Raw genomic sequence first — 144,179 nt, forward strand, 5'->3', positions numbered from 1 at the left:
GCACGTCTTCCCTCCTTTCTATGTCTCTTTTGGGAACACGGAGCCATATACGGAGATGTAATCCTCCTTCAGAGAAGATTAAGATTGACTGGCTGTTTCTTGCATAATTTTATCAAAGGAAGAGGCTTGAAAGTGGGAAAGGAGCAGAAGATTTCTTATTGTCTCTTACACACTATCCTATGCATATCAAAAGAGGGCAGCCAAAATACAGTGCTTGTCAGGTGTGATTTAGTAATGTTCAGACAATATTCCAAAACCATACACTTCATCATATCCTTTAACAAACCAATCACTTCAAGTCTTTCACATAAAGAGAGAAAGTTTGGAAAAAAGCTGGAAAATAAGCTAATTTTGAAATGACTGACTAAGAGAGAATACAGATTTGTTTAGAACTAGTTTTTCAAATAGTGGCAATAATTTGATCCAGTTTTTTATGTTTCAGAATCTTAAAGGCTCTGAAGAAAATGAACAGAGCTGAAGCTGCACAACTGTTAGCTTTGTTCTTGTGAATCTCAGGGAGCTTTTTTAATTTCTGTGCTTCTTATTGTTCCATTCTCTTCAGCTTTGTACTCTTCTGGCATCACATAGAGTGTTTTTTTGAGGAAGATTAAATGCATATTAACCATTTCTGACAGTGGAAAAAAAAAAACCATGTAAGTGGCGTATCGAAGGAAAGTTGTTCCTACCAAACTACACACCATTTTTATTTTTTTTTCTTTCAGACCCTAAGACCTCTGTGGGAACATAGATTTGTGATAATTCAGGTCTGCCTTGGCTTCTCAGAAACATGTGAAGAGATTGCATGACATATCAATGTCCCACTGGCAGACTTCTAGACATCAGCTGCTGACTGGATGTAGACGAAAAAATGTAGGGATAGAAATAGATTATTTCTTTCCTCTTCTGAAGTTTTATTTGCATTTTGTTTTGCCTAAACAAGTTAAGTGTAAATATGTCAGGAAAATAAAAAAATTAGAGGAACCAAGGGTTTAACACAGAATGATTTAATGTAGCAACCAGCCAAACTCTATGCACTGCTGAGGGTTCTTAGCCTCAGTTAAATAAGAAAATGCTCAGAATTTCAACACAAATTGGGTATGTAACCACTGCTTTTCATGGACACTACCAGATAAATCTTTACGAAGGTAAAGAAAGGAAGATAAATAGGAGACAAAAGAGAAGAGACCCGAATTAAAAAAAGACTTTGTAAATTTTGTAAAACATAAGACAGGCTACGGCCTGTCTTATAACAAAAACAACCCTGCATTATCTGCTTTTCCATATCTCTTTCCACTGCCCACTCTTTTTCAGAAGGAGCATTTTGTTTTCCTCCCCTATATGGAGTAGCTTTCTGTGTGTTAGAGTGCAGCCTCAGATTTCCAGCCATCTCTCCCTATTTGCTGTTACACCTACACTTTTCCCTTTTTGGCCTACTTGTGATGTATATTCCATTTACAGTGTATATTGAAAAACTTTTTACCACCATCATGCAACACTGCTTATAAGTGCTTCTTGTTTGCTAATGTATAGCACACTATTTCATTTTTTCCCCCTGTAGCTGTTACTGTGCCATATTTACAACACCATGGGAAATATATCTGAGAGAGCAGGAATTATGCTGCTTAATATAAATAATGTTGCTTTTTTTACTACATACATGTAAATGGCATCAACAGAAATGGAGTAATTCCTATTTGTCTGACTGTCCTCTGCACAGTGTTGAATAGATCTATGCTTGCCTTTAAAGCACAGGCCAGTCTCCCAGCTGCCACTGAATAAAGCCTGCTAAAGCTCAAGAAAGTATTTTGCAAAGATGCTTTGTACATCTCTCCAGTTTCAGGGATTCCTCTGTACCTGGATTGTCTCCTAATATTGATCAAAGTAGTGACAATGTTCCCAAAGAGCAGCCAAAAGAGTGAAAAAAGTCAATGCAGTGAAAAAAGTAAAGCCATTACTTATGCCTTTTTATCATACAGGCATCTTCCTATTAAGAAAGTATATTTTAGGATCCCCAAGATTTAAGGCTGCACTGAGTCCATAGGGCATCAGAGATCTACACTTGTCTGTAGCTTTTCTTTTTACTCTCCTATGTCATTACTGAGGCAAAAATAATACTAAATACATTTTTCCAGTAGTTCCATTGCAAAAGCAGACTGACTGTGCTTTGTGCATTTTAGCTGAGGTAAAGTAATTGATTTTGCCCTCAATTTGAATTTTGCTGTTTGATTTTAAAAATATTGGACCAAATTCTTCATTCTGTTACACGTATGAAATATTTTAATGGATGTGTAGCATTCTCAGAGAAGACTTAGTTCATTCAGGGCCAGATTTAATTGCCATTAAGCAATGAGAAGGCTCTGACTGATGTTTATACAAATTGTATCAATCCCCCCATTTCAAATGGGATCTAATGATGAAACAGTTCTCATTAAAAACAGTGTACTGTGACTATGAGCCTGCAGAGCTCATCAATAGTACTGATAAAGTGATAATAACAGCATAAAGAAAAAGCAATCATTTACTTAGGTATCTCATTATTTGATGTAAACATGACTTTTGTTATAATAAATTTTCTCTGCCAGAATAAATGGATTCCTCCTTTCACCTCAGTTACTGAACCCATAGCCCTAATGATATGTCAAAATTAGAAACTAGCCTCATAAACCACCTTTCTAAGAGGAAATGTTGGTAATAAATTAATTACGCTACAAATTCAGAGAACTACACTTTGCAGAATTCCATGTTATTCTGTTCGTGTGCACAACAGACATCTGGTGATAGCTGTTTGGTTTGGTGGTACAGAAATAATTGCAAAGTGCCAGTTCCTAGAAGTCCCATTGCAAATGTTTATCTTATGACAAGGGCCAAAATAGTCGTTAATACCCAGATACCCACAAAAATGAAGAAATAGAAGAACCAAAACCAGAACTTAGGACACTCCAATCCTCCCATTTTAACAGGCAACAACTTATGCTTCAGTTGAAGATCCTAGTACAAGCAAACCACAATATTCTGTAATACTGCACACCTGATGACATAGTAGGGAGCAGTGTACTCACACTTGTTCCCACACAAGCTACACCTGGAAATAAGAAATTCATTACTGTTGCTGGCAAACCCATACATTTCTCTGAATGACCTGAACATTATTAGCCACAATTCCTGAAACATCCTTTGCAACTTTGTATTATGTCCACCTTCAAGTACAGTGACAAGCATATCATAATCAATAGCTGTAAGTGACCCCACTGCTACAAACCTACTGAGTTCAGGGGAAAATTTCCCACATCTTGCCTTCTTTCAACTTAAAATAATTTGTCACTGTAGTGTTACAGGATAATTTCGCTTTCTTCAATGAGTATCTGCACACAGCACTGTGTTGCTAGTGTAGATAAATAGAGCAATTATTTTCTCCACATAATTCACAGGTTATGGGCATGCCTTTACCCTTATTATCAAAACTGAAAACAGATCAAACTGAGCTGGTAAAACGAGTCTCTGTGTTTAAGCCTCAGTTAATAAGAGGGTCCTCAACAAAGCCCTCCTCTCTGAACCCTCCCACTGCATTCACTTGCAAATCACAGTACGGCTGGCAAAGCGGCTCCCTGTCCCCCCCAGCCCCAAACCTTCGCGTGTGGAGCACTGCGGCTCTGTCAGCAGCACCGTCTCCCTCAGTGAGGTACGCTTCTTATTAACCAGGGGCACCGAATGGAAACCAATCACATAGAGAGTCGCTTCGGCTTCAGCTCCCTGCCTGCCTGATTTAAAAGTGATGCTGGGAGAGAGGGAGCCCTAGTTAAATACAAGTACATGCAGAGCTGGCGATACTGTAACCAGGCAAAAAGCAGGCGGCAGGTAGAGAAACAGCACTGTACGGACAGAGCTAGGATCACACTGGTGGTGAGTAGATTAACTTTATTTGGCATTGAAATTCCTGACAGCAAAAGAGCAGGTGTTTTCTTAAAAAGTGTCTGAAACGTTGAAGATGTCTTACAGATACTCTTTAGGGATGGAGGCTGGGGGGCAGGGTTAGCAGGGCACTTTGGGGAGATTTCTTTGATACAGTTCAGAGAGAAAATAATGGTGTAAATTGCTGAAATCTAAACTTCTGTTGCTGTATACATGACAACTGCTTGTGCATACGAGAAAGCTAGCAAGATGTATGGTATTTGGCAATACTATTAGACAATATTCAAATTTTATTGCAATATGGTAGTAACAAGATAACCTAACTATTGTGAAGGATATTTATTCACCTGTCCAGATAGAAGCTATCTTCCTTTATTTCACATTTGTTTTTATTGAAAATATCTAATCAAAACAAACCCAGTTAAGAAGGATGAAAAAGGAGGAAGTCTTTACTACAACTTGGAATGAAGTACCAATTATTTGTTTTGTTTCTCTTTAGTGGGAGTAGCAAAATTATTATTATTATTTTCCATGAGTTAAAGGCGGAAGTGGCAGCTCAGCGTTCAGAAAGACTGAGTGATGAGGGAGATGTCCCTTTGGATATTTCTTGCAGGAAATCAACAGGCTTAAACAGTAAGGCTGTTTTCCAGAAGTATTACCAAACAACCTTATCAGCCTAGTATGTATAATCAGAAACTAGCACAGAAAGAAAGGCAGAAAGTATAAAAGGTTGAACCAACCACCTGATTTTTAAGTAAGCAGTGGAAATTAATTTCCAAAATGAATGACTTTTTTTCTTTTCTCATGCAAGAGATGTGCTGTTGTATCCATTCAATTTCACTGTATGAGCATTAAACAAAGAATGATGCATATGAACTATAAATAAATCAATATCCCTTCCAGTTTTATGACAATGTGCATCCAGTAGCCACCTGTTTTCTCACAGTTTAAAGTAGTAAGTCAGGAAACAGAATGCTATTTTCTTAGGGTAATTTCAATTTTCAATAGACAAATTTACTACCAACATATCAGTCTTGCTCTGATTAAAGTCAGTGATAAAACTCATATACAACTTAAATCATAGCAGAATTATGCTTCATTTATGAGCACTGAACTAGTTTCTCATGGTAAGGACAAACACGATTAAAAAGGCAAGTGTAATACTTGTAATTGTTTTGCTAATGGGATCAAAAGCTTTGTTTAATAAATAATATTGGTGGAAAAGTGGAATCCTAATATTATAGGAATTGCTAGTGACAGATCTTTAAAAATCATTGTTTCCAAGTCACTTGGCACATCTGAAATGTTAATTTATATTCATGAAAGTGAGAAGGGACAAATGAAATATGTAGAGGTCTCACTTTATATGCTTTCTACTGTTACTAAGAACTCTATAGAACAACTATGTTAGTTTTCAAAAGGGTGTGCTGTTATCTACCTGTAAGTTTGACAGGCAAAATGCATTGTCCTGTCATTCACTATGTTATAACATAAATACAAGATATAATTACATATGTTCACAGCTAATGTGATTCTTCTTTCAGTAAAATTATAAAACTTTCACAAGGTTACGTTATAGAATCAAATGCCTCTGATAGAAATATTTTTTTCTTTTTTAAGTTAGATAAACAAGATTAATTTTAAATGAGGAAATGTAACTGTTTCAGTACTACCTACTAAACTTGTACCTAAAACAGTTGTGAAGTTGTTTTTTTTTTTTTTTTTAATTTTATGGGGTGACTTCAGCAAGCAAAGTTTTGCATATGTTATTTGTGTGAGTATTTTATTTCAGAGGCTGCAAGGCAGCCATTAATGTGAAAAATGACATTGTATAAGTAACCAGTACATCTCACCTAGACACAAAAAGCAGTTTGGAGATGTAGCTTGGAGAGCAAATGTGGAGAGAAAGAGCTCTGCCATATCCTTTTACAGCTGTATGGTAAAAGTGCTTCAGGATTTCAGCATTTTTCAAACTTTTCTGCAGAAGTTACCATTCCAAAAAGGCTGTCCTCCCTTCCAGACAGCAGCCCATTCACAGGGATCTGTGGTCTCCCCTCACCTGGCTGCTGCTCCACAAGGATGCTGATCTTGGTGGCACTTGCATGGCATTGGCAGAGACACCCTCTCATCATTGGATTAGCCAATGAGGATGACTTCATTCCCTGATTTATCTGCTGAACACAATGTAATAACCTTAATCTACTACTTTAAATGTAATCACCCACAATGCTGCAGAAAGAACTGTAAAACTTAATTCTGACTTTCTCTTGTGCCCTGGCATGAGGACAGAATTCTGAAGCTGCACAACATGGGTTATAGGGAAACTACTGGCAGAAGCATTGAGAAGTAGAGCTAGAAAGTAACAGGACTGACAGTTTCCTCTGAGGATGAGGTTGTTGAGGAGATAAAACAAGGCAGACTGATGTCTCTTGCTAGCTGTCCAAAGCCTCATGATAACAAGACATATGAAGGAAAATGTATTACTTTAGAATTTTCATTTATTGTAGGGTAACACACAAACACAGAATTTTATACCTATTTTCAGAGATAAACAGAAGCAGATAACTGTTTTTTCTTCCTCATTCCCTTTCTTTTCCCAGTTTTGCAAACTGTTCTAGAGATACAGCAAGACCTTACTGAAAATCAAAACTCAGTAATATTGACATCTAAAAATTCTCCCAATTCCTGCACAAATCCTGTGCTTCTAAGAAAACTGGGCTATGTAGACGTGGATATATAAGAGAATAGAGATACATGATCTTATATGTTTCTTTTAATGCAGCCAGTGCTATCTAACTGCAGAAGGCAACTGGAGCAAAAACCTAGCAAAATGCCTCTCCCACTCATAATCAGTATACCTTCTGAATGTGTAACACCGGCTTGCAGCAGGTGTTACATGCTAATGCTATCTGCAGAAGCACAAATATTTAAACATGAATAAGGATGTCTGAGTGAAAGCTAACTGCATTCTGCATATGATTGAGAGAGTCTATGAAAAGTCATTTGCAGGAATAAATCCAAAATTTTACTAAAAGAGCATGGGAGGGGAAGAAAAACAAAGTAAAGGGAAATGATTCTCAACTATGAATAAGAAGAATTTCTGTAAAAGCAGTTAAGTGCAATTTTGATAACTTTCTCATTTTACTCTTTAAACGAACAGATAACTACTGAATGCCAAAAAGCAAGTTACCATCCTGACTTCCAGTGATTGATCATGATAAAAAAAGACCCAGGGCATCGAGGCCTACTTTCCAAGCACAACCGAACAGGGGAGACATATCTTGATTGGATCATACTATGTGCTTGCAGTGGAAATTCCTAGCAAAACTGAGCTTTGGTTGCTTCAAGGAAAATGTTACTAACTTGAGAGAAAAAGGAAAAAATACTGGATATATGCTGCAGCTTACAAGAAAGCTCTAAAATGATTAGGCTTTAGAAATAAATGTTGTTTTAATGCATAGTGGATAATGTAATTATAGAAAAGATAGGAAGTGAAATATGTTGCTTATAATCTTCATTCTGCAATCTTGGAAAGGTTACAAAAGGACGTGGGTGACATTGGCATACACGGAGATTATTGCAAATTGAATTAAATTGACTTGGTCTCAGTTACAAGGTAGCACAATGCCAGAGACAGGGGTAGCACGGGGCCTCCACTTTCCCAGTCCTCCATTTTCTCCATATGAATGCACCAATGTTCATAAAATAAATGTACCTTGAATACTTAAATAACACCATAAATAGCAATGGATGTTTCTCTCTATTTCTGTAACTGCAAAATGGAATGCTTCAAGTGATGACCAGTGTATTTGTCAATTAAAAACAAATTACATTTACATGTCACACCTTTTACTAGTAAGAGTATTAGCAACATCAAGACAATATCACATTACATTTAGTTTTTCCTGTCTCATATAAACATAATTTTCATATTAGAATATCCTGATATGAAAATGCAAATGTCAGAGAGGTTTATGTAAGTACAAATTTTCTAGGCACGAAATGGTGTTCAGGTTGCTTCCTCCTCACAAACCTTGATCAAAGGAGATAACCACCACCTTCATCTAAATTCTACCTGGAAGAATATTATAGTGTAAGGATATGTATATAATTGCTTAGAAAATCCAGTTTTTGAAAAGTACTGAATGTATTTTTCCATTCTATAGAGGTATGTTGAGAAAGAGCTAAATTACTTGTCCAAATTTAAAACACGCTCTATAAATAACACTCAAGAAGAGTGAAACAGAGAAAATTGTAGATAATGCTTTTATATTTGGAAATGGAAGCAACAGGTCTTTCCATCATTTTAGACAAATTACAGAATGCTCATAAGGAGATTATATCTATTTGCACATTTTTAATAGATCAGTTGAAGTCAATTAATAATGTTTACAAGACTATCTAGCAATATATACAGACATTATAAGATTTAGCCACTACTTTCAGAAAATGATGATCAATTACACTCATTATCAGTGGTGCAGAATTTGACATTTAGATTTTGTTACCACTTAAGAAAGAATTCAATAAAACATCAGGTTGTATAAGAGTGTTCAATAAAATAAATTTTTAAACGATAATGACTTTATATCCTCAGCTGAAGATCTTACCAAAATAATTGTTCTTTATTTCCTCTGTATTTCATCATTCAATTTTTGCTCCTGAGGAGATGATGAAGAGGGAAAGTAAAAAAGGTGTGAGTAGGGTTTAAGTTTCAAGTTAATCCCATTACTTCTGTTTTGAAAGAAAAAGTACAAATGAAAATTAACATTTTAAAATCCAGCAGTTATAGGTTATATATGATTAGAAGGCATCAGTAAAGTACTCATATCTGAATTTAACAAATAAAATTATCCTCAGTTCATGAACAAGTTTCTTCATATATATACATTCATATACATATGTGTGTGTGTGTGTGTAAACATGTTACAAGAGTAGTCGTTTGAGCACAAATAACCATCCTAGGTGTCACAAACACACCACTCCCATCTTTCATGCTAGGACTGAAGTTCTTTGCAGTGGGTGACTCTAGTGAGATGACTCCATTCACACCCACATTCTCACTCTTAAGTGCTTCTCTTTCCCTCAAGTTCGACCCTAAGTTTTTCTCATATTTAAGTGGAACTTCCTATGTTCCATCTTCTGCTTCTTTACACTTATCCTGCCACTGGGACCTACTGAAAAGAGTCTGGCTCAATTCTCCTTGCAGCCACCTTTTAGATACTTGTAGGCATTGGAGTCTGGGGTCTCCCTGTTTCTCATTGAGTCCCTTCATTTTCTCTAGGTCGGCTAATTTTTTTGTATCTCCAAGGTTGTGGCTTCTGCTGACTGCTGTAGCTTCCTTACCTTCCAGCTTGATCTGGCTCTGGGGCCTGCTCTAATGTAATTAGATAGACCCTCAAAAAAATTTTGGCATATATCTGTAGGTGAAAGTTCACAGCTTGAAGCCTAAAGCTTCAGGAAATGTAGTTACTAATGCTAAGCAATGCTATTGACCTCAACAGTTCTTAACAAGCAGAATTCAGGCAAATTGTAAGTAGCATGATAAAGTATTTAAAAAAAGGAATTTATTGAAAGGGGTTTACTTAAGTTTGCAGTGTTACTTTGTGGCTGAAATAATTTACCTGTTTAATTTGCTTTTTATCATAATGCTGCCTAATAATGAATTAAAATATAAAGTTTTGTAGTGATAAACCATTGTAAACAAGTTCTTCTGAATGTTAAGGCATAGGTGCTACCTATGGGAAATCTCACAGAAGTTATTTTTCTTGTGTAGTAATAGAAAAAAAAGTCAGGAGAAAAGTTATTGTAAAAAGACAATTCTTGCAGTTGCTTAAATTATTTGTTAGGAGAGCTTCTTTGTGCTTATACCACATTCAGGAACCCCTATTCAGAATGACTAACTTTTGCAATAAGTCCCACTGAAGCTAGTAAATGGCTTTTGTGCATTTCCCTAACCCAGAGTGAAAACGTGTGCTGAATCTGTGCTTTTGTAATTATTCTGTCTGATAAAACTATATATTTTCCTTAAAGGAAAAATACAAATATTATGTTACAGAAAATATTTTCTCATTTCCTGCAAGTTTTGCAATAATCCTTATATTTGCTTCCCAAATGTAAAATGAAATTTCACCTCTAATGAGAATCCAGGCTTGTTGAAAAATTGAAAGATATTTAAAACTTTGTAGAGTCTTCATTCCTTGCTGATATCTGCACCCCATGGAATACCAGTAATTGAGCCAGATTTTGCTCCTAATGGTTTTAGATTTGCATGATACATGTCTTCTTTCCTAATCAAGACACATTTTTGGGTTGCAATTATATCTTTTCTATGGTTAAGATACTGAGCAAAACCCCTTGTGTTCTAAAGAAAAGTAATTAGTCTCTTCATTTTCTTTTATGGAGATAGAGCTTCTTCCTCTATTATACTGAAAATATTGTTCTTTGCTTGTAGTAGTAGTAGTAGTAGTAGTAGTAGTAGTAGTAGTAGTGGTATCAAAGCTGAGAACTCACGTATCACTTTAGGTAAGGGTTTTGAAATGTTTTAGTAACATTTTTCACATTTTAATAAAATCCAGGCTTCTGGTGCTGACTGCTCTTCCAGCCAGGGTCCTACTGAAAAGCCTTCAGTATTCATGATGACAAACCATCCCTTCAGCAAACGACAGGACTTTGAAAACATGAAAATATGTCATATATATAATGTATTTCTATGTTTTATGGCAATTAAAGAGAATAAATGTTCTGAAAACTTGGTACAGATGCTTTTGGCTAGAAGTGGCAAAAAATGTTCCCCTGAAGCTATCATTCAGAAAAGGCGAAAAGAGCACTGGGGAAGTAAAAAAGTGGAGTAAGTGAGGAAGTGGCTAGACTGCACTATAAAAGTTTTTAGGAAAAAAAAAAACAAAAAAAATAATGAAACAACACACCTAGTGTTGCATATTCAGAAATGAAATTGTTAGCAATGCTGGAAGAAGGAAAGGAAAGGAAAGGAAAGGAAAGGAAAGGAAAGGAAAGGAAAGGAAAGGAAAGGAAAGGAAAGGAAAGGAAAGGAAAGGAAAGGAAAGGAAAGGAAAGGAAAGGAAAGGAAAGGAAAGGAAAGGAAAGGAAAGGAAAGGAAAGGAAAGGAAAGGAAAGGAAAGGAAAGGAAAGGAAAGGAAAGGAAAGGAAAGGAAAGGAAAGGAAAGGAAAGGAAAGGAAAGGAAAGGAAAGGAAAGGAGAGGAAAGGAAAGGAGAGGAAAGGAAAGGAGAGGAAAGGAAAGGAGAGGAAAGGAAAGGAGAGGAAAGGAAAGGAGAGGAAAGGAAAGGAGAGGAAAGGAAAGGAAAGGAAAGGAAAGGAAAGGAAAGGAAAGGAAAGGAAAGGAAAGGAAAGGAAAGGAAAGGAAAGGAAAGGAAAGGAAAGGAAAGGAAAGGAAAGGAAAGATTCAAAAGTGGATTAAGAGATGGGAAGCAGCATAAAGATTTATGTAAAGCTGCATGAATACTTTCTCAAAAGAGCATAAGGTTCTGAATCACTTGCTTTGACTTTTCTAAAAGCAGTACTGCTGGCAGCTACAATAGAAACAGAACAAAAGTTAATATTGCAGTTTTTTTATATCCTTGATGTCCCGATAACATCAGAATCATTAATTAGTAAAAACTGAGAGCTGAAATATGAAAAAACCCCACATTTTTAAGGAAGTAAATAGGGGGACATTGCTGTAGAATGGAAAATAAATGAGTCACATTAATTTTCTGCTTCTTTCACCTCAAGTTGATTAGCACTAATTAAGTTTTATGCTAGTCAGCCTGTGAATTTAGTAGGCAAAAAAAAAAAAAAAATCCTGAAATGTCATTGTTTTTAGTGAAGACACACACACATGTAGGTGCCTACATGTATCTATGTCTGTATCTCTATCAATAATTATACCACTTTTGGAGATAGAGATGATAGAGAGATCTAGAGATGTCTGTATCTATATAATGATATCAATATAATATATATGTATAATTTTTTTTTCTGTACAACATAAGTGCCATGAAAAACATGCATCTACTTGCATTGTGAGTTCTCCAGTGGTTTCTGTCTAACCAGTACTAGGTAAGGTAAGATTCTTATGTGGTCTGAGGAGAATTCTGCAGGCAATTTCTAGTTTCTGTCCTTTAACAGCAGATTCAGACTGGTTAGTATCAGAGAAAAACACATCAAAACTGCTGCTCTTCTTATTCCATCAACCCAGAATCATAAAATAGTCTTGGTTAAAAGGGACATTTAAAGATCATCTAGTCAAACCCCCTGCCATGCACACAGATCATTTCTTCCACTGGATCAAGTTGCTCAAAACTCCATCCAACCTGGCCTTGAAAACTTCTAGGGAGAGGGCATCCACAACTACTCTGGGCAACCTGTTGCAGTGTTTCACCACCCTCACAGCCAGTAATTTCTTCCTAATGCCTTTCAGTTTAAAATAATTGGCTCACGTCCAGTTTTCCATCTGCTAGCATCCCAGTCCTTGTCCACAGGGTTGCTCTCAATGACTTCATCCCTCAGCCTGTATTGATATTATGCTCCAACACAGGTGCTGGACCTTTCACCTAGCCTTGTTGAACTTAATGGATTTCACACAGTTCCACTTCTCAAGCCTGTCAATGTCCCTCTGGGTGGCATCCCTTCCCACTAGTTTATCAACTGCACCACCCAGCTTGGTGTCATCTGCAACCTTGCCAAGATGCATTCAGTCCCACTGTTTATGTTGTTAATGAAGACTTGAAATAATACTGGTCCCAGGATAGATTCTTGAATCCTTCAAAGGTAACTATTTGTTACTGGTTCCACTTGGAAATTGAGCTATTGACTGTAACTTCTGGGACATGGTCATCCAGCCAATTCCTTATCCACCTAACAGTCCCACTATCAAACGTGTATATCTCCAATGTAGTAGCAAGAATGCTGTGGTGGATCATATCAAAAGCCTTACAGAAGCCTAGGTCGATAAAATTTATAGGTCCTTGGCCACTGATGCAGTCAGTCCATCCTAGAAGGCCATTAGATCAGGCAGGCAGGAATTTTCCTTGGTCAAGCCATGCTGGCTGTCTCTAATCACCTCCCTGTCTTCCAAATGTTTTGACATGTCTTCCAAGGAGGATCTGTTCCATGATTGTACCAAGAACAGAGGTGAAGCTGGCTGACAGGTAGTTCCCAGTGGTTCACTATCCATCAACCATCTTCATGTTATTCTTTCAAGATTTTCAGGCAACAATTTCTACTTCATTCAGTTAACTGTACTGCAGCAACAATTCTCTGGAAAAGGAGCTGATGACTAAACCACCTTAATATAATTATATGGCATGACTGGTTACTTCTAGTGAAACATAAGTATTTACTCTAATACCCATACAATTTCTACCTGATTACATGTATTCCTACCTTCACAAAACACAGGAGACTATTTCAAAAAAGGGTTTTCAGCTTATGTCACTGTTTCTCATGTCAAGGAGTGGACATTCGGAAAACCTGGAATCTTGTTTCTACAATGCATTTTTCAGAATAACTTCAGCCTTACTCTATGGTAATGATCAGCAACAAGGTAGACAAGGCAGTTCTCTTTCTTTTCCAGGTAGTCCATAATGGTTAGTTCTAAAGCACACTGAATGAAGTACGAGGCTTTCAGGATTGCCACAGAGCATCCAAATTGTCTTATCCTATTTATAAAAATGATAATTGTAGATGTTAAGATTTAAATAAAAAGGTAGACTTAGTACAGAACTACCACCTCTATTTACACGCAATTGTTTCCTCAGGTGTAAGTGACAAACTTCAGCACCTGTCCCATTCAAAACACGAAGAACTGTTATTTGCCCTGAAATATGATGATGTTCATCTTTGAGGCAGAATGTATTGTAATTTTTTTTTTTTTTCTTGAAGAAATTGAATGTTACTATATGGTATATTAAACTCTTGTGTCTGAGAATTGATAATCTTACTACTTTGCAGCCATATTAATTAATGCTAGGTAGGAATAGACATGAAAATTGCAGTTTATCTCACTGAGAATTTAATAAGAAATATTTGTCAGTGTTCATTTTGTTCTTTGTCCACAACTCTATGAAATTTCATGTGAAAAAAAATCAAACATAATCAGTGTAAACAACTCTCAATATTTAAGTGCAAGAAGGTATATATGTTTTACTTAGATGTACATATATATTTATGGGCATAAATAAGTATAAAAAAAGGTTGGAATTGACTTACTAGTAAGAGTCAAGTGCATTATAATTTCACAAAGTGCACCTGTTAGTGAGCAGAAACTCTGCAAGATCCCAGTAGGATCTTAATTTCCGTGATGCCAGTTACCGAAATTATATCTACCAGCATGACAGGCACATCTGCAATACTGTGCTCAATTCTGGGCTCCTCAGTCCAAGAGAGAAAGGGAACTGCTAGAGAGAGTCTAGCAGAGGGCAACAAAGATGACTGGGGGACTGGAGCATTTCTCTTATAAGGAAAGGTTGAGAGAGCTGGGACTCTAACCTGTAGAAGAGAATGCTGAGAGGAGACCTTATTAATGTCTATAAATATCTAAGGGGCAATTGTAAGGAGGATGGAGTGAGGCTTCTCAGTAGTATGCAGCAACAGGACAAGGGCTAATGGGCATAAACTGGAACACAGGGAGTTCCGTGTGAACATGAGGTAAAACTTCTTTACAGGGAGGGTGACAAGGCACTGGAACAGGATGGCCAGGGGAGTTGTGGAGTCTCCTCTGGAGACATTCAAGACCCATCTGGATGCAGTCCTGTGTAATGTGCTCTAGGCAATCCTGCTTTAATGGGGGGTTGGACTAGATGATCTTAAGAGGTCCCTTCCTTCTGATGATTCTGTGATTCTGTGACAGCAGTGCCATAACGTTTCTAACATTTATCTCTTCTCATACCTTGTTCTTCTCACTGCCTTCTAGAGCAACTGGCCTTTCTGTTTCCTTGATGGAGTTTGAGCTGGAGGACTATTTACTTTAGTAGGTTAAGAGAGACCAGTTTGAAGAGAGAATAGTGGAGCAGACAGAGGTTTCTGGGTGGCCCTCATTCTGAGGGAAGTGAGGAAAAAGAAAAACACATCCTCCATCACTGGGTGAAGTGTCGGTGAAAAAGTCCTTGCTTTTTGCTATGGTGACCAAACTGGTTTAGAAAATGAAGGAAAAGAACCTTCCCCTTGCTCCAAGTCTCACTGATTTCTTGAAAAAAAACAACACACAAAACCAAAACCAAAACCAAAAACCACAAAAATTAACCACCATATTTGTCTTAACACTTTATTGATATTCATACAATGAAAGATTCAGAAGGTCTTAACAATCACTGATGTCTGTACTCCATGTATCCTCTGTAAATTAAAGACACTGAACCCAGCCCTCACAGAATAACATGTTACCTAGCTCACTAGGGATACACTGTTTTAAGTGAGTGTTTTTACTCTTTGAATCTGCAGACTTTTAAGGAGCCTATTTCTAAGAGACCCATACAAAAACATACATGCCAATTACTAGCAGGTTCAAATTTTCCCAGAGGAAAATATTTATAGTGTCTATAAACCATAGTATTCAAAAAGGAAAAGGCTTAGAACAATATATGTTGGCTGCATTTTCAATAGATTCCAGGCTTATAAAATAAGATATATGGCCTAAGTAACTTTCCCTTCATATACTACAAATACTGGAGACACTCAAAGGAGACCTTGTAAAAGGACCTGAGAGCTGAGATTTATTTTTTTTTTTCACATGTTGTTGTGATTTTGATATCACTAATAAATCTGAAAGACAGGAGAACAGACAGGAAAGCAGAGACAGTACAGTTTAAAAAATGAGAATTTTGAAATATTCTAGTTTTGATATGCTACTAACAAGTTCAGAAGCTTGCATGGATATAAGCCTGCATTACTTGAGTTCAAGTTTTTTCTTCATCTTCAGCTGAAATAAGAATGAAAAATAATTTTATTACTGAATTTGAAGTCCTGTTAAATTACTGGTACAACAGCAGACTATACACAGAGTTTTAGCTTACTGTTCAGTAAAAAATATACACTACCTGGAAAAACAGGTTTTCTCATTGAGTACAGAATAAAATACTGAAATTAAATATTGAAGAAGAAATACTAGAAACTGAGAAAATTATACAAATATTATTAGGGCAACATGTGTAATGTCTTTGTAATTATATGATTCTGTCTCACTGGGACTGAACTGAAAGTGTATCAGTATTGTATTAGAGACTAAGTAAATTGGTATTCACATGGTGCCTCTTTGAAATTACCAATTACCAGTCAGTAATTACAACAAAGTATTTCAAAGTGTTCCAAGAAAGCAGTTAAGTATGAGCTTCAGGTAAACAACAGAAGTGCACATAGTCCTGATTGGAAAGCTCAGCATTGTCTAGCTGAAAATTCCCATGGACATCAGTAACACTTAAATTCAATCTTTATAAAGGGAGGAAATACTGTCACGGTCATTAATAAGCAGTGCAGAGGATATGAGAGCTGCAAAAAGACAGAAAGGGCAGAACTGACAATGAAGCTGAGCACCAGCTTCTTCAGGAACACTTGAAGTGCTTGACCCACACCAGAACCCATGGACTGGCCAATATCAACCAAACTAGGGGGGGAAATGGACAAATATTGTGGAATCAGGACTAATATTAAATCAGAGGAATTTTTTCTTTCCAGCCTCCTGCACAACGGTATAATCCACATTAATTTGTATCATATGCATGTGAACATAATGTGAGTACATCAATAATACTACATGGCAAAGCCAATTGAAAGAAAAGATGTGAAAAAAATATTTTGGTAATTCTTTTTTTAAAATACATTACCCTCTACAAATAAGTAATCAGCATTCAAACAAGTAAGTGGAATAACTACATGTTCCTTGCAAGGTAAATGTCAGAGGAAACTACTGCAAAATGCCAACAAATACTGATTTCTGATACACTAGAGGATAAAGTTTGAGGAGCATCCAGATAGTGTAGAGGATTCTTTCTGTGCAGGCTGAGAAAGAAAGGGAAATTATAGCTTGTTCAGCTGTCGAAATGAGATTGAAATATAGTTTCAGAATAGCATAAAATGAGACAAATAGAATAATGTACACATATTTCTCATAAAACTAACAAACTCTTCTATTAGATAAACAATTATGTTAGAGTACTACGTAATCAGAGCAATAGATGAACATGCAGTACAGATTTTATAATTATACACAAGGTTAAGAAGTCTTTGGTTCAAAAAATCAAAATCAAATATATATATTAGTAACGTGTTGAAGAAGCTATTGCTTTAGAAGACATTAAAATGTATATATCATAAAAAAAATAATAATAAAAAGACAGAGATGCTGAGTGACTAAAGACAAAAAAAAAAAAAAAAAGGCAAAAAAACAACAGAAATATGACAAAAACCCCCTGTAAGCCACTGCAGTTAACAGAATCTTTTTGCTAACTTACATGACTTGGAAAAAAGTTCTAAAATTTCCTGCAAAGAGTAGAACAGCAAAAAAATACAAATAATATAATGCACACCTGAGTAAATACAGTGCATGTAGGAAGGAGGAAAAAAACCCAAACCAACTCTACAAAGATTAATTGCTTATCTAGATAATGCCCTGTGTAAGTGATGGAGGAAAGAAGAAAGGAAATAAAGAATACTTTACAACAATTAAGCTTTGAATGCATGCCAAAAAAAAAAAAATGATAGTGAATTAAGCACATCAGAAAAGTCCAAAATTTTAGAAAGAAAAAGCAAAATAAAAATTCTATGTGTCATAGAGAAATGACCAGAAATGAGGAAGTAACTACCTAAATTCTTATTAAGACTGTCTTTTTTTTTAGTGTAGGCATAGATCGGTAATTAAGTATTAAAAGTAATTTACTGTAGGACAGAGGACTTAACATGATCAAAACAAAACATTAAATTGGAAGTATGAACGTTGTTTACTTGTTAACAGAGTATTCGAAGGAAGCCTTATGGCACATAAAAGAACTTTGGTGAACGGAATTGGAGAAAACATGAGCAAGTTTCCAAGTGCCAACAGGGTAAACAGAAAGTAAAAATACGGCTTGAATAAGCACTTTTGTTTTTAATTACATTCACAAGGCTTCCATCCAAACAAGGAAATTTCTGCATATAGTATATTTTTTCAATGCACTGTCTGTTTTCATTTCAACACTGAGAAACTGGTGTTAACACATATATTTTCTTACTTTTTCATCAAGACCAAAAGGGAAAGCTAAAGATCAAGAAACATGTTTAACCTCAAGCTCATAATTTCTTTTATGATGACTCAATGACAGCTGATGATATTTTTTCTTTGTTTTATGAAATTAACTTATATGCAAAATAATTCACTATCTTTTTAACACAAGTGGGAGAGGATTCAGTCTTGAAGCTAAAATTAAGTATTTAATTTTATATTAAATAAAAAGGCCTTCAGTAATGAAAGAGGTTTTATTTTTACATGGTAGTTATTAAAGCATACTGCATCAAAACAGAAATGACGAAATGAAAAGCTGTTTACATATTTTCAGGTAATATAATAAAATCTCATGAAATATTGTTAGTGAAACTGAGAAGCATAGGTTTTAAAACATTTCAACTGAAGAAGTTATCTTTTACAGAAAATATGGAAAATACTGTTAATGAGAGTAAATTATGAATATTAACTACTTAAAAAATAAATATAACTTGTTGAACATAAATAGCTGTAATGAATCTTCTGTTTTTTCAAGTTTTGAGAGACATATGTGATAAGCAAGAACTATTCAAAGAATTTCAGAGTGAAGAAGAAACTACCTAGATGCTTTGTTCAGCTGAACTATTTTTAGGTTGAATGTTTATTTTCCTGCTTTATTCAGTTGATTACTTTACTCAAAAAAATCTGCAGTCCTATTTGTCTACTTTGCAATGGAGTCATTAAAAATTTATCAAAACCAAATAACATAGAAGTTTTCCTAAAACTTATATATAAATTATATTGCAGTAGAAATTCCTAAGTGACTTTAGATACCACTTTGGTAAATACTGATTTGTGTGACCAATGCTTATTCTCAGACATGTGTTTCAGAGAATTATAGAATGTTTTGGGTTGGAAGGGACCTTAAAGATCATGTAGTTCCAACCCCACCTACTAAGGGCAGTGATACTTCCCACTAGACCTGGTTGCTGAAAGCCCCATCCAATGTGGACATGAACACTTCCAGGGGTGAAACATCCACAGCTTCCCTGGTCAACGTGTTCCAGTGTCTCACCACCCTCACTATAAAGAATTTATTCCTAATATACAATCTAAATCTGCCCTCTACCCTTGAAATCATTCCCCCTGTCTTATCATTACATTTTACCTTGTAAGAAGTCCCTCTTCAGCTTTCTTGTAGGCCCCCCTCAGGTACTGGAAGGCTGCTATGATGTGTCCCTGGAGCCTTCTTTTCTCCAGGCTGAACAACCCCAACTTTCTCAGCCTGTCTGCTTAGGAGAGGGGCTTCAACCCTCTGATAATGTCTTCACATTTCCATAGAAAATATCAGAGTCTCTTAAAACACCTGAGAGAGTACTACTGTTTCATGTGTCTCTAGTGAGGAAAAAGCTAGGGACAGAAAAGTTTAGTGGATCTCAAAATAAATGAAACAATGGTCCCAGGGTAAATAGACTGTTGTCAGAGTTGCTGAGCATTTATAAAACTGGTTTAATTTCTGGACTAGCTGATATTCAGCAGCTCTGAAAAGGTCAGGTTCGTATTTCTTGAAATGAGTAAATGGAAACAGTTATTCTAGTGGACAGCCAAACATTCTCTCACAGATACATGCTAGAATGGAGTGCTCACATTTAACTTTATACACTTCTCTGAAGAACACTTATCCTTCTTTCCTGCAACTTTTTTGTTCTTAAGTGTTTGTATCCTCTCTCTTCTCCTCTTTTCTCTTCTCCTCAGTATACTTGATCTTTCCATTCCCTATGCTTTACACTTGTCTTCCTCTTTTCTTATTTACTCAGGATTCAATTCACAGAGGGGAAAAAAAAAAAAGAAAAAAGTAAATATTTAGATTATATAGACTACGTGGGTGATTGATTATGTTTAATTTTACTTAAGAATAAGAAAAATACCAAAAGCAATTAAAAAAAATCATATTCCATACAAGGGGTAAGAAATTTTCACATTTCATTTATAATTCCATATATTATGGAGAGCAAACATTATCCTAAAATACAACTAAGAAAAAGGATATAATGTATGTGGTTTCACTGTCTCATAAAGTGGAAAGATATAGTATAATGTTATGGCTCCCTCTTTTGGATAACTCATATCTGGTATGCAATAAGAAGGAAACTCATAACACCAAAAAAATAACACAAGCCTCTCCTTTTACCCCAGATCCTGCTTAACAGTGATAAATGCAGCCAATAAAAAGGAAGCTTTTATAATTTTCTTGCAAAATGCAATTATATTGCAGATATCTACATTAAATAAAAAATAGAATGTATACAAGTATAATGTATAAAAGTATAACATGCATTTCCCAGCTAAGACTGTAGCTAAAATATTTTTGAAATGCATTAAACATTAGTCTATCACTTACTTATAAAATCTGGAACATTATATTCTCTCATTGCTCCTTATTTTAGCAGTGCTATTAATACAATCTGAAGGAGAACAATAAACAGAAGATTGATGGAAAGCACTCAACCTAAATTACTTTCTGGAAAAGTGACCAAAAAGAAATACGTGTTGTTCCTACACTATTATTACTTCATTTGGAACTGTGAATGAAAAATAAACAGTCTTTCAGTTGCTCTTTCAAAATCTTCAGCATAACTGTGACCTAGCTGAGCCTGCATTGGCTTCAAGAAATTTTTGAACTTACAGTTGAAGAAGTAAAAGACAAATAACATGTTTAGAAGAAAAAAAATTCTTCCTGTGAAATGAAAAAGGTGTTTTATTAGACAAGAATGGTGAAGAAATGCTAAAACTGTTAAAAGTTATCAATGACCACAAATTAGTGAATCCTGACAGAGCCTGAACTCCTATGGTTTAAAAATATTTCCTAATGTAAGACTAATAAAGAAAAAATATTTGCTTTTTAGATATATTTAATTTAAAATTTGGATTTTGCTTTTCCAAATTTGAAGGCATACCACCATTCTTCTACATTAAAATCTGGACATAATTCCACATTACACAGCAAGTTTAATTTTCTTTATGTATCAATGCATGCTGCTATGAGACAAGTAGAATGGCAAAAATATGTTCATGGAAAATTCAGTAACATTATTCAATGGCTTCAGCTGTGTCAGCTAGAAGAGAGACTTTTTCTCTCAAAAAAGACTTCCTATTGCTTTCTCATTACCTTTATATAAAACATGGATGTTAGCAAGTTTATATAAACTAATTGTTCTGCAGACTTTATTTAGCACATTTTATAATAAAAATAGCCATTCCTCAACATTTGTTAAGATTTGTGTTGTAGAATTTAAGAACTAGTTTGTTTTATGTAAAATAACTTAAAAATGTAGTATCATGACACTCAATTATACCATTGCAGCACAATTTCCCTTCACAACATCCCTAATTGCAACAGGACAATTACATTTGCCAATGGTGGATCATTTTTATTCACTCTATTCATTAGTAACTATTACTGTAAAAGTTTTATTTTAAAATCAACATGTAGTAATGAGATTTAGATGAAGGTACATTCTTTTCCGTGAAGAACTGCTTGTTGATAGTTCATATAATAGCAGTTCTTCATAATTAGGAAAAACAGGGCAATTTAGTATGTTTTTTTACAGTAGTAATGAAACTGTTTCACTAACTGATATTGTTTGCCCCCAGCCATAATATTTAAAAGTGACATAAAAATCTGGCTTTTGTAATGATTGCAGACTCACAAAGATAAAAAGAAGGAAGGAAATTCACTTGTAAGAAGTATAACTTTGTTTCCTGTAAAATACCTGTTCTTGCATAAGCCAAGAAAAAATAAAATTTTTAAAAAAGTGACTGACACACACATGCCCGTGTACAGGCTAACTGTGCACTTTCTTTTTTCCTATTATGTTTGTGATTGAGTTTGTTTTCTGTGAAGCTAGATATTTTATGAGTTGCCTTAAGATTATGAAGCCCGAATATAGCTATGGTCCCACATGTACCCTTTTCTCTCATCTTTTAGGAATGTGAGAAGGGAGGATGACAGCCATAGACATCTGAGCCTATGTGAGAAATTTTTAAAGCTTGACTGTGCCCTGCCATTTTGGGCAAAACTAGACAAAATTTACTAGAGCAGACAACAAAAGCAAATGCTTTGTTATATCAACTTTTCTCATGTATATTTATACTCTTTTTTCACACTGAAACTGGGACTATATACATGGTTTCGTGCTGTTATATCTTTCGTTTCTTTCTGGGTGTTAAGGAAAAGGGCAGGAAAACATAGTGGATAATTCTGGACTGTTATCTGAAAGGCACTATGTGTGTTTTCAATAAATCCAAATAAATCACATGAAAATCTGCTCTGGGAGTTCGTACTGGGATATAGACTATTACACGCACAAGTCTGGTTCAAATTTTACAAAATGAAACTTATCATAAGTCATTTAAAGCTAACTGATATATTAAGAAAAGTAAACTAGTTATTTTTTTCTCTGGTTGCTAGAAACAAAGGAACCCAGGAATAAAACAGTTGGTATCAGCATTAATTACTGCAATTTCATTAAAAAATGATTAAATTATTAAATGCATATTCATAGGACATATTTCCCCATCTTTAGACTCAGTCTGAGATGGGTCTGAAGCTTTCTGAATTTGTCTATCATGATAGCAACAATAAACCACATATATACCTTCACTAAAGGTAGAAATTTCAGGACAGCAAGTTCCGGAAATAGTGTAGGAAATTTTGAAAGCTCAACAGGGGGGGAAAGAAACCAATACACATAAATTAATTTTTAGAAGATTTCTTTCCCAGAGGGCTTTAAAACTTGAAGTAATCAAAATTTCAGTATGAAACTGAGCATGGAAGCCAAACTCTTTGCTGCTGATAAGAGTTCTCAGTAGGCTTCTCTGCAGGACTGTCAAGCACCAGAGAGAGTTTAACTGACCACATCTGGGCTACTAGCTCTTTGGAGAGAGAATAAATCCTTCAGAAAAAAAACAGTAGAAAGGGGCTCCACTAGAACCACCACAAAACATCCAGTTCCAAGAGCAACATTACCATCAGTGTTATGCTTGTGGCTACCTGCTGTTCTGTGGTTTATTTGTTAGATCTTTCAGGAGAAAACTGAAAGGGTTATGAACTCTAAAACATTACATGTTGGATTGGGTTTTTTGGGGGTTATATATTTATTTAACCAGGGACTCTTCAGAAGATGTAATTCCACTACAGTTGGGTTTCAAGTTGTAGTATATAACAGCAACTTCATGCATACTATCAGTAAACTTAAAAGTCTCAGTCATTAAATTGCTGAAATATTTGCTATTTCCTTTAACTTTTAACTTCAAGTTCCTTAATACTTGAGGTTTTCAAGGTATCAAATGCAATGCCAACTTTTAAAAAACAGTTTCAATTCTACCAGGGAGAACTTGCAAGGACAATCTGAGGCCAAAACCAGTAAAATTGCTGGCAACTGTTATAAAGAACACAATTGCTGGACACATGACATACTGTGGAAAAGTCAATATAGTTTCTGGAAAGGGAAGTCCTGCCCCACAGACCTATTTGAGTGCTCTGAAGTAGTTTTCAAGCATATGGATAGCTTTGACCTCTTTGATATGATGTAGTTGTGCTTCTAGATGGCTTTTGACAGGGTCACTCACCAAAGTCTCTGAAGCAGCTACAAGCTAGAAGTGAAGGTCCCTGCATATATCAGTAATTGATTAAATGACAGCAACCAGCAGGAAGAAGTAAATAACGAGTTTTCACATTGAAGTAAGGTCTGTTGTAGTGTTCCACAGGGATCTGTACTAGGGCCAGCACTGTTCAACATACACATCAATAAAATGAAAACAGGTTTGGATATCAAGGTGAAAAACTTTGCAAATGGCATTCGGCAAAATAAAGCCAAAGGACGTCTGCAAAAGCTTGTAGAAGGACCTTCTAACTATGAATATACTAATATACTCCACCTGGCAAGGAAAATGACTTTTGCAATGTAATTGTACATATGATTTCACCGTTATTACAGTCCCGAACATCAGTTTAGCCTGTACCAGCTTTCACTTTCCCATAAAATTGCTGATAGTGTTTGAGGACCAAGACTGGGGTGATTTCTCATAGGTTATATGGACATGGTAACCCTGCTTTGAAGAAAGGCAGGGGAGAGAGGAAAAAAGTTCAGCCATACGGGTTTGAATCTTGCCATGCCAACCAGTTTCTACCTTAAAGTGGTTTAATAACTATAGTGGTTGGATATATATACATTTGTAGTCTACGCAATACAATGAGTGAGGCACCAAAATGACAGATGGTGAAATTCTTACAAAATTATGTAAAGCCGCAGACAGGTAAACTCCACATTTGAAATAACAAAGTCTGGCTATTGCCATTGGGCAATAAACCTTAATGTAAAAACAGGTAATAGCAAGAAAACATTAGCCCAGAGTTCTGCAGAAGTCAAAAAAAGGAAACAATGCTATGTATCATTATGAAATTGAGAATGCTGTCTGTATATGCATGAAGTTCCTGCATCTTGAATACTGCAACAAATTATGATCTCCAATCTGAAATGATACTCTGAAAAAATGGAAGAGATTCAGAAGAGGTCCACAGGTACAATCAAAATTATAACACAGCTTCCAGATAAGGAATGATTAAGCAGGCAGTCCCAGAAATTTATGTCTTAGAAAAGAGATAACTGAAGGAGAAGTTGAGTTAAGACTATGTATTCATCAGTGGCAAACAGAATGAAGAGAGAATGACTATTGTGCCTTCCAATAACAGTACTAGTTGTACCAAGTATTAGATAGGATCAAGGTGTCAGCTGCAATGTTCACAAACAAACAAAAAGAGTTGGTCCTTTTCACAAGACTCTTCAACTGTGAGTCTCCTTGTTAAATGTTGTGGCTCCTAGAAGCTTATATGGTTTCAGAGCAAAAGTGGAGAAAGTAATGACAAAGAGAATCTATTGGGGATTGCTAAATACCTAATATTTGGAGACTGATAAAACACGGAGGAGAAAAAACACTGTTTGCTTCTCCATGGTTGTACACTACTGTGGACGTGAAACTGGATAGCCTCAAATTGGATTATAAGCTTGCTACCAGAATAAGCAATACTTTAATACACTTATTTAGAATTTGTTCCTGGTTTGCATTTATCTTTCATTAATGAAGTCAAATGAGATGAAAGTGAAAGGATTTTTGTTTTGTTGTGGTTTTGTTTTGTTGGGTTATTTTTGTTTGTTTTGTTTCCTTGTTTTTGTTGTGTTTTGTTGTTTTGTTTTTTTGGGGGAAGGTGTTTTCTGTTTTAAGGAAGAGATTCAGATCTAGAAATAAAAAATAAAAACCAAAACAAAACAAACATGAAGTAATTGTACTTTATATTTGTGGGATCGATAGTATTCTTCTAAGTGGTAGAATTACCACTTGTAGGTATTTTATGGTGTTTATAATGGAAATAAAGGTTGAAGTCTCAGCTGCATCAAACTCCTTTCAGATTAGCTGAGAAAACAAGTAGCAGAAAATATGTTAAAGCTATGTGCTGTTTCTGTGCACAAATTCCTGTGTTTGAAAAGGGTTTGCTCAGCTCTAAGAATGAGACTTTTCTTGATTTTGTGATCCCCTTGGAGACAGCAGAAGGGCATAAAGGGGGTTGAGCTCTGAAAAATGATGGCATTCAGCAGCTGCTCAGTTTCGTCAGGAAGGAAGCAGTAATAATAGTCTGCAATTACCAGACCAAATCTGCTAACTACCTTTAACTGGTCAGAAACTTGAGTGTTTCCAATCCAGAGAAGTGACTGTATTTTCCTTTGCAGGCAGCAAATTCAGTCTGCTTTTCATGATCTTTCTTTAGAATAATAAGTTTTCTAATGACCCAGAGGTACATGAGAAATTAAAAAAATATTTTATTTTTTTAAAAAAAAGAAGGATGGAAAAGATTAATGGATTTTAAAAATCTGGGAATTAGATATCTTTATTCTGAGAAATTCTGGTTTGTAACAACCTCTTGGACTCTCATACAAGTTCTAGTCTCAGAATGTCTAACAAGCTCTCATCCTGGTACATGCTATGCTCAGGAGATACGCAGAGGTAAGAGACACTTGGTGTAGAGCCTCAGACTGCTTCATTAGGACCTACCTGTGTGACCAGATTGGACTGCTGCAAAATAAAACAGCGAGAAAGAAGTATTTGGTGAATACATGTAGTCTGAGTTACCAGAAGAACTGGTAAGTATGTTCTATCTTTAGGAATGTTGCCATAGGTGAGTCTCATCTGCTTCATGCAGAGAGGCTGATGAGAATCGATGCACCTAGAAAATAGGGGCCTACACCTGCAGCTACTGCTTTGTTTTGTATTGCTGCTTATGAAAGATATCCACCAAACTTCCCCACAAAAAAAACAACAAAAAACACACAAAACCCCACAAACAAACTAACCAAATCCCCCCACCCCCCAAAAAAATAAAACCCACAAAAAACCCCCAACAAAACCAAAACCAAACAAAAACCCAAAAAAAGCCCCTAACAAAACCCCCAGAAAAACCTGCAAAAAAGGTCTTAAATATTGCAGGGTATCAATATCAAAGTACAGCTAACCAGTTTATGAGTGAGAATTTCAGACAATCTTAAAGGGGAAGTAAAGAGAATAATTTTGCTTTAATGACAGCATTTATTTTTCCTCTTGTCTCTGCAGGCTATTCTTTAAAACCATGAAGGCGATGAATGTGTTGCATTTGTAAATAAGGTGTGGTATAAAAACATATAATACAGCTTCATTATAAGATAAGAGTCAAATGTGCTCCCTGTGGGGAAAAATCGATACTAAAGATCAAAGGAATATCTTCAAAAGGCCTTGCGTTAGGGGTTTACAAGTGCTATATATCCTTGCTCCCCTCATGCTGATGAAAAGCTGATCCTGTAAAAAGGTTCATTATAGAAGAAAAAGGGTCTTCTATATTTTTTTATGTGAAAATACACATTTCACTTGTAATCCAATGAGCTGCTGCCTCAGGAGTAGAATTTTTAAAAGTCTCTTTTTATCTTCATTGAATACCATTGCTAACAAGTGATAGACCTTTGTACAGGATGGGTAGGAAGTGCTTCAGGCTCCCTTCACTAGCTGACAGAAGGATGGTTGGGAGAGAAAGAGTCCAAAGACCGTTCCATCTGCACCTCAGCAGAGCCTTGCTCCGGAGAAGGTCAGATGGTACTTTCACTGCCCAGGAAGAGTAACTTCAAATCACACCATGAAACTTTGCCAGTGAGGATTGTCCAAACATGAACCAATCCATCCTCTTCCCAGACCTACCCACCTGCGGGACTGGTGTTACTACAAGTGTTATAAAGAGGGTGACTCAAGCCATATTGCATTGAATTTGGACCTGTGTTTCCAATGTACATTCCCATGAGTCTGGCAAAACTAAAATAAATTCTAACTTTCTATTGTCACAGCAAGATAAATCTTTCTTATAATATATCTACAAACCTTAGATTTGTTTGCCTACAGGCATTAATTCAACAAACATTTTGCAACATAAATTGCTATAGTTTACATTCTCTAAAATTTTATTTATGTTCTTGTGATTCCTTGCTTTATGTAGCTAAGGGAACCTGCATTGGTGTCCAGACATGAAAAACAGTCTTCAGCTGTTTCATGGCAAAACTTTTAGCTGAGCTTATCTCCACTGCATACGCTGCTGAACAGATAAGCAACCCAATGGGAAAAATGTGGTTCTGAGAATCTGATCCAAAAAGTTTGCAGTGGGAGCTGCTGAGTGGGGAAGTGTTTCTTTTTTAGTGTGGCCCATGTTTCTGTGCCTGAATGGGATCTGAGTACTTGCACTCAAAGAATGAGTGTTCAACAGTCAGAAATCTGTCCTTGGAGTTCTGGGTATCCTTCAAAAGCTACTTCAACTCTCACAGAGGTCTTGCTTTATTCTCCCAGGTTCAGTATGGGCGGTCAGTCAAAGATGTTAATTGGCTGTTTGATTTTAATCCTGTTAAAGTTACCCCTAAGTTCCATTTTTACCTATGAAGAGGGGAGAGGGAAGGAAAAGATGAGGAAGAAGAAAAAAACAAGGAGCTTGCTTTTTTTAAAGTCAGTCATCAATGATACATCCACAGTCTGTATTTATTTTCATAGGATGACTGCACTCAGAAAATACTTGAGCACTGCAGTCAGGGGGAAGCATGTGTATGCATACCTGGACTATCTTTAATTAGTTAGGGAAGTAACAAAAGTGAACTTACAGTGGCACATATCTAGCCACTAGTTAAGTCAGTATTATCAGTGGCAGCGTGCAGGTTAGAGCACAGAATTCACTGTTCTTAGTACTCAGGTTAGGTAGATTAAAGATGCATTCAGATACTTTTTTTTTTCAAAAGAAATACAGCCAAAGTCAATGAGACTGCTTACATATATGCAGGTTACACAAGATTTATACTTGCTATATCCTGCTAAAATACGTATTTCAGTTTTACATACTGTTTGAATTACTCTCAACATCAGTTGCATTTTTTATATTTAAAGATTAGTGAGGGCAATACGAAGCACTGCTGCTGCAGCTAACTCAGCTATTTTTAGCTACACATGAGCATTACACCTTTTTTGTTTTAGAACAGTATTTCACTTCACTGTTAACAAATAAATCAAACTAATGTGGGATGCATTATCAAGTTGCCGAAGGTTAGCCTTTCTTTGTGTCATGCTTGTGAGTGACTGTGCTGTACTAATTAGAAACATTGCCATGGCAATTGCTATAGAAACATTTAAATTGGCATAATTGCTAACAAATGCCTGCTATTGATCCCTGCGGGGCTTATTTCACACTACACCTGAAGAATCTAAATAGAATATTTTCCCTTTTAAAGGACTTTTAAAGATATATTTTTACAGTTGCAAATGTGTACAGGAGAATAACATTTTTGATACAGAGAGCATCCATTTACCTGGAATTACTGGAAGATTCTGACATCAGAGTCTTGACTACAAAGAGCGACTGCCACCACAGATGCCTCAAACCATAGCAGTTAAAAACATTTATTGCCTCCACTCAGATCCTTTTATTTGCAAAGTGGGGAAAGAATACAGGTTCTTTACAATTTGACACATTAAAAAGTTTAGTTTAATACAGCAATACCTCATCTTAAAAGAAGTTTCTGATGCAACTAGGAAAAACCCTCTATTTTTCATTGTTTGACTGGAACAATAATTTGACCATTTTACTGAGTAAATGGTGGAAGTAGAAGTGAAATGAGAGAAATTGTGTGTATAATTTGATCATTTACAAAACCCCTTAAAATTCTTCTGTCTGGTTTCAGACTTAAGATCTTTGCTTCTCTTAGAAGAAATTGTAATAGGTGGTTACCATAACATTCAGTAGATCCATACTGACCCAGAATAATAACTCTCTTTTTGCACCTAATGCGTCCAACTATTGTAAAAATCAAAGGTGGGAAATAATGGGATATGGGTTTTGGTTTTTTTGTTTTGTTTTTGGTTTGTACTTGTAATTTCAAAATCTGAGTTTTAGCCTTCCTGACATCAAGGATATTGACTTTCCTCTCGGTAGTAGTAAAATTAGCAAGGACTAATTAGCAAGGAAATCAGTAGGGGGCAGTGCTACACTGAAAACCACTTCAAACGCTACCTATCTGACATTCTGCCCTGAGTAGGGTGAAATAAGGAAATCTAGATTCTTCCAAGAAAAAAAAAATGTTAACAAATTGGTGTTCACACGGAAGCAATTTCTAGAGCAGTCTCAGAGCACCTGTGCACAGGGCATTGTTGGCGCTTTATCAGACGCTCTTACTTTGCAAGACTACACCAGAATCCTTTGCTTCATCATTGAAATACACCAAGTCTACCAAATCTGACTCCCGACCCACTTGAACAGCTGACTACGAGAGTACAAAGAAAAGAGTAGTATAAAGATCTTATGCATTTGAATGAGTATGGCAAAAGTGTTTGGACAGAAAGAACAGAGAACGTTTTAGGGAAATGAAAAACATAGTTTTGAAAAAGCAAAATGGAACACCTGACATTGGAAATTCCATTTACATTTAAAATGATCACAAAACTGAACATGAAATCACACATCTCCAAATGACCAAACGAAAATACATTGACGTTCTCTATTCCTCCCTCTGTTTCAAGAAAGCATAAAAATAAACCTGAGTAAATAATCTGCATATTTTGAAGGAAAGTTGACATTTTGAAGGAAAAATTCAAACTGTTTTTGTATATCTTATTTTTCAAAGCAGTCTTCCAAGGCTTCATAGTTTTGTAAAGTGTATTTTTAAGAATTTTAGTAGTTTTATAGATTCATTATGTGTTAATATTTTGTTCTACATGTGTTGTTTTCAGGACTTTTTGTTGTTTTGTTTTGTGGTTTGCTTTAATGCAGAAGAGTTGATACATTCCAAGCAATTAGAGAAATCAGTCAGTCATGACTTTAAATATATATAAAAAAGTTAAGTATTATATATATATTTACTGTCTACAATATATAGACTAGTTAAGTAGCAACACATTGCTCATGTGCAAAGCAAAAGCAAATTCAAACTTAATCAATATGAATATTTGAACATGTTATTATTCAGAATGTATGTGAGATGAATTCCTGAACTACAGTCCAACAAAACATGCTGTAATGCAACTGTGAAAGAGCACTATTTGATGACACATCAAGCAAGAGTATCTCAAGAAGAAGTAAGAGAATTCAGAGACATTGGACAAATTTTATAATCTGCTTTTTTTAGTACAGTATTTTTGAACAAGCAGTTTCTCTTGCTGCTTACTTTCTTCCTACAATACCTAAAATAGAATTTAATTAACAAAGGCTGACAAGGCCCTGCAATCTGCCTCAGATGGTGCAGTGGGCTGGATTTGAGGATCTGAACAATCATGTATTATGCTCTACACTGGTAAATACTTTTATTCAGCAGTACGAACAGATTCTGTATGTATTACACAGGGAATTAGTATATGCAATTTTAAACATGCATAAAGAGTAGCTGAATATTTTTTTTCCTTTGATCTGTATCCAGTAGATTTCAATCACAAACCAAGATTATCATGTACACTACATGTTTTCCAGTTAACATCAAAGTTAACTGGTGTTAAATTAGCCACACTAAAATCCCCCTTTGCCCCTCTGCATCAACAGGAACATAATGAGCATTACAAAGGACAAAACAAGGTTTTGAATATATCTACAGAATTCAAAGAAAATACATCCACTAATGTATGCCAAGATCCAGGTACATGTATGTTTTCATGCAAATAAAGTTAATTTACTTTGTGCTTTGATTCTTCAATTAAAATAAAGAAGTAAAAGAAAGCAAATTTTTCTGCATTATATCCAAGATTTTCTGCATGAATTTGTCACCTATTAAATAATTGTGTATTGTTGTTTTTTTAATATGATGTTAGAAAGTGATAAATATTCCAAGCCTTCATTTCTTGATCAGCTAAAACTCTGTTTGAAGATACTAAAACACTAAGACTTTGATCCTTCTTCAGCATTGCTAGTTAAGATACTGAGACCATAGAGAATATCATCATTTTAAAGAAAGCTTCACGCAAGGGCATAATTCTAATTCAAACATTAAAGCCTGTAGAACGCAATTCCCTAAATGTCTTCCATGAAATAATTTTTATTCTGCACTGACTAATAATTTTCACAAAAAACACCTTGTTTAAAAAGATTTCTATGTTTTAAAAACAAAAAAAATCTCCCTTCCCCCCCATTAAAAACAAAGAAGAAAAAAAACCACCAAAAAACCCTCCCCAAAAAATCCCAAACAAGATACACAAAAAAAGCCCACAAAACAAAAAAGACCCAAAGTGAAATAGTGAAAGTAGCTGCTAGTAATTTTGAGTTATAGGAGAAAGGCAGACAGGTATGTATATTTTATTAATTTTCAGTTTTCTAAAATTTCCAGCTTTTGTGATTTCCTGTTACTATTACTCTTCATGGACTAGGATTCCCAAAACAAATTATACTTTTGCTGCTGAGTTGTTTTCCTATGCTTTCTGTAATACAAAATTACATCTCAGGTAATAATATCCTACAGCAAAAGCAGGCTTGACAGAAAACACAGGTTTGGACGTCAGGCACCTCAGTTTTATTGCCAAATAAAGAGTATGGGTTTAAAAAATATTTGGTTTGGATTAAATTTGGTTTACAAATTTCAACGCAAAACGTGTGCCAATTTTAGAAAAAAAATGGTAACAATAAGATTCTATATAATAAAAATTTCCATTAATTCAGGAGGGGAAACATTAAAATACATTCCAAGTGCATAATTCTGTTCCACATGCAGAATTTTGTTAACCTCATCAGGTTTCTTATAAATGGAAACTTAACTAACGAGTACCTTTGTTTTTTTAAGTAAGTACACTGTTGAAGGCATCAATAATACTTTCAGTTTTGTCTTACTATTTCCTTTGTGCAGAAAGAGAAGATCCTCTGTACAATTGGGGGATAGCAAAGGGGAAGAAGGGGTAGTATAAATCATGAAGTAACAGAAAATTCAGATTTGCAGAGAATTCTGCACAGACAGTAGGAGAGGTTAAAATCAAGACGACCTGGGAGACATTAGATTGGAAGGTTTCTTGCTATTTTGGTTGTTTCATTTTATCAGGATACTGCTGGTCACTAAAATTTTAAGATTAAGTATTTTATTCAGAGTGTGTTTTAAATTACTGTCAATATACAGTTGAGAGACTGAAGGAAACATTAAATAACTTGACTGAAAACTCTCTGAATACTTCTTGCATGCAGTTGTCTCAAGAAAATGATGCAACACACAAATGGTCTTTATTTTCATGGTTTATGCAATTTCCTGGGTTATTGTCATGATCACTAGTCTGCTGGTGTTCCTGTTTGTAGGGAGGCCATGGCCTGGGGGAAAATAAAATAAATAAATGTTGCAACTTATTCCAATACTTTTCTCCATTTGCTAGGTCCAACTTACAAGAGGAATATAACATTTGAAAAAAATTCTTTTGGTGAATTATTAGAGGAGTGGAGGCTAACAGCATCACTGTAATTATGAGGATTTACTCCTTCCTGACAGTTTTGCTTTGGAGCTCTGTGTTTCATGTGATTCATATGGTGCCATCCCAAAAAAGGACTAACAAGCACTCACGCAATGAAAGGATAACAGGATTGTCAGAGAATAGTGGAAAAACACTGCACCGCAGCAAGCGTGGTTGGATGTGGAACCAGTTTTTCTTGCTGGAGGAATACACAGGTCCAGATACACAATATGTGGGCAAGGTAAGCCTTGTGTTTAAACGATTCTTTAGGAATGATGCATCTGACAACCATGGTATTTTCCCTCCTTCTCCACAGTTGTTTTTGTTTGTTTGTTTTTTATACAGCAATGGTCCCAATATCTCCTTAAGGTCAAACAAAATACATCATGGACACCCTGAGGGAACAATGATCATTCCAAGGTGTGGGAGAAATTATGTAGTTTAGTGAAAAAATATAGGAAACTGTTAAAATTAAAATGTTTCAATTTCTTCTTACATATGCCTATGCAAGTTTTATCACTGAACCATTTCCAATTTTCAACTGTTAAACATAAATATTAGATAAAGGAATCGAGAAGTTATGCTTTCATTCATCTAACTCATGGCATTTGCCTGTATACTTGGATGTGTACTTCCCCAAATGAAATATAAATTCTATTATATTAAAATTGTTGTTTATGCATGGTTTTAAGTATGGATAAAGCATTCAAGGGGTAAAAAATATCTGGTTTTCATAATTTCTGCAATGAACTTACTTAATGGTTTTAATGACTATCCATTCGAGACCTATCTACAGCAGATATTATCAACAGCAGCAACTCTACTTTCCAGCTATCTGCAGTCCTACATTTTCTGATAACACACAGCTCGGATATTTCCAAATTTTCAGCCCTTTTTTGAGTCTCACCATCCATGGATTTTCCTCATCGTCTGGCAAAAGTAAGCAATCTTGGGAGAGACCTAGAATACACACATCAACCACGAAGAATGACTTACAAATTAGGGAAATGTTTATCTGAATATCTTCCAGCTTCTGTCATTCATCCACAATGCTGTCACTAGCTCAAGTAGCTCTCCCACTTTCTGGTGCTTAACTACCAAACTTTTTAATTTAAAAATTACATTTTTAATCAAAAGATACCAGAAGGGTTTTGAACATTTGCTAATATCTCTGGTCATGGGAGGTACCATCTGCAAGTACGGAAACAATCTCCTTATTTAGAAACAAATGTCAAAGAAGCCAACCATGGTGACTTTAAACTTGATTCTGAACTCAGTTATACGAACACCACACCCATACAATTCTGTTTTCTGTGAAATTAATTCTGACTTGCAGTAGCAAAAATAAGATGAAAGCCGATAATCTTATCGCTAGTGTGTAAACTAGGAAAGTTTGTTGTAGGCAAAGGGATCTTCAATAAAGGATTAAGTCTTTTTGTTGGAAGTATCCTTTAGTATTGAGTAAACTTGCAAAGAAAACATACAATAAAGTACACAGTAATACAATTTTCATAGCCATAAGTTCTACCTAGGCTCACAGAAATACTTTTTTGAAAAATAGAAAGAAGTAATAGAGAACTAAGTATCAAACATAAGAGCTGATTCCAGTTTCAGTCCCACTGCTATAGATGAATGGATTCCAAGTCACCTATGCCATTCTACACCTGAAATATATTAGACTTACATCAAGACTGACATCATCATCTCTGTTTCTCACAAGGAATGTCTACACGGTGTATTGCAACAGATGCAAACTTATTCTGCACTTATTCCAAACTAACTAAAAGCCATCGGACCTTATTACTATAGAGCTAAGTCTAGGAAAGAAAACAAGCAGCTGTTCAGTAGTTGGGTCTAAGATTATTCCTTTCTTACAACTCAGATAACATGCTGAGATGGATGGCCTAATGGAGAGGTCAGCATTACTGATTTTCTAAACGGAAGGAAATAATCCCAAATATTACCCCATGTACCAAAGAAATGGAATTGGAAAGAAGTGATAAACTCCATATGGTTGTATTAACTTTTGATCACTTCATGACATGACAAAATTATCATAGTTATGTCCTCAGTGATATACAACCACAGTAAATCCATTTGAGTTAGCTCAAATTATCCTAGGTACACGTGACATACAGCACCAAGAGGGAGCTGCTACAACGAGAAGTCAACTAAGGAATTTCTTTTCTTTAGAAAGAGTAGCTACTTTTTTGAACAATATTATTCTGAGAAATGCTTAAATCTCAGGTTTAGTATTCTCCTGCTCAAAGTGATGGTAATTAGCACACTGGTATGTGTGAAGAGAGAGTACTTTTATTCCAACCCATAGGGACTAGTTCATAGCAAGTATTCTTATCCAGTCCCTCTTTAATATGGATATGCACAGGCAGAAGGATTACTGGGGTAGAATATTAAATGTTCTACAAAAAATTTAATGAACTGCATTAAGAAATTTTATCAGGAATAAAACTTGTAAGGGATCATAGTCATAATACTAAAAATGACTTCCTAGTTCAATTTTTTTTTTAATTGAATCTGTTAGGTCATTGTGTTTTGTTAGTGATGCTACATTGTTGATGCTTTATGAGTTCTGAACTTATGTTATGAGTACATCTTGTTATTTGCAGTAGGGTAGAATCACTCAGTATGACATAAAGGGATAAAATTTGTTTACAAAGAAGGATGAGTACACAGGTCAGAGAGCTATTCTGTGACATCCACACACCTCTCACTGCCACTATTCAGCCCTCAAGCTAGCTTAGACCAGCAGCAGGGACCCAGGAAAGCAGGGCACTTGCTTTGACCACTGGACTGTCCTGACGGGCAGTTTTCCCACTATGAGGGTGCTATGAGGGTGCTTGGGCTCAGGCCCCGCTCAGTGTCTGACATCTCTGAAGGGAGGAGTTTCTCCCTCACATCTGAGGTGTTATCATCTTAAGTAGCTTTTTTTTTTAAATTACATGTTCAGCAGCCAATAGCCTCACTAGCCAAGGAGACCTGGGAAGATGTCTTTCCCCATAACTCTGGCCAAATAGCAGTTGTTACCTGGGTTATTCTCATCCTCTGGTCTCCTTTCCAAATATCTTCCAAGAACTGGAAAGTCTTTAACAGCTCTATCATCACTGATTTTTTTTTTCTTTCCTGCACATGCCAGACTAATCTAGGCAGTTAGAGCTGGCAGATGCAATCATGGTCTTGTTTATCTAAGTGGTGTTTGTGGATAGTTTCACCCTGTGCCATGAATAACTAAAAAAGAGGCCTGGTGTACTTGTAAGGTAGACGAATAAAAGAACTTCATGCAAACCTGGTGCACAGCTCCCAGGCTGCTGACAGGGGTAACATGGCATTGACAGACTCTGAAGAACTAGAGAAGAGCTTATGTTCCAAATTATAGTTGGATAGCTTTTAGACAAAGCTAGTGGTAGTGATAATAGGTGACATAAAATGGAAAACGGTAAGTGCATCTAATGCCCTTAGCAGAAATAAAAAATATTGTTTGATGAGCAAAGGAAGTTAATATTCAAACACCTGCAAAAAGACTTCATGGCTAGAGCAACTGTAGTAAGGAAACTACTCAAAGAGCAGACCTAAATCACCAACCACCCTTTAGGGACAGAGCGTACATGCAGAGCAATGGCTTTATGAATGTGATGGGACTAAAGGTAAATCCAGACAACCTACAATATGTCCATCACACATCCTCTTCTCAACTCAGAGGACCCATCTGTCTCATATACTGGTAATTGGAAAAAAATAAAAATAAAAATAAAATGCAGAAGAAGTCTTTAAGTTTTTTAGGTGCTATTACCTGCAACAAGGCAAGAGCTGCTTATGACACCCTTCAATTTCTTATCCTTTTAAAATATATTCAGGAAATGCTTAGAGAAACCAGTGGCTCCATCATGCCAGGTACTGTATAAAAAAATGCATAGGGAGATAAACTTTGCTCTGAAGAGTTTGCAATTGAAATATTCGGACAGACACTGGTAAAGTAGGCAGTATCACAGCATCCTGTTTAAAAAATTTGTCAAGAAAAACATGTTGAAATTTCTAAGTCATAAAAATGACCATATTCTTTCAGGGTGCCTGTTGCCTAGTGTGAATGCTGAATATCTCAAAGAGATCATCAGTGTGAGAAATTTTCAGCAGATGCAGTGAAGGGAACTGTGAAGCTCATTCTGCCTACTAAGAACTCACAAAAAACCCCACAAATGGGTTACATTATAACAGAGTTAAATGTATGAGAGAAGGTTTGTTGTTTTTTTTTAAGGGAGAAGAAAATAACTGGCAATTTTTTGTGAAATGCAAAGGGGCTGAAAATGTAAACCACCTGTGCAACATACCGAGACATTCCTTAATTTCTGGGATCTCCTTTTCTTCCACTAAGGAGGGGCCATTAATCCAATTTCTCAGTTGTTACTAACTTTAAGACCCAAACAGAATCTAAGAAACAGAAGCTAAACCACTGATCTTTTGTCAGAAAAAAGGTCTACCAAATTTATTAATCTCCTAAGCAACAAATCCAAAGAGATAATAATTTTTTAAAAGAACATGTGATTTAGAAAGTATTAAAATATTGATGGGTACGATGTTAATTAATTAAATTAAAAGGCTAATAAAATACATAGAGGCTCTAACCAAATAGCCCTTTAGGGATAACTAGTTCTGTTTTCCAAAGCTAATACTGATTTTATGTGCCTCCATTTCTAAATAACTTACTTGTTACCCACTGATTAGGCATTAGTTGTGGAAAATGCCAAATATGGCATGTCTTTAACTCTTTGACTTATGAAATATCCCTAGGGGGCAAGAAGTAGGCCTAAACAAACATCAACCATTTTGGAAAATGGAGTTGTTTATCATTTGCAACAATATGCTTTGGTGATTTCAGAAGATTTGAGATTTTCTCTCCTTTTAAGTCACTCATTCACATGAAAGCTAATCTCTCCTTTATATCAAATAGGCACTTTGCTAATCAAAGGCTGGTAATCTTGATGGGCAGATAATGTGTGAATTTCCATGTAATATATGTTAGAACAATCATAAACTGTACAATCAAACACCTATCACATCCCAAAATTTGAAAAGCAATAAAAAAACAATAACAACAAAAAAAGATTATTGTATACCACCTGGAAGCTCTAAATAAAGAGGAAACAAAAAATCAAAGAAAAAATAACTGACACTCTTCAAAATTAGCTACTCCATGAATAACATCCTGTTTAATAACTTCCATACAAATAAAAGAACTAGGCCTTGCATATCGTAAGCATCATTTAAATTGGATGCAAGCTGAGGAAAACAATCTCTGCTCTACCTCCGGTTAACCAGCAAGTCTGATTAATGGCATTTGTCTGTGTTTCTTATTAAAAGACAAAAAGTGAAAAGAAAAATATTCAGACAATGGGGCTTTTTTGTTTTGTTTTGGGGGAGTGTTTCACTTTGGCTTGGGGGATGGAGGCAGGGTACACAATATATTTAAATGCAACCATTTATTTGTAGTCTGCACTTACAAATATTCAGACACCTACAAGTGAGGTTGTCTAATATGGTCTGTCCTACAAGAAAAGAGAGAGATAAGACCAAAAGAACTTTGTGTGACAATTCAAGAAGTCTCACTGAACTACCAACATCACCAGACTTGCTGTTATTTAATGCAAAACTTCACTCAATTGCCCCATTATAATCAATGTTGCTTTTTTTTTTTTCTTATTTAATGGAATAGGATAGTATTTCCTTGCAAATATAGACCAAAAATGTACTAATACCAGAAAACAGTAATTCACATTACTTTGCTGATGGCTGTTGGTACACCACAAAATTCCAGAGTAGGCTCCCTCTAAATATGCGAAGCAGTAGAGAAGTTGGATAATGGGATAAGTGAAACCCTTACTCAATTACTATTGTCCCAGTTCATCCATAACCACCTTGCAGCAGCCTTGGCTATTCTCAGCCTCTGCTCTGAGCAGTTAGGAAGGAAAGAGCTTGTGGCCTAAATGAGTGATCCACTGCACCGGCTTTTCACAACGCTGCAGTGCCAAACTCTGCAGTAACTTCAGCTTCCCCATCCTGAAGCTTAGTGTTTTCATCTGTGGCAGAAATATGTTTTTATTAATTACCTGCTATTGTTTTCTTTACGTATTGAATTTTATCTTAAGCTTGACTTTAGAGTATGTTTGAGAATTGCTTTTTCATTTGTGCCTTTAGTCAATTTATGGAATAATCCCTAAGGATTTCTTTACAGAACTTATTTTCCCTCCACAGAGTTACTTTAAGAACCACCTATTTTTAGGATGAGAGAACATACAGCTGCTCTATCTTTTCAGTGTTTCAAGTGTGCTCTCCACTGTTACAGATGCACCCCACTTGTCTCATTTGAAAAAACTGTTGCACTCAGAACAGCACCTAATTGCTTCTAAAACCAGCATGGTTTTTTGCTATTTTTTGACTTGGCAGTATGATTAAGTTTTTTTAAAAAAACAATAGAATTATAAACAATCATATGTTGCTGACATATAATAATTTAGAGATGCAATTCAACTACAGGAAGAGCTCATCACATTCTTAACATGTTCCATCTAGCATGCTATAGAATAAATCTCCGCTCTTAAAATAAAATCAGTATTTTTAGATTAAAGAAGAAAAATTAGTGGAGCCTCCTGGGTCTCGTCCTGTCTACTTTCCTCTCTCAGACCCCAAGTTTTTCCTTATCTTTGAATGAATACTGCAGAAATAATGGTGTATCAAAACAGAAAAGAAATCATAAGGACAGAAAAAGATCAAAGAAAGATGAAAGAAGACTCTTACTGATGTTTTAAATAATAATAAATGGAAAATCTATCCAATTCCAAAATTAATATATTAATAATTTATTTCCACTTACATTGCATTCTTCAGTGAACACATTTTTTCAAAAAACATTTAATATAGTTTTAAGCACCCATATCTCTAGGTTGATGAATCCCCAAAATAAAACTGAAATGGAAACTGGCAGATCATAAAACAAACAAAAAAAAATAGGTTAAAAAAAATGCTGCAACAAGCCCCTGTCTCCAGATACATGTATAACTTAGCTACAAATGCCAGTGAAGAGCTTTAGCTTTACTTGTTTAAAAATAACTGGTTTTGAAGGCATCTAACATAAACCTTGTTGAAAAATTGCTGGAAATAAAATTCATTTTTTTGTCAAATTAAGTAAAAATAAAAGGTTTCAATAAAATTTGATTGTTACTTTTAAAAAGAAGGGTGAAGGGCGAGAGAAGAAAATGGTGAAAGACAAATGCTACATCTCGCAAAACTAATAGCATTGTTTCCTTTTGGAGAAAAGACAGCTGTTCATTTCTGAAAAACTGAATACTTTTTTAATTGAAGTTTCCAAAATAGTGAAGAAATCTAATCTCATCATGCCTCACCCAAGTGTAAACAGTTTAAATGAGGTATCTTTGATGCTCCATTGCATGGTAAACTGAAGCTAGAATTTTTAATCTAATTTGGACATTACATTTCGCAAACGTAAATATCATTTCTGAAAACAACAGCAATGATAAGAGACTTCAAACATATGCATAACAAGGGTGAATTGGCATTGTTTGGAACAGACAGAACAACTGTCATGAGATCTGACAGCTTCTGTTTCTTTAATTGCATAAAGAAAAATAAATCTTAAGTTCTTGTGATTTCAGGGCAAGAAGTCGGTTTAATGTAGTCATAAGGCTCAGTTACACTCAACATCAGGAAAAGATTTTTGATGGTACATAACAGTCAATACAGTGAAGTACTAGACAAAGATCGCTCAGAGTGACAGGATTATCTTGATACTGAAGGTTTTAATGACAAACAGAAAAAAACGTGCCAGAAATTCCACATTGACTACCTGGCAGAAGGAGGATGGCACGTATCATCTCTTTAGACTACTGTCTGCTCTGTTTTCAAGAAGTCTGCATATGGTTTTCAAGTTCAAATGCTGAATTAGCTAAACTCCTTGTGATAAACAAAACTAACCCAAGAATAAACTCAGAGACAAAAGAAATTATGAAATTGTTTATTCCAAACTCATTCTTTTCCCCTTTCCTTTCCCCTTCACCTCCCCCAACCTCGCTCTCCTCTGCTCTCCTCGGCAGAACATCCAGTATTCAATGATTTTCAAGTTTAAAAAAAGAAGCAGAAAGCTGCCAATTATGTGCCTTTGCACTTAATGGAAAAAGGAAAATTTGCAAGAAAATTTTTGAGAATTTAGCAAGGTTAAGTGACAGCTTTATCCGTAGCATAAATATGGACATCTGAAAAATTACCCAGCTACTTTTAAAGACAAAGCCAGTATAAGACAATTCAGTAAAGGGAAATCATTAATATTCCCCAATTCTTTTCCCTTTTTCCTCTCTCCGTCCATGTTTGTCCTCACAAGTGAGGAAAAATTATGTTTACCTGATGTAAGCAAAGGCTACTACGTGAAGTGTAGTTTTTTGTTCGCTACAATACTTGCTCTTTGCTTAGACACAGTTCTCCTTCCCCGGGGATTTCCTGAGTGTGCTCATGGGGTGGGTGAAGACAACAGTAATGGGGGTCTGGGACCCACACAGTTGAAGTCCCCTCTGTGGAGTTTGCCTGGATGGAGGGTGTTGACAAGATAACGAAAAGCAAGGCTCGAAGTTAAAAAACCCCAATATAAAGACAAAGTGGGAATGAAGAATGGACTTACCTTCTGTCTCCAGAGGCAATTCCCAGTTGCTATTTAAATACAATTTTCATTTTAATAGAAACTAGTTTCTCAGAGATTAAGTCTCTTGGTCTTGCAAGTTCCGTATACTAAAAGGCCTAAGCAGGTCTGTCTCAAAGATCTGTTTGGCTCAAGAACCTGCAACAGTTGGTAAGTATTATCCACAGAATAGCCTTAATTTCTTATTATAACTTATATTATAAGCTAGCATTTCTCAGGCTTGCAACTTTAAGCCTGTGGGAAGTGAAGATTAGACTAGTGACAATCTGCAGACCTATCATTATCTGTTATCAGGCAATCATTTATTGCTCATGAAAAGGAGGGAGGGTGAGGAAAATGCATTTCACAGGATACTTTTCATGATGTTGTATATTTATTGTACTGGTTACGTTATGAGAGTGATTCTGAAAAGGGGAAGTGTTTCAACTATATTATGGTTTACTGGTATCTGCCAGTCTGGTGATAAAAAAAATGCAAAAGCCATCAGAGCAAATCAATGTGTGACTACTTAGAAAGGGCAATTTGACTGTATCCGAGGATGGTATTGTTTAATATCTTGTCTGTCAGAGAAAGTTTTATGAACAGTGACCTTGAAAATGAACAGAGGGGCTGTCAACAACCAACTGTCAAGTACAGCAAGTCTTTTCTTCCTGTATGTGTCTGATACATCAAATCCTGTCTGTTGCCAGAATCATCACACATTTCAGCCTTCTTGAAACTGAAAAATATATTAGTTTAGCCAGTATAATTAGTCGATTTAACACTATGCTGGGTATCAATCAGAAGAGGAATCTCTGATCTCTTATCTGTTCAGAAATACATAACTACAGTCAAATCCTTGCTAGATGTATTTCTCTAGCAACATCAACACACTTGACTAGCTTCTGATCTCTCTTACATCAATCTACAGTCAAAAACTGTGCTGAAAACTTTTCTTTTTTTTTTTTCTTCTGTTCTGACACATCAGAGTGTAAGAAAAAGATTGAGAGAGCATTCAAGCCTCCATGAACATTTCAGAAGTTGTAAGATCCTCCCTAACTTACTTCACAGTTCAGGGACAAGAGTATCCATTTCAGATGAAAACCATCAGACCATTTTTGTCCATTGGGAGTGTGAGGAAATGACAATCAGGCTGATAATATTAAATTAATTTTACCCTTAAATTTAAAGAAATTGGCTTTATGTGTTCTCTATTTCTGCAGAGGGAACTTAAGAAGAAATTACACCAATTCCCCTCTCTTTAAGTTGTAGAACTCTTAACAAAATCTCCAAGAGGTCTTTGGAATGGTTGATTCAGCTACAGGAATAATGTTTTAGCCCAAATCCTACCTTAAAAAACAGATTATGCTGGAAATAATTAATGAATATGATTTAATGTTTGCTTTATGTATATTTTTCTATATCTTTTCCATCTGTAAAATGTAATTGCCAACACTTTCATCCTAATGAAACTTTTCCTCAGAACGTCTCTATATATGAGGTGCTCCCACACAATATTACAAAAATAGTTCTAGAATATAATGAAAACAGTAATGAATCAGACATCTGACCAGAAGTGAATCTTGGAAGTATTTAATTGAATAAGGTATCAGAACACACTGTGAAAAGGAGGAAAAAAACAAATCCTAACTGTTTAATAGCTACCTACCCAGTGAGCAATCCTTGAATTCTTGAACTTGTAATATAAATGATTGCTAAGTCATAAAAATAACAAACACAGGAGTATGAAGTGGGATAGTGTTGTACCTCTACTTAAGCATTTATTAAATGCAGTTACCTAAATGTGTTTGTTGTCACCACCTACAGCCATTTTTGCCCCTTGTATATTTAGCTGTTGCTACATATTTCTGATTAAGAGCTGAAATACATTTAGTTTCTTAAAATTGAGAATAAATTTAGTTCTTATAAAAAAAGTTATGATTTGCAACTTCTATGCAGCTTAAGTGGAACTAACACTACTGTATCACACTTAAAAACATTTCAACTACTGACACAAGCCTTAAAAGTGATGTTTTTCTGACAGTTCAATCTTACAGGGATTGTGGAAGTAAGCATATTTGTCTTTTTAATAAGCATTTGTGATGAATAAACACTGTCAAATACCAGGAAGTAACAGAGCATTAAATGTTCAAATGTAACTGGGTCAGACAGCTGACTGACAAGACTGAATTAAAAAATGAAAAACAAAATATAGAAAGTATTTGCTTATCTTGGCTCTTTACAGATCCTTTAAATCAATACTTTAAAAAAAAAAAAAAAGAAAAATTAACTGTGTGTTCTGTGTAGCACACAACTAAAATAATAGCCATGTATATTAATCTTTAATTTTAAAACCTGTATTATTAGATATAAACAAATGGTGTGGACACTAAAGTGAATGTAAAGAGAAATCAGGCATGCAAAGCAGGTCTTTACTTATGTATTGTCACTGAAAGTAAATGTAAGCAGGTTTCTTGCAAGAAAGTGAAAGGAATCATTGAAGGGGTTTTTTTCTTTGTTTGTTGTTGGGTTGGGGTTTGTGTTGTTTTTTTTTGGTTGGTTGGTTGCTTGGTTTTTTTAACAGTCTAAGTTCCACAGAACATGAAAATACATTCATGTCTGTATGGATTAGTAATTGTGAGGTGGAAGAGGCCACACTGGGATTCCTACCCATTCCATATGAAAATTTAAAATCACATGCAGAAAGGCATGAAGTGAAGAAAATCTTCAGTTGTTCAAAAGTACTGTTAATGGAGGGAAAAAAGGAATGACCCATTCTGTTTTCATACTATCAGAGCTACTGCAATTAATTGTCTTTGTGCTTCAGGTGATTAAATCTGGTCTAACTTCGAAGTGTGTAAACAAAAAAAAAAATAAAAAAGAAAAAAAAAGAAAAACCCCACAGTTTAAAATAATTTTATGCTTCTAAAAAACTATAAGTATACACACACACACATCTATCTATCTATCTATCTATCTATCTATCTATCTATCTATCTATCTATCTATCTATCTATCTACCTAAATAGAATCATAGAGTCATTTAGGTTGGAAGGGAAATAAAAGATCATCTAGTTCCCACACCTCCCACTAGACCAGGTTGCTCAGAGCCCCATCCAGCCTGGCCTTGAACACTTCCAGGGATGGGGCTTCCTCAGCCTCCCTGGGCAACCTGTTGAAGTGTCTCACCACCCTCACACTAAAGAATTTCTTCCTAATGTCTAACCTAATCTACCCTCTTCCAGTTTAAAGCCATTAGCCCTTGTCCTATCACTACATACCCTTGTCAAAAGTCCCTCCCCAGCTTTCCTGTAGGCCCCGTCAGGTACTGGAAGGCTGCTACAAGTTCTTCCTCGAGTCTTCTCTTCTCCAGGCTGAACTACTCAGCTTTCTCAGCCTGTCTTCATAGCAGAGGTGCTCTAGCCCTCCTCTGGACTCACTCCAGAAACTCTGTCCTTCTTGTGTTGGGGGCTCCAGAACTGGACACAGTATTCCAGGTGAGGTATTGTATATAAATATACATATATATGTATAGGCATATATACACATACATACATATATGTATATGTGCATATATATATATATATATATAACATTTTTTTTTCTTATTTCTTTGATGACAATAAAGGAGAAAAGGATCAATAAAGCCTCACAATGATAATAAAACCTTATAGTGCTACAATTATTAAGAGTAATTTCCATATCGATAAGTATGATTCAGTGGAATATGTAAGAGTAGCTCACATCAAATGAAGGGTACCTATGGTGAGGCAGGTCACGACACAATACCTGTTGTTCTGAAGAGAAACTGTAGCGGAATTGCTGAAACAATGGCATGAGGTCACAGAGCCAGACAAATGCAGAACTGAATAGCCACTACACAGGTACAAATTCAACACAATGGCAAGGGTTACTTATATGAAGCAAAAATCACAACAGAAAGGACTGCACACACTGAGTAAAAAACATTTGAAAAAGGAGCACTTCTGACATCTTTACTTGAACATTAACAAAATCAACAAGATCATGATTAACATTTTACTCCAGATAAGTCATAAGATAATCAGCAAAACAATCAGTTTTACTATGCATGCTATGGGCTTCTCCAAAGTACAGAGTAACTCTTGAGACAAAATGGATTTCAGCAAATGTTGCTGTCAGTCAGCATTGAAAACACCGATTTCCAAAACAGTATTTTCTTTCCATAAAGTTATAGAAAATGATCATTGATACATTCAGATTTTTATCTTCTTTAAGCAGATGCAAATGCTTTGAATATCCATGCTGTTAAGCTGACATTATTTTAACTCACCCTTGGCGCAGCTTCGGCTGTGCTTCTCTTTTATTAATATTTACTCTGAGAATCTAAAAAAGCAAACAAAAAAACCTCTTAAATAACTCCAGCATTGTCTAATTTCTCCATATTAATCTCTCTTCATCTGATTAGCTTGCAGAATCAGATATCAAATTAAAAACACCCTTGATGATGTAATGCTATTAGTCTGCATGGCTTTATGCTTGGTTTTGGACTTTTAACTTCTCTAGGCTCTACTTCTCTTTCATGGACATTTCGTCTGAAATCCCAGGCAGCTTTATCCTGGCTTCTCTCTAAGCCACAGTCCTTCATGCTTAATCAGACAGGTACAGTCAACTTGTGGTTAATGTGGGACCTGAAGGTCATCTCGGGGCCCCTTCAAACGGCATTACACTTAGGAGGTTCTGTTGTGCAAGGAAAATTAAGTTGTTTTGATAATATTTCAGTTACCATGTTGTCTTTGCTATCACTACAGTGATGACCTTCCAATGGTGGTACTTCAAAACAAGATTTAAGGGGATCATGAAAGTATGTAATGCAAATTTCAGTAAATATAAAATCAGTGAAAAAGAAGAAAAAGCAAAAAAGCTTAAAAAACCCCAAACAACCCCCAACAAACCCTACGTATTTCTTAACTACTGGTTTTCAGTGTACTCTTCTTGAAACAATTGCTTCACTTAGGAGGGTATATTATCATAACACATGTTCAAGGCTTGGTGTTTACTATACCCCAACCTGTTTTCAAATCTTAAGCTTTGATATACTTATTTCTGAGAATCTACTTCTTGGGTTTCACTAAGAGTTGGGCATGCATCTATGTGTCTTGGAGCATGCCTGGGGCAGAAAATTGCCTGAGGAAAAGGCAAAATATATAACTACAGCATACTTTCACTGCAAAACAGAGAAACAGCTTAATAATTAAAATTTATTGCAGTCTTTCATTTTGTGTTGTTAACTTTGCCAATAAGTAAGCAGTAGCAAAGAACCTTAGTGGTGTTTTAAGTCAAGCAATGACCTTACCTAACTTCCACTACTGTTTATTTGAAAGTTGAGTTTAAATAAACATTTAGGGTATTTAAAGAGTCACCATTTAACAACCACATTCTAAAATGAGTATTGAGGAATTAACAGATTTCTTCATGTGTTGTGTAGGGTGTCCACAAAATACGGTTTGCAAAGTAGGATCTTAGGAAAAATAGATCTTTTAAAATTGTGATTTGAAGCTTTGTGGTAGAGACCATTGTGAATCACTAAGCATGCAACTTTTTTTAGTTTTAAATGGTTTTATGTAAAAATGAATATTTGTTAAAGATAATAAAAGTCTTTAAATATTTTTATTATTTCTGGAAACACATAGTTGAACAGCTTAGGAAAAATCTGAGACATTTCCTTTGAAACAGCAGACCTACAGTCTGGTTTTGTTTGCTTGGTGCTGCAAACCTGGAAGCCTGTTTACATATTTTAAGCAAAAAAAAAAAAAAGACTCTGATCATATTGCTTCATATCTTGACATCTTACTCTATTACTTTTGTATTATGTTGTATGACTTCCCAAAAGACATTCAGCCTTGATCTGCAAACATCTGTCTACAAGTATACATACATATATGTGTATAAACATATAAAATTCTGATTAAAAGTAGTAAAATACTCCTGTTACTAGTATATTCTTCAGATCATTGTGGATTACTGGAAACAATATAGTATCATTGAGTTTGGTATAACTTGTCAATGCAGTACTTGTCCAAATTTAGGACAATGGATAACTAAAGTTCAGGGACACCAGATTCATAAAACGATAACAAAAACCAAAACAAAAAGATGCCCCCATATGTCCCTCTAACATCCCTATTCTAATCTGACAGATGCAGATGCTGGGTCTGAGGGGACAAGAAGTGTAAAAAGAAAAAAATTACAGTAACTAGACTTGCATGGCTTTTCAAACCAGCGTCTCCTATTGCCACTGAGAAAAAGTACTTTGCTAGACAAACCACTGGTTTCCCTTACTAGAGTATTTTTCATATGCATTTAGTGTAGAGCTGAGCCCAGATCAATTAGTTCTGTGGAGAGTAAGGGATGTTTATATCCATGATAAACTCATGTTATTTCCAGGGCCAGAGCTTTTATACCTGCTTATTTCTGTGCCCATCTTTTAGTAATACAGTGTATTTTGAGTGTCTCTCAAACAGAGAGAGAGATCATACATACATAGACAGATCTCACTCAGAAGTTTCTGGTAAGAGAAAAATCTATGAGAAAAAAACCCTTTCTGGTTGTGAATTATTTAAAATAATGATGGATTTACCACTTGTTCCAGGGATTCATTAAAAGCGACAGTGCTTGATGTTGTGATGTGATAATTTCTTACCTGTGGACATAAATGATAACTATTGCCACTTCCTGTAAACCTCTATCTCACAGTTTTGAACAGAGAAATGACAGGGTATGGCAAACAATTAAAAACAGTTTGGGTCTTTTCATTAGGCTGAAAATCTGCAACCCAGCTGTTGATTTGAAGAACAAAGAGAGGAGAAGAAAGAAACAAATTGTATGTGTTCTGAAATCCGATTATTTGTGCAGAAGTAAGAATGCAACCACTTTTCCAGATTTGACTACAACTGAGCATGTAGGGAGGTGTAGAAGGTATGCAGGGGAAAGAGGCACTTGAGAAAACAGCTCTGGTTTCCAGGACTCCCTTCTAGGTATGGGAAGATGTATGTGGAGGGAATGAATTTCACTCTATTCTGTTTGTATAAGCAGAACCAAAAGACTACTAAGAATTCTGCTGAACCCTACTTGAAAAAAAAAATAGATTTATCCTTACCTACTAAGTCAAAACCAGCACCTGCAGGTGGTGTCAGCAGTGTTTTCATTATATCATTCTCCAGAGAATTTATAACAAGAGACAGCTGAACACAAGGACCAGATGCTAGAAAACAGAAGATAAGAAAAGTAAATGTCATTTTCCTTGTTTAATATACAGTCACTTAGGTTACCATCACACACAGAGTTTGGTTGTTTAATTAAGAATTTTGTGCTGATGTCACAAAATCAAGTCAAGTAAATACATTGCCATTTTGCACACACATAGAAGTTTAGATTAAATGCACATAAATAGTAAAGTAAAGCAATTCAGATACTGCTATGGCAATCCACAATGAAGAACTACTGCAGTTATTAAGATATCTTTAGAGCTTTTAATTAGTTAAAATGTTAATGAAGGAGAATATTGGCTGAGCTGCTGGTGATGCTGTATCATACAGTGAGAGCACTGGTTAGTATTCTGTCACTAGCATTCACATATCTTTGGTGAGATTTTAGGGTTGTTTGAGATGATACAAGATCTTATTTTAAGTATTTTGGTTTTTTACTTTTTTTGCTTATTTTACTTTTTTGTGTATGTGTGTGTGTGTTTGTTTGGTTGGTTTTGTGTTGTTTTTTTTTCTTTTAGAAAATATCCATCCCCTTTCCCATATGCTGTCTCCTTTCCCACCACTATATGCACAACCTTCTTTACTCAGAGTAAACATACAGTGGTATCACAGTCAAGTTTCCTGGGGTCCAGTCAATTCTGCTTTATTACATATTGGAAAACTTGGTATTTTTCTATGCCGCAGCTTCAGAATAAATAGCACAGTACAATCACCATATACGAATAGAAATGTAAGGTAAATAGGCACATAGCTCTTTTAAAGCAACATATACATGAGCTTGTGTTCTGTATTTTGCATGTTTCTTCCCTCACCCCAGGAGTGTTAGCTAGAAACTGTGATTAAAATACGTTTGAGGAATCCTAAAAGTACAGTCACCGCATACCTTCTACACCTCCTATGCTCTACATTTTTCCCTCTAATTTCTGAAAAGGTCATTTTGGACACACTGAATAGCTTATGCTTTCCTGTTCCTTCCCATTCCTTACTATGTATGCTTGTTGCTTTCATATTCTAGAAAACATAAGCATATTTGAAAGAATCAAATTAAATCTTAGTTAATGACACTTTGCCAAGTTGATCTTTTATGCCATGTTACTGTTTCTCTTCTTCTGGAGTCACTAGGTCTGTATATATTACAGCCAAAATTCAAACATTTTATAGCTGTCAAACTATTAATATAAGGTTTCATTATGTTAATCTTACGGAGAAGTTTTTCAACTTGAAGTTATACATAGCTTGAGTCTTGCGTTAAGCCATAAAATAAGCGATTTTAGGGAAAACACTTTGTTGCAAAGGTAAAGTTGTGTCTGCCATGTGGAAAACACCTTAATTGTACTTGGAACTAAGAGGCTGAATATGAAGTGTTCTGGGGGGAGGGAGAATGGTTTCCATCTGAAGTGTAAATTACACATGAAATATAAAAAGAACAGAGATGTGTTAGAGCATCTCTGTTACAGTTTAACAAAACCTTAAATGGAAATACATTTGGTATTAAAAGTCAATACCAATGTAACTCTTGGTTCACCCTTCAATTTCACAGGGGCTAAAAAATTCTTTGACTTTTACAGCTTCCAAGTTTCCCCTGCTGACTTGTGATAGCTTCAAACCAAAATAACTAGCACCATTTTGACTTTACGTTTTTATTGTTGTGTCTCCAGTGACTGGAAACAAACAAACAAAAAACCAACAAATGACCCCAAAACAACTCCAACCAATCTACAAAACAAACAAACAAACAAACAAACAAACAAAAAACCCAAACAGCAAAAACCAGCAAGCAAAGCCTAATGTCTTCTTTTAAGGAAGATCTTTGAATTACGCACATTTAAACAAAACTCTATTGCAGCCAAAATTTACAAAGATATGCAATAGACTATTGCTCCAACCATCTAAAATATGTATACTAGTATACACAAACTGATTACTAGCATTTGCAATGTTTTGTGTAAATGTAAAAACAATCTCATCTTAATTATGAAGGTGGAAAGAAACTGTAGAATCACAGAATCATTAAGGTTGGAAGGCACCTTAAAGATCATTTAGTTCCAACCCCCCTGCCTTGAGCAGGGAATCCTACCACTAGACCAGGTTGCACAAAACCTTGTCCAACCTGGCCTTAAAAACCTCCAGGGATTGGGCATCAACAATCCATTCCAGTTCCTCACCACTCTTATAGTGAAGAATTTCTTCCTAATATCTCACCTCAATCTCCCCTCTATAACACTAATAACAGAGAATACTGCATTAGACTCCTTAGAAATTGCTTCAGGTAGCTATAATATGAAAAAAGGAATTAAACCATTTAAATTATCATAGAAATCAAAATAAATTTTGAAAATACCTTCACAATTCTACAAGTCAAATTTAAAAAATATTGTAAGGACATTAAAATTTTCTAATGTAGGATTTTTGCTCAAAGAACTTCTTACTTCTACATATACACAACAGTTAATAGCAAGTAACAATGAACACTCAAGTACAGTATTGCAAAATATGCAAGGCAATGCTGATGACAGTGTACACAGGAAGAAAGGTAACATGCCATAGCTGTACCTAAACCATGGGACCCAGAACTGCTTCCCCATGATAATAAAGAGTCAGTTTTGCATTTTCCTTCCATTCTTCACTGACCCAGGTTGAGGAGATCAAATACATCTAGCTGAGACTGTAGGAGTCTCTGCTCTCCGAAATGTGTGCCAAGGATATTAGACAGTTTGGAGTTTCAGGCATTTGGGTGGGGTACTGGGCATGCCCAGGAGTTCATTTGTTTTCCAGGTCAAATATCAATCACTTGCCTATCTATTTTTTAAGTTTATGACATATAAAAACAAGCAAATCTGACTTTAAGAATCTGCATTTTTGCCCTGTGTTCCTCCCATGTGTTTCCGCATTCTAGTTACAGCTCCATTCAATCCTGTATACTTAACAGACCGTTGAAGAGGTTCACTTGTTATCTGCTAGTAGTTTCATTGCAGTAATACAGAAATCAGCATGATCTTTATCTTCCACTTAAATACACAGATGTACCGATTTAGTGACACTAAAAGGAGTGCATTTGACCACAATAATCCCCCAACACATTGTTCACGCTTTCTAAAAGGCATTTAGAGGCAAGTAAGGTCTGAGGCAGAGGACCATGGGGTATCAGGATTCTTCTGCCAGAGAAAACTGTGTGAGTGGAGGCAGTGGATGAAAAAAATCTGTAGCAATAACACTTTTTCTGTATCATGATACAGAGGCACACTATAAGCCACCTAAGTTGTAAGCATTAGTACAATACCTACCACAACGTAGACATGAAAGTACCCTCCCCTTGATGTGTCTTCATCCTTCCTTTCCCCTTAACCCTCTCCACAAGAGAAATCTTTCCTCTTTTCTGAATTTAGGCAAGCAAATTAATGTTTTCACTCTATTTATTCATAACAATCTCACTAGTCCTAAGTAGCTCATCTTACTCTTTTTTTCCCCCTTTTCATCTGCAACAATAGTTGTACAGAAATAGATTGCAAATAAAATTAAATCTAAACGGTGTCTGGCAATTTCTTGCTTCTAAATCAGGAAAATTCATTCATATCACTATATAATTTGTTAACTGCATCCATTGATTCTGCCCTCTTCCATTGATAACATGACTGCCTAACTTAAAAAGAGTTATTTTCTATTGCAAAGAGCTGAAAACAGATCAGCTGTAGAGTCTACAGGAAATGTAGTAAATTAAAATTGAATTAATAAAAAACAGTCCAGTACTTTTAAATGTGGGCCTTTAAGGAACTCTATTCTAAGGCAATTTTTGCTCTATGTTTTCTTTTGGCGTTCCAAGCCAATTCCTGAACTTGATAATTTATGAGATATCTTCTCTGTTGTGTATAAATACAGTAGTTTTCAGAGAAGTTATGGATTAGCCTTGGGCATACTAAGAATGCATAGTTAAATAAAATACTTCCTGAAACCAGGCAGATATGGGTTATAACCACCATCTGCTGATAGATATTGAGTGCTACATGAGGGTGAAGTGTAAGCCAAAGGAGCAGCATACTTAATTTAGAGGAAATAGAATTATGCTGCAGGCATCTGAGATAATCTCTTGTTTGTCTATTCATTTACTTATTGGAAATTACAATAACAGGGACCAATGTAAATTTATGTCAAGATTTCTTTCGAGAACATCAAGATCTCAATTATCACATCACATTAAAATTCCGTTTCAGAGAACTGGATAGACAGGCTAAATTGAGATGCATACTTTTCCTATGTAAATAAAGAAAAAAGATTGAGAGAACATTTATAAATATGCTCATATTTGTAAGACAAATATTGTTAGAGAAAGAGCTAATTGTGACTCCCATAACCATTACCAATGTCTTTGTCTCTGATGATCCTCAGGAAAAACTGAGAATATGTTTAGCCAGCTACACAGAAGACTAAAGAAAAAAGAAATGTATGCAAGAAATTATTAAGAAATTAAGATACTCAGCAGTGTATCTTCATGAAGTTCTGTCTTCATTTCAATGCATTTCAAATTACATGATGCAGAATACTGAATGGAATGGGGATGCAATTTGTTATTTTGTATGCTCATTATAGACTGAGTAATCTAAAATCTGGTTAGGGATTTTTTTTTTGTTTGGTTTTCTTTATCAAAGTATTTAATGGCTCTCCTCTGGTCTGCTAGCTTTTCATAGAAATTTCAGAATGAACAATATAATATATGAGAAAAAAAATGCATTTTACAAGTTCATTTTCCATCCATATAGACTTTCAGGACTCCACCCTAAATAGAGAAAAAAGGACCAGGCAGAGTAAACCAAAGCAAAATATTTAAACAGTAATTACTATTCCTCACAGATCTTCACAGACCTGCTGAGTCTGTGAAAAGTACTAGGGAAACCACAGCAGTCAAAGATCACATCAGATCAAATGTAGGAATATTATATTTTTCCAGTTGGAACATCTGAGCTCCTTTCACACACAGAAAGAGTTTGCTATTAAAATAAAATAAAAATAATCCATAAACAATTTTGTGTATTAAAAACTGAAATTGTAAATGGGATTGAGAAAATGTGTCTGTTCTTGTTCCTTGGTTTTAGTGAGTAAAGAGCATGATATTTTGTAAACATTATAATACACCTCATTTTTTTCATGTGATTTTCTGTCAGTGATTTTCTGAACATTCTCTACAGAACAATTAACATTTGGAAAGCTGAAATAATTTTCTACATTATAAATTCAATATATTTGGGCAGTTTATAGAAGATTGTCAGTTATAAACACAATACAGATTGGTCAAAATTAAACTGCAAAATCATTTAAAAATATATATGCCCTATACTGAATTTGCATAAACATCAGCAGTCTGAAATTGTTACACTGTCTCATAAATTAAAAGCAGGTTTTGCAATTATGTAATTCTAATGTAGTGAGAAAATGGTTTGATTATTCTGTTTAACACAGCTAGTAATTAATTTATGTAAGATGATAGATAAAGTTTTGTTTAATTTATGTATTTTTTAATACTAAAATTGTCCCTTTTTTTTCAAAACCTTTTATATTGCAAAATTATGCTACAGACTAATGAATGTGAAGTGCAAAATAAAACATATATGGGATTTAGAAACTGTTGCATGTAGAGTAAGTTTGCAACTGTACTTCAAGCACTAATAGAAAATTGGTAATAGAAGGTGGGACTTCTCATTGCTGGAAAATCAGTCTATTCCCAAATTTATCATGATTGAAAATTCTGTTTACTATTTGGTAGAAACACGAGATAAGTAGGAAGCTTGAAATACCCATCACAGTTTGAGCTACTTGACATCTTTATAGATAGTTTAAACAGAATGATAAATTAACCTGTTTTCTGAGGAGCTATGTATAGTTGAGGAGCACGGTTGGGAATGGCAATGGACAGATGTGACTTTTTTACAGAACCACTTGTTAGCAGAGATCACTGCTCTTTCTACTTGTCCATCTTAACCCCATTTCAAGAGGTCATCAACCCTGGATTACCAGCAGGGTTGCTAATACGAGCAATCAAAACGAGGTTGACAAACTAACACTATATTCACAGCCTGGATCTCTGCTGCTCATCTACATCTGTCTTCTTTTAGTATATAGGACCTCTTTTACACAGGTGACCAACTCTCCAGGTCTAGAAAGAGTTTGCAGGAATGAACAATTTCAAATAGCAAAATTTGCAATCATATAAAGTGCTAGCTTTTAGTCAGTTTGCAGTTTCTGAAAGATTATTTAGGTAGCAGAACTGCCTGGGAAAAAACATTTAGCAGGTTTAAAAATAACTACTACATTATTACCCACATTTTCAAACAAAATTATATTAAAATAACATTCCAGATAAAATTTCCAATACAATGTATATTATATACTTATGATTTCTTATAAAATTCCACATATATTCCTATTTAAACAAAGGAATTTGTTTTCTATTCTAAACCAAGAACAACAATTTAAAAATCTCATTTAACCCCCTGCCTCCTTTTTTTTTCTTCTACTGTCTTTGGACATACTTCATTCTTCCCATGCATAGCAGTCTTGACAATTATAGGCCAGGGCTCCTGTAAATTGTTTCTTGCTTTACAGTCAGGCAGAAAGGCTGCTATGGAGATAATACCTGTGGGCAAGAGTCTAGTTTAGTTCAAATAAGTGAGTTAAATAAATTTCTATCAATAGCAGTTTGTGTTGGGCATTTACATGTGTGCAAGAAAAAGAGAAAAGAAAACAAAGCAACAATGCCAACATCAAAAAAAACCCCAATCAACCAAAAAAAAAAAATCCCAAACCAAATCAATTAAACAAAAAAGCCCTAGGGAGACTGATGGATGTTCTTTACAGAAGCTCAAATCTTCTCATGTTAAGTGATCTTCCTTTGCCTAAGCCATGGGATTGATCACTCACTGAGTTCCCAGACATGGCTCTCTCTCTGGCGACTCCCCTGGCTGTCTGGCTGAGGATTTTAAGGAGGCATGTAGCAACACAGAGCATAGTTACAGGCACCTGAATATTTTACTTGGACATTTTAAAGACTCAGAAAGTAGCTGGCTTATTTTCATGAAAAATCTAAGCTCAGGTGTTAGTCATCAGTCCTGAGATCTGATTTTTATGTGCCATATTTTAAAAATATTCTACCTCATGAAAAAAGGAGAAAGCTGTATCTGTGCCACAAGGTGAGGAGTATCTCAACAAGAATGAATACGCACTGTTTTGTAGGGACAGGAAAAAAATAATCTGACTGAATGAAATATGTTATATTTTTTACTTAACATACAAATAAGTCTACTTTTTATTGTTCCCCTGAAAAAAAGGATCAAATATAAAAATAAGATCAAATATTAATATATGAATCAGATTTTTAATGAACTTTGTATAGTGATTACACAATGCTCCACAATCTGTGTCAAGGTACCCATACAATATATGTTAATTTTCTCTGTATTACCTGTAGAGTTATCAAGTTGACAGGAATTTTTTTTTTTTTGAGTGCTGTATGCATGTTGTATAAAATTATTTCAATGTATTGTATCCAATTCTTAAAAAATTTCATAAATCTTTATTACAGATATACACTGAATGTATTAAATATTACTGTTTGGGTAATCATCTCATCCAGTCTTGCCTCTGAAAGACCATAACAATAACCTGATCACATATGAAGACTAACGTTATGTTACAGGAGAAAATCAAAGTGAAGAAATTTAATGAAAGCTATCACAATTATCTTGTATACAGGTGGGGTAATAAAAAGATGTAATGGCTCAGCTATGAAACATGGAGATAAACACTGGTAGGAATACAGAAACAAGGAAAAAAATGGCATAAAATACTTTACTTGTCTCTAGTCATTTTCCAGAGTAATACCTTTACTGATATTGAACAATACAATCTCAGGTGGATGATACACTATATTTTTTCTACTCAGAGAAATCAAAAACATGCTGTAATAAGACTCTATCCGCATTTGAAAAACACTCAGAGGTCACTGATCTGTGGCCAGATGTGACTTGTAAACAGAGATCTAAGAAAAATATACTCATAAAAAGGAACTGTGTGTTCCCAAAAATTAAATTAGACAAATAGACTTCCAAAAAGTATTATGTTAAAATTTCTAGTGCCTGGACTAGCTTTACTGGCTTGATTTGGCTTTGGTTTTAGGCACTTTTTCATAATTTGCTATATGGTAATCAGTGCCTGTAAGTTCACAGGGATACAGTTTTAAAGTCTTATGAAGAGGTATAGTAAGATTAAGACTGTTAAACTACACTTGATGCTTTGAAAATTTACCTCCTAGTGTTCTTGAAAATTATTTCTCCTGTGTGGAGAGAACTAGAAGGAAGGAAGCAATTAGCTGATGTAAGATGTTCCTTAAAAAAAACACCCCAACAACAACAAAAAAACCCCAACCCCTAGAAACACAAATTGCTTAAATCAGAACATTTTTAGCTGATTTTGGGAAGATCAGAAGCTGTAATTCTTAAAACTCATTAATTCTATGTTGTTACAAGGTAACTGATTGCCTTATCAGCAATGAATAAATGGGAAGACAAGTGTTAATTTGCAAATAGAAATGGGAGTTTTTCACACCTTGTCATCTTTAAAAAGGAAATTATTGGTATTTTCTGAACAGATTATTCAAAGAAATATATTGTTTTGTTTGAAGCTTTTAATTTTAAATACTACTCCAAAATCTTCTCAATCCCCCTTGTGTCCTCAGGAGTTCATTTAGAGATGTTTTTTGTCTATGACTGGGTCTCAAAATTGCAATTTTTCCAATAGTGAAACAGAAGATTACCACTGCTGACCCCAATTACAGTCAAGATTGTACAGACTTACTCATATATACTGAATTATTTGGTCTGTAATAACAATATATATATTTATAGCATTCTTCTTTTCTACCTCCCTGAAGCTACACACTGACCAAGATAATGGAGATGGAAATTTAAAATACATATTAACAGGAGATGGGGCTGGCAGTCTGTTCATTATAGATGAAAATACAGGAGATATTCATGCTGCAAAGAAACTGGACAGAGAAGAAAAGTCCTTGTATGTGCTACGTGCCAAGGCTATAGACAGAAAATCTGGAAGACAAGTGGAACCAGAGTCTGAATTTATCATTAAAATCCACGATATCAATGACAATGAACCAAAATTCACCAAGGACATGTACACCGCCAGTATTCCGGAGATGTCTGGAGTTGGTAGGTAAAAATGTATCCTTATGTAAAATACAAATGGTTTTTATTTGGTCTGGTACATGTAAGTAATTTATTATTTGAGGCACTTAATACTAGCTTCTGTGAACATCTTTGGAACACTTTTTATCAACAGTAATGTATGGTAAGTTGTAAGTTCCTAATTTTACTTAATGCTTCACCTTCATCCACTTTTAAATACTTTTTCCACACTATAAGCTTCTCTTTACTCTTTTAAGCCTGCCGGAACAATCAATGAACATGGCACATGCGGCTGTCTATGTCAGTTACTACATAGCTTTGCTGCAGTTGAGAATAACACTTGCATAAAACGTATAATCTTTGCATTTGTAACATCTAATTTAATAGACCTTTCTGTACCTTTAGACACAAACAACTTTAAACACGTAAACATGTAAATCAACTAGTGTATCAAAATTATGTAAAATATGTTCTGACAAATACCTAAAAATTTGTTTGGCTGGGGTTTTTATGTTTGATTTTTTTAAATTATTTTTGCTCTTTGGTAACAATATTCGTTGGTTTTGTTGCTTTTATTTTAATATGGACTTTTCTATTTATGGCTATTCATAAATGGTGCAGTGAAAAATCAGAATGTCGAGTGACAGTGGAAGATGGATGATAAATATAGCTTAAAAAAAAATTATCTGTTTTGTTCAAATTATATAAAGCGATAGATAATATTTACCAAGAAAAAATCACCATAAATCACCATGATTACGTAAGTGCTCCACTCTTTACCAGTACAGACAGTTTCAATAAGATGTGTAAGTATAAACTACATAGGCTATGGGAAACAACTGACAGATTCTCAAGGAGTTATTTAGTTGTCATGAATTACTGTAGTGGTCTGCAAAACCAGCCCTGAATAACGGCATTGCTAAGAGAGACAACAGAATACCAATCAACATTTGCGACTAATATGTATCTCTGCAAAATAACTTCCAGAATCTAATTATCTCTAAGAGCAGTAGCAGAAGAATAAAGCCTGGGCTATGTAAGTAACTCCTAGTTCATACTTTCCGTGGTGGCTAGGATATCAATCTAAAAATCTCCAATACATTATGAAAATGGTATTTAAGCAGTTTTAAATATTCTTAATTCAATAAGCATGATATAATGAACAACTACTAGCTTTCATTTTGTCTGGATATGCAGCCCAAATAATTTTTTCCTGAACATAGTGTTTATTTCTGAATATAATAAATTTACAGAATTGTCAGTTATCAAAATAAGTTCATTACACCTCAATACTCAATCTCTTCAGTGATTTTGCTGTATATTGCTGTTCCCAGATTAGGTAAGTGTGAAATAGAAATCCAAAAGCTAAATTTAGTAAGGAAGTCAAACCTTTCAGGTGGTTCTGGACTGTAGAATTAAAAATGGAATTTGAGATTGGGAGGTTGTGTCAAAAAAGTCTTGACGGTAAAGCAAACTGAGGAATTATTGAGTGAGCAGTGCACATTAGGATTACTGCTGTTGTGAAAGTAAGTGCATTTGAAAGAAAAAGAAGAAAACAAAACAAAACAGAAAATATACTTAAAATTAAAAGAAAGAAAGAAGTCTGAGGTCACGAAAGAACATTCCAGAAAAACAGGTTTCAGAATAATGAAGTGCCCCTTAGTTCCATATGTTCCTCTATAACAAATGGAAGACAGCAAGAGTATTTTTTTTAAAGCAAGGAAGTACCTGGAATAGGGTGATCATCTTCAATAAAACTACATAAAATTAAGAAGTCAGTGTATCCCTGCATTACCTGCATAAATACTTAAGATGACGAAGGTTATTTGTTTCAACTATATATATGCATATTCTCGCTTACCTAACAGAATAACTTTTCTGACTGTAAAGAACTGTAGGATTGCACTATATACATTTTAAGAAATAATTATACTCATTATGAGCAGGTCAAAAAATTGTGGGAAAATCTGTTTCTTCCCGTCCTTCATTTCCTCCCAAATTTGTGTCTTAAAATACAAATTTTGTGAACTTTTTTTTTTTTTTTTTCTGATTTTAACAAATATGACAGTAAATATTTATTGAAGCTCAGGAAAATGTCACTAAGATCGAGAAACTGAAAAGGAATCATCAGTAGCAGTGTTTCCAGCTGCATGTGTATCTGTTACTCAAATGACATACTACGTATTTCTCACTGTGTTGAAACTGTTTCTTGGAATAACTAGATCTACAGAATACAAGGAAAAATGGTAAGTCAACACCTCTGACAGAAGTGTGATTTTCAGTACCAATAGGCAAACTTAACTCATGTTTAACTAGTTTGATAATAAGAAAAGTAAAGGTGTAACATGGATTTTGAGCACAACCTACCAAGCCTGAGGAAAAATATGAAACCCTATTTGTGCACTAGTTTGTGTTAATCATATGTTGCAATATCTACACTGCAGCCATCAAGCTATTCAGAAATTAGTCTTGCTATGCCTAAATAGTATCCAGTCATATCTCCAACGGCACTATGGGTATACATAAAATGTTGTGTAGAGAAGTTAGTACTGGAAGCAATCAAAACCACTGAAGTGAGCTGACTGCAGTGTCATTTCAGATAACTTTTATGGAAATGATCACACTAAATGCTCACAATGTTATTAACTCAAAAAAAAAAATTAAATGAAAAATTTAAAGAGATTCTAAAACTCAGTAATATGGAATTTCTCATTAAAATCAGCTACTGCACTGAGGAACTGGAGGTTAATAACTGCTGTAACTGTACTTTTAGAGAGCTAGAATTGACTGGAAGAATCCTGAGATTTATGTCAGACTATGTAAACTGATTAAATACAAAATAATTTAAAAAAATACATCAGAAAAATATTCAAGGTTAGTCAAACATGATATAGGAAGTAAAGGAACAAAAGGTGTTCAACATTTTAAAATTATGGAATGCCAAAGAAGTAAGATAAAATCTTGGTCACAATAAAGAGTAGGCTTACCATTTGCTTCTCATTAAAAATCTTTAGCATGCCGCTGATGTGCAATTCACGATATATTTTTAATCTTTTAATTGATCCTATTAGGAGGTGGGATAATGCCTAATTTAACTTGGTACTCATGTCTTCACACATAACCGCTGCTTTCTAGATTTTATGGATCTAACCAAAGGCACCTTCTGGTTCATAATTTCTACATGACAATGTTTTTATAGTGTGTAGGTATAGAGGACCATACTTTAAATGGCTAAATTTAATATTTATGATGTTCCCACTAAATTCCTTTTATTACAAATACAGCCAGGGGAGGGGGAAAGAAAAAAAAAAAAAAAAGAGTTTTCCTATACCTGAACAGTGAAGTTTTATAGAAGGACACTATATATGAAATATAAGTATGGCCACTTTCAACTCAGGCATACAGCATGCCTACATATGCCTTGCATTTAACAGCTACTCTAACCAAAATGTATATTAAAATACATAGATACAAAGAGAAAGAGATATTAAATTGCATAAATCACACAAGGTAATATGCATTAACACTATCATTTTTGTTACTGTGTTATTGTCTGCAGGTGTAGTAGTATATACTGCAACATCAGTTACACAGTGATCATGTTAGAAGTTCAATTATCGTTGTTTACTATTTGTATAGTATCTCTTGGGAATCTATAAGCATCACAGCTGCTACTGGATTTAGGTAGGGGTGCATTCTGATATTTAGTTTTCGTTATGTTTTCACACCATGTAATCATAAACTCATACTTCTTAAGAACAGTTTGTTATTTTGTACAGGAAGCTCTTGAAAAAACAATTATGCCTTATGGTAAAAAAAAAACAACAACCAACCAACCAAACAAAAAACCCCCACATAACAAAAATCAAAATAAGAAATGAAAAAAAACCAACCAACCAGAAAAAAAACAACCAAAGAAACCAAAAAGCACTTAAAACAAAACAAAAAAAACAACCAACCAAAAAAACCTGAACCAAACACAGTAACAATCACATTTTCTATTTTTGAATTTGCTTATGTCAGTAAGCACTAATCCACAGATGTGTGCAAATGACTAATTGGGGACAGCTCTCATTTTTCATATTTCAGCAGGAAATGATTATATTTTCTTCTCTGCATATTTTCCCTGGTTTCAGATGCTTATAAAAGAAAAAAAAAAAAAAGCTCTGAATGACTGTCTTGACTTTCCCACAACCTTATGAAAACTACTTTGCTAACTTCCAAAATTTACTAATATTGTTAACATATACTCTATTTTAAAATGAATTATTGAGTCAGTTTTAAGAGGAAGATATAATTAAAATAAATATTTTGTCCACAAGTTCATATTTTACATTCTGCAATTAAAGATAGTATTAGATTTCCTTTTAGTCAAACTAAGCATGATAGCAGAAATCCTGCAGCTAGAATACTTCCCATAATTCTGTTTACATTGCCACTATAATGAAAGAATTCCAAAACCTCTACAACTGTCATAATCCGCGCAAGGTTCTCCTTTTAAAATGTAGTATTGCTATACTTTTAAACTTTATCTTCTTTGTCTTTTAAGTCCTTACAATGAAAAAAAATTCAACCAAATGAAGATGAGAGTAGAAAATAAGAGCTCAATGACTCATAATGCTTTCTTAAAATAAACAATCTGGAGGAAAGAAGGGAAAATAAATAAATAAGAAATACTTTTACCCATTAGTGATACTGCACTATTCTTTGTTACTGACTGAAGAAAAGATAAACACTTAGAAAACTAATATAAGCAATCATATAAAAGCTAATATATATATATTATGTGTTTATAGATGAAAGTGAAGAGGAAAAATTAAATCAGTTGTTTTTATAAAATTTGGGAAATTCCTCATAAGTCATCAGAAACACCACAGTTCCTTTAAAGTTTATGCAGTATATTTTAATATCACGCTTGAAAGAGCTGAAAGATATTGCATATTCAGAAAAGTGGGGGGCAAAAGTCAAAATTCAAACCAACGTTTCTAAAGAATTCTTGTCATTCACAAATTTAAGATTTATAAATCATTTTAACATTACAGATAAACAGATCTCAGGGTAGAGCAACAAAGAATCGTCCTCTTTTTCTTCTTTTGATCACTCTTACTACTTGTGTTCTCTTATGCCTCACCCACTGTTCCTCTAAACCCCAAAGATTAAAGTTTAAGGAGCTAAATAATCAGGAAAATGGGTTGCTCAATGTGTATTTTCTTTTTCTGCTGCTTTTGTTCCCTGGGGCAGATCAGATGAGGTTAGGTGCCAGAGCTGCTGTTAGGGAAGTGACCGGAGCATGCAAAGTGTAACTGTTTCATGCAGTAGTAGCTAACCTCAGCTAAAAAATCACTTGACAACCTCATTTTTCTTCAGCTACCTTATATCTTCAGCTTCCTCAGATCTTCTTAACAGGACTGCTCACTTCATTTCTCATAGTTTTTTTGTATGGCCTATTTTTTTTTTTTTTGGTAGAATTTTGGTTTCTTAGTAAGACATCACAGTTCTGAGACAGCACAACAGATAAAATGAAGCCATCTATTCACCCCCTGTAATTAACCAGTCAGTCTTGATGGTAAAAGAAATAGGTGTTTTGTAGAATTGCTGTGTCTGCAGCAGGGGGGTGTCCCACGCAGAAAGCGTCCAAACGGGCCTCAGGGAGGAGGGAAGGGCCCACCTGCTGCCCTCACCACCTTTTATACCCCCTGACCCACCGGTCCAGTCAGTGTCAATGTCCAGAGCCAATGAGCATCCATGAGCCCCACTTTAAGGCGGTGACTGCCAGGGGCACAGGATGGCTTGTCGCCCATCCTTTCTGTCCCGGACCACATCTGTTGTTTTGGGTTCAGTTGTCCTTGAGAAGCGAGTCTGTTTTAGTTCGTTAGCTGGGGATAATCAGGAGAGGCCTTCGCTGGCTTAAAAGACATTTTGTTTAGACTTATGTGGGGAAGAAAAGAACAGTTTCCCACAGAGAGTAAAGATGGATAGCATTTGCTGTAAACACAGGATGGTATAAATACTTTTCATATTTCTGTCCTCTGGGAACTGATCCACTGTCAACTAATTTTTAGAATTTTGTGACCTCTTCTGAGCTCCCATAAACCTCCACCTGCTGACTTCATCACATGGTGATCCACACTGTTTCTCATAGGAAGGAGTAAGATGACAGCAGCTCAAATACAGCAATTAGTGAGCAGGATGGGTGACTTTTAAATCGCTATATAGGGCTTTTGGCTTTGTAAACTGGACATCACGGTGCCCTTCAAGTGAAAGCATTCTTGCCAAGTGGAGTTTTCAGTCTTTGTCTATGTGAAATGTGGCTCCCCTCTACATTTCTCTGAAATAATTCAATGTAATACTGCTTGTGTGGTTACTTTATTACAAAAAATTTATTATTTCCCGTTATATTAGTACATTGGAAACAAAAAACCCAGAGGTTTGGACCTCTCTATAATAGAGCTTGAAATTAGCATTAAAGTGGCCTGTATCATACTTATAATAAAAACTCTTCGACATATCAATTTTCCTTCCATTTATTTCAGTAGATTTTCAGCTATAACACTATAATCTCTGAACAAAAGCATAATGGGCCTGAATTCTTCACATCAGCACTTTTGTTCACACTGCAGTACAATGGGATACATTCTACACTGTTAGAGTTACTGTTCTTCAGATAGGATGTTAAAGGCCTTTTCATCTTTCATGGCTTCACATCTAAAAAGTAAAAATTTCACTGATATTCTCAAAATGTAAGAAACAGCCAAATTGTTTCAGCCAGCATATTTACCTCTTGATAAGAACATACACCCTTTTTACATTCTTTGATATAAATGTGGTAGAACTCATAGTCTCACGCAACTTGTTTTGAGTCACAGTAAATACTGAGTTCTTATGTATGATGCCAGTGTGTAGGCACCTAATTTATTCCCTTGTGAGCTCTTGCATCTAGCAGCCACCAAATAGTTTTGCTTCTTTTAACACAGGCTACAGTAGAACAGGCACCATGAGTCCCTTCTCAGATTTATGTGACAATATTGAAGCCTGTAGCAATTGAACTGCTGGTACTAAGGACTAGAATAGTTGGGACTAAATAGCATTATTAATACCAGGAACACCTGCATCTTTATCAGAAGGAACATGTCAAATAGAGTATATGTTATATGATTTATTAAAACTTAAAACATGGTAGACATTAAAATAAGCAAGGTACTAGTGGAGAGGTGGCAATCTATTGTCTAAGGGTAGGTCTTGCTCTTACGGTGTTAACATTAATGTCTGTATTTATATCATACAAATGCATAGGATTCTTCCATGACAACATGTAGTTAAACTACTTGTGTAGTTTTAGGTGTCTGAAAAAAAAAATTCTTCATTTAAGTTATTATTGAGAAAAGGATTTCTCAAATTGTACATCTGTAGTAGTCTGGGAAGACTGAACACACAGATGCAAGTCAGCAATTGTAATTAACTAGATACAAGTTAAATCTGTTTGATAATTGGTCATCCATAGCAATAAAATAAATCTACAAATTATATTGAGAAGTATTCTTTCATTTTTTATGCTGTTAAAGCACATCAAGGGTGATTCCTTATTCTAATTCTCTGAACACAGAAACTTTTCAGTAGTTTCTAAAAGCAAAGGCACCTTTCTGAATGCCTGAATATACATTTTAGTTGCTAACATTATGCAGCTGAGTATAAAATGTCAGGTTTATTTTTTTTTTTAAATCATGCTAACACATGCATGCATCTATTTTGAAAGTAAAACATATACGCAGAGTTATTTAGTTTGCGGGTTGTTTTTTTTTCCACCAAATTTCTCTAGAACTTCCAAAATGTGTAAATAATATACAAGGGTTCATATTAATATAAATTAAAATTAACTCTCACACACAGTAGAATGCACATTAAAATGCTTTGATATCAATTTTCAGTCTCCCAAAGAGGTACCAGTTTCATCAAGCAAATCAATCTGTTACAAAACAAAGGTCCAGACTTCTACAACTTTATTTATCCAATGTATCTCATTTCATGAGCCATCCCTCTCCACCCCTAACCCTCAGTTTTAGTAGAGCTTTATCTCATGTGAAGCCCAATGATTATCACTACTTCTATTACATATTATTTACATGCCACATGCTACCACCCTAGGAGTAGTAAGCTCAGGAAAAGAAAATTACTCCCCCCCAAAAAATCTATTATTCTCCCTGAAAGAGACCATCAAATACATCTCTGAGATGAAAGGTCTATAATGGATACAGTATTTTTAAATAAATAGATTTCTCACTTAAAATGTGCCCATCCACATATATATTTATATGTATACATAATAGTTATGTATCTTATATATATTAGACAAATAAAATCATATTTCTTCAATTAAATATTGAAAATAGGTATGAGAATTGGTTATACATTTCTAGCAATACAGAAGATTAATTACAGAAGAGGCAGTTACTACGTATGTGTTTTTCTTTGTTCAATTAACAAGTCAACTTGAATTCTACATTATGTTACCATTTTTCCTTTTTGCCAATCATAATTTTGGAAGTAATTTTGGAAGTTTTATGTCATACACAGCATTCACAGAGGCAAGAAAATGAAGGTAAGAAAAGGCTTATCCAGGACTACCTTGTCTATCTCCCTCCTTATTTGAAAACTACTCTGTATTATTCCCACTGATACTCATCTTCTATTCTGTACATGGAACAAGACAGCTTGAAGAATTTCACATGGCAATCTTTGCATTTTTCTTAATATCTAGCAAAATGCACATCTGCACGTTTTCACAATAACAGCAATCCTAATGCTCACATTTACTTAATTATCTGCTATCAAACCAAATGCCTCAAAAGACTTTCCAGAATAGCTTTTTCCTACAACCTCATAGATGTATGACAATGTGAAATTGCATTCAAGTATTATTAAGATCTGTGCAAATATAAGTTTTATTCCTCTGAAAATTGTTCATATCATCCTGTTTAAAACATGTATTGCTCACACCTAATTGGTAATTTAAAAAAAAAAACAACGTAACTTGCTGTCCACTGAAGTATGTATACATGTGTAAATGCCCTGCATTGGCTGAGCTGCTGCCAATAAACCACAAATTCTCATCAAAACTTCCTGTCAGAAAGCCAGCTCAGTAACAGTAACTTCACTCTGCTCTCAGGAAAATTATAAATAGCTTGTAATAAATAAAGCTGTGTACACACTATATTGGAGACATAAACAAAAAATCAAAAGGTTTATTTCCTCATAAAGTCAAAGTATGTGACAGTTGTAAAAAAAAAACAACGTCACAGCTTTAAATAATAACCACTTCTTCAGCACACTGAAAGGGTTAAGAGAAAGGACAGGGGAAAAAGTCTTGCATTTCCTGGTCTAGAAGATTAATACTTACTAACTTAATAAGTAAGATTTTAAAAGGTACCTTGGCTATCAGGAACCTGTGTCTGCCTGAGGCAGATAGACAAACTATCTAAGAGCATTTCTTCAAATGATTTTTACTAAGACCTAGATACCCCAATATCTAAATCTTTGGCCATGAGGTCAGGTATCTCTAACAGTATTTCCCAAACAAACAACTTGAAATCAATACCTTTAATGCTTTTCAACCAGAAGTTTTCAGAACTTGACATTTGTCCAAATTAGACATCATGATGTGCGTCATTTACTGTCATAGAAATCTTGCAATCAGTTGTGATCAATTTGTAAACATAATGAAAACTTAACAGTCTTTAGGACAGAAAAGTCCCTAGAGCAATCCTACATAATATTCTATGGCTTTTCTCTGTATGTACATGCACACATACACCTATTCACTTAAATCTATATTTACTTTTATATAGCCATGCAAGCTCTAGAATTATTTTGCTTTTGTCTGAAAACAGTACTTTAAATAATGTAATTTAAAAAAACCCAAACAAACAGTAACTAAGATAAACCTGGAATTTGTTTCATTTTCCCTGCTTCAAACTCCATTTCTCTTCCAAATTATAGGTCTTTACTTTCATTGCCACAGACATCCATAGAATCACAGAATCATAGAATGGTTTGCGTTGGAAGGCACCTTGAGACCACCTAGTTACAACTCCCCTACATAGGCAGGGACACCTCCCACTAGACCAGGTTTCTCAAATCTCCATCCGTCCTGGCCTTGGAACACTTCCAGGGACAGGGCTTCCACAGCCTCCCTGGGCAACCTGTTGAAATGTCTCACCACCCTCACACTAAAGAATTTCTTCCTCATGTCTAACCTAAATCTACCCTCTTCCGGACTAAAACCATTGCTCCTCATCTTATCACTACATACCCTGGCAAAAATCCCTCCCCACCTTTCCTGTAAGCTCCCTTCAGGGTCCTGAAAGCAGTGAAAAAATAACATCTCTTGGATTACTTCATTATTTTATAAATTAAAAATAATAAATACATCTAAAAACTTAGTAGTATCTGCTGACTAGAAATTGGTATTTTTAATCAAGGCTCTGCAGCCTTTACAAACAACTCCTTCTCCTAGTAGGATTAACAGGGACCAGCTCTTCCTAAATTTATTAGAAAAACAACTGAAAGCTGTTCCTCTCCTTCAGAGTATTCCAGAAATTGAGGTGAGGGAAAGGGACAAGATCACCAGCTCTCCTCTAAAAAGGAAACGAGCCTTCCAGATTCTTAAGTGGTTGATTTTCTCTGACTGACCTGCCATGGATGGCAGGTGTCGTTCCGTAAAACTGGCCTATTTCCATATACTTTGGAAAAGCATTGTGGTCAGAAAAAGAGTAACCAATGTAACTAACTGCTCTATTACAGCATTACTTGTTCCCTCAACATATTTATTTCATTAGCGAATAATTCTAGTTGTAAACAGCCTTATCATATGCATAGCAGTCCCTGGCCCAGAAACATGGTACTATTGAGATTCATCAGTATATTGAATAAAAATTTTGAAGAAAAATTCTTGATTATTTTTTTTTCTCTTCTTTTTAGCTTTCAGTTTATTTTTGATAATAGTTCTGCCTAGAGAGGTTTCTTAATTGTAAGCTTGTACAGCATGTTGAACAAAATGAAAGACTTCCAAGCAGCAATTCATTTATTATGGGTGGCCGATCACTTTATACTGTACCTCTTTAGTCACCAGGAAATGCAACGTAAAAGCTAGTCAACATTAGCACTTGAAAGAATATGCCTACTCTTTTCTTTACCTTATAACTGCCAACTGATTGCACCAGTGTTGCTCTTTCAGAAGTGACTTTCTTTATGGTGAGAAGAAGAAAAAGAAGCTTTCCAAAAGGGTAAACATACACAGAGCTGTTCACCCACTACTTCTCATTCTTTTTACTTTTTCCTACTTGTTATTGCATGCATAAATCTTTTCAAATTCTCAGGCAGGGCATGTGATGCACTTCACAGTTACAGTTACTGCCAAAGGAAAACTAGTTACTGTATCAAGGTACTGAACAGCTGGAGGTCAAGGGCCAGAAGTTTTGTTCAGCTTTAACCATTCTTCTCCAGTTCAATTTCAGACATTATTTTACAATGGTGTATGTATTATATTCACTGGCAAAATCTTCTACTCCACACAGCATTTCAGGCAGATTAAAGACAGAGTAGTGCAGTCACATTGCATCTATGTTGTGTGACAACCATTAGTATGTACTTCCTTCTTTAATGTAAATTTTGATAACATAATCTAAAATATTAGGTCAGTTTGTCATAGAAAGAAAGCATTGAACAAAACTTTGAAACATCACATAAAATATATTATTATAATTATTTTACTATTATATTTATAAGATGTGTGTTTTACACTTGTGCCAAGTCCTGCACTTGAGTCAGGACAACTACATGCAACTACAGACTTGAAGAGAAGTGACTGAAAATGTGCCTGAAATAAAGGGACCTGGGGGTGTTGGTCAACAGCCAGCTGAATATGAACCAGCAGTGTGACCAGGTGGCCAAAAACATCCTGGCTTGTATAGGAAATAGTGTGACCAGCAGGAGTAGAGAAGTGATTGTACTGGTGAGGCCGCATCTCGAATACTGAGTTCTACAAGGAGGACATTGAGGTGCTGGAGTATGCCCAAAGAAGGGCAATAATGCTGGTGAAGGGTCAGGAGAGGAAGTTTTACAAGGAGTAGATGAAGGAACTGGGGCTGTGCATTCTGGAGAAAAGGAGGCTCAGGGGAAACCTTATCACTCTCTACAACTAACTCAAAGGACATTGTAGTGAGATAGGTGTTGGTCTCTTGTCTCAAGTTACAAGCAATAGAACAAGAGTAAATGGCCTCAGGTTGTGCCAGGGGAAGTTTAGATTGGATATTAGGAAAAATTTCTTAACTGAATGGGTTGTCAGGCATTGGAACAGGCTACCCAGGGAAGTGGTTGAATTACCATGCCTGGAGTTGTTTAAAAGACATGTAGAGGTGGTGCTTAGGGACATGATTTAGTGGTGAACTTGGCAGTATGCTAGGTTAATGATTGGACTTGATCTTAAAGGTCTTTTCCAACCAAAACAATTCTATGATTCTAGGAAAATACAGGGAATGTTTTCCAGAGTAAAGCTGCATAAAAATAGGATCTCATACTTCCACAGTGGGTGATAAGGTTTTTCTTTTCTGAGCAGTATGGCATAAAATAGAGTTAAAGGTAGTTCTGATGGAAGAAACAGAGTTATACCACACAGTATAGCTTGGTTTTCCTGCACCTCCCACAAATTACTTTTAGTCACATTAGCAGAATTTACAGTGACTATATGTATACACACACACACGGTGCAAAGTTTTTGATTCCCAAATGGGAGATCAGTGGACAGCCGAAACAAAAGTACAATACCTATCTACAGGAGCTAGCACATCACCTGACTTCTCAATCAGTCATTATGTAACTCACAAAAATACACAAAAATAAGATAAATATTTTCAAGTGAAATTAAGTTTCACCTCCTACCTATATGGTGAACTATTAAAAATAATCTAGTAAGCAAAACGTAATTTATGAAATACTGCATCTCTCATTTTATGTCACCATTTCACCTTTTCAGTATATTTGGCTGGACTATATTTTAAGTTTCTTCTTAATTTTCCAGTGTCATGGTATTGCTCTTTTGAGTCTGGTTCCTCAGGTTTCTTTTATGTTCTAAGTTGGCTTTATTTGTTTTTCACAGTCATGACTATTTATTCTTCTTCTAGCTTGTATCATGGATATATCTACCTGTTGATACTTTCTCCTTTTCTGCTTTTATTCTGTCTTTGCTCTGAGGAATTTTTCATGCTACCAACCTTCTAGCCTTTTCTGCATCAAAGAAAAAGCAGCCTGGTGAAATCTCTACTAAATTGTACAAAAGAGTAAAGTTCATTTTGCTGTTCCCTATTCCGTCAGCTTTCTTGGTAGAGTTTTCAGAGCAAATATAAGATTTATATCTCAACCTTATTTAGCTCTGTCCTTTGTATTGAAAGCATTCTGAAGTGATGTAGTTCAATTGATGTGGTAATGAGATTCTTGGTGGTGAATTCTAAGTGTTCCTAAACTTTTAGGTTTGGGTAGTTCCATATGACTGCTCTTAGCTCAAAATCTGTCGAGTTCATTGCCTAAGCATGGATTCCTATCCTGAGAGAACAACCTGGTCTCAAAACCAAATTGGGTTAATTCTTGTCAATATTTCCGTAGCTCACTTAAAATTTCACTTATATCTTCAGCAAGGACATCTCCACAGTACTTCCACATGAAAATATATAATCCTTGGAGTCATGCTGTGCAAGCAAACTATCTGTCCAGTTATCTTCTTTAGGCTTTTAGCCACACAGAATTCCTAACTTTGCCTCCAGACTTTTTAAAGAGCTCTCTCAAATCTTTTCAATTTGCGAAAGTATTCTACTTCGAAAATCTTCCCTCCATGAATAAACTTGCTGAACACCAGACTGTCATTATGCCTGAAAACAGGAAGCAAGCACAAAATCTTCTCTTTGAGTTAGACAAAGTCCTTCCTGCCTCTCTACTTGCCCCAGCTGGTCTTCTGTTTCCGAAAATGAAACAGCCTTTCTGCTTTGAGTGGAGCACTCTCTTAAACATAGATACATACACAAATACTCACAAACAGAAGTTCTCTGTAAAAATAAAATATTTTCAGTAATTGCCAATTTTGACAGAAGTTGACTTGAGAAAAAAATAGAAAATGAACTATCTGATAATGTAAAAACATTCTGTTTCAGAATTTTCAGATGCTTTTATTTCCAAATTATTTTTGAAAACTTAATATTAGATGGCCAAAGCCTAAATGAAACATCTTATTTCTTCTTAAAATCAGAAGTTTGAATTGATGTGAAATCATAACTTTGTAAACAAACAAACAAATAAATAAATAATTGAATCAAACTCAAAATGCGCTTAAGTTACAAAATTCTCCTTAGAAACGAAATTTAATGGTTCTGAATTATATTTAACTCACTGTCATTTTTTTAACCCAGTGTTTGTCACGGTCCGGTCTGGTCCGAGCCGAAACTGGGGTCAGAGCGTGGCCTGTCAGGATGGCTTTGTTATTTTTATGTGGGTTCATCCCTGGATTGGGACCGGCTTCCATCGGGGGCTCCAGACCGAAAGCCCCTCACGGATATGTGTGCAAGGACACACGTACACAGAGACCCTCTTGGTTAAAGAAACACCAAACCTTTACTGGAGCAACTGGATGAAACAGTGAGAAACAGGGAACACTGGTTGCACAAAGGGGTTGTGTTGTGTGAATGTGGTTACCCGAGATAAAACTTGGGGTGTGTAACGTTTGTACGTGTGAACTGGGTATTTGAGCGCGATAAGCGGGAGGTAAAGAGAAAGAAAGAAACACTATTATAGTTGGGGGTAGAGCGCCCGAAGCTTTTTTCCCTTATAGGGTAGAAGAGGTGAGCGTGTCAATGTGGCCGGTTATTTTTGCCCGGGGAAAAGAACACAAGGAAGGACACAGAAAGAGTCTCGGACAGGGAGTCTCTCTCACAGTTTCCGGCTCAGAAGCCCTGACAGGTTTGGCGGCGACTGCGGCTTTAGCCTGGAACTGCAGCAGCGGCGGCTGGAACTGCGGCGGCTGCTGCTCCGGCAACGCGGCCTTGGGAGCGCTTGATGCCGCGGGGTTTAGGGAGCCAGCAGTGAGTCTGGCTTTCTTAGTTTTATCAGCTCTTTTAGTGTGCTCTAGTCCTCTTCTCCGATTCCTCGCCTCCTTTCCCGCAGCTTCTCGGCGAAGAGGCTCCACGAGAAAAAGCAGGAACAAGCTGCACACCCCAGCCACAGCAGGCTCCCTTTTATCTGGTCTCCTATCCCGCTTTCTTCTGTCTTTCTTTCTTCTCTCTCCTTTCTTTCAGTAGCAGCGAACCATGCGCGCTAACGACCGATAAGGACCCACAACAACTGTCTTTGTAAGGTGGTCAATAGGTCTTTCAGTCAGCTCAGCTCTCAGCCCCTACGTGCAGAAAAGTTGCAGCAAAAGCTGGGTCCTGGCTGCAAAGGTGGGGCTGGCAGCACCCCTCCCCCCCCCCGCAGTGTTCTCGCCGCTGCTTTTTTCTTTTTCCTTTTTTCTTTTCCCTGTTTACATCCCTCTGTTGCAGTCAATTTGAGTGAGAGACATATCTTTTGTGGAGGGCGGTTCTCCACAGTGTTTATGTTGGAATCTGGAAGCATATTATGCTGTCAGCATAATCTGCTCATTTTCTTCACCCAAACTGGAGATTACTGTTCAAAATGAAGATTACCAAAAAAATTCTCAGTAAAATAGCATTTTCAAGGAGATGCAGATATGTTCTGACTGGCAGAAGCTGTTTTGATTTCCGTTAAGCTAAGGAGCCAAGTAGGAGCAGAAGCTGCATGCTGAAGATTATTACTTTACATGATAAAGTAGCAAAATGTGTGCCTATCTCATCTGGTGGAAGACCTCTTTTGCACTACAGCGATCCTCTGCAGTGTATTTACTTCAGCTTTACAATGCATTCTGGTATCATGCTAGGACAGCTAATTATACCAGAGGGAGTCTTCCAAAGACTGAACAGCAACAAAAAAGGAGAAAGCATTCTAAGCATAATTCAGAAAAGCATTCTCATTTCAAATGCTTTTTCAAATTTGTCTTACTCCTCCTAGTTCTGGAAATCTGTGTTAGTGGGACTTGGTTCTCACATAAAAGTTATACTGCCCCAGGTATGGAGTTCTGCTCTCATTCAAATTTCCTTTTGAACTCTACATTACTACATGCACGCATGTACAAATGTACACACAAACACTCACAAAGACGTTAATTACATTGATTTAGTCTAGATCTGTCTTCTCTCAGGTCATCTTCACAATTATTTTTTGCATTTTTCCACCCTTTCATTAGGAACTCATCCATCCCAGATGTGCTGTTAAAGTGTTTAAGTTTCCAGACTTAATGTCTAAACAAAGAAGGCGGGGAGGGGGGGGGGGGAAGAAAAAAAAAAAAGAGTGCTGATGCTATAGCACTCATAAAGTTTGACAAATTTAACACATTCAGCAAACTGCTATCCCTTGCTCATTATTGCGGGCAGAATCTTTGAGATAGAAAGTCAACAAGGCAAACTGCAAGTTGTGTGAAAGAACTACTGAGAATTCATCAAAATAAAGCAAAACAAAGTTTTCCCTTGAGAACGCTGAGATTTAGTTTCTATCCTAAGATGGGATAGGCTTGCAGGGTATGACTGGGTTGAAGTTCAATCTATTTTACAGAAAAATTATGTTATTACTTCTTAGTCTGGTAGTCATTCTCACATTTTCTCTGTTGTCTTTCACACCAGTTTACTTGTGTGGTGTGTTTGATCTTGATTAGCTCCTGTACTAGACAAAGAGAGAACATAAGACGAAAAATCTCATGGGTTGAAATAAAGATGGGGAAATATCTTACCAGTTAAGTCCAGGGGCAAAACAACTGGGGAAAATTAGTTTATTGCCAATTAAAAATAAAGGTAGAAAGTGAGAAAAAAAGACAAAAACTAAACCACCTCCCCGCCAACCAGTTTTTTCCCAGGCTCTACTTCTCTCCTTTATTCCTGCTCATGTTGGCAGCTGTGGAAGCATCTCTGAAAGATTTTAAATTCTAACCTAGCAACGTGATGGGTATTTTAAGTCATCCTGACTTCTGCTGACAAATGTAGGCAAAACGCTGCTTGTGAGCTAACTTAGACTATAAACAAACAAATGAATAAACACATATGTATTATGTGGGTACCATTCTGATGGGGGTAAGGATAAGGCACAGTTGTATTTAATTAAAAAGATGCAAACTCTTTTTTCTTCATTACCAATTACTTTGTAATTAATGCTGTTTCTTTATTTCACCGTCTATGCTGGTTTAGTTTTGGACCACAAAAGCTAAGAGAAGTTTCTTTCATCATAAAAAAAAAAAAAGCTGCACAAACACTGCCTTTCATCTTTGAGGATCTTCCTTTATGACAGCAGATTCTTTGCAAAAAGAGTGAAGTGAATGCTGAAAACAATTTTTCTAAGAATATGTATCTGTTAATAATTTTCACAATTGTACTATTAGTTTACTAGGAAGCAGCAGCTGTTATAACACTTTTTTTCACCACTCTACATACTCTTACAAGTAAAATAACATGTTGATATTGTGCAAATGATAACACAAACTCCTTTTGTACCAGATTCAGTTTAATTACCTTGTAGTGACCTCCGGAGTTTCTGTAAGGTTACAGCTTCTATACTGTCCTCAGTAGTCATAATTATATGGCACTTCAGCCTCAGGAAACAAAGATTTTCATTCCAGTGAGACAAAGACATATTTTTCTGAAAGACTGTTTTGAGCTCTGAAATGTCTTTCTTAAAAAAAAAAAATAATTAAAAAAAATATATATAAAATCTATATCTAATCTATATCTATAAAATATTTTTCAAAACAGGTTTGGGTGGGTTTTTTTCCTTCATAAGAGTATGCTAGGAAAATAAATTTAATATCCATTCAGTTGTTGTGACCACATACAAACTTCTGTGTCAGCCCCAAGACAGTGCGTAGATCATGAAATCATAGCAAGAGTTTTCCTGATGAAGACACTTGGGGTATTTTTTGGGGGGAGGAGGGTGGAATGAACATATACATTTGCCCTGATTCTTAACTTCTGGATTCTACAGTGGCTCACAGTATAAGCATATGAGTCTACTGATGACCGAGAATTTAATAGGCTAGCAAATGATACATTGACTTTCATTTCCCTCTTAGTTTTGAGGAGGCATAGGATTTTACTTATTGGCTGGTTTGTTGTGTTTGTTTGTTGTTTGTTTTGGTGTTGTTTGTTTTTTTTAAATCAGATAGGACTTACTGAACTTTACATTTCTCAGAAACCTGTCTTCATTTTTTGTCCAGATGGGGAATTCTCTTGGACACTGTTAGTGATAAAATTGCCTTTTATTATTGACTTATTCAGGATTATCTTTATAGTTCAGCTGGGCACACAGAGGACCTCTGCTGAACCAGGCAAAAAGTAATCTAGATGGCTGATGGCAAAAATGCTCTTCAGAGTTTGATTAATTGTGACAAAGCATTTTTACAACTTTTTTTCCTGGTTTGTTGCAGAGAAAAAAGTATTCTTCCCCTCTTTCATGCTGTTCAAATAACCTGAAATACTGGGAATAGTTGCTGTTTTGTAGGTAAAGCTATTATGTGTAAAACAGTATTACGTACTATGAGAAAAGAGATGTGTCTAACAGGACTCCATAATAACGTGCTCTCAGAAATCTGGTTTTGCTTGCAAATTTCTACTTTCCTCAATCCATTGTATATACTGAAGAGTGACAGCAGAGATGATTAATTTCAATTCCATTAGTCACAGGTAAATCACCATCTTCTAATTTTGTAGTAAAGACAGATACTTGACTTCAAGTTACTTGTCTAAGCTGCAATCTAGACAGAGGGTGAAGAAAAAAGTAATAGGAAATGATAACACTTAAGTGGACAGTGCTCACCAAACCTTTTCTTATAAGGAAAGGGAGATACATAATATTTAGCCAGCCAAAAATAGGAAAAAGAGCTGTTTCTCAGTCTTCTGCCCTTGGCAAAGAGTTAAGGACTCTACATTTCTAGCTACTGGACTGCTTGCATTTATCCAGACATTTGTCAGCTCTAAATTGTGTTAACAAAATACGTCCTGACATCTTGAAAATGGCTTAGAAGTAAAAGCTTGTGAGGAACAATTTTGTCCATTTATGTACCTGATTAAAAAAGGCTTTACAGAAACTTTCATTTGTTTCTAATCAATAACTACACCAAATGTATTGCCTCACAGCACTCTTACTCCTGTATAGCCTATATTCTCCTCATTGTGATCACAGGACATGGGTATGCCGTTTTCAAGCAAAGTAAGTGACTGCTGAAAAAAATGTATCAATCATTTTATGGAAAGCATTTACCAAAAAGTTGAATAATTTTGATCAAGTGAGAAAAAACTCTGGAATATCCTTCTGGAAAACCAATATAAATTTTAAGGCATCTTTAATATTAGTTAGGATAAGAGAAATTTATTCAGTCTCACTTCACAGGTTGTCATCTAAGCAGAAAATGAACATGAGGAAATTTGCTTAAGGTTAATTTACTGATTAAGCCAAAGTTCAGAATCCTAATGTTACTTTTCACACAGCAGCTACCTATCTTTTAGGCAAACAGTTTCAACTAAGGTCATGTTATTGCCAGAGAAATATCTTCAAACCTATTTGATCATCAGGAAGTTAATGCTCTGTTGCATTTCAAAGACACGCATCTGGCCCTGTGTGTTTACTCATGTTTAACTGAAGCATGAAACCTAAGTGATAATTATTTTAGTTTTAGTTATGAGGAAGATGAGACTTTGGTTTACTGTTTGCTTGGATGGGATAACATTGGATTTATCCACTGAATGCTGAATTCAATACTAAAACCAATGTATGTGGTTTACAAGTAGACGCTTCCTTAAAATCTGCTGATTCCTTGTTTTGTTCCTATTTAGGTACATCTGTTATTCAAGTGACAGCCACAGATGCTGATGATGCTAACTATGGAAACAGTGCCAAAGTGGTGTACAGCATCCTCCAGGGACAGCCATATTTCTCAGTGGATCCAGAAACAGGTTAGCGACTCACACAGTCTTACTTCTTGCAATGATAGAGAGAGTACACAGGGATCAAGACACTTTTCACTTGCATTTAAATATTGTAACAGGCATATACAACAGGCATATGGCATCATATGACTTGACATGAATTTAATACACATTTTCTAAATGGAAACTGGAATCACAATAAAAGTGTGTCCTTTTTGTTAAAATATTGTTGCAGAAGAACTGCTTTACTTGTTATCAATGGCTCCTGGAAGATGTTTGTTGACTGTAAGGGTTAGCAGCTCAGAAAGGGTGTAGAGTATTACAAAGTGTCCAAAGAATCATGAAAATATTAAAGCTTATTTTACACCAATTTCTGAGAATTTAATCTATTTCTCTTTAAGAAAAGAAAAAAGGAGCTGGACAATTCCAGACTGTAAAAAACAAATAAATAAATAATGAAAAAAAATTGCCAAAAGTTTCGAAAAGTTTGTGGAAGATCCTTGCAGTGATTTTGGCCTAGCTGGCAACAACCAGGCAGCTGCTCACTCACATCCCCCACCTCCCTAACCCTGCCACTGTCGGATGGGCAGGAGAAAAGGCAACTAAAAGTTTGTTGGTCAGAACAAGGACGGGGGGGGCGTTCACTCACCAATTTGGTCACAGGCAAAAGAGGCTCAACCTGGGGAAAAAAAATCAGTTTAATTTATCACAAATAAAATCAAAGCAGGTCAAAGAGAAAAAACAAACAACCACATCTGAAATACCTTCCCCCACCCCTCCCTTCTTCTCCGGCACAAATTACTTTGCTCCTGGTTTCTCTAGGGTTTATGACTAGTTAATCGCACCACGTTTTCTGTCACTCCTTCAGGGGCAGGGCTCCCCAGCTCCAACACGGGGTCCCTCCTGAACCCCTCCAACATGAGTTCCTCCCACAGGGTGCAGCCCATCAGGAACTGACTGCTCCAGTGAGGTCTTCTCACAGAGTCACAGTCCACTTCAAGAGCAGTCACCTTACCTGGTCCTCCATGGTTGTAGGTCTACATCTGCCCCACAGTGGTCCTTCACAGGCTGCTCCACCATGCTTCTCCATGGGCTGCAGAAGACGGCGGCCATCTCATCACAGGCTGCAGGGGAACCTCTGCTCAGGCACCTCCTCCCTATCCTTCCTCGCTGATCTTAGTATCTCTGCTCTGGCATCACTCACCTTCCCCTCTCTTCTGTCCTGCAGGTCTTATTGCAGTGTTGTTTTCCCCTTCTTGAATATGTTAATTGCAGAGGCACATCCACCATCACTGATGGGCTCAGCCTTGGCCAGCGGTGGGGAGCTTCCAGCTGCTTCTCACAGTAGTCACCCCTCTACCTCTCCTCCCCCGCCACTATCAAAACCACATCACACGAACCACACACAGTTCTTGACCATGGGCAATTTTAAACTCAAGATGCTTTTTGAAACTGTGCTCTGATATCAAAGCTATTAGAATTGAAGCAAGAGGCATTGATTCATTTAATTTGTAAAGTCTGAATGGAAGCTCTTTTCACTATTATGCAGGAAATCAGGTAAGAGACAGACACATGGAAGAAAAATCTGTGTGAACTTTGGGTATCTGTAAGTCAAAATTGGGGTTAAAAAACCAATCAAATGACAAAACCCTCTCCCTCTCCAGGTCGGTAATCCTAATGCATACAAGATTTAGCAGGCATCACAATAGCTTGTTCCTACATGTTATCAAACTAGTTCTGATTTGAGAATTCAGAACTTAAGCACAGTTGTGCCTAGAGTCCCCTGAAGTTCCTAATCCATGAAGTATGCCCAGATGATGGCTGATTTACTTTGGAAACAAATTATTTATTTTTAATACCTCAGGGTATACCAAAAGGGTGAGAGTCACATGACTACACTTTTGAATTGTAATGTGTATAATGATTTTGCCTAGGATTAAGGTGCTTGAGTTTTTTCCCACCTTTTCATAACTGTCTCTTTTTTCTCTTTTCTGCTATCCCCTACCCAAAATGTCTTCACTAGGCATGAGCAGGGAAACAGGTGGTTAGGCAGATTCAGTTTGAGGAAAACGTGCTCTCATCTTTGGTTCTGGAATTATCTTTCATTTTATCTAATTCAGGGTTTTTTATGTTACATATATTAACAAGCCTAGATATACTAGCCAGAACCTGGAAATTCTGGATTAGACATTAATGTCACAGCCTCTAGACTGCTTTGTTTCACTTTTTCTAGGAGTAGGAGTTTTCCAGGTTTGCTTTTTTTTTTTGTGCGTAATAGGAGAACTTCCACACCAAGGTGAACTTGTAATGAGAGCCACCTTCTGAGAAAGGTAAAGAAAGGGTGAGAATCCTCCAAGCAAAAAAGGGTGCTGTATTTAAATTCTCCTACTTCAAAAGAGAAACTCTCAACACATGACCTTGCAAAGCCACCCTGTTTCTAAATAAAAAAAAAAAATATTAAAAAAAATTAAAAATTAAGATCTTATGGGCTTTGGATCCCAGGAGGATTGAAATGACTTCTCTGTCCAGTCTAAGGGTTATTTTATTTTCTCACTTTGGTTCTTACTCTTTTTTGTGCTGTACAAGAGTCTGAGACATTTAAATTACATTTATTAAATTCTTGAGATCGGACCCCCCAAAAAGATTTTCCAACACAATTTTTTTAGTCTTATCCAATTATTTTATTAGTTATGGCTGTCTTTCACTGGCAGTCACAGATCATTAAAATCTATATGCAATCCAAAATAATTAATACAGGGCATGTTAGAGTTCAGTCTTATGCTACAATATCAAAACCTTAGCAGGACTGGAGTTTATATAATACACAAAAATAATAACTGGGGATAATAACGGAAAAATGTCATTAATTCAATTGGTATAATTATATTTTTGTCATTGAAATAATAATAAAAATTATTTAGCACATCACAATAAATAAATAATATCTCTGTTACATTTATTTATCTTATTTCCTTAAAATCACATTAGATCAGCCATAGATTGAAAGGGTTATTGCAGTATACCTTGTTTTGATTGCTGTGAATTAACATCTGCAAAGTGTATCTTACATTAATCCATTTTAAATCTCTGAGATTCAAGTGGGTGGTGGTTCCGCTCATTCACTTTTGTCTCTCTTTTCTCTCTCTTCTCCAAGGCATAATCAAGACTGCTTTACCAGACATGAGCAGAGAAAACAGGGAAGAATATCAAGTGGTCATCCAGGCTAAAGATATGGGAGGCCAGATGGGAGGACTATCCGGGACCACCATCGTGAACATCACACTGACTGATGTCAATGACAATCCACCTCGCTTTCCCCAGAGTATGGAGCGTCTAAGAGTTCCATTGTTTTCCAAAGAACCTCTCTAAAATAATCTGTATCACTGTCACCATCTGGGACCTTCTTTTTTTCTTCCTTTTTTTTTTAGTATAAATACTGACCCACAGCTGTGTCTGTTAATGCTGCAGAATTATTAAGCCAAATGAGAGTATCTGTCTCTATTTTTTTAATAGTAAAGTATTTCTTGGAAGGGTAAACTTACTTCTCATTCTTTCTCTGCCCATGGGAATGTGAGCTGTAACAATATCCTAGGCTAATTGCAGGGACTTGAAGGTCTTTGAGGAATTTAATTACAAAATCTAGGGTTTGGCTTTTGGAGACACTTGTAGTGCCACGTGTTTAGGCAAGCAAATATGTCAGGAAATTTTCCAATGTATCACCTTACAGAAGCATAACTGGTCAAGTGGTATGCTCTGCTGGAAGTCTAAGCATTTGGTTTAGGTACTTGTAATCTGTGTTCAGCTCTTGGTGTTGAATGATTTTGATAATCTAAGGAAGCTTGACACAATTCATTGTAATTTTTAAAAAATATCTCTGTAGAGTAAAGAAAATTACAATCAAGAGAAAGCTGCACTATGCAGAGAGCTTCACAGCATGTTACAGATCTTTCCATCTCAGGCCACTGCTTTAAATCCAATCCCAAATTGTTATAGTCAGTGTCTGATAACTGTTTGATAGGCTGCAGATAAAAAAAAAAAAAAATTACTGCCTCAGTTCAGTGCCTGCTGGAAAAATGTCCACATTATAACATTTAAATTGCTTGTTGACACTGATTAGGGACTTAACTGGTTCTCTTTACAGATTCACCAAGGACTGAACAAACTCTTTACTGAAAAAACTTGAAAAGTACTTCAATACCACAGCAATAGGTACACTCAGCATACAGACAGGTCAACATAGAGAAGATATTTAGAAATGTTAGAAAACTCTGACAGTACAGGAGAATTGATTATTGAAATTGCATATAAATTTAAAATTTCTATTGAAGATAACAGACTGTTTTTTTTAAAGGGATGTGTGGGGAGGTGCTGTAATCCTCATGAAGAAAATAGAATTTTAATTCACACTCAGATTTTACTTGCTGAGAATCACCTTCCTATGGCAAACTCAAACACTAATTTTTAACCACCTTCCTGTTCGACTTCAGAAGGGGATACTGCTTGAACACATATAACATGATACAACCATAATATTTTAGCACATAGGCACTCTTGAACCTAAATTAGAATCCACTGTAGCACACTGCATAGTAAGATTTGTTGCTGAATTATATTACATTAATTGTTTTTTAAATAAGGAATGCAAAATAATTTAGGCTTTTTAATCTCCATAGACTTTGTTCCTTATGATGTTCTTCTTTCAAAATTAGCTGAATCCTGAAGTCTGTGAAAGTTGTGATTATTTCAATAAACTTTGGGTTTGCTACTTAATTATAGAGAAATTTACACAATTTGATGCCTCATACAATATTCTCTGCAGATTTGTACTTTGAACATCACTGAAACACGTTAGATGGGCTATAGAAGACCTGCAGTAGGATTTATTCTATGGTGCAGTTTTCGTTTAACTGATGACCTTTCCCTCTCATTTCTTTTTCATCAGCAGGGTTGTTTTCAACCCTTCCTAAGAAATCAAACATAGAAAAACATCTAGAAGTTTTGATTTCTGCTTAGATAGTTATGAAGAGGTGCATACCTACAAAAAACTGTCTAGTTCTGGAAGTCTGTTGCTTCCAAAACTGATTATCTTCCATTTTCTCTCATGTGAGGCAAAAGTAGGTGAAAATGTGGTCCAAAGCAGAGGGTAAATTGCACATGGAAGCAACAGAAGTTAATGTCAAGATATTTAAAACAATAAAGATTTATTTCTTTCAGGGATAGAAGAAAGGAAAATAGCAGAGTGCCCTGTGAAGTGCTGGTTGTTCAGACTGCGTTAAGAAGGAACAGATTTTCTGGCATTTCTTTGTTTGTTTGTTTCCTGAAAGGAATCCTGGACAGCTAAAAAACATAGGCCTAAACTTAATTTAAATGGCAATATAATGAAAATCTAACACATTTTAAATTCCCTTGTACCCTAAACTATATCAGCCGTCTTGCATGCAGAAAATGTGTAGCAATCACACAGCACCACAAAACTAAGGAATACTTTTAGATGCAAAAGCACTCATGAAAGCTATTTATTCTGGAAGAAGTCATAACTAGCATGATTAAATCTGTGCTTACAGTATTTCTGGATCACCTGCCAAACCTGTGAATTTGACTAAGTCTTCAAACTTAAAGTTTGTTGCCATGAGTCCTAACTTCATCACATTTTCAACCTGGTTTAAGAGAATAGCATGCAGTTTAGTTTGTGTGGATTGCAGCCAAGCAGTCTACTGCTGAATTTTCACTTACGCCCTTCAGTCTGCGATAGCAAATACAATTTAGCAACAAGCATTAACTTCCATTTTGCTACACTTGTATATAAATTAATGTAAGGTATTTGTAGTGACACTCTGTTGTACTTAGTCTGTTCAACTGGGGATAGAAACTCCTTCAAGTACTCAGGTATTTGATATAGTCCCTGCACTTAAAAGGAACCTTCAGGACCCTTTAAGTGCATTAAAATGAAGTAAAGTACATGTAAATACAGGAAACAGGCTAGCCACAAGAAAGAGACTTCACTGTGCTTCACTACAGGTCAATACAGTTTATGTAGGTTCTTACTGGACCCTTGAAATAAGGATTATGCATTTTCTTGGGTGCTGATTTTGTCAGATCCAGGCTCTTATGGTATTTTTCCAATACTGCTACTTCAAGAAGTGAATTAATATTAATTTACATGAGAAAACAGATTTAAAAACTCCATCAGATTCTTGGAAAGTAACATGTAAAATGTTGAATATATCAGAATTTTTTTTTTTAGATTTTCTTGGTAAGTGAAAATACTGATCTAGAAAGATTTTTGGCGTGCTAATGATGAAAGGTCTTCATTGTCTAGTTATGACTGATAAAGAAAACCATCTAATTAGTACTTTTTCTGCAACAGCCTGTCTTTATAATCAGATTTTTATCGCAAATGTTGTCAGAAAAATATATATATGTTCACTTTTCATATACATAGGCAAGACTAAAATGTCTAGGTAATGAGAATTCTTTCTAGCAAACACTGATTATAAAAACATTAAATGAAACTAACTATTGAATGAGCACAAAAACTATGTGCAGAGTAAATTAAAGAGAATCTGAATGTATCTGCATTTCAATTAACTATAGCAATTAACATGAGCATGCATCCAAGTGCTCTTTACCATGACTCTCTAGTATGTATTACCAATAATGAATGAATTAACTACTTTCACACAGAACATCTATAAATATTGAATATAATATTCAAAAGAATAATAAAAAAATCTATTCTATTTTAGCCTCTTTCCAAAATCTGCGCAGGTTTCTATGACTCTTGTGACTTACAAAAACAAGATAAACTTATTTACTACTTCTAAATATATCTGGGAACATTTCTTGACAGCTGAGAGAAAAAAAATATTATATATATATAATATATATGTATATATATGTTGAATAGCCAAGGTTACAAACAGTGCCATATTCTTGAGCTTCTCTGCTCCTTGTAGTTGAAGAAACAAACAAAAAATCAACAACAAAAGAAAGTACAAAACACCCCCCCCAACAAAAAAAGCAAACTAACAACAACCAAAAAACAACTATTAAAAGCACAATATTAAATGGATTTGAAGTATCATTTGAAATTTTTGTGACAGTTTGTCAATCAGCTCTGTTTTAAAGTTTAGCATGAAGACTAACGGAATTTTTCTTAAAGTGTTTAAAACTTCAAGTTACTTAAAAAACCCAGGGAAAATTGAAGATGCTTATTATTCAGCAGAAAAAAGCTTAATAAAATAATAAATGCTTGATTTTGCTCTTCCAGGTACCTACCAGTTCAGCTCTCCTGAGTCTGCACCACCTGGGACTCCTCTTGGCAGAATTAAAGCCAATGACCCCGATGTGGGCGAAAATGCAGAGATTGAGTATAGCATCTCCAATGGAGATGGATCAGACATGTTTGATATCATCACTGACAAGGACACACAGGAGGGGATTATAACTGTCAAAAAGGTTTATTTTTTTTTCTCCCTCTTTTTTATATATACTTAGCTCTCCAGGTGTTATGGTTATTTTTCTTTTTTCAGGGGAAGGGAGAGTAGATCTCACAAAGGGTCAGGCTGCCATGGAGTCGTTGTATTAGTTTTGTTCTTCTCTTTCCTCAGCAGATACCTGTTATTTTCAAGTCTCAAGGGAAATTTATTGGAATGTCACTTCACATAAGCCAATATTTCAGTGTCTGTTTTCTGTTCAGTATATATAGTCTCACAGACATTACTTTCAAATTAGGGCTGTGAAAACCTGGAGAGGTTCAGTTCACAGTGGGATTTGTCAGCTGAATGCTGCAGTAAGAGTCACTAGGGTTGGAGGCTCACCTGAAATTTGATGAACTTACACCTCCAAGGCTAAAATGTCCTTCTCTAATCCGTCCAACATTCAGTTATCACTGCTACCTAAAATCTGTCCTACTTTACGTCCAGTCTTGGTGAAACTTAAGTTGTTACATCTTCTGCTAATGGCAGTCGAAAGAGCAAAGGCACAGGAAGAAATTTAATCCAAAATAGATTTATTGGTTACTTTTTGGTGTTCAGACTGTTTAACACTGAATAATATTTTTGTTTCTATTCTGACTGAACACATCAGTAAGAATTATTTCATATCTATCTATCTATCTATCTATCTATCTATCTATCTATCTATCTATCTATCTATCTATAACATATAGGTAGACACATTTTGGAAACATAAATGTATTTATGTATGTGCATGTGTGTGTATGTGTGCATATATGAATGTATATGTACAGACGCATCAATGGCTACACATAGTATATATGTCACATAGAACAGAAATCAGACTTCGTAGTTTTTCTTTTCACTCTAGAATGTGGAGAGCAGGGACAGGTCTGGGTTGCTCTTGATGCAAAATAGGCAAGAGTAGATGGTAGTGGGGAAAGAATAAGAAAAAAGAAAATAGGACAGAGAGTATTTAAAAACCAGGAAAATTTTTCTGGTTCCTACCAATGAGATGAGACAAATAAGTCCTTTAGCAACTCCTACTTGTCGATTAAGTCAAACTTCACTGTTTCTTTCTCACTTTTGCTTACTCTATAGATGGAACCCTCCTGGTTTTCCAGGAATCTGAACAAGTAGTTGGCAGAGGGATCATAATTGCCTTGCTAAGCTATAAAACTCCTTATTTTTCTTATATCTAGAAAAAACCCTAATATACTCCATCTTCTCCAAGATGAATTAAATTTTAGAGCATTTGCTCCTAAAATACTCCTGATTCAGCATTATAAAACTGACATATTTCTTGTAAAGTGAAATTTTTCTTTTTTATTGTTATTTGCTCCCCAGTATCTGGATTTTGAAAACAAGATGTTATACACCTTGAGAGTGGAAGCAACCAACACTCACCCTGATCCTCGTTTTCTTCAGCTGGGGCCATTCAAAGACACGACTCTGGTCAAAATTTCTCTGGAAGACATAGATGAACCTCCAGTGTTCAGCAGACCCTGGTATTTAATAGAGGTAGATGAAGATGCCAAGGAAGGAAGCATTATTGGGCAAGTGGTAGCCCAAGATCCTGATATAACAAAGAATGCAATAAAGTAAGTCGTTGCACAATATAAAATGCTTTAGATGTGGGTCAAGCCTCACATATAAAGTGTGATGAAAGTGTAGTGTAATAGCGGCAGTTGAGTAATTAAACCCATAGGGGCTACTGAAAAGTGTCAAGCAGAGGGAGTTTGTGAAGGCAAACAAAGTTAACAGTGCAGGGTATGCTTCTGAAGGACAGCCTATATGCACCAGATGAAAAGACAGGAGAGGTCAGCATTTAACTGGCGTAATGTTCTAGGATTTTCACAAAACTGTTCTAAGATTATCCTTGTATACCATGTTTCCAAAGGCAAACCTATGTAAAATACTCAAAATGGTGTATTCCAACCAACAACTACTCCATGCTGGTTCACAGCAGTCAGTTTTCTGTACCTTCATAATCCTGTAGACAAAACACTGTCCAACATGTTCCATAGCTTAACTATTTAATTATCACACTGTATTAAATAACAAATCATTGTGAAAAAGTTGCAGCAATTAGAGGTAAGAGTTCAGTGCTGTGAAATTGCTGTAATTGTTAGCCATCTGCTGTTATCTGCAGTGACAAACACAGCACTGGAATTTGTGTATTTACCATGCAACTGATTAGGAAGCCTGAATTCTGCATTTCCGATCAAGGCTGTTAAGTCCTGCAGCAGTACAGTTTGGAGTTGGAGCTGTGAGAGGAGGAAGAAAATAAAATATTTTATGTAATCTATATATAAAATCTTAATTTGACTTGATAGTGACTGGTAAGTACTAGACTAATTTAGAAAAAACCCTGTAAAACAAGTTTTTCCTTACTTTGAAAGAACAAACAAAAGCAAGTGTCATAAATAAGATTTTAAGAATTTCCATCTTAAACAATAACTAGTCTAAAAAGTTTTTTTCCAGTGATTTTGATGGTCCTTGTAATATGTCAAAAATATCTTGCTATAAATTGATACATAATCAACTCAATGTGTCCTTTGATGACTGAGTTCTCAAAGAAACAATTAATTTGCAAAAATATAATCTAAGAATGTTCATTTTTAGTTATTTTTCCAGCATTCATTTCATAAGCTAAAATGTAATTTCAATTATCCAGCTATATAAACTGCCCACGTAAATAGTTTGGTCTTCATCCAGCTCACTAGCCTTAAAAAATTGTTTCTCAGTATTTGTAATATGCTGCACTCCTCAGGCTGCTACAGGAAAGCTTAGGTTAATTTGAAATAAAACATTCTTGATTAATCACAGTTAACATTAGAAAACTTTTAGAGGTGGCTGTGACATAAACTAAAGACTGTAACAGGAGAGAGTGATAATTACCTGTATTGTATCTTGACAGATATTCTGTGGATCGACACACTGACCTTGAAAGAATATTCAACATCTATTCAGGAAATGGATCCTTATTCATCTCAAAGCCACTTGACCGGGAAGAAATGCCCTGGCATAATATCACTGTCATAGCAACTGAAATCAGTAAGTTGGAGATCATTTATCTCGGAAGAACATTAACACCGAGAAAACACTGAAATTCTACAGTATCTAGATATATCTTGTTTCATTATCTTATTCAGATATTATCAATAGATAGAGTATCTTTAAATGCACGTCTAAAAGTTCAATTTACTACTTTAGGGTTATCTTTGCCCCTTTATGAAAAGATAATTTGGAATTCTCATGCTCAACAAAACTGTGTACAGTATGCATCAGACAAGTTAACTGTTTCTCTGAGAATTCCCACCAAATAATTTGGTGCAGGTCTGATACACTGGCTTTATCCTAAGCTAAGGCTTTGGGAAAATCCTTGGGAAAAAGATGCCCAGGATGGACAAATAATAAATTTTTAGAATGACTGCTGTAAGCAGGAGATGAAATTATGGTTTATGTCAATAATTTTAACTTATCCCAGGAATTATCACAGAATCACAGAAAATTAGGGGATAGAAGGGACCTCGGATGATCATTGAGTCCAACCCCCCTGCCAGAGCGTTTGAAGCCAAGACTAGAGGAAATTCTTTCCCCTCCATGTCTGAAGCAAACTTGGTTTGGTTTTTTAGGGGGGTGGTGTCTTTGACTGACACTTTAATTGCTTCACTGATTTGAACAAGTAAATTTATTGACAGCTCAACCTCAGGAAAAAGTTTTGCAATTAATCATTTACTGCCCTGATGTGTGGAATATGAGTCAATAATAATTCAGTGATCTGCTTTTAATGCATATCAATTTAAATATAATTTATATTTTTTAAAAATATATGTACTATAATAGAACAATTTGTTTCAAATATAAATAGGGCTTTTATGCATAAGGACTGTATGTCAGTAGAAAATGAAATATATTTGTTTTAATATAATAAAAGCAAATTAACATTTTTAATGTTTATTGAAAAAAATATATTAGATAATTTCAGGTCTTTTCATAGACATAGACTGAAAATCTTGGCATTGTAATATAAATAATTTTCTTGTTTCAGATAATCCTAAACAAAGTAGCCAGATACCTGTCTTCATCCGGATTTTAGACATAAATGATCATGCACCAGAATTTGCCAAATACTATGAAACATTTGTTTGTGAAAATGCAAAAGCAGGACAGGTAAGCAAACATGTTACTGAAGAACTTATAATGAAACTGTAATGAAATACCATTATGAAGACTTAAATGTGTTTTACTTTGAACAACAGCAAACCAACTCACCCTCTTTATTCCTTACCTTCTACAGAAACTGCCACTTGATTCACATATGTTTTCAGGAGACAAAAGATGCAGAATTTTACCCTAGTATAACAACATAGTATATAATACAAAATTGTACTTTAAGATGTTTTTTCATTCCTAGTATCAGAAAATATTTGTCAGAGCCAGACGTGCATAATGCTACAAAACCTTTATACAGTTTGATAATCCAATTACTTTCTGGATTCTTTTAAAAGCCTTTGTTAACGTAGCCACACCTTCATAGAAAGCAGGAAAATCTTTTATTATGCTTCAGTACAGTTATGAAAAATAAACTTTTACAAAAAAAGAAAAGATAATGCAACTGTTTCCATTGTAAGATTGTCTTCCATTTGGAATTGACATACTTTTGGTCAAAATATATATCCCTTTCTAAACTATTTTAACAGGTCTGTAATAATCTAAAAAGTCAATAACAGGATTCATAAAGTAAATGAACTGATAACTTAGAATTGAGAAAAGATCAACAGAACTCAGAGCCAGGATATTACAGAAATCTTTTAATATTACTACCCCTACAACCAACATCTATTAATGATAATGCCAGTCAGCTTTTCAGTTTTACATCCCATGAAGAAAGATGCATGTTTTGCTGATTTTTAATTCTGAATGCGTTTGCCAAAGAGCTGGATTTAACAGCAGATTGAGTACCTAGAGTTTTTCTTTTAATCATGGGCCTAAGTCCATGCATGAGTCTCTTCTCAAAACCAATGCATTTTTGAGTGGAAGAAAAAGCTTAAGACAATTATTTTTGCTAGCACAAAACTCAGTGGATTCCTAGCCTAGTGGAGAGAGTCCAGAGTGGAGCTTTAAATTCATCCTTGCTCTGATTTCATGGAAAGTATGTGGAAAAGATCAGAATGTAGGATATTTGGTTTTTCCTTAGACATAGAACACTCAAAGGAATAAGCTTGGGAATATGGATAAACCATAGGAAGCATGTTTGTGTTTTATCTTGGTGACTGCCCAGTGTTGTATGTAACATAGTATCAAGTGGGGCACTGAAAGGTAGTACCTGAGATGAATCTAGAATTTCATGTCCCACAGAATTCTAGATAGCTAAATTAGCTGAAAGATTAATGAAAATAAAAACTAAATTTAAACAAAACAAAAAAAAATGATACAGTGGATTGCTGGCATTTGCATTCCATTGTACTTATTTTTAATTCATTCTACCTAATACTGCAATTTGGGTAGGTGGGTTAGAAAGGCACAGTATACTTTGAGTAAAATCACTTGGCTTTGAAGAGATACTTGGCTATTATTTTAGGTTTTTTTTCAAAAAAGTCTGAGTATTTGTGATGCAAATGACATCAATAGAGGACCAAAACAATGGAAGGAATTATAATATCAGAAATATTAACAAGTAGCACCTTTTATAAAACCTGAGGTTTATGATCAGAATATCGTGTCTTAAACAGTGAATAAAACTGTCAGATAAGAATACCAGCAAACATAGGTTTTGTCATATATTTGAACTAAATTAAATCCAGGCATACTACTTGTCAGTTTTCTTAACCCAGTTTCCATCTAGACTAGCATACTTCATGAAATAACCATTAATGTATAAAATGTCATTTCCGTTTCTGGTAAATTCTGTGCTTTTCTAACAACAGAGATGTCAGAGGTCCATTATATAGGCATATTGTTATTCAGACCTCACTGTTATTCTAACATACTAATGTTATCCCAGGAATTATTTCCCTAATTGTAAAAATCCACAAAAACACTAGATACAGAGTGCGCATCGTATGTAGCTGCAGAAAAATGAGAGATCCAGAACGTTCTTCTATTTGTTAACAATTGGATTCCTCAAGACAGGCATCTGAGTTCATATCTGCACATCTATAGTTAGTTGATTTAGTATTTCAGGAAACAGATTACGTCCAGTACACGAGACTACTTTTATTTTGGTGCCTAAAAATAGGAATTAATATAGAAATACAAACTTCAATACTTTGGCCAAGGATGCCAGGTTCCACATAGCCAGGATTGCCCATGTTTAGCAGTTCTCCTATAATACAAGAAAGATCGTGTTGTGTTCATTTAGTACTACTGCACCTTATTTTAGAGACCAGCTAAAGCAGCTGTCTTGTTAAAATCATTATTTCTTCTAGACACATCACAGCAGTGCTTCTACAGCTGGTGCCCACATTAGGAGTGACAGACTGAGAAGAGAAATACATTTAGTTAATTTTTTTAATTTTTTATTTTTTTTTTTAAATCACACCACCACCCTCTAAATCTCAGGTGCATCAGGAAGCAGTCAGAATGATCAAACATTGCTCTCTGCCACCAAGTGACATTACTTATTCTCAACATTAGCAGATCTTCTAGGCTACATTCATTGTGTTTTTCAGATTGCTTTAGGAGTGTCAGAGGAAAGAAAATCCTACAGTTACTCCTCCTTCCCTGGCTCTCTTTTCTCTCTAAACAACAATGGTATGACTGAGGGTGCACTAGAGGTGCATAAACAACTGCTTTCATCAGGCTGAAACAGATTTGTCACTATGTGAGTCCTGTTCCATTGGCCGATACATAGGCTAAAAAAAAGTATGACACAGCCTTCCGCTCACAAAATTTAGAAATCTCTTATCCTCTGATGGCATGCTAGAGCCCCAGGGACTGTTGTGTGGATGGCTCTGTCACAAGTTGTCCCATGCCGTTCTCAAGGGAATTAATTTGTTTTTTTTAGCTGGATTAGAGGATGAGTCCTCTCCATGGAAACCAGGAAGATTTACTTGAAAAAGAGACTGATGTAACTGAACTATTTGCTATTAATGATGTAACTAATTTCACTACTCATCAATAATAATTTAAGAAAGTAACCTGGTTTGCTTTTTCCCTGCCCCCTCCACTGATGCTGTATTCTTTCCTGCCATTCAGGGGCTCTCAGACATCAGAACAGATAAAAGGTTTGTTTCCTCTTTCAGAAAGCTGGCAGAATTTTCTTTTCATTAGCTTCCCTCTCCCTTTTTCAGATGCAGCAGACAGATCACAGTTTTCATCTGCCTGTTGCTGATTATTAGTCACAAGTTATTTATACATTGTAGCTGCCTTCTCTAGGTAGACACCTATTGGCTTGATTTAGTGTGAGACCCATGCTAACAGTCTGTCTCTCTTTTGAAGTAAGAATTGGAGTTCAAGGGAGGATTTTCCAACTTCTGATAAGCATTCAGTCCTGCTTTAGAACTGCAAACACGTTTGTGGAACAGAGGAGTTACTTGAAAACCAAACTGGTTTGCATTTCTAAACATGAGGCTTTGTTAAGTGTTAGGCATTTTAAAAGATTTCTGAAGAACTAAACCATCAAGATCAAAGGTCTATTCAAGTTCACACATATGTGATGGATGCTGCTTTCTGCAGCTAGCACCATACACGTGTATAGGTTAGTATTGCGCCTATACTTCAAGCCACAAGATGACAAGATGGGCATCCACTGACAGCTGGATTGCTTTTGAAACATTTTATGTGGGGACAATTAGACTATACAATTTCTTCATTCCAAAAGAAATGTAGGCACTTCAAAATCTACAAAATCGTCATCCCCCACACTCACAGTATGCTGTGTTGTTAGTACATTCAAGATTAGTTTGTAATTGCATCTACCAGACTGTACAGGCAGGAAAAAGGGAAAGAGAAAGAAGGGATGGGGGAAACACCAAGTTTTTCTTCCAGCATTCTCCCACAGTGTTTGCACACTACTACATTGTGATGATTGTCAAAAGCGCAGTCTCTCTTACAGTGCTTCTTTCCATAGTTTATTGCAGACAGAATAGTGAGATATTTCCAGATCCTTGAGAAATATTTGCAGCACAAACCCAGCTTAACATTTGCTTTAATGGTTCCTATATCCCTTTTAGAGGAAGCCAGCTACCCAAGTCTCCTACTTGTGCAGCTTTCCATGTCCACAAATGCAGCCTCAGGAACAGTGAGGACATGCCCTAAAGTGCCCAGAGACCCTTGCTATTTCAGAATGCCCCCACTTAGCTTTTACTCACTTTCTGTCTTTAAAACATTCTGAAGAACACTGGAGAGTAGGTTGTGTGTAAAGATGTCCCAGATACATATTAAGAGTATGTTACTAGGCAGTCTATTCATTCCCAATCACTTTTTAAGAGATGAATATGAATAGCTGTGCAATAGCTGAGTATAATCTGTAACCACAATTATGATAGTGGGGCAAGTCATAGCCTTAAAAACACAGTATACAGGGGAAAAAAATCCTGCAAAACACTATTATAATTGAACCATTTCCACATCTGAAAAAAAATTATGCCAACAGGAAATAGGTTCAAAACTTTAACAAAATCTCAGGCTTCATCATGTAAGAAATTCTTCAATAGTTTTTTTCAGTCGGAATAATTCCTCATTCACAACTCATTTTATACTGTCAAGGTGCTACAACCACTTTGTCCTGAACATAGAAGAGGAAATTTTATTTCAATTACTAAGTTTAAATTTTCGGTACCCTCAAAGACAAGTGACCTCTAAAAACTTAAATGTATGCAATAAGAACCTATCAAGAGTATGAGACTGTTTCTTTAAACACACAGAAGTACACATGCATGTGCACACATAATCCTCACTATAATGCTGTATTTTCCACTGTGCTCATTCACTAAGGAAACTATGGAAGAAAGAAAAAAAAATGGGAATGCTTTTTACCTGTCTGATATGCTTAAAACATATTTGAGTAAAAGTAATTTTCCTGAAATAACTCTTCCCTCATAAATCTTACAATGTCAGAGACCTTTCCCTGAACTCCTGGTGAAGAGTTACCATAAGTCAATGCCCAGAACTGCTTCAAAATTGAAGAATGAATTTCAAACATGAAATCACAAAATGTACATGAAAATAGTTTTTTTTTCGTATAACAGTGACTCTTAAAATAAAAATAGCAACAGCTCTTTCATTTCTGCAGTGATTATTATTAACATCATTCTCTATTATTTTCAGCTGCATAACTGGGAAAAAAAAAAGAAAACAAAAAACTTAATAATATTACTAATTTCCTTTCACCTATTCATAATATGGGAAAATTCACCTGCAAACATCTTTTCTCATTGTTCTTTTATCCCATATTTCCTGGTGGAAGAACAGCTAGCTCACAATTTATGCAGCCAATAGTTAGAGTAGGTAATAAATTGTCTTGTTTTTTGCTTTCTTCTTCTTCAGCCTTTCTCTCAACAATAAGTTTTCAGTGTAATTAGGTTCCTCTGTGCTTGGCACAATAGTCCTCCTCCACGTGATTTACACATGAAGGGAATCAGCTACAGATCTTAGAAACATCTCACTCATTACATCTCAAAAAGCCCCAAGATACTAATCTTCAATTTCTGGTAGCTATTATATCAGGATATTTTCTCCTTGAGATTTTCAGCAAGTAATTGCACAAATATTACCACTTATACTAATTCTCTCTCTTCCCTCTGATACTTTGATACTTTTTTGTTTCTTTTCAAACATGTAAAAATGGGAAAGGAATATTTTCTCATTTTTATTTGGTATTTTAGTCCTCTCAGATATACATATATATATATATATATTAGTAATATTTCATTTTTTGCATTAAGCAGTGCAAAATTAAAAGACAATTCTGGTCTTGCTTCTGTATTGCCACTCTCAGAGGCAGATTATTGTAAAAAGAAAAGCAATGGGACATGAGAAAAATGTTGACATAATTAGAAACTCAGCAAAATAGTGAACAGGCTACTTTGCCATAAACAGGGATTTGATTAATCTTGGGAAACAGCTAAAATAAAAATTAAAAATAATAAACAATTAAAATCTAACAACCAGTGATCATCAAATGCTTTAGAATTGAAGAGACCTTATATGTTATTATTCTAACCACACTTAGAAAAACTGTAAAATCCTGCCTTCAGCATAGTCACATCCTCTTGAACAAGGCTGATCAAAAATTGCCTTTCAAGTTCCTCAATATGCCTCAAAAATAAAAGTAAAATTTTATTATAGAAAAAAAGGTGGCTATTTTAGAAGCAGCTGCTGGGAAGGGAATGAGCCAAACACAGACATTCTCTACTATTTTGTTTTATAACAATATTATTAGCTATAACAAGAGTGTATCAAAAGTAACCACAAAAAAAAGGGCCAAAATACTCTTTGTGTAGTATAGCACTAGCAGTGGCATGTTTCTGAATAATACAGTAAGAAAACCACTTTAATATTTTTGGTAGCCCTATAAATGTATTTGCTTAATACAGCATTCCATCCTGAGAGATGGAAATTTATTCTCAAGTCCCACTCAAGCTGATGTTCAGAGAAAGTACATAAGAAAAAAACATTCCTTACTTGATTAATGCAAAGCTTAAAATTTGTATCAGTGTTACCAGTCAATTACTGTATTTCTTGAAGACATCATGCTGTATTTTCCCTGGAAATCAGAAAACATGCCATGAAGTAAGTCTTTGATAACAAGCGGCTTTGATGCCTGTGGGATTTCAGGACACTGCATGCTGAAAACCTCACGACAAATATAAGCTCTCTCATGGCTTTGAAAGAAACAGTTTTGATTGCTGAGCTCTTTCTGCCTTTAAGTTGGCATGCTGTAGGAACTCACCTGTACTGCATTGCAGCATCGTCACTGGAAGTCTACTCCCATTCTCAGACCACCAAGCTTCTCATCTCATGACTGAACTCAAACACGCTGTTGCAAGCCAAAGTGGATTAAGGGTCACTCTCCAGTGAGATACCCACTAGGGAGTGAAAAGGACATAGCAGTCATTATCATACAGCTCTCTGGAGTTACTACAACTCATGTAACCTGGCATGGTGTTTGTTAACTCTTGCAACTCATTTCACAAACCACAGCTGTTCTCAGGTAGCTTTTCCTTCCTCAGTTCTACAGCTGTTTTCCTTAGCCTCTATCTATCAGTCTAGCAGCAGATAGATAGAAAAAGTCAAATTACTAGCATATATATATGTTATATATATATTTACATTTTTTTGCTACAACAGGTAAACCTGTGTAATTCAGAGGTACTTATGATGCCTTTATTTTTCAGTCCACTCTGCTCTGACCCTATGCTGGCACTATTGTAAGTCCTTCCCAGCTACATTTGAGTGGCCTTGTTAGGGCAGCTATAAATCTCCACATCCAGAGGTTTCATTTAGGAGGGAGTAAGGACATCGCCTATTATTACCTCAGGACAACCTAGTATCCTGCCAGGGCAGTGCACCAGTTTATTGCCAGGAGCAGATATGGGGGTCTGGGAATTACATACACTTAAAAAGTGGTTTACATACTACTCTGTGTCATTGCTACATGAGGCCACAGGAGGTTTATGGCTCATTCAGAAGGGCAATTTTTTCTGTATCATTGCAAGATACCGAGTACAAATCAAAGCACACAGCAGGCTTGCAGTGAGGACTGGCCCCTTTTCCACCCTTTGTTATGTGTTTAAAGAGTAAAACAAGTTGTTTTTTATAATCCCTCCTGTGTTTATGCGAGGATCGTTTGGCTTATGATATCAGTTTGTGTCTTCAGATAGAGTTTCACTGGATTTTTACTGGACATGAGAAGCAGACATCTTATTTCAAGCACAAGATTTCTAAAATAGAGTGAAATAATGTGGTTTTTTTCATAGCTGATACAGACTGTGAGTGCAGTTGACAAAGATGAGCCTCCTCAAGGACACAAATTTTTCTTTGAGTTGGTGCCAGAATTTGCTGTTCATCCAAACTTCTCAATTATAGACAACAAAGGTAACTCCTGACCAGTGCCATCCCTCCCACCCTCCATACCACATAAAACTTCATCCAGCAACACTTGTGTATTCTGCTTTTCCATTCTAGATAACACAGCAGCAATTATGACTAGAAGAAATGGATACAGCCGTAGTAAGATGAATACCTATCTCCTGCCAATCATAATATTTGACAATGACTACCCCATCCAGAGCAGCACTGGCACGCTGACCATTCGAGTGTGTGCCTGTGACAGCTGGGGGAACATGCAGTCCTGCAACGCTGAGACCTTGCTCCTCCCTGCTGGCCTCAGCACGGGGGCACTGGTTGCCATTCTCCTCTGCATCATTATCCTGCTAGGCAAGTACCTGTGATAAGATGTTTAACTGACGAGGCAAAAGTCTGTTCAGTTCTAGACCACTGATATTCTTTAACTCCTTATTCATATGACCCTGCAGAAAAATATTTCATACTTGATGTGGTACCTCTTGTGAGAGAGGGAGCTCCTGTGAGCTGGTTCATTACTATTCAGAAGAATGCTCAAAAATAATGAGACTATCAGTGTTAATTAAATTAAATAAATTTTAAAAACTGGGGTTAGTTTTTTTTGAGTGATGTTTTATGTTATAAACAGATCTTTATTTAGATCTAACTTCAAAATCATACTCCTGAAGCTGAATGATAGGTTTTGTAGTGATTAAAAAATTATCAATTATACTACCTATTTAATAATGAATGATTTATAGTTTTAATACTCAGGAAATATTTAGTTCAAAAGCATAGAAGGGAAATGTTCAGTTGCTTGCAAGTGGTAGCAAGAGCAGCTGATAAAATAAAGCCTGAGCACAGAAGTTAGACGGGTGAGGGGAGAGTGAAAGCATTAAAAAGATGAGATGATATGTGAAGGAACTAGAATAAATACTAGTTAATAACCTGGTGTTGAAAACAAAAAACCTGCAACTTCTATGTTTTGCCTACCAGCAAAGTGCCTCGTTGTAAGTGCCATCATCTCTACATTCCAATCAAACTCTGGAAAATCTTTCTTTTTCTAACTGTCCTAGCAAACACAGCTTGCCAAGAGGGCAGTGACAAGTTTACAGATGTAATTTTATATAATTCTAAGGAGAATTTTTTTTTTTTTTTTTTTTTTTTTCAGTTTTTGGACTGGATTTGAGCTACCTCCAGTAAATATGCAGAGGACCACAGAGGTTGTTAGGACAGGAGCAATATGTAGGAACTATGTCTGTACTGCTTGGCATAGGAAAGGGAAGGTACTTGGTTTTGGCATGAGCCAGCCTGCATTTCTCAAGGTGTTTCCCAGGCATAGTCTGAGAAGCAGAACTTACATGGTACTACTTCCGGCAGAAAATTAGTTCTCAAGTTCCTCCAAATCTGGCTCTCCACCTGTCAACAGGCTCTGCATCTTCAAAGTCATCCTTCATTCCCCAACATAGAGCATGAAATGTGTACTATGAAACACATACCCTTACTTGCTAACTATGAAAATATCACTCTGGTCAGCTGCAATGCTTTAGCACAGAAACTTTGAACTGAAAACAAAAAAAAAAAAAGTGTGCCTTAAGACCACAGCAATACCACAGGGGACTCAGAACACACTCAGATCAGTGCTATGCAAAACAAGTGTGACCACTTTGTGTCCCTTGGTTAGAGACCCTGGTCTTTTTAGCACTGCAGACATAACTGAAGTCAGACTAGCATGAAGCTGAAAAAGGATCTAAACAGAATTGATAGTCTGCAGCTGATGTGGTTCTCAGCACCTTATTTAATTGTTCAGCAAGATACAGTGTGTTAGGATAGCACTGATGTCATTGTGTCCAAAATAAGAGAGACCTATGAGAGACCTGGCTGTGAAAGACACTTCGTCATAATCTTTTTATAACCTTTTAGTGATCTGCCTTACTCTTGTATATTAAGTTCTTAGACTTACATAAGTGGGTGTCTCTGTCTCTCTCTCAAAAACCAGGACAATTATTACTTGTATAGCATTAGGAAAACATTAAAATAATGGCTCTTGTACAGATACAAAACTACAAACAAAACAAAAGAGAACAGCCTTTACATTCACAGCATTGTACCATGTGGAAGATCTCAGTTCCCTACAGGCAGCATGTTCAGTTTTTCCTTTTATTCACCAGTACTTCAGTAATTCAGAGCAAAACCATTGCTCCTAAAATTCAACAAAAGATGCTCAGCACTGTTGTAATGTGTAGTTTGGCAACTACTGTTGTGCCTCATTAACAGATGATCTTGCTGACCTCTCCTATTTACTCCAGCTACCAGAGTTAGCATCAGATTTTAAAATGCATTTAAGCATTGAATTCCTACTGAAATCAATAGCATTTAGGCACCAGAAGGTATTTACAAATCCCAAGTTCAGTTTTTCATCTCCCTCAGTAGAGGTTCATTTTCTGTCAATCCTTACCTCTCCAAAAGGAAGAGTTATTCAACTAATATTTCTTAAACTAAGGCGATCATGTTTTTTTAAAAGAAACATTTACTAGCAAAAATTGGATTTCAATTCTTGCAGTCACTGAAGTAAAAAGTAGTTTTGTCAATAATATTGACGGCTGAAGGTCTTCAGGTTCTTCAGAAGGACCTGTAGATCCCATTTTCAAAACTGCATTAGGCACTTAGGAATACCTAAATCACTAGTTTTCAACAGTGTGAATTACTTTTGCCAAGGAGATTCAGCTACATTTGATGAAATCACCCTAAATGACTGCCAGGAAGGCAGTACTTCACAAAACTAAAATAAAAGTAAAACTCTAGTAGAATGATACATTTTGAGACATTGTCTGCTTTTTGACTTCAGCCTAATTGTATATCTACTTCAAATGTATAATATTTTAATAATTACTCCCATAGGTTTAAAAAAGCTTAAGTTTTTGACTGCTATAAAATACTTTTCCTTCTTGACTTCAACTTGGAGATAGTTTTTATCACCATTTTCCTACTAAAAATCCCACCTTAACCATAAAATTATCCAGTTAAACAGATAATGTAGAATATTTGTTCATTTATTTAATTTCTAACTACCCATTTCTTCATTCATCCTTTGTTTCCTTTCAGTATTAGTTGTGTTGTTTACGGCTCTCAAGAGACAGAGGAAGAAAGAACCTTTGATCATATCCAAAGATGATGTTCGGGACAACATTGTGACCTACAATGATGAAGGAGGTGGGGAAGAAGACACCCAGGCTTTTGACATTGGCACACTGAGAAATCCAGAAGCGAGGGAGGAAAGTAAGATAAGAAGAGATGTTATCCCAGAAACTATATTTCAGATAAGACGGACTGCACCTCTTTGGGAAAACATTGATGTCAAGGATTTTATTCGTAGAAGGTTAAAGGAAAATGATTCAGACCCAGCTGCCCCTCCTTATGATTCACTAGCAACATATGCCTACGAAGGAAATGATTCCATAGCAAATTCACTCAGCTCCCTGGAATCCCTTACCACAGAGGGCAACCAAGACTATGATTACCTCAGTGACTGGGGACCACGGTTTAAAAAACTAGCAGATATGTACGGTGGAGAGGACAGTGATTGAGACTGCTAAAGTAATCTGTGACATGGTCAGTGTTAGTGGAATTCTTGTCTCCGTTACTAGATAAAGTGGCCTACTCTCTCTTGGGAATAAAAAAATTACAAAAATAGGTGTTGTTTTAGTAAGAGTTTACTTAATCAATAAGTAAAAGTAAATGAATATGAATGATTTAGATTTTTTAAATCTAGATCACCCTCTCTGCCTAAAAATCTCTGATGGAAGGTTTTAATGGACAATGAAAAGACAATAAAAGGCTTTTTGTGCCTTTAATTATGAGATGAAAACAATTTTTTTTAATTGCTTTGCATTACCTTTCCTACTAGAGTGGACAGTGTGCACTTGCATTGTAACAATCTTAAAAGCATACTTTAAAAAAAGCTTAATATTACTGCCATACTTATTGAGTTAAAGATTGTTAGTGTGTTGATTCATCATGATATTTTTATATATGTATATTTATATTTTTGTATTTTTATTAAATAAATTAGTATTTATAAAACCACTACTTAATCATGTACTTTGTTAATCATGAGGAACTGTCCAATTTTTCTGAACAAAGAAAACTACATATTGTGCACTACTTAATTTTTGAATGCATTAGTGGTCAAAATGTACTTTTCAAGAACAATATGGAGAGAGTGCTCTGTAATGGAAATGCAGTGTAGAAAAAAAGAAAAAATATTTTGAAAAAGTGATTATAAATAAATGCAGTCTGCCTTGCAATGTGTATTACTATATAGCATAATAACATAGTTTCATCTTGAGATTCGCCCCCATATACCCTCTTACATGAACAGCTGACCAGTGAGAGGTTTTAACAGACATATGCCTGAAGATTTAAGGAACCATGAAGGTTTATTCTGGTATATATGAAAAAAAAAATAAATAATATGCCTTTAAAAAAATTGGAATGATTAAGTAAACATCAATAATGAAAATAAGACTTTTGTATCCTAATCTTATTTTTGGGTTTTGATGCATTTATGCAAATCAGACATGCTACTAATAGCTTATCTTTAAATCAAAGCAAGGCAAGCAATAAAAACAAAATCCAGCTAATATTTTATTAAAGTTTTTCTTCCTTTAAAGAAGCAAATACATTTGCATATTTTCTAAAATGTTAATGACAATCTTCAAGTATATATTTCTGTTTAAAATCTTGTGTTTAAAATTTGTGTTTATTTGCTGGATCAGCTTTTGTGCACGTAAGACAGGAGGAATTTACCTGGATCATATTTAATCTAACTGAGAGCTGCAAGGTTTATCCACATTTGCTTAAAAAAAGAGAAATAAAAACCCCTTAAATATATGAAAAAGAATCAAAGGTGTCAGCAGTATAAGATGTACACTATGTATAGTATTTCCATTTTTAATATTGACTTCAGGGAAACACAAGTGCCTATAGATGTCAAAAGTATTTTAAGGTTGTTGTTTGTTTTGTTTTGTTTTCTTTTGTTTTGTTTTGTTTTGTTTAAGGGTTTTCCTTTTTTTTTTAGATTATTTTGTTATTTTTCAGATCTTTTCAGATCACACATTGGCCATGCAATGTTAATAACTGAGGCACTCATCTCTTACCAAAAAGATAAAAGAGGCTACACACAAGGTCACTTCACCCAGACACAGAAACACACTCCCGCCTAGTATTTCCCTCTCTACTATGTTGACTTTCAGATTATTTCTCAAAATATGTCTTTACTATAATTTATTGTAGCCTCACTACTGCACTCTCCTGCCAGCTCAAAGGATATGTCTCTAGTTTTCTGACACTGAGCTCCCTTTTTCTTGGAGGGAGGTGTGTGTATGTGTTTGTCAGGAAATTGGGGGAGTCCAAACAGGTACTGGAACAGCTCACTGTGAGCTGCATGTCAGCTCTGAAATGCTGTATTTTATGACACAAAAAGTCAAAATAATCTGCAGCCATGTGAGAGTTGTGAACATGGATATGATATAGGAACAAGACATCAGTGTATAGCTTGGTGACTTAAAAATGGATATTCTTTTTTTTGTGTTTTTTGAATGTGAAAGCAAAAGGCTTAAGGAATATATGTTCTCAAGATTGTTGCTGGCAAAGTGAAACTATGCAAGAATGCATTAGTCTCTCAATGCAGTTTTCATAACTTTAAGGCACTGCACTAAGATGAGATAAGAGGAAGTAAAAAGCCATGTCTGTGAAGAAAAATGTTGGAGAGGACGGTGGGGAGAAGGGAGTGGGATAAAAATAAAAATAGAAAAAAAAACAATCCAAGAATATTTGAAAAAATATATTGACTTATAAAAAATGTACACCCAAGCTCCATTTTCAGGGAAAAACATAGTAGATTGGACTGAGAGAAGAGCTTTTAGCAATCTCGTAAGCTGTCATCAGAAATCTGAATAGCACACAGTGATTCAGAATGGCAGGAGAGAGGAAAATGAAAATATGTCTGTCCCCGGGCAAGGACAGATACAGACCTGGTATATGTCGGTGGAGTTCAGTAAGTTTTTAAGATGCTAAGAATTGGTACAGGGCAAATCAAAGCATACTAATTTAATTTCAGAGAGGCTACTGGTGAATGCAGGAAGAAGGGAACAGGTTGTGATGAATTCTTTTTCTTTGAAGACATATAAATCTAATAGAGAAATTCTATTTTCCACAGATGAAGAATCTTATTTGTGCATTGTTATTTATCACAACATTCTGGTAGAGACTTGTCCTTAGTATCATTATGTCATGGTACCATTCTGGTTCTTTGGGAAGAGTAGAAACTCTACAAGATTGTCAGTAAAAGGCACCCTCCTTTTCTCTACATTTTCTCATCCCATGAGTCATTGCCACTAAAGCAAAGAGGGGAAGATTCTAGCCTTTGTTATCAGCAAGAGAAGTCAACTTTCCCATGCTTTCCCATTATTTCAGTAGTCAGTCCAAGGACCCTGTACCACTTAAAGCAATATATGTTCAAAAGATGACCTACATGTATTTACAGGTCGCAGAAATTCACGTAGTTTTAAAATCATAGAATTGTTTTGGTCAAGGTTATCAGAAATAATAAAACAAGTAATTTCTCAAAATTGCAAAAAAATTCAAGTATTCTTAAAATTACTAAAATTAGTGGACAAGTTTATCACCCGACATGCTTAATTAATAGTTATGTGGGCTTCTTCATTCAAATAGGCTGCAGAAACTATTTTTTCCTGTTAGAAATAAAACAAAAATAAAGGCAAAAAAAGCCAAACCAAAAACCAAAACCAAACTACTGATCTTCTTTCACACCTGAAGCAACACAGTAAATAGCATATAACAGAGAAGGAATTTCTGTTCACAGTGGAAACTACTGTGATATGTCCAGTTTGCTCTGTAACATTTTAATACGTTTACGTCCTTTAAGATTTTTTGGGGGGATCTTTTTGGTTACATTTTATACAACAGAACCAGCGAGTGATAACCACATGTTATAGGATGAGCTGCTTTTTCTGGTGCCATAAGCCAGGCTGATTCCTAGAGTATTTTCCATGGTAGATTCCCTTTGCACAGCAATCAACACATCCCTCCAGCGTACCACCGCTATCTTTTTCTATGGCAGAGACATGCACTTTGCTGCAACGGGCATTCAGCAGAGTAGCTTCACTGTCTCCCAGTTTACCCACCTGAAATACTGGAGGGTTTTGCCTGTGAAACCCATGCTGTATCACCTTCCTTTGCTGAGGAGTTTCTGAGATGAACAGAGGCAGCTTCTGGACTGGGACTCCATGAGGCTGATGGGTGGCCAACCACTCTGGATGCTCTAGATGCTACTGCATTAAAATTTAGGTTTTCAATGTCTCAGGCAGAGGGACAGACACAGGAACTTGCATAACACTTGCAGATATAAAAATCTACTTTGCTGGGTTACAAAAGTGGCAGAAAAACTTCAGATCCCCATTTGATTAACTTGTTTTCCAATAATAGGTTCAAACTGATGGAGCTATGTACTTTTTTTTTTTTTTAAATTATTTAAACAGTATTTTTGTGAAATGAACATTCACAGATTTCATAATTCAATGAATATACAGGAATTTTGAGGTATAAGGAAAGGAGAATGGATTAAAAAAAACATTTATGTGGACAACTCATTTTAAATTTCAGTTGCTAGTAAGTCATCTATTTTTAACCATCAGTGAAAAAAAGGTTATATGACTTCTTGAAGTCCTAAATGGAGCATCCTATGTAGTTCACACTATTACACTGAATTTGGATTCCCAAAGACACAGGGAAGGAAAAGAAGGTCCCAAGAGGCCTCTTAGAGTTTGATGCCTGTGGGAAACTGTTACTTTCTTCCCCACATAAGTCTAAAAAAAAATGACTCTTAAGCCACCGAAGGCCTTCTGCTGATTATTCCCAGCTAACAGACCAAAACAGACTTGCTACTCAAGGACAACTGAAACCAAAACGACAGATGTGGTAAGGGACAGAAAGGATGGGCGACAAGCCATCCTGTGCCCCTGGTAGTCACCACCCTGACTTGGGGCTCATGGATGCCAATTGGCTCTGGACAGTGACACTGGATGGACAGGGGGGTCACAGGAGTATAAAAGGCGGTGAGTTCAGGTGGGACCGAGGCCTGCTCGGACGCTTCCTGAGTGGGACACCCCCCTGCTGTGGAGCCTGGTGCTGGGACCCTGCCTGCCTGCCTGCCTGGGGATCGAGCCTGGGCCTCAGCGCCAAGCGTGCCTGGGTTCTGAGCTCCAGGGTCGGAGCCGGAGCCCCCTCCCCGTGTTGCTGCAGGTTGCCGGGGCCACCAACTGCCACTGCCACTGGGAAAGGAGCCGTCGGGTACAAGCCACCCGAGGGTAACATCACCACACACGCTCCTCTCCTCAGACTCGCACACACACGTGACCCTTAAGGAGGACTGACGTTGGGCTTCCTCCCTCCTCCCTTCGTGCCTCAATCCTCCCTTGGAGAGAATGCCTGAAAAGCACAGGACCTTTTCCATTACTTCCCTAAAGGACATGTTCTTACTGGTAGCCATTTACATTTATATTTTCCCTAAACCTCATCCTTCAGTTTGTGTTAACCCTTAATAAACCAATTAATTCGTAAACGAAACATTGGTCTCAGTAGCAATTTGTGAGCATGGTGGGGGTGCACTCTGACTTCCACTCTAAAACACGGTCCCACAGCGGCCGCTGCTCTGTGAGAGGCAGCGCCACATGTGACCCTCGGTCTCATTCAACAGCCCCTCACATCGGGGTGAGGGGAAGTTGTAGAAGCACCTGACAGCCTGTAGCCCCCCTGGCATCGGCTCGCTACAATGCCTATTGTCATTTTCACAGGTCCACATTTAGAGGAATTAGGTGAGATCCAGCACGGATATCCACTAGCCTAGCATAGTTGGAGGAGTTCACTGACATTGCAAATGTCTTTGAGTTGTCCAATACAAACTGTTACTGATTGACTTATTAGCATCCTTCGGCATTTTACGATCAATTACATTGATGGGTACAACTGACAAAAGGTCCAACAAAAAGAGACCAAGCTTCAGCTGGCTAGGAAAAGAATATTGGTTCAATACTGGGCAGCTGATCCATGCAGTGGGATACAAAATACCGGTAAAGCATCAGAAGAGAAGAGAGGGATGAGAGGTAGAAACTCCTTCCAGTGATACTTCTGCAGATGTTCCTTCTTCTGTGAGGGAACTGAGGCAGAGAAATGCTGCGCATTTCAAGTTTATGCACACCATCATCCTCTGTGAAATCAACTGTACTTAGCAAAGTTTCAGAACCACGGGATCTCATCAAAGTTCAGACTTGTCTTAATGGGAGGTTCAAAGCCTTGGAACCTTAGAAGAGGCTCAACAGGAAGGAGAAAGATCATCTTTTATGATGTTAATCTCACCAAGGTTCAACATTTCTACTGTGATTCACTCCAAAAGAGAAAATGTAGCTGGAAACATTTAGAATGTACAAGACTAATTAATGATCTCTTGCGGAAACAAACCACTTTTGACTGCTAAGGGCTAACATAAGCTTACTAACTCCTGAAGAAATCCTGTGGGGGATGAGTCTGATTTACTCATTATTCTGAACAGAGTCTTAAGCCGATTTTGAATAGGCTTTCACTAGGATTAAGAGCAAAGAAGCTGTGATAAATAAGTGAAAATGAGTAAAAATGAAAATGAAAAAATTCCAAGTGAGTTTTCCAAGAGAAAAAAGAGTATACAATGAAGGTCTTGTTTTGTAGTGTTTGTATATTTTTTATTTCTTTTTACTTTTACTAAATTTTGTAACATCCTTGTTGAATTACAAGCTTATCATGATAAGCAGTCTTATCAGTAAAAAATAATGCTGGAGACAATCTCCCACAGAAGGCTGCATTTTTCAGTGAAATGCCAAAATGAACTCCTCATTCTGCCAGTTAAGTAACATAACTGCAACTGCCACCATACATAAACATGCCTAAAATTTTTAGTCATTTCACTAAATGCCTGGTTTCAGAAAGAATAGTTACACAAAAAAACCCGTATATAAAACTTTCCCATAATACTTTCCTTATGTATTGATGTCAACAGGTAACACCTTCTACTCTACCAAAGGCATTTCAACAGTAATGGTCTAATTTACACTGAAAACTGTATTTTAAAGTCATATTAACACTTTAGTGCTCACTTGTGCTAAGGAGACTGATAGAATACATAAGTGTTTCGGTCATTGAGTATTGCAATACTGCTAAGTTTTATGGCTTATAACTGAATTTGTAGATAAACTTGAGCAGTTTCAGAAAGCGGAAACAAAAAACCCCCCAAAACAAAAAATGAACAAACAAATAAAGCAAAACAAAAAACCACAAACACAAAAAAAACAACCAACCAAAAAAAAAGCAGAATAGGGACATGAAACATTTTTAGCTCTGTTATAGGAAGATGGATGGAGGAGAGATGAATTCTAGAAACACTTTTCCAGAACATTATGTGAATACTAATTTGTATGTATATAATAGGCTGTCTACATGAATGGGTGAGTGCATATATATGCATCTATAACCCCCACCCCCCAACTTTATTATTTACAAGGTTAAGCAACAGAAACCCTTACGTACCACTTATCTTTAAATGGAGATACCCACCTAAGAGGAGAAAAAGTACAAGATACATTCCACTACGTGCAAACCAAAGAACAGAAACCAATCTGATTTTACATATTGTTTTACATTGTTCTAGCATTCTGCTCTTAAGAGGGTGTATTTTACACTTCAGTCTCAGTTCATGAATCATAATTCAAACTAGAAGGGATGTGGCCTGAAATCTGCTTAAAAATGAGTTGTGAATTTGGGGGTTTGCCTCTTTGTTACAATCTCACAGAAAAGGAAATGCAGAAAAGAGTCACTGTTCTTGGCTTACAAAGAAATCAAGTTGATGTTATTTCTTCAGGGGAAATGAATGTCTCTGTGTGGAATCAGCCCACAGGCTCTCACAGGGCACCATGCAACAGAAGAAATCCAGGAACATTTACTTTTTTTCTTGTACTCCCCACGCTCCACCATCTCCATTCACAGCAAAGATCTTTGCAACACCCTTCACTCCAGCAAATTTCATTAAAATATTTTTGAGATCACCATTAAAAGCCAAAGTGACAGTAATTTGTCACAACTTCAGTGTCTTTTTTCCTCTTGCTGGTGTGCACTGTTTTAGCAGGAAATACATTTTCATAGCAGTCCTGTGACTTAAAATATGAGCATATTCCTGACTTTGTTCATTTTTACCATGGAATTTGACACAGCTTCTGTCATAACACATATTAATATACCTTCATCAAGCTTGAAATAAACTCCATAATTTTAAAAAATATTTTCTTTTAGAGTCAATGTGCCAAGCATTTCTCCCATCACATCTCACAGGGAAATGACAGGCTGTACAAAGTAAGCATGCACAAAAACATTTTGGTTTTTTGTGGGAGTAAAATGTTAATAATTATGTTTGCTGCTTGCAGTTCTGTCCTTCAGTTCACCTTCTGAGTTGCTGGTAGACATTTAGGCCACATTAGAAACAGTTTATGATCTGCTAGAGTAGTGCAAGAATATCTTTGGAGCAGCACAGGATCCAAAACCCATCCTGTTTTTAAAATACACTCTATGATCCTTACAGTCTTCCTCTCCCTCCAGCAGCAGGAGGCAGAATGACCCTCCCAGGCTGCAACATGTAAGTGTATATCTGACACTTACTGCTGAAAGAAGAGGTGAAAGCTACGGTTTCACGAGTTAAAATGGTTGGAAGGAAATTAAGGCTGGGAATTATTTTTTTTTTCTTGAGAATTGCTCTTGCAGCTGTCAGGAAGCAGGCTGCCAGTTGCTAGGAGCAACAATACTAATACCTACTTCTTACATAATGCTTTTCAACCATAGTTTTAGAATCTTTTTACAAAGAAAGTCAGTATCATTATCACCATTTTACACATAGGAAAAGCACTTATTTATGCACCGGTTTCCCCAAGGACAACCAGCAGGACAGTAGTGGTGACAGGAGTAGAAGCCTTCTGTTCTCATCACAGGCCACAGTACCCTTAGGACTATTTAGGAGGCTTTGCTTTATCTACCTTCACCGCTTAAATAGATTAGAATTTTTGCCTTGAATTAGCTTTTACTGCCTATTTTTACTTCTTAAAGATGCATTTCCATGGACACCATGAGTCAAAGACCTTTTCCAAATTATAATTGTATTTTGGACAAGTATGTGTTTCTGATAAAGGTCCCAGGTAGTTGCCAAAGTAGAAGCTGAGGTGCTTTCCTGAGCTTGTTTCCTGAAGCGAACAAAAGATACTTGTAATTTCAGGTACAAAGTGAAGCCAAAGAAATGTGGAGTAAGCCCTAAAAACTGCAGGACTATGCCCAAATTTGGCAAAGAATTAGCTTTAACCTAAGAGTTAATCTTTCATTTAAAGCATATGACAGTGTGACAGGAGGGGCAGACAGTGAGAGTATCAGGCTGTAGTACACAACACCAGCTGCTTTCCACTCTTTCAAAATTAATTGCTTTTTATTTTTTTATTGTTTTTATTTCTAAAGATGCCTTCCATGAATTTGCATTTGATTTCTTGATGAGACATTACCTTTTGATTGCTGAAAAAAATTGTTTTTGTTTTCCCAGCAGTTCCAGATTGGTAATTTAATGTCAAATCTTTAAGAACAAGTCTGACCAGTACTCAACAGAGATGCAGAGAGAAAACAAGACATGAAGAGGCTCTTCAACACCATTCTCCCATGTAAGTAAAGGGCTTTGCTTCAACTAATCCTCAAATTAGGATACAGCATGGACACCAGGCAGCAAGGCATCGTCCAACAGGATCCAGAGTTAGAGCCAAAGGGAGTAAACAGCTTCTCCACCTGCTAACTCATATGCTGCCATCTGCAACTTACTGACCGAGGGGGAAAATTGATATTTCCAAAGCAATGGCAGTGTGCTTTCCTCTGTGCCATGGATGAGTGCCTTCAGCTTCACTGATATTCAGCCAACTCTGCACTGTTCTACAGCCAGATTTTGTGCAGCATTACCAATAAGGGCCAGATTTCACCTACCACGTTTTTCTTCCAAAGTCAGTGACGTGCTGCTGTACTTCACAACACCAGACTCATTGCAGAGCACTATGAAAATGTCACTATAATTTTTTGATGAAAAAAAACCACAAATCAAAACTTAATTTCAATGATCTTTCTCTTTATTTTATTAAAACCCCTTAAAATTATATGAAAATTAGTTTTGCATTATGCCATTAATACAAACACAAATCTGTACAAGTGATGTAATTTGATGTAATTTTCACATGTATTTAAGTGATATAAAACAATTCTCTTTTGATGTTATAAACCAGATAGTTGCATGTAAATTAAAAGCTTGATTCAATTAAGTAGGTTTAGATAAACTTTAAAGAGTTGTATAGCATTCTGTGTTGTACATATAATTTGCAGAAATATTTTCTCCAGAGATTTTTAAATCAACTTACAAAAACCTCTAAGAATCTATGCTGTCTTACATAAAATATAGGCAAAAAAAGTTGATATATTTGTACGTAGCAATCAGGGACTTTCCCATAATTTATTTATACACTTTTAATAAAAGAAAAGCTGAGAAGTAGCATCTTTTGTCGAACTATATTAGCTGCTTTAATAGAACTAGACAAGTTTTTTGCCCTTGAGAATCCCATCTCATCAGGACTGACAAAGACTAGAAACACCACTGCAATACAAGCTTTTAAGTCCAAATGTCAAATTAATTTTTAAACTGCTTATTAACAGAAGTTCTCATCTATAAATTCCAAATTTTTAGTATTTTGATAAGGCAACATTTGCAAGGTGGATGTGCTGACCTGCCCTATGAATGCATTTAGGGACATTTGCTAATTAATACTCTTTTCAATTCACATTTGTCATATGTGCATAAATATGGCAAATCAATTTATGAGAAAATATTCTTTTAATCTCACTTCTCAGATAGTCGAGGAACAAACTGCCTGAATTTTGTAGGACAGGACTGTCAGCATAGCTAGAGAGGCAGAAGAGCAGAATTTCAAAGCAGCTACTTCAAAATTATTAGATAAATAAGTTTGCAACAAAGTTATATATAATTCATATGCATAATACCTATTTGAAATAAATTTTACTATGTAATTAAATAACAGTTTATCCTGTGTCTCTTGAAGTATTACACACAATTTTGCTGAAGCCAGTGGGTCACAACAGCCAGGTTTTTGATTATAAGAAAATTCCTGTCATGCCATGGTTATTCTGCCAAAGATAGGACTCTGAAGTGTCAGGTTACAGCCATGGATGGCAAAAATCAAACGCAAGAACATAGCGCTTGACTCCAAACCTTCATTGTTCCAAAGTTAACTACATTCCTGATTCATCGAAGTCTCTTCTAAATCCAAGCTTTTCTTCCCAGCAATGCTTGGATGTGAAGTACTGTTACAGGCAACTCTCTCCAGTTGAAACATCATCATGGAATTAGGCCCAAAGGATTCTGTGTATTCCTCCATTTCTATTTAGTGACAGCATTACTCTAAATATCCTGGTGAACCAGGGCACTGTAGACATGGGTGCATACACCCATGAAAATGAAATTCATTTGATCGAGCTTCAGTGGTTTCTAGCTTTGAGAACAACATGATGAAGTGTTTATCAAACTATACTTAGCAGCTCCAGATTTAATTTTCTGTCCCCTCCACAGTAAATTGATTTGGATTTGGATGAATTTAATTTATTTTTGATTTGGACGTCCCATAGCATCATATCCTTTCCTTATGGCATGTGATGTAAGTGAATGATGTCAAGATGAATCTACACAAAGTTCCTTTGAGAGAGAATATATGTGACTTAAAATATAAAACTAGGCAGCATAAATCTACATAATACATAAATCATTGAACCTATATAGCGCCTATCAGCAGATTTGAATTACACTGTCATATTCTACCAGATTCAAGAACAAATTAGTTTTTCCCAGAGTTTCTTTTCCTCAGTTGTCCTCACCCCAGTTTTTGCAATTAACCCTAAGACTTGCACCTGCAGTCCCAAAGTGTATAAAAAATTATTCACTGCAATGAGTACCATTGTGCATCCACATACATCAGTGTACTAGTGTACTGATGTACACTAGTGTACACTGAAGTACACTAGAAGTACAGTGTACTTCTAATTTTGTAATATTAATTTTATCATAGAGTAAAACTGCAAAAAATGGGGTTCTATTCTAATTAATAATATTACTGCTGAATATTTGCTACTAAATTTTTGTTCATGCAAGCAGCCAAACCCTCAGACTGTAAATAGAAAAAAAACTGAGAAAACTAACGTTCTTTACCTCTTCCTTCTGACGCACAAATTGATTTCTCCATCAGTTCTACTCTTTCAGGTTGGTTTAGATGTTGAGCTGCTATTATTTTTCCTAAAAGATGTTTTAAAGGACAATAATTGGATTACCTTGTATGTTTCCAGTTCTCTACTTTCATTTATGAAAGATTGATTCATTCTTATTTCAAGAGTATAAAAGATCTATTTAATTGTTTTGTTTTGGCTTGTTGTGTTTTTTTTTTTACTAAAGGACATGTGTCCTTCCTCTGTGTAACAGTAATACCAGTAAGTTCTAACAAGTGGCCTCTAGAAATTAAACAGGGGAGCTTACCTGCCCTGTTCTGGAGTATAATTTTAATAGCCACTAGTAGATCTGTCTTTTATGAAGCTTTTAAAATATCTTTTGATTCAACTTATTCATTGAATAGCTTTGATTTAATTATGATCTGAGCTCACACTTGCTTTAAGCCTGGCACCTGATTTTCTCAAAAAAACTGTGAAATTAAGTTTTAAAGTTTTTTGAATTATTATATTTTAAGTTACTTGAGTATTTTTTCACACATACATAGTTTTTAATAGTTAATTTGGAAAAAAACTCAACAACCTGGAAGGTTAAATGGAATTGCCAACCTACTGGATTTTAGAAGGATGTAATTTCATTCACAGATGATTAATGTAATGTTGTTGCAGTTGCCGGAAAAACTAAGTATGCTCATTAGAGGCTATAAAGCATCCTCGTGACAACTCATAGAGAAGGATGAAAAATTAATAGGAAATATATATATATATTTACTTTTATACAACAAATGGAGTTTTTGAGAAAGAGCAGCACAAAAGAAGATTTATACACAGGTTCTTTACGAATTACTGTGGATCACAGATCTAAGGTTACAGTGTGGGAACCATCAAAATGCATCATAAAAGAAAGATTCAAAGACATCAGAATGATAACATGAAAAAGGATAGATGTGTGGGAGGATGAAAGATAATAGAAATTTGGGAGCAAAAAAAAATCAAAACAAAAATGTTTTGATCACATTTTAAAGAAAAGGGTCACAGATTGCAGCCAGACCCACCAAAGGACAGATAGTGGACTATCAGAGGGGAGTCTAGTGAAGAAGAACAGAAATGTGCTAACCAGAAGACTGGTTATGTGTCTGTATTATGCTATTGGTTTTAGAGTGGGAAGAATCACAAAATTAGAAAAAAAAAAATGGTTCTGTTGATCATTGAATCAAAAATTATTGCTTTTAAACTTCTTCCAGGCATGAATCCTAGAAATATTTTAGTATTTTTATTCAAAAGTTTAGTAATTCCCAAAGCTGACTTTTATTTTTCAAACTAGCTTGTTCTTATTTTAAGAACTTTGTGTGGTATTTTCAAACGTAGTTTCTCAATGTAAAATTACGTGTATAGTTTGAATGCTAACAGTCAATACAGTCTGAGTCTAATTAATGGCTCAGCAAAAACAGAGATTCCAAATTTATCAACTGACAGAGACTTCAAGATGATATTTACTCAGTCATCTAGTAGAAATATTGTTTTCATTCTGAGTTGTGCCTCAAAAGCAGCATGGAAGCTGCAAGTCAAGCGGTGTCTCTCTTTTTTGCTCGTGAACCACCCACAGTTCTGCAATTAGAACTTATGGATTGAAAAGGGAAATGGAAGAAGAAGATTTTGTGGTTTTAAAAACATGGTCAAAAGGTAAAACTTCTTCTGATATTGCATATGTTAAGAAATAATTCAACCAAAGGCCTGTTTGTGAACTAAATAATGTTTGAAAAATAAATTAAATATAAACACAAAGTGTCCTTTAAAACCAATCAGCTTTCCACAGTAGAAATGCACCATTCAATTTTGAGAAGACCAATGGAAAAAAAGTCTAAATAGAAGCTGTGGTGTACAAAACATTTCTCTTCAAAACCATACAATATTTCATTAAAAATTAGAAATGGGTATGTATAAAATTACTATGAGGAAATTCAATACCCAAGCACTGATATTTATTTAACTGGAGAATTATCCCCCAGGAAAAATGTAGAAGATGATTTACTTGTTACAATTCAAATTAACTAACAGAAGAATAAACAATAAAATAGTAGACAACCATTCTGCTAAGGCAGAAGGAAAGGAAACAGAACAAAGGGGTAATTACTAAGACAATATTACTCTTTTAAAGGAGTAACATCTGCAATATTAAATAATTGTAGGCAGATCACTCTTTTCATTACACAGTATTGAGGTGCAGAACCTAGCCCTGCAGAGCTTCTCCACTGGCAAACCTTTGCATACCTGCAAAAAAACCCCTATAAAATTGTCTTTATAGGGAAAAATTCTATTTTTTGGAAGAAGGGTCTCATTTCCTAGCATAGCTACATAAGCATAAGCCCTGTGGGACATGGCAATGCCAAATTTACAATCCTGCTGTGCTTTTCATGTGCATGTTTTAAAAAAATAAATGTTTATGCTAATAAAGCAAAATACTTGAATCAGCTCAGCATGTATCATTTATGTTTTCTTGCATTCCTAAAGAATATAAAAAAAATGGGGTTTTATTTGCCCTAATTTCAACATTATACAGAAGAAACCACAAGGAAATACTGAATATTTTGATTCTATTTGAAAATTATTAAACATGACATTCAATGTATCAGCTCTTAACAGCATACATTTTTTATGCTGCTTCTTGGGAGGGTATCAAAGAAAAAACAAATCATCAATATGCCAAATACGGAAATTTAAATCTCAGTCGCACATATGCATTTTGAACACTACATTAATATATAAAATACTCATTCCCAGGTGGACCTTTTCTTTATTCTTTCCCATTTTTTATATAATACAGTGCTGAAGTATATTTGATGTATTGCCATTATCATACTGGGATATATAAAGAAGAACATAAAAAACCCCAAAAAAACAAAGAAAAACCAAAACAAAACTGAAAACAAACAAAAAAACAAGAACAAACTAAACCAAACAAAAACAAAATAAAAAAAGGAAAAAGAAAAAATGAAAGAGGAAGAGTACTTAATTGCTTCTGTAGGAAAATGCTAGCAGGTTTAGGGTTCTCTGACTGGCTTCTGCTTATTTCTGTTCCCCTTCCTCTGCAACTCAGATGCCACCAAAAAAACCACTCACAGGCAAAACGGCTAACCTTCACAAGAAAGGTTGAGCTTCTGTGTGCAGAAGAAAAGAGCCAGGGCCCTCTTCTGAATCACAGTCTGGGGGGATGGTGAAAGCAAAGCAGAGCCTAAAAGACACACCCAAGGACACAGATTAGCTCTTAATTATGGAGCTTTGCACATTGAAAGCTGGGGAAAAAGATGTGCATGTCATCAACTCAGTACACAGTCACAAAAAGTCTGTGAGGCTGATCTCGTTCACAGTTCTGTTATTTTTGTCTCATATTGACACCTGAATAGCTGAGGCCAAGTTTTTTTACTTTGAAGCCTAATTCATTGGGTTTTTTTAATACTTTCTAACTTCAAATAAGAAACTTTATAATGGGTAACAAACCCTGCATTTGGGACAACAGATTTACCTAGAAGAAGGTTCAGGGAAACCCACATGCCAAATATAAAATTAAGCTAAACTATTAAAATAAAATTTTACCTACTACATATACATTCCAACTATATCTTTTTTCTTATGAAATTTTCAAAAGTACTTCTTATTGTTATTTTTATTATAAAATGAATATAATAATTTCTTCTGGAACATAAACATACTGCTTGATGACTCTGCCATATTTGTATAGCAAGTTGGAAATCTATTATGTAGAAAATACTGCAAAATTGTGTTAAAACATATCTTAAAAGTTTCAGTAAAGAACAGGAAAAGTATCACTATAAATATATATTTTGAGGTTATTTATTGTCAATTTGTAATTATTTTATTAATAATTTTAAAACCATAATCTAGAAAATAATACTTCCTTAATACTATGTTTTGTTAATGAGGCCCTGCAGAAAGCTCTTCAGAGAGGAAATAAAATTAGTTTAACAGCAGTAGGTATTTCTAAAGTTAAACATTACCAATACAGGACTTTTAATACTAGTTAAACAGTCATAAGGAAAACTAGAGCAGTTAACAATATCTGCCATAGGAAAACACTGAGTAACAGTATGCTTTCTACAGACACTTATGCTTAAAGAAAAACAAGTGTTGAATTGTTCATTGCATATTTGAAAACTTGTCATTGTCACTACACCAATGAAGCTGCCATGCAGAAAAAAACCAAACAAGGCCTCAAACATCAACTTCAAGCTATATTTAAACCTATTAGATTATTCAAATAAGTTTCTATATTTTAACCTCATCTCAAGTCAAGGCTGGTACTTTCCCTACTGTCGTGGTTTGAGCCCAACATGACAACAAAGAAACAGTCCCGTGGCCGCCCAACTCAACTCTTCCCCCCACACACACACTCTGGGATGAGGAGAACAAAGCTTATGGGTTGAGACAAAGAACAAGGAGGGTTCTTCATCGATTAAGGTCCCAGGCAAAACAGACTCAACTTGGGGGGAAAAAAAAAAATAAAAAAAATTAATTTCTCACTAATCAAACACACACAGGACACAGACAACACAAAGAGCAGGGTTTGCATATGTTACCCCACCCCTCCCTTCTTCCCCAGGCACAAATCACTTTGTTCCTGGTTTCTCTCCCTCCTTCCCCCCAGCGGCACAGGGGGACAGGGGATGGGGTTTAGAGTCAGTTCACAGGCTGGTGGTTCTTGCTGCGCCTTCCTCCTCAGGAAGAAGGATTCCTCATAGTCCTTCCCTGTTTCCCCATGGGGTCCCTCCCATGGGAGAGAGTCCTCCATGAACCTTTCCTTCATGAGTCCTTCCCATGAGGTCTGAAGCTGCTCCAGCCTGGGCTTCCCACAGAGTCACAGGCTGCTTTGGGGATAGTCACATCTCCTGGCGCAGGGGTCTTCTAAAGCTGCATAATCAGAGTCCACAGGCAGCAAATCAGATTCTGCTGGTCACAAAATCCAAGTCCACTGGCCAAGTTCACCCCTCCTGGTGCCTTCAGGGGATGTTCCACCATGTTCCTCCATGAGTGCAGGGGGACAGCTGCCATCTCGCCATGGGTTGCAGGGAAACTTCTGCTTGGGCACCTACTTCCCCACCAACCACTCTTCTCCTTCAAGTGCCCCCCTGCTCAGCTCATATCTCATTTCTTTTGTATGTTAATAGCTGAGGTGCATCTTTTGTCCCTCTAATGGCTCCTTGGCTGGTTTTGGAGCAGGGAAAGCTTCTCAGCTTCTTACCAGAGCCACTCCTGGGGCCCTTCCCCTGCTACCAAACATTCCGCCAAAACAAACCAGAACACCTACTCATCTGTATTATACCATGTTGGCTTTTTTTACACACACTTCTTAATAGAATCCACACTGGAATCTGTGTATTGGATTCCAGAACAGCTTTCAAGCTGAATGATGCATTTGGCCAGAGAACAAGCCCTCTGGAAAGGGACCTGGGGATCTTGATGGAAAACAGGCTCAACATGAATGAACAGTGTGTTGCAGTAACAAAGCATGCCAACAGGATGCTGGGCTGCATCAACAAGGACATCACCAGCAGAGATAAAGATGTCTTCATCCCACTCTATTTGGCGCTTGTCAGACCACACCTGGAGTATTGTGTTCAGTTTTGGTCCCTGCTCCACAAAAGGATGCAGACAGGCTGGAGAGGGTCCAGAGAAGGGCCACAAAGATGATCAGAGAACTGGAGAACTTGCCATATGAGGAGAGGCTGAGAAAACTGGGTTTGTTCAGCCTTGAGAAGAGAAGGCTTAGGGAATAATTTATTACCATGTTCCAGTACTTAAAGGATGGCTACCAAGAAGACGGAGACTCCTTATTTACAAGGAGTCACATGGAAAAGACAAGGGGTAATGGGCACAAGTTGCTCCTGGGGAAATTTCTGTTGGAAACAAGAGGTACATTTTTCACCATGAGAACAATCAAACACTGGAATAGCCTCCCAAGGGAAGTGGTAGATTTCCCCATATGAGATATTCTTAAGTCTCAGCTTGGCAGCGTGCTGAGCCATGTCATATAAACTGTAGTAGTACCTAGAAAAGTTGGACCAGATGGTCCTTGAAGTCCCTTCCAGCATTGAATTATATGATTCTATGATTCAATGACTATTTGGATAAGTAGGCAACCTTAGAAATACACTGCAGAACCAATTGTGCCTGCTGTGCTCCTTCAGAGACATTTCGCACAGAATCACACAGAATCACCAAGGCTGGAAAAGATCTTTAAGATCATCAAGTCCAGCCTATGACCTAACACCACCACATCAGATAGACCATGGCACTAAGTATCACACCCAGCCCTTCCTTGAACACATCCAGGGACGGTGCCTCCACCACTTCCCTGGGAAGTCTATTCTAATGTCTAATCACCCTCTCCATGAAGAAGTACTTCCCAATATCCAACCTAAACCTCCCCTGGCACAGCTTCAGGCCATACCCTCTTGTCTTGTTGTTAGTTGCCTGGGAGAAGAGCCCAGCCCCCACCTGACTACAACCTCCCTTCAGGTAATTGAAGAGAGTGATAAGGTCTCCCCTGAGTCTCCTCTTCTCCAGGCTAAACAACCCTTCAGCTCCCTCAGCCTATCCCTATAAGACTTTCACTCCAGTCCCTTCACCAGCCTCGTTGCTCTCTTCTGGACCTGCTCCAGTACCTCAACATCCTTCTTGAAGTGAGGGGTCCAGAACTGTTCACAGTACTCAAGGTGAAGCTTCACCGGTGCTGTGCACAGGGGGAGAATTACATCCCTACTTCTTCTGCCACACTATTCCTGATATAAGCCGGGGTGCCACTGGCCTTCCAGACCACCTGGGCACACTGCTGTCTCATGTTCAGTTGTTTGTCAAATAGAGGATTTCCAGTGGAAAGCTGTCTGGCAGAAAAGGACCTGGGAGTCCAGAAGTGTGCCCAGGCCACCAGGACAGCCATCAGCATCCTAGCCTGCATCAAGAACTGTGGTTGTTCAGTCTGGAGAAAAGGAGGCTGAGGAGAGACCTTATAACTCTCTACAACTACCTGAAAGGAGGTTGTAGTGAGTTGGGAGTCACTGTCTTTTCCCTAATAACAAGAGACTGGAGGAGAGGAAATGGTCTCAAGTCTCATCAGGGAAGGATTGCATTAGATATTAGACGAAAATTCTTAACTGAAAGGGTTATTAAACACTGGAACAGGCTGCCCAGGGACATGGTTGAATCACCATCCCTGTAGGTGTTTAAAAGACATGTAGATGAGGTGCTGAGGGACATAGTTTAGCACTGGACTCGATAGAGTTAGGTTAATGGTTGAACTTCATGATCTTAAAGGTCTTTTCCAACAAAAAAAATTCTATGATACTATGACTTTCCACTCTGCCAGTTCCCCAGCTCGGTGGAGAAGGATGTAGTTGCACTTTGTAGGGCTGTTCTGCTCAGCTGGAGCAGTTTGTGTGAAAACAAGGACGCAAGCCTAAGGGTCTACTAGATAAGACCATGCAATGCACCTAAACAGAAAAAAAAAAAAAAAAAAGAAAGAAAAAAAAAAAAAAAGGAAAAAAAAGGCCAATTTACAGTATAGTTACATCATGGTCAGATGATATAACACCTCTCAAAACAAAAACAACCCTTTAGAAGTCATAGTCTTTATGCTTTTCCTAGATATATCTTTTCCAAGAAAGCTTTATATCCCCCTTCCCTTTTCCACAGACTGCTTCAGTTGATTCAGCACAAATTCTGTGTAAGAAAGGGAAAAGGAGATAAGGAGAAGCAGGGCAGACAATAAGCCTCCCTTGTGTTTTGGCTTGTCCTCAGATGTTAGAGGAGCTGGGGACAGCTGGGACTAGGTTCTGATTGATGCCCAATTTAGTGTTAATAGTCCAGTTGCATCCAATACCTCTATTGGACTCATGATTACGGATGCACTTCCAACCCTACATGGTCCATCCAGTAGCATTCGGTGAACTCTCACCGCCACACGCAGGAATTTGGTCATGTTCAAGAACTCTCATGGTCAAATTAATGAACAATGTAATTTATTGAAACAACAGATGCACAAATTATTTTAGATTACTGGTGATAAATTCACTGTCTGCAAAGAATGTGCAAATTGATTAATACGGTAGGGTTACACACATGTGGAACTAAACCAGCTCAATAGAGATTCCTGAGTTTCCCAGGGATGCACTCAGGATAGTCCAGCATTCAAATCTTACCCAAAGGTGTCCCTAGGGGGGGGAAGAGAGGTTCAGCATATCGACTGGTCCCAGTGATCAGGGGAATGAGGATGTCCCTGAGATGGTATCTTCCAAGACATCTGCCCCCTCTCAGATTATTTTATATTATTTTACCTTACAGGTGAAGCTTGAGTTATTCTAGTATACAGACCTTTATTTTGATTGGTGCAAAATTATCTTGCTTCATGTTTAAAGGTACAGAATAGAAAAAATTCAGTGTGCAAGCTCAGTGAGGGGTGGTTGCACATTGGGAGGTGGATCACTTTTAGGATTGAGGTGTGTTTTGCTATTACAATGAGATTAGAATGAGCAAATACAAAAATACATAAAATGTTTATTAGCTATTTGTGAAGTATGATACAGAACATCAGGAAAATAATTGCTACCTGAGTGCATAATTACAGTGAAGTTACACATTTTTATATGTAGTTCAGTATTTACCTTTTTTAAGGCTGGGACTATTTAGAATTGATGTGTCCAAAATACCTTAGTTTTCACACTCAAGCAAGTTCTTTTGTGCACTAAGCAAGGGAGTACCAAATAGAAAATTCTTGTCTATTAGTAAAGCACCATGGGAATATTCTCAGATACTGTGAAAACTTAAATTACTTTTTTACAGTTGAAAGGCACAGTCTGTATTCCTTGAGATCAATCAAAATATGAAGCTTTTTTATTATAATTAATATAATTATCAGCTAGAAGAAAAAAAATACAAAAACAAACAAACAAGATAAAAAGATGAAAGAAAATCTGCTACACTTCTGAAACCATGGATAAAAGACTTACTATGTTGTTGCTTCCTCTGTTAAGTAACACTTTAAAAAGGAGTAACATAAATATATACTGCGAAACAGAATCTAATTTTCTGGGCTACTTAGTTAAGTGGCAGCAACTCTACTTGTATTTTGATTAAACTATGACCAGTGTTGCTGACATTGTGTAACCAGATAAAGACATGAATCTAACACTTTATTTGCAGGTATTTTTAATTAATTTAGCTGTTCTGCTTTAACAATAAAGGCAGAAAATACAAATATCAACACAGTTTTGATTGAATGTTCACATTCGTGTTAAGATGTGTTCCATCATTATATTGAGTAGAGTCAACAGGTTCAGATTTCACACAACTTTAAATCTAAACATCTTTATAAACCTATCAATATCTGGAAAATTTTGTCATAATCAATAGACAGTTTTGATTGTCCCTGTGAATATTAAGTCCTCTCAATTTTGTATAAAATCATTAATCTGGCCGAAATTTGTTGCTGACATTTAAACAAACTAATGATTTTGCTAAACAACAGTCAACAACATGTTTCTGAGAAAGCAGTGCTCTCTATTGCATTATATACATAAAATATGTAATATTCTGTACTTATACAGTACCAGACAGTTGTGTAAACTGATAAATACCATGTAGGCAGTAGTACCTGTAATTTCATTAAATAAATAATAACATTAAGTAGTCAGTAACCTATATTATACATTTGTTTTGGTTTTTCATATGTTATAATATATGTGGGTTTTTTTCCCAAATTTACATTTCATTTCCCCTCTTTTGATAAACACAAGAGAACAGAGCACTGAAAGAGAGCATGGGAGCCATTAACTCTGTCCAACCTGCAATCGCAACCAATTTATGTCTGACTTAAAAGACACACAGAACATTTCCCCCGCATTCCACTTCACATCATGGGGTACAAGCTGATTTGCAGATCCTTGTGACAGTACACTAATTATCACTACTACAGTGTGTTGAGACAAGACATTGAGGGCACAAAGTCTTACATTTAATGTGATAACAACAAAATTTAATGATTTGGTGCTGTTCCTGTTATTTGACTGGTTGCAGCTTTCTGAAATAGAAAAAAATATAATAAACACACAACAGCAAATGATGTTTTATATATTTATATAAGTAATTTATTGAATTGTTTGTGATCAAATGAATGTTCTGAATAACATTAGCTAAAAATCTGCTTTTGCAGGTAAAAACTGAAAGAAGGGTTATTGAACGTGCCTGAGCAGGTAACCACTCACTAAAAATTCAGATGAATATTCAGCTTATAGTATTTTATTAGCTCTAGTTAGCAGGTTATAATAGTATCATGGAATGCACAAACCCACATATACCCCTATTTTTTACTCTTCATTAAAAATAGTGGAAGTTCAATACTAATAGAAATATGCATAAGATTCCTTTCTTTATAACCATGATATGCAACTGAAATGCAAAACACAGTGGAAGATTACAGAAATTGCTAATTAGTTCAGAAGAAAGTCGGGCTTATGGAGAACTAGGAGCTGGTACAAGGAAATACACCTGCAGAACCTGTATTTTATCCCCTCATGTGTATTGCTTACAATACATTACTTAATTGCTATTTACACAGCTACTCCCCAAAGGACCCTCTTTTCCTTCCCATTTCATATACAGTATAGCTAACTTCATAGAAGAAGAGTTATTTCAAGTTTTCCTATATAGCTATTTGTGTTTCTCACATAAATCTTTTACTGCACACGCTGCAGATAAAGCACTGAACACCGAGTTACCAATTTTCTCCCTATAGGTTTGTTCACTGCAGGAGATAGATCTGACAGATCCATCAGACACCTTTATTCATGAATTCTTAGAGAGTAGAAACCGATTCTTTAGGCTATAGTAGACAAATTATATATTGTGCATATTACACACTTCTCTAGCATACAAACTGCAGTCTACTTCTGTTGCAGAAATGATCTTTCTGAGAAGCTTTGTATAAGCACTGGAAAATATAGGAAAGAAGACTCATTATTGCAGGATGCTGCTGTGAATTGGTGTGATGTGCTGGTAGTTACTAGATATTCTTTTTTAGTCATTCAGGGGTCTAAAATCAAGAGACTTGAACCGGAAAAAGAAAAAAAAAAAAGGCATCCTGACTACAAAGGTATGAAAGCTTATGATCATAAAGTGCATTCCCTAATCCAAGGATTTCTTGTGAATAATAGGAATCTGAGCTTGTCTTATTTCAAATAGGTGCTCTGAAAAATTAGATTGTGCAGCTACACTCTCTTCAAAGGAGACTTTTCATCTCTGGAAACTTAGTTGTGGTTTGTTTTTTTTGACTAGTACTTTTAGAGTTTCAAAGATAAAAATGTGGTGTTCCCATTCAGCTTTCCTCTCATCTCCCCTCCCCACCCCTACAATATTTTTTTTTGGTTGGAGCAAGAGGTAAAATACACAGAAATGGTTCACTACAGGCAATTCTCGGAAGTAGAGACATAATCTGACCTTGCAGTCTGGAAAATTCTCTATGAGCTTTTATTTGTATAAACACACACACAGAAAGCACCATTAGCTATCTTTTAGGAGAGATTTGGGATCTCTGTTCAGTTCTGTAAAAGAGCATTAACCAGGAGTCTGCCTTCCCAGCAGAGGTGGAGGAAGCTGAGACCTCCCAAACACGTATTTCAGAGAGCTGTGTATTCCAGTGCCATCAAAGTCCTTCATGGTGCTTTCATCTGGTTCAAAATGAGTCAAAGTCTCTATATTTTCATTGCATAATTAATCAATACATGTACACGAAGACCTACAATTCCAATGAAAATTAAACTGTGCCCACACAGATCATGGGTATGTAGATAATAAGCAATGGGGGAGGGGGCTTCACAGTTATCTGTCAGAATGCTCAACATGGCTGCTACAACCAGATATCTATTTAGCAAGAATCACCCATATTTTTTTCATTTTCTACCTCTAGAAAAAAATTCTGAACAGAAAATGGGACGTCCTCAAAGCAAAATAAAGAGGATGACAATGTCCCTGTTAAGGTGTGGGATAATAATATGAATTTCAGACTCCTGAAGTTACAAAATTTAACTGGAAGATGTCCAGGTTCTTTGCCAGATGTAGTCCCAGAGTACTTACTTTTAAGTTCTAATACAAAAGTTTCAAACACCAGAGACACAGGACAATGGTACTAGCTATTAAAAAGTTCCTTACTCTTGGTAAAGGCTATTGAGTAGATTATGACTATTCAAAACACACTATATTGTTTTTCAGTTTTTCCATGAGGAAATCAGCAGTTTTCACTACTGATTGATTCTTTTCCTTAGGTTCAGTGGGTTTAGTAAGATAGCCAATCTAGGTCCTTCATAATATTTCACTGATGAGTTCTGTCAGTATTATTCAATACATTTAATCTAACAAAATCTTACATTTCTGCTACATTTTTAATTTATTTTTTTTTTAAATCAAAACCAAATCTATGTGATAGCAAAATACTACCTTGCAAGTTTTCTGAGATTGGTGTGTTGGTCATACAATTTATTGTGCTAATAGAGTTGAGACATTCTCCATTATCTTTCATTCTCCATATGCAGTTGAAGGATATTGCTTAGAACTGAAGGAATTCGGTTTAGTTAAAGTTTCATGAACAAAAATCAAGGTTTCTTTAACTTTCTTAACTAGTAGACTACTTTGCACTGAAGTATAGTTTGTTATTCTGGCTGTTACTGGTGGGAAGGCTGTTAATCTGCTGTCACTCAGAGTGAGCTAGAAGAGAAAATAAAACCTTTCAGGTTGTCTTCTTGCTATAACAAAATTAGGAACCTTTAGATTTGCCACATGCCAAGAGGAAAAGCTTTGAGCAGCTATTCAATACTTATAAATATAATGATGTTTAATTTGCCCTTGCATGATACTGTTACTACAGTGACCATCCATCTTGATCTGGTGCTGCCAAAGTTGCTTTCAGATTTCAAAATGTTTTAATATTTTTTGTTTCAGTAATACATTTTCACTTCAAAAGTTTCAAAATTAATAAATATTTAGGTCAGAACACTGTGTGGACACAATAAACAGGCAAATGGGATAGGAAGATCTCAAGAGATTGATAAGAGATTTTTATGGTAATTAGGACATTCAGCAGGGAAAAAAAATGTTTAAAGCAAACACAAGTGAGCATATCTAACATGTCAGGTTCATAAGAGCAGTCAAACTAAGGAGCTGAAGCCACACCTGGACAGAAGGAGCTTGCTATTTTGCTTTTTTTCCCCTGCCTATCTGCTTACAAAAAACAGCTCCTTTTTGTGCCAGGAATCATCACCTTATATTTTGATTTTGAGGAATTTGTTGAGAAATGAACTGGCTTGCTTATGCAAAGAAATGTTACTTTATTGTTCATTATACCCTTTTACTCTTCTCCTGTACCACCATTGCTTAGAGACTCAAAACTTTACTGTAACTTTCAAAAGCAACAGTAAGTATTCTCTCAGCATCTCCTGGCTTGGTCTCTAACAAGAAAGATTCACTTTGAGTAGGAGTCTGTATTCCTTGTGAAAGTAACTTGCTTGTTGACTTCAGTGGGAGTTTTAGTTGCAGAAAGAATTCAAAACTGAGCGTATAAATATGATGTGGAGCAATTCTGTGTGCTTCATGAGGCAGACAGAAATACAGAACTCCACATGCCCATAACTATTTTCAGAGGCTACTTAATAAGATTATATTAATTTAAATAAATTAAAAGTATTCAGCTTGTAAAATACATTGGGATAATTCTTGGAGAAAAATACTGTAGTTTTATTTAAGGTAACATTAAACACAAAGAGATAGGAGAAGTAAAAGAGGGAGAAAATGTAAGAGAGAGAGGAAAGAAACAGTTTATCATCATAAGGTAGCACACCTCTCTTGGAAAAGTTCAATAGATCATGGAAGACCTTATGGTCATGTTAAGTACATAAAGCATCCAAACACCTTTAGGAAGTACAGTGACTCATGTCCATGCTCTGATAATGTTTAAATCTCAAAATATGGCTCTTAAGGGTAAATTAATTTTGATATAAAGGAGTTTCAAACAAGCAATACAATTAACTAGATTCTGTTTCTTATGTGATTACTTACAATTTCATATAAATAATAATAATAATAAAATAATTAGTCAAGCAGCTCTTTTGCTCAAAGTTATTGTCCCTTAAAATGGTCCAAAAGCTTTTTAGACTGTTCCTGGCTTCTCACTGCAGGCCACCAAAGGAGCCTGGCTCAAAAGCAGCTACCACAGCCAAATTAAAATATCTACCATCCTCATAGTGCAATACATGGTGGTAGCTACTATATTATTTCAGGTGCATAAGGCAGTGGGAGAAGAGGCAACCCATTGACAGTCCCTGTGTGTTTTTCAGGAAGACTCCAGACGTGGCAAGACAGAAAACAAGACAGAAAACAATAAGCAGGTGCAGAAGAGTTTAGAGTTGCAAGGTGGAAAACATTAAGAAGCAGGAATTGTAATAATTTCTGGAGCAACAATTATTTTTGCAGAATAGAGCCGCCACAACTGGCACTGATAGTGATATAATATATATATATTATATATAATATATAATATATAATAAATTCAATTCTGAATCAACAAAATTAATTCTCTTTCTAGAGAAGATAATCTGGAGAGAAAATAATTGTGACCAATCTAAGCACTAACCAGCAATGGTTTTGGAAAAATCCATGAAAAGCAACAAAAAGAAAGGAAAACAGTAGACAGGAGTGAGTTATAATGAGAAATTAACTGCGAGTTTTGGGAAGGGTTAGTTATATCCACCTGCTTGGATAATAAGTGTGGAATGTTTTTTTGTTTTTAAAATTATTGTTAATTTTAACTTCTTTGCAATGCTAAACCAACAGTATAATACTACAGTTGCAAACACACAATAATTTAAACTATAACTCTTGGATTATTGTTTTCTTTCACATCAGTTGGGAGTGAGGGATGTGTGGGTGGTTTTTTGTTTGGTGGGTGTTTTTTTGTTGATTATTTTTTGGTTTTGCTTTAAAAAAAAAAGCTCTATAAACTTAAAACTTGAACAAAATTTGATGTGATGTCACATCTTAGAAGAAGGGAGGGGAGAAGAAAGAACCAAAAAAAGGGAGATAAATCATAGAATTGCAGAATGTTAAGGGTTGGAAAGGACCTCTGAAGATCATCAAGTCCAAGCTCCCTGCCAGAGGACCAAAAAACTAGGGCATATCACTCAGAAAGACATCCAGACAGGTCTTGAAAGTCTCCAGAGAAGGAGACAACCTCTACAACCTCTCCAGGAAGCCTGTTCCAGTGCTCTGTAACCCTCACAGTAAAGAAGTTCTTCCTCATATTGAGCTGGAACTTCCTGTGTTCAAGTTTTAATCCATTGTCCCTTGTCCTACCATGGGGCACAAGTGAAAAGAGGTTGTCCCTTTCCTCTTGATGCCCAGCCCTCATGTATTTAGAGACATTAATTAGATCCCCCCTCAATCTTCTCTCTCTAGACTTAAAAGCCCCAGGTCTCTTAGTCTTTCCTTGTAAGGCAGGTTTTCCGGTCTCTTAATCATCCTCATAGCTGTAGAGTCTTAGCCCATGGGATTTCTACAAGGAGATCTTTGAAGAATCCAAAGTCAGCCCTACGAAAGTGCAGGGATGTAATCCTACTTATGGCCCTGCTTCTTCCCTGTAAAATACTAAACTCCACCATGACATGGTCATTGTCGTCAAGGCTATTCCAAACCTTAATGTCCCCAGCGAAACTTTCTTTATTCATTAATACGAGGTCCAGCAGTGCAGCTCTCCTCATTGGTTCTTCCACTATCTGCATTAGAAAATTATCATCAATGCACTGCAAGAACCTTTTGGACTGAACCTGCTTTGTTGTGTGGGCTTTCCAGTAAACATCAGGGTGATTGAAGTCATCCATAAATGCTAAGGTGTATGATCTAGAGGCTACTTCCAGATGACTGTAGAAGGCCTCGTCAACATCTTCTTGGCTTGGTGGTCTATAGTAGATACTCACAAGAATTTCACTTTCAATTGCATGTCTGTTAATTCTTACCCACAAGCTTTCAAGCTGTCCTACTTCCCTCCCTGGATGGAACTCAATACATTCCAGTTGCTCTTATACATGAAGAGCAACACCGTCACCTTGCCTTGATGCTCTGCCTTTCCTAAATAGTACATATACATCCATGACAAAATTCCAGTCATGGGAGCTGTCCCACCATATTTTTTTATTGTGATGATGTAATCTTAATGAATAGTTCCTTGAATATCCTGAAATATGTTGTAATTGCTTAGGAGAGAAGCTACTGGAATCTCAAATTTAGAAGTACACGCACCATAGTAAAAACCAAGAAACTTGAACTGTCATAAGCCTCCTGTAACATACTGCATGCAATATTTATAAAGGACCCTTTAGAAAAGAGCTAAATTTCACATACCATTTTAGCCTAATGGCAATGAGTGTTCTGCTGTTGCTTTTAATGGCACACTGCATCACATGCAAGTTATAGGTACATATCAACATCTTGCATTGTATAATCCCACCATACTTCACTGAAATGTTAAGCTTTCAGCACCCTCGCCCACAGTATGATAATTACAGCCACTCAGGCACTGAACCAGGCACATTTCTTTTCCACAGAATATTGTGGGTTAGACATTTCACACTCCACCTCCTTCTAAAATTTCCTAAGTAGTACTAAGATTGATATAAAAAATGAAGATGCCAAACATTGTGTGTCAGATAACTGTGAAAAGCAGACCTTTATCCTGTTCTGTTCTTCCTCATCACCAAAATTCCAGACACTTGTTCTCTCTCCTCCTTCCCTTCTCTTTCCCTCATCCTATGATAATGTAAGAGAGTCCTCTTTGATCTTTCCAAACATATTTCAAGCTCTTTTGAAGACTAGGTATATGTAGTTTTTATAAATCCTTTTAAATTTTTTATAGTTTTAAAGGCTTCCTGAAGTATAAGAGGCTTTGAAAATTTAATATGCACGTGTCCCATCTTCTCAGTCTGTCTTCAAGGATGTTGTGAAAGCCATGCTGAGTGCCCTTGTTTTTTGTGTTGCCTTCCTGGAATTTCATGGTTCCCCACATGAACAGCCATTAATAAGGAACACCTTGAATATTTCCTGCTAGGAAAAATACCTCTGTAATGGATCGCCATGCTGATTTTAGGAGGCATAAAAAAAAAAAAGTGTGTTGTTTCTATTTTTATTATACCAATTACATGGATTTCAAATATTTTTTTTTCCTCTTTCATTAAAAAGAAGTAACACTTTTATGAAGATGTTAATGAACAGCTGGAATTAAGAAAATTCCTGGAAGTACTAAAAGCCTAGAGAAAATGTTACAAATAATAATTGTGCTGGTCCTGCTCTTAGTTTAGTTATAGATTTTGAATTATATAACAGAATCATAGAATAGAAGAATAGAATGTCTTGGGTTAGAACGGACCTCTAAAGGTTGTCTAGTCCAACCCCCTTACAATAAGCAAGGACATCTCACACTAGAACAGGTTGCTCAAGGGACTGTGAAGCCTGACCTTGGATGTCTCCAGGGATGGGGCCCCCAACACCTCTCTAGGCAGCCTGTTCCAGTGATCCACCACCCTCATATTAAAGAATGTTTTCGTAATTTCCAACCTAAATCTACCCTTCTCTACCTTGAAACCATTACCCCTTGTCCTAGTTAACAGGTCTTCCCTAGCCTTCCTATAGGCTCCTTTCAGGTATTGGAAGGTCGCTATAAGGTTCCTCTGGAGTCTTCTCTCTGAACAACCCCAGCTCCCTCAGGCTGTCTTCATAAGAGAAGTGTTCCAACCCTCTGATCATTTTTGTTGCATGAACTCAGAGAGAAGGATGTTGTGGGGGACCATGTCAAAGGCCTTGCAGACATCCAGATGACATCTGTAAGTCTTCCCTTGTTCACTGATGCAGTCACTTCATTCTAGAAAGCCACTAGGTTGGTCAGGCAGGATTTGCCCCTAGTAAAATCATGCTGGCTGTCCAGAATCATCTCCCTGTCCTCCATGTACCTTATATTTAAGTGCTTTTAGTTACACAAAACAGTATATTCACAGAGAATCATAGAATCACTTAGGTTGGAAGAAACCTTTCAGACTGTCAAGTCCAACAGATGTCCCACAAAAAGGACAATCTTAAAATGTAAAATATTTGTGATGGCTTTTTGATGCAATACACAAAGCAGAGGAACTTGTGAATTGAAATTCTCTCTCTTTTAGAATTTATGCAGGCTCACCAACTAAAATTTGTCATAATACCTAAAAAAAAAAATCAAAAATCAGACAGGCATCTGATAGGAGCAATTGTTTGCAGCCTTACTTTCACAGTCCACACAAAAACATAAGTATGTTACTCCTCTGCTCTGCAGGTAAGTGGATAGACGTAAATGAAAGTTGCAATAATCACAACAGAAAAAATACTTTTTTTTTTTTTTTCACCAATACTGTCTTCTACAACATTCTTCCAGTAAATTGATTTAGATATAATAATCACATGGATGCAATGGAATGAAATGCAGTGGGCTTGTATAGCTGTGTAGGACTGAACCAATGGAGGCCTTAATGAATCATGTAATGTGTTTTTACATTTCATTCTCCAGTAAGGAGATTTTACTATCATAATTAACAGAAAATTAACCAGAAAGGTAAGAAAAAACACTATATAATGAAGAAATTAATTTATTACAGCAGCATGTCAGGTGTATTTTCTGTTTATCTTAAGAATATACTACTAGGGTCATTTAGTTATTAGTAGAAGCATATTAAAAGTATGTGAAGACTGAATGTGAAGGAAACTTTTCCTGAACGCTGTCTCTTCTATGCATAAACTGAAGTATTGTGGAGGTAAAAGGACTTGAACAGAGAGTCTTATGTACTTACACTCAGGCAGAAAATAGTGCATTTTAAAGAAACAGAATTTCATCTTCAATTCAGCACAGGAAAAAGTGTGTGGGTATTCCTTCCTAGGTGCAGAAAAGTAACATGAGCTTTCAAGGGTGGTGAGACACCGGAGCAGGTTGCCCAGGGAACCTGAGGATGCCCTCTCCCTGGAAGTCATAGAATCATAGTATCAAGGTTGGAAAAGACCAGTAAGATCATCAAGTCTAACCATCAACCCAAACCCACCATGCCAAATAAACCATGTCTTAAAGTGCCATGTGTACATGTTTTCTGAAAACCTCCAGGCATGTGGACTCCATCGCTTCCCTGGACAGCCTGGTCCAGTGCCTCAGAACCTTTTTGGTGAAGATATTTTTCCTAATATCCAATCTAAACTTCCCCTACTTCCTCTCATCTTATCCCTAGTTATTTCAGAGAAGAGACTGACCCCCACTTCACTACAGCCACCTTTGTAGAGAGTGATAAGATATTCCCTCAGCCTCCTTTTCTCCAGAATATACAATCCCAGTTCCCTGAGGCATTCCTCATATACCTTGCTTTCCAGACTCTTCCATCAGCTTCGTTGGTCTTCTCTGGATTTGCTCCAGCACGTCAGTGTCCTTCTTGTAGTGGGAGGCCCAAAACTGAACACAGTCTTCGAGGTGCAGCCTCACTAGTGCTGAGTACAGGGGCATGATCACTTCCTTAGTCCTGCTGGCCACACTATTCCTGATATGGACCAGGATGCTATTGGCCTTCTTGGCCACCTGGGCACACTGTTGGCTCATTTAAGTCAGTTGTCAACCAACACCCCCAGGTCCTTTTCCTCTGGACAGCTTTCCAGCCATTCTTCCCTAAACCTGTAGAGTTGTTGTAGTTGTAGTTGTGACCCAATTGCAGGACCAATCAGTTGGCTTCACCCATCACTTGATTCCTCTGCAGAGCATTCCTACTGTCAAACAGATCAATACTCCTGCTCAACTTAGTTCTTCTGCAAACTTACTGATGAAGCACTCAATCCCTTCATTCAGTTAACTGATAAAAGATATTAAAGAGAACTGGCTCAATACTGAGCCCTGGGGAACACCTCTTGTGACCAGCTGCCAACTGCATTTAACTCCATTCACTACAACTCTCTGGTCTCAGCCATCCAGCCAGTTTTTTTAACCAGCAAACAGTGCACATATCTAAGCCACGAGCTGCCAGCTTCCCTAGGAAAATGCTGTGGGAAACAGTGTAAGATGCTTTATACTAAAGTCTGGGTAGACAATATTCACAGACTTTCCCTTATCCATGAGGCAGGTCACCTGGTCATAGAAGGAGATCAGGTTGGTCAAGTAGAACCTGCCTTTCCTGAGCCCATGCTGGCTGGGCCTGATCTTCTGGCTGTTCTGCTCATGCCCTGTGAGCACACACAAGATGAACCACTTAATAATCTTCACTGGTACCAAGGTCAGGATGATAGGCCTGTAGTTCCCCAGATCCTTCTTCAGGCCTTTCTTGCAGATGAGCATTACATTTGCAAACCTCCAGTCACCTAGGACCTCTCCTGTTAAGCAGAACTGCTTAAATGATAAATGATGTAGAGTGGCTTGGCAAGCTCCTCCACCAGCTCCCTCAGTACTCTCAGGTAGATCCCATGGCCAAGTGTTCATGGCCATGTTGGATGGGGCTTTGAGCAACCTGGCCTAGTGGAAGGTATCCCCACCCACGCAAGGGACTTGGAACTAAATGACCTTTAGGTTTCCTTCCAACCCAAAACAGCCTGTGATTCTATGAATAACTGATAGAGGAGTGACCAGTGGTGAAACAGCACTCCATCATTTCCAACCAACATTATTAGGGAATGCTTTTCTCCATTTGGAGACTATTTCACTTTTGCTCTGTTTGCACTTCAGGTCATCTACAGATTTTTAGGTTCAATAGCATCCCATTACATTTTAAGAACAATACCAGATTAACTGGATGCCAACATTCCTCTTTTGCCATTATACAACATGTAACACTAGATCTACATTACAGCCCTTACAGGAATACGTTGCCCAGAGAGGTGGTGGATGCCCTCTCTCTGGAGGTGTTCAAGGCCAGGTTGGATGAGGCTTTGTGCAGCCTGGTCTAGTGGGAGGTGCCTCTGCTTATAGCAGGGAAGTTGGAACTAGATGGTCTTTAAGGTCCCTTCCAACCTTAACCAATCTATGATTCTATGATTTCATGATTGCATGATTTTATCTATTAAAAATAATAAATAAACCTACCTTCTGCCACCCTCCCAAAGAAAAAAAATAATGATGCAATGAATGGTTATCAAAGCTGTGCTAGTATTAACTTTGTAAACTCTCATCACATTTCCTATCAAGGTCAGGGGTCTCTCCATGTTCATTTGCTCTGATGATGCTTATGATTTACTCCATCTTCTCTCCATTTACAGCTGAGGGTACCAGCTGGTCCTTTATCAGCAACTTCTTATCCTACCAACAGCCTTGATAGGGTACACGCAAGATGCGATGCCACCAGATTACAGTTCCAGTAGTCAGCACTTGGAGCAGACATCTTTGCTTTTTCCTGCTGCCTCGCTTTGCCAGTGTGGTTATTAGTACATTGCCCATGCTGATTTAATGTGTAGCAGACCAAGTAAATTAATACTTTGTCTCAATCTGGCAATTTCTATGATACATGTTTCATTGTCTACGACTTAAAAGAAATCCCCATTCTCCTCATTTGTTTGAGAAGCTCCTTCATACTGAACTAGCAAATTTAGAAGTGTCTTGATGCTGTTTTCATAGGGAAATGCTAGGTAACAGCAATTTCTTATTTCCATGGGATTAATCTGAAATGTTTGACACCATGATGATTGCTTTCACTTTACTCTTATGACTTGCTTGCTGTCTGTCTTTGCAAGCTGAGTCCTGCTTTTTTCACCTCTGTACGCAGAAATTTGCTATGTACCTACTGCTTCATTACCTACAACCCATACCAGCAATAAGGAAAGGGGAAGTTGTAGGAATTTCTTTGTCAAGCTTGGCAGCATCAGAATTGAAAGTATGGGCTCTGTCTATTAAAAGAGCTCTTTTCTTCTGTGCTGAGAAGCGAGCCAACATTTGTCACTAGAGTAACACAGAGACAAGAGCTGCTTCTTTGTTGCTGAACATTCAGAGGTATCTCTTTTCCTTTCAGTAGGTCCACTAAGTACCACTAAAAATCAGTGAGGCTTAAACAGAGCCTCAGGATTGTATTAAAACACCAGTACAATATTTTACTGTCCCACAAAAGTTTCATTTGTGTTGGTTTTTGGTTTTGTGGTTTTTTGTGCGTTTGAGATTTTTTATGTCCTTCTTTCTTTTTTTTTCAAGAATTCTTAGTAAAGCATTTGGGTTGACCTTCAAAGTACTGCGAGCAGACCTCAGTGCCAGACCATCCCTGCGGCAGTTTGGCAGAGTGGCAAAACTTGGTGTTTGGGGTTTGTTTTATTCCCCGAATCTGGGATGCATGTGTTGAGCACAGCAACCCCCTTCACCGAGCCAGCCAATCTTCTGAGAGAAATGGACAAGGCATGGGCAGAGCTGCGGCCTCAATGGGCTATTTAAAAGCACCAGGAGCACAGGGAGCGCAGATCCCATCCAGGTTGAACAGATGGAGTATGGTGAGTCATCTGAGAGTGTCTGGACAGTTTGTGTGGTTAGTGCCTCACAGGTCCAGCTGTGGTCACAACCTGGCCAAAGGTGTCCAGGACCCCAGCTGCAGAGTGCCAGAGCCTGGCACTTGTAACAGAGGGTGTTGGAAACAACACCTGTGTTAGATACAACCAGGTAAATTATCTGCTCAGCCTGGTGGCTGAGCTGAAGGAGAAAGTCAAAAGACTAAGGACTATAAGGGAATGGGAAGGGGAGATAGACTGGTAGAGCCAGACTCAACTATCCTTTAGGGAAAGACAGCAGGTGCATACTCCATGAGACGCAGGAGATCCCATATGCTCTTGCCACCTGGAAAAGTAAGGGGACCTAAGAGACAGAGGGGAATGGAAACTTGTCCCTCCCCAGAGAGGCAGGTGAATCCCCTCCAGACCTCCCTCATCTTCCTAGTTGCCCATATACAACAGGTATGGGGCTCTGGAAATTGAGTGCCAGGTGAAGGAGGGTGGAGATGAAGGTCTTATTCAGAAGAGATATGAGGCCCTGCTGGAAGATGGCCAGTCTAACAGGGATGTGGATGATATATATCATATATCATGTATATATATATATATCATCTATCTATAGATTATCTATCTATCTATCTATCTATCTATCTATCTATCTATCTATCTATCTATCTATCTATGTATATATATCTATGTATATATACATATATACACACCAGAGGTCTAATCATGGTCAGATAGGCCTTCCAGCCATATAATAACCACTTCCACAAAGAAGAAGAGGAGAGTTGTAGATGTTGGAGACTCGCTCCTAGAGGGAAAGGAGGGCCCAATGTGCCAGGCTGGCCCTCATCATAGGAAAGTCTGTAGTTTTTCCTGGAGTAGTGAAGTAGATGTGGTTTATATTGATTTCAATAAAGCATTTGACATCATCTCCCACAGCATCCTTGCAGCTAAACTGAAGAAGTGTGGTCTGGATGATGGGGTAGTGAGGTAGATTGTGAACTGATTGAAGGAAAGAAGACACGAGTTGTGGTTAATGGGACAGAGTTTAGTTGGAGGTGTGTATCTAGTGGAGTCCCTCAGGTGTCAGTACTGGGACCAGTACTATTCAATATATTCATCAACAACCTGGATGAGGGAACAGAGTGCCATGTCAGCAAGTCTGCTGATGAAACTAAACTGAGAGGTGTGGCTGACACACCAGAGGGTTGTGCTGCCATTCATTGAGACCTAGACAGGCTGGAAAGTTGGGTGGGGAGAATTTAATTAACTACAATTAGGGCAAGTGTAAAGTCTTGCACCTGGGAAAGAACAATCCCATGTACCAGGATAGGCTGGGGACTGATCTCTTGAAGAGCAGCATAGGGGAAAGGGACTGGAGGTGGACAAGAGGATGACCATGAGCCAGGAATATGCCCTTGTGGCCAAGGCCAATGGCATCCTGAGTTGTATTAGAAGGGGTGTGGTTAGTAGGTCAAGGGAGGTTCACCTCCCCCTCTACTCTGCCCTGGTGAGGCAGCATCTGGAATATTGTTGTCCAGTTCTGGACCTCTCAGTTCAAGGACAGGGGACTGCTCAAAACCATCCACTGCAGAGCCACAAAGATGATTAAGGCAGTGGAACATCTCCCTTATGGGGAAAGACTGAGGGAGCTGGGTCTCTTTATCTTGGAGAAGAGGAGACTGAGGGGCGACAACATTAATGTTTATAATTATGTAAAGGGTGAGTGTCAGGAGAACAGAGCCAGACTCTTCTCAGTGATGTCCCATGATGGGACAAGGGGCAGCGGGTGCAAGGCGAAGCATAGGAAGTTCCACCTCAACATGAGGAAAAACTTTTTCACTGTGAGGGTGACAGATCACTGGAACAGACTGCCCAGAAAAGTTGTGGAATCTCCTTTTCTGGAGACATTCAAAACACACCTAGAGATGTTCCTGAGTAACCTACTCTAGGGGGATCCTGCTCTGGCAGGGATGTTGGACTAGATGATCTTTTGAGGTCCCTTCCAACCCCTAACATTCTGTGATTCTGTGAGTCTGTGTGACCCTGACCCAAAATGATGAAGTTATGAATTAATTTTTGTGGACTAATATTTAAAAACATAGAAAGTAGGTATTTAGAGCAGTATTTATTGCTTTTCATTTCAATGATCTCTCTATTGAACAGCATTAAGATGACTAGCATATATTTAAAAACAAACAAACATTTTTTCATTTTAAACTTGAAAAAAGAAAATACATTACATGAAGCAAAAATAAATTTATTTGAATTATGAACCATTTAGAACAGGAACATTCTTCCTTGAAGAATGTTCATGAAGTTACTTAAACAAGACTAGACAATATACCACAATAACCTATGTAGCATGGGCAATGAAAAGGAATAAGTTACATAAAAGGCTTGTTCTTTGATACTGAAACGAGGTATTTTACTTATTATTTCCCCCAATATTAATAAAGATTTCCTTTTTAAGTCTAGTGATGGAGAACAGAAGTGACAGAAATTTAAGTTAATATTTATTAATTTAGAAGGGTTTTTATACTGTATTAATTTTGTTTATTATTACTCTAGCTCAATTCCTGCATTAATTTAAATTTCCTTGTAGCCATTTGCAATCAGAATATTTGAGACTGTTTAGATCTCTCTGCTTAAGCAGAAGTGGGATATAATAAGGGACCAGAGAAGAGCTCTGTGTAGAGGTGAAAAAAAGACATAAGAGAAAAGGATAAAGAGAAACAAATGAAAATGTATTCTAAACCTACTGTAGGAGAAAATAAGAATTTCAGTCAATTTGCAGAAAAGAGTGAAACACACGAAATACTCTCTCTTATGGCAAGCAAATTATTTGCTTCATGTGTATATTCCTCAAAGGCAACATTTGCATACTTTGAGAGTCATGCAGAATACTCTCCTGATCTGTTTTCAAAGTACACATAAATACTTTGCAAGACTGGCAGAAATTGTTAGCAAGGCTTTAGCTGACTCAATTGTCAGTTGAAAAAAATTCAGGCTTGTTCAAAACATCTTGAATTCAAGATTTCCAGCAATGAAAAATGCAAGTTCCGATAAAGCCTGTGTGCTATCATAACATTTTCACCTAAAAATGCAAGGTGCATTTTAGGAATAGCTAGGGACATGATCAATTTCCACAAGATAATTGGTCAGACTGTACAATCAATACAGTTTTGATTTTCACAAAATTACAGACAAAATTACTGGATGCTCTATGGAAGAGGAGGTTTGGAAACTGATGTGAAGTTGGCAAAGATTTGGGCTGGGAATGGAGGCCTTTTGGAAGTAAGTACTACTAAAAACCAAAGACCTACAGGAAGGAAAGGATCTAGAATCTACAGGAAAGAATGATAGAGTGAGTGGAAATGTTTGACAGAAATTACAAAAAAAAAAAAAAAAGCATTCAACTGAAGAAGCTTGTTCACCCGTAGGTATTTTCTTCCTTAGTCTTCCTTCCCATTGCTTTAGCTTTAATTCTTCATCTTCAGAGACAAGGGACAACATTGCTACCAGAGATAAGCACACCACGGCTTGTGGAAACCACTGAGTTGTCATTCATCATGGCAAAGCAGCTAAGTGTTTACCATCAGCTAATTGCCAAAAGTTATACTGCTTTATACTGCTACTTGCCTTTTCCTCCTCATAAGTGAAGATAATTCATGCAGGGAGTGGAAGCTCTGTCATCTAATTGCATTTAAAATTTGGTTACAATTAAAGAAGGGTTAAAAAATTACTGACAGGATAATTGTGAGCATATAACCTTAGTGCCTTAGGAAACCAAACGTAAAACCCCTTGGAGCAGAAAGCAAAAACAGTTATCATGCACAGATATATTACATTCTACAGTGCAGTTTAGGAGATCAACCTGGCATAGGTAGAGTATAAACGAGTAAAATATGTAAGAGTTTATAATCAGTGACATCTGTGTTCTGTTGAAAACAGCTGTTTTAAAGTTACCTGGAGAAGGAAGAAAAAAACAAACCAAAACCAAAATTAATGAGAATGTATTGGAATATAGACAAAATTACTTTGGGGGAGAGTACATATGCTATATGGCAATTATCTTTACAAATTTCTCTTTCTATTCCTATATCTTCCTCAAAATGTCTATCATGTTCCTGCCCAGGATGTTCATCTTAAAAATACTATAAGGTTATAATGATATTTCTTCCCAATACATGCCATTTCTACGTGACAGACAGGGAAACTGAGGTAGCGTGACTTGAATCTACATGAGTCTGCCTTGCAGACCACAAAGAGAACTAAACACTTCACTTCAATCCCAGTTTTGTGCTATGCTTGCTACCTTGACCAAAAGACCTATCCTATCTGCACTAAAGATTTTTTAAAATACAAATAGCAAAAGCAAAGTTTAATAAGATTTTTTACATCAAGACAACAGTTAGAACAAATATGTGAGTGGGAAGGAATCAACAAAGGAGAACAAATAGGCAGACTTTTCTATGCAAGGAACAGTTGGCCTTCTTCCAACATGATCCTATACCCTTACAAAGCAAGGAAGCTGTTTCCCCTTCAGCTCTCAGTCTTCTAGGCTTCTCTCCAAGTAAAAACCGGAATAATTAGCCACTCTCTCCACAGCAAAACAAAAACCATTTGAAAACTCCTGTCCTGCTCCCTCTTGATCTCAAAAGACAAGAGTCACAAACAGGCAATGCCAAAATGAAGAGACAGCCATTAAACTGCCTTTTATATCCCATTCATATCATGCTCCCTTGTACCATTAGTGCACTTCCTTTTGCACCCAGTGCATCATCTGTGATGTATTTACTAGCCCATATTACCTACAAAACAGTTTTCTGGGGAAAACTTGAACTTTTCTTTGGTGTCCTTTCAGGTACAGATGTCCAAGTGGGTCTTGCCCTGGCAGAAGAAAGAACTACCCTCTATTAGTTGCCTCACGGAAACAGAAAAAAAACACGTTACTCAGTACAAACACAGTGAGAGGACAGAGATACCAATTCCCCTTGTGAAAGAGAGACTATATTAACAAAGCTCAGAAAGCATATGCACAGTTTCCTCAAACTCCCTTTTAAAGTATGGAACAGCACATCCCTTCAATCAGGAATGTATCTGTTGCATAAACTAATGTCATTTCTTTCAAGAACTGCTCTTAAAAAATAATTTCTCATCTTTGGGACAGACTAGAATTACAGGGTTTATGTTTTGTTTTTACTTTTCTTGAATTATAACTACACATTGCTGCTGAAGAATTTATCATGGAATAGAAATTCCAGTACCGAATTTGGAGCTATCAAAATACATTTATTCAGCAGTGTGTGGGGAACGGTCCATCTTCTCTCCCCCCCACAGAAGACTAAACAAAATGCCTTCCAAGCCAGCAAATCAAGAGTGGTGTCTTTTAGCTGATTTAGCCAAGGACAGACTGGAACAGGCCCCTTGCTCTACCAGGTAAGTCCACAGCAAGAAGAGTGTAAGGGTTATGATAACTGGCAGCAAAATGGACAACAGGTGAAAGATGCCTCTGAGAGAGCACGTACCTGGCCAGTGCTAATTGGCTAATTCGAACAGTGGTACTTTCTCGAACAGTGATTTCTGATCTATAAAAGAGGGCAAGTTCTGCAGGCCCGGGGCTCTCTGCCTGCCCGGGAGGAGACCCTGCTGCAGCACCAGAAGCAGCCTGGAACCCAGCCCCGCTGCCTGGAGGAGCCGAAGTGGGGGGCACCCGTACCCGTTCCGTGGGGACCCAGCCCGCTCCCGAGGGATCGTTGCCCGCCGGAGCCTGCCCGGCTGGAGCTGCCCCAGCCTAACAGGGGAGCCGAAGCCAAACCGTACCGGAGCCCGCAGCTGCCTGCCCGGTCCGCCTGCCGCTCTGCCCCGGGGTTGGAGCCCCGCGACTCACGGAGGAGCCGCGTCCGCTGCTGCTGCTGCTGCTGCTGCTGGGGGGTCACCCCTGTCACCGGGAAGCCGAACCCCCTACGGACCTGCTGCCGAGCCCTGCCAGCCACATCCCAGGAACAACACGCTGCGGAAAGATAAACGCACACACACACACCAACTTTCCTGCCGGGCTCAGCTCCTACCCTTTCACTCCGTTGATTCCACACCTCTCCCTCAGAGTGTGCATTTAATAAGACCATAGTGCCTTTGAATTATTTTCCTGATATATACCTAGTCTACTTCTCCTGAACCTTGGTCCCTCAGTTTGTGTTAACCCTTAATGAACCGGTTAATTCGTAAACTAAACACTGGTCTCAGCAGCAATTTGTGAGGGTGCTGGGGGTGCATTCTGACTTCCACCTTAAGATACGGTCCCGCAGCGGCCACTCCTCTGTGAGAGGCAGCGCCACGTGTGACCCTCGGGCTCATTCACAAGACCCTCCACATCGTGGGGGGAGTCACAGAAGCACCTGACAGCCGGTAGCCCGCTGGCATCGGCTCGTGACACTGTCAGAATAGAATCATAACAAAATCTAAATCGAATTAAATACTTAAAACTAAGCATTGCCATCTCCTTTATTGATGGAAAAATTTCCAGAAAAAAACAGCACATATGCAATCAATCAAAATTCTAATAATTGCGGTACCTATTGACTTAATCTACATGGCTTTGTGTAAGTGACTTTGAGGTCAAGGTTTATGTTAAGTTCCATGGTATTTACCCTCTGAAACATGAGTAAGGTCCAGTGTGAATCAATTTGTATGCACAAATGGAAACACCTGCACACCTTCTGCATTATAAAGTGCATTCTGTTACCTGTCATCTAGGTATGCTTCCAGAATGCATGATCATCTATCATCTATATTTTCTGACACCTTCACATGTCATGTGATCAATTCTAAGCCAAAAAAATCAGCCTGATGCCCTTCATTCAGAGACCTAAACTTCATTTGCTCTGAGGGCAAATGGGATTTCAATTCTCTTACAGGAATAATACTGATAGTTGAACTTGCCTTTTGGGAGTAGAGTGGGATTCTTCAGTCCAGACATTATGGAAATTGCCAATTTATAAGAAAACACTTGTTTATGTACAAGAACAGTATATTTTTTAAAAAACTACACTGTGTAACAATGGACTTTCCAAACAATGTTTCACTGCATGAACAGAACACATGGTGTAACTTACCTACAGATAATAACTTTAAAATTAATGCTACATTTAAGCTTAATTTATAAGATACCTGTTCTCCTGAGCAATGTCATAGACTGCACAGACACAGCAGTGTGTAGGAATTACACAGCATTTCTGGAGGAAAGGAAGAAAGGAGACCATGATTCTGCACAGTTAACATAAAGGTTTTGATAGAGATTTGAAACAAAAGAAGATAATTGAACCTTTCACCCCTGGTCTATGAACAATCACAATAACTTTTGCCACTGACATTGGGGGAAAAAAAAAAATTGCCTTTCATCTTAGTTTTAGAAGAGAATCTTCAAGCACATTATTACACTTCAAATGAATATTGCACAGCTGGTAATCCTTTGTATGACATAGCTTGAACTTGAGCAAAAAGAGATCTGCTTTAACAAGACTGAAAAGGAATTGCAGTTGTGTTTAACAGTATCCTTTGAACTGAATGCTTTTGCAGTTGCTCCCTGACAATGAACTGTCATTCTTCAGCTTGTTTTGCAAGGCCTGAATATGAATCCAGTGCACAGGAAAAGAAATAACAGATGTGTTGCAGACTGACACACTGTATCCACTGACACCTATATGCAACACAACCCCAAGATCAAGTTCAGGGGGGAAACTGGAAGAACATCAAATGTGACCTCAAATTATAAAAATCAGTGGCCAGAAACTGAGAGCAATTGTCAATGGTGCATAAACTGTGATTGCCTTTACAGAATGGCTTCATATATGTTTGGTTGATGTGGGTGAACAGAATCACAAATAAGCAAATGAAAAACTAAACAGGTTCAATTTGTTGTGTTAAGTGTCTTACAAGGACTATTTATTCCTGTAAGATATATAAAGGGCAAGGGAATATGGCTAACTAGGAAACAGACATTTGAAAACAAATTATCCACGCTTTGACAGTTTGGTTGGCTGGTTGTTTTTTTCTCTCCCCCTCTTTTCAAAACAGGGGAAAAAACAATTAAAAAACCATGTATCCACACCAAGCATTGGCATCATTAGGGCTGTTTTGGAGTTGTGGGTTTGGGTGTTTGTTGGGATTTTTTTGGTTGGTAGGGTTTTTTGAGGGCAAATGTTGTGGTTTGTGGGGTTTTCTGTTTGTTTGTTGGTTTGTGTTTGTTTGTTTGTTTTTTTGGGGGGTAAGGGGAATGAGAGGAAATGAATGGTGAAAGGAAAGAAAGAAGGAAAGAAAGAAGGAAAGAAAGAAGGAAAGAAAGAAAGAAAGAAAGAAAGAAAGAAAGAAAGAAAGAAAGAAAGAAAGAAAGAAAGAAAGAAAGAAAGAAAGAAAGAAAGAAAGAAAGAAAGAAAGAAAGAA

General features: G+C 36.4%; 1 protein-coding gene across 1 annotated transcript; it reads left to right on the forward strand.

The window, feature by feature from the left end:
• Positions 1-3,866: 3,866 nt before the first annotated feature.
• CDH9 (cadherin 9) lies at positions 3,867-101,785 on the forward strand. The gene is made up of 12 exons (XM_051612096.1): positions 3,867-3,900; positions 33,042-33,357; positions 57,976-58,270; positions 78,211-78,330; positions 81,458-81,625; positions 85,574-85,761; positions 87,108-87,361; positions 88,681-88,817; positions 89,815-89,936; positions 97,688-97,805; positions 97,896-98,147; positions 100,878-101,785. Exons 2-12 carry the CDS (start codon positions 33,130-33,132, stop codon positions 101,357-101,359), a joined length of 2,364 nt encoding a protein of 787 aa, XP_051468056.1. The 5' UTR covers positions 3,867-3,900; positions 33,042-33,129; the 3' UTR covers positions 101,360-101,785.
• Positions 101,786-144,179: the final 42,394 nt, after the last annotated feature.

This window comes from Apus apus, chromosome 2 (assembly GCF_020740795.1).
Source record: "Apus apus isolate bApuApu2 chromosome 2, bApuApu2.pri.cur, whole genome shotgun sequence".
Taxonomy (NCBI): domain Eukaryota; kingdom Metazoa; phylum Chordata; class Aves; order Apodiformes; family Apodidae; genus Apus; species Apus apus.

Excerpts from the sequence above, each read along its gene's own strand:
- CDH9 (XM_051612096.1), top strand. The coding sequence starts at position 33,130 with ATGAGGATTTACTCCTTCCTGACAGTTTTGCTTTGGAGCTCTGTGTTT. Across the intron at positions 58,271-78,210 it reads TCCGGAGATGTCTGGAGTTG|GTACATCTGTTATTCAAGTG; the intron begins GTAGGTAAAAAT and ends GTTCCTATTTAG. Across the intron at positions 98,148-100,877 it reads CTGCATCATTATCCTGCTAG|TATTAGTTGTGTTGTTTACG; the intron begins GCAAGTACCTGT and ends GTTTCCTTTCAG.